The 144179-nt window shown below is 34.8% G+C and overlaps 3 protein-coding genes and 1 long non-coding RNA gene across 7 annotated transcripts; 2 read left to right on the forward strand and 2 right to left on the reverse strand.

Moving 5' to 3' along the window:
• Positions 1 to 11035: 11035 nt before the first annotated feature.
• LOC127856558 (uncharacterized) lies at positions 11036 to 14448 on the reverse strand. Its single transcript, XR_008038120.1, has 3 exons — positions 14311 to 14448; positions 12501 to 12655; positions 11036 to 11177 (listed from the first exon to the last, which is right to left on the reverse strand). It is a non-coding gene; the product is annotated as an uncharacterized LOC127856558 (long non-coding RNA).
• A 139-nt stretch (positions 14449 to 14587) lies between these two features.
• LOC127856553 (poly [ADP-ribose] polymerase tankyrase-2-like) lies at positions 14588 to 30081 on the forward strand. Of its 2 annotated transcripts, XM_052392844.1 has the most exons (10): positions 14588 to 14725; positions 15393 to 15485; positions 19758 to 19880; positions 22105 to 22217; positions 22719 to 22823; positions 23216 to 23267; positions 24003 to 24119; positions 24622 to 24720; positions 26284 to 26346; positions 26982 to 30081. In XM_052392844.1, the coding sequence occupies exons 1-10, from the start codon at positions 14692 to 14694 to the stop codon at positions 27146 to 27148; spliced, it is 966 nt and encodes a 321-aa protein (XP_052248804.1). In that variant the 5' UTR covers positions 14588 to 14691; the 3' UTR covers positions 27149 to 30081. The 2 variants fall into 2 exon arrangements, with proteins under 2 accessions (XP_052248804.1, XP_052248805.1); XM_052392845.1 differs by lacking the exon at positions 24622 to 24720.
• Positions 30082 to 30495: 414 nt separating this feature from the next.
• On the reverse strand, positions 30496 to 54173 carry LOC127856549 (actin-related protein 3). Of its 2 annotated transcripts, none has more exons than XM_052392833.1 (11): positions 53988 to 54173; positions 50700 to 50880; positions 49074 to 49184; positions 48121 to 48216; positions 45091 to 45198; positions 44304 to 44447; positions 37749 to 37922; positions 35715 to 35807; positions 33448 to 33573; positions 33118 to 33201; positions 30496 to 32626 (listed from the first exon to the last, which is right to left on the reverse strand). In XM_052392833.1, exons 1-11 carry the CDS (start codon positions 54029 to 54031, stop codon positions 32531 to 32533), a joined length of 1257 nt encoding a protein of 418 aa, XP_052248793.1. In that variant the 5' UTR covers positions 54032 to 54173; the 3' UTR covers positions 30496 to 32530. The 2 variants fall into 2 exon arrangements, with proteins under 2 accessions (XP_052248793.1, XP_052248794.1); XM_052392834.1 differs by lacking the exon at positions 53988 to 54173 and adding an exon at positions 53138 to 53298.
• A 5-nt stretch (positions 54174 to 54178) lies between these two features.
• Positions 54179 to 72725, forward strand: LOC127856557 (esterase OVCA2-like). Of its 2 annotated transcripts, none has more exons than XM_052392850.1 (9): positions 54179 to 54291; positions 56988 to 57068; positions 57704 to 57778; positions 59533 to 59632; positions 60066 to 60143; positions 60745 to 60872; positions 63170 to 63251; positions 67037 to 67177; positions 69390 to 72725. In XM_052392850.1, exons 3-9 carry the CDS (start codon positions 57743 to 57745, stop codon positions 69533 to 69535), a joined length of 711 nt encoding a protein of 236 aa, XP_052248810.1. In that variant the 5' UTR covers positions 54179 to 54291; positions 56988 to 57068; positions 57704 to 57742; the 3' UTR covers positions 69536 to 72725. The 2 variants fall into 2 exon arrangements, with proteins under 2 accessions (XP_052248810.1, XP_052248811.1); XM_052392851.1 differs by having other exon boundaries at positions 60066 to 60134.
• Positions 72726 to 144179: the final 71454 nt, after the last annotated feature.

Below are 144179 nucleotides of genomic sequence, written 5' to 3' on the forward strand. Positions count from 1 at the left end.
TGTTGCCCACTCACCGTGTGAAAAGATTGAGTAACTGGGGTCATAGAATTGCAATATTGTTGAATATTTGCAAATGTTTGAGTGGAAATCAAAGAAGTTGTCGCGCCGCAATCAACAAGAAATCTAACAGGCTTAGAAGCAACCGTGCCGGTAACATAGAAACCATTGTCATAAGTGTGTGTATCCGCACCGGCTCGTGCAGAATGCATTGGAACAACGTTATCATAACAAGGTGTGGGTCTGTTAATAATCTGCACCGACTCTTGACCCTCAGAGTCGGTTGAAACTAGTTTTCCGACCTATTGTCGTTCATCTGGCGGCGAGATGAAGAGCCATCAAGAACATTGTGTTTCTGCTCAAACATGCGATTGGGCGGTTGTTGATTGTGGTGTAGCATATTGTTGGTGTTTGTGAACCTGTTTCTCTCAGTGTTGTTCGGGCAATCGCGCCAGTAGTGATCATTGGCTTTGCATCCAAAGCAACCAGGTGATTGGGGCTTTTTGTGGCGAGAGTTCTGAAATGGTGGGCCTCTAGGACAGACCTTTTCTAACCTGTCCAGACGTGACTCGATACGCTGAAGACACTTGCGCATATCAGTGTCAGAGTTTGTAGAGCTCTCTTCACTGAGTGCCCTTACAAATGTGGAATGCGTAACAAGAACTGCCTCGTAGCGCTCAATAACATTAACAGCATCTGTGATTGTGCGACAGCCATTATCAATGCACCGACACTGCATATCGGGTGAAACCTGTTTATAAAGTTGATTGAGTGCAAGGCGCTCTTGGGAATGTATGTCCAGGTCTTGGTAGGCTCTCTGGGCCAACTGGCGTAGGTCATCCGCTAGAGCTGCAATTGATTCACCCCTTTGCCTGCGCCGGCTTTCGAACTTCAAAAGCCAAAGGTTTTGATGCTTGCTGTTACTGAAGCGCGAAGCAAGTCTTCTACAGAGCAGAAAATAATCCCTTTTTTCAGATTGGGGCAAGCTCATGTAGAATGACCTTGCAGAGCCACGTAGGCAGCTGGCCAAGACAAGACATTTGGATTTATCATCCCATCCAGAGAGCTCTGCACAGTCCTCAAAATGTGACATGTATGCTTCAAAGTCACCGGAGCCCTCATAATTATCTGGCCTTATCAATGAAGGATGAACTACTGGAATTGCAGGGGGTGCACAGTTACCTCGATGTTCGAATCGTGGTCTACTAAGTTGTGTTTCACGATGTGTGTGTGAACTGTTATTGTTTGAAGAGAAATAGTGTTCTGCATCGCCTGTCACATTGACAAAACGATCGTCATCGGGCATGTGTCGATCAACTGAAGGGCGATGGTTTTGAGTATCATTTTCGTCATTCTCATGGTGATGATTTTCTGTGTTTATGTTGTCTGAAGTGTCATTATTTGAACGAAGATTAAATGAGATATCAGGGTCTGGGGATGCCATCTTTTATGTGGTGTAGATAATGTATTAGTTGTAGTTGCACGTAGTAATAGTTGAGTGTGACCTCGGTTTACTGATTTGTGTGATTGAATAAATTTAAACTGCTTTAATATCAATGTGTTTGTTTTTCTTTCTAACGTTAGGCTGGGTTCGTATCACTCGGAAAATTATTTAAAAATAAACCGCGCTTCTGACACCAATTGTAATACTTAGACACTTCTAAGTTGTCAGGATAGAACAAACGACCGAGTTAAGGTTTAACAAATCTATTCATTCAAATCGTAGAACGCGTCTTAAGAAGTTTGGTTTACGAATAAATAACTATAAGTATGATGAAGGTGCGCAGCATCACTGTTACTTGATTACTATTTTAAATAACTTAAAAGAATACTTAAGATTTTACAGAACTATTCCCTACCATTATGATGGCTTTAGCTTAAGCTGGTAGGTTTCCGACTTTTAAATGACGTGGATTTTGAGTCATTGACCGAGGTGAAGAATCCGTGATGCTGCGCGCTATTTATAGTGAAGATGCTTTAGGATTCCGAAACTTAGGCGTCCCAACCAATCAACGTGCACTTAGGAATTCCTTAACCAATAAAACAAGTTTACAAAGAGCCATTTTCCTAAACAGCATTTCGGAATCCTAAATCAACAAAGTAAGTCAATAATATGAGTTGTTACATTATAAAAAGCAATTTGTATTAAAACACATAACATTAATACATAATATCAGGCAGAAATGTTCTGCATTTAAATTCTGTTAAACATTTTAATAATACAATGGAAACATGAAACTATATGATGCATAGGCTTTCTACGCCTAACAAAATAGTTCCAAAGCATTTGCAACTGGAACATAACTTTACCCAAATGCAATACACAAATGCATCCTTAGATTAATATTACAAGTGAAAGCCATTAATTTTGGAGAACAATAGTTAGGAATAACAAATTATATTGTGCAATTGAAAATGTAGGTCGTATTCCTACACAGCTGGCTGACAGCGTCATAGTAAACAAACATGGAGCGTATTTTTGGATTGGAATTACTGAATTGTGACAAACAATGGATTGTTAGCAAGTATCTGGAGTTAATAAAACATGTGTAAGTAGATTTAATTGATAATTTCATAACTATTACACATTACAGTATGTTAAAAAAGACCCACTTAAACCAACTGTCAATACCGCTTGGTTTAACACGGATAAAACCCGTGTTTTAACTTGAGTTGTACACATTTATTTGCAATGGGTATATTGCAAAAATGATGCAATAAGTAAAAGTAATGCAATTATAAGCAACATAAATTAAACTTGTACGGTAGAGGACATAAAAAACAGTAAGTGTAAAATGTTCTCAATGGTACAGGATATATAACACAGGAAGTGTAAAATGTCTTAATGGTTGAGGGGATATAGCACATAAAGTGCAAAATGTTCTTAGTGGTAGAGGATAACACAGGAATTGTAAAATATTCTATTTGCTTAACATACAAGATATACTTGTACTAGATGTAAATAAATGTCATTTGAATGGTTCAATTTATAAGTATACTTTGAAGTGTTAACAGATTTTATTATAATTATATCAATAATATATGCCCCAATATGCTGTGAATTGGACCTTATAGTGATCAAGCCCTTTCTATAGTGGTGATAAATGATAAACATGTATACAAGTACAATACTAAACAAGAGTACCGCATAACGGGTGCCAAGCTCGGCTACGGGTGCAGTTTTGAATAAATGAAAGCTTGTCAGAATATATTTTGTAAGGTAACCGTGACCTTGACCTTTGACCTAGTGACCCAAAAATGGGTGTGGCGTGTAGAACTCATCAAGGTGAATCTACATATGAAGTTTCAAAGTTGTAGGTGGAAGCAATTTGATTCTAGAGCCAAGTTCAAAACCTTAACAAAATGTTAATGTTTTAGCACGACGCGGACGGCGCCGCGGACGTCGGACGACACGACGAGCTGGCAATGACAATACCTCGGGTTTTCTGCGAAAACGCCGAGCTAAAAATCAAATGATTCATTTAATTACTTTTATTTTTATTATTATTTCGATTATTATTACTGTAATTTTATTATAATCTTCATTCTTAGGAATGCTCCAACAGTGGGGATTAAACCTGTGACCTCTTGGTCACTAAGCCGACACGATATTTGCTACACCATGTCGACTTCTGAATTAAATAAATTTATTTACCCATATTTTAACATATAAATAAATGAAAGGCCCAAAGTCGCTCACCTGAGATACAAAGAAACTGACCTGTTCTGTGCAGCCCAAGATAGCATGAGAACAAATGTTCTGACCAATTTTTATGAAGAGTGAACTATATATGTTAATTTTAGAGTGTTAACAAGTTTTTACTATAGCCATATAAGTAAAAATGCCCCGCCCCTAGCGACCATGTTTTTCACCAGACCAGAACTACTTTTAAACTCATCAAAGATATGATTGGAACAAATTTTCTGACCAAATTTTATGAAGATCGGACAATAAATATGACCTCTAGAGTATTAACAAGGCAAACATTGATGCTGCATGACACACAATGGACAAAAACTAATACAAAAGCTAACCATGAGCACATTGAGCTCAGGTGAGCTAAAACACACGAAATTATACAGTTTAGCATAATTAAATGATGAAGTATAGCTCATTAATATGCAAAAGCAATTAAAAACTCTAATAAACAACCATCAAGAAAAATGTCATTGGCAAACAAAATATAGTACACGAATAATATTTTAAAACTTCATACAACACAAATTAAAACTAAATTGTCTATGGCATATAAACGATGTCTAAACAATACAATTAGATATGAAATTTCAATATGCCATTTTGAGATTTATATCATATACCTAAGAGTATGATACCATTAACTCAATTTTGCAAAGGAGCACTCATACTACAATTTCTATTTATTTCGTAAAGAGCAAGTACATTAAAAAATCGTTCAATATCCAATATTATGTTTTTAATAAGTAATTGATAACGTAAAGGATTATTACGAAACGGGATTGTTTTTGTTCCATGATTTTCATTACACCATAATGATGACCAAAAGATTAAATAGCATGGGGTATAGCCATTCTCTGAGACAGACGCCGACACTTTTTAAAAATATAAATACAAAATATTGGGTAACTTATATTGGGCATTTCTTTGAATTGACAATAAAAAGGATGTCCACTAAGCCCTATCAGTTTATTATATGTTTTAAATAACTAGTTAAATATATGATACGAAATGCTAACATGAAAGAAATTTAAAAAGTTTACATCAAACTTAAACAAATATTATTTGCCAATGATGATCGTCTTGATGGAAATCAAAAGTCATAGAAATTCTTAACTATATCAAATTTAAAATTGAATGACAATATGTGCTCTGTCGTAAAATTACATGCATTTATGAATAAAACTTTAAAATTGTGTGCACACAAATAGTGTAATAGGATCTGAGATTATGCAAAAAACACACTCAGGATAACAATGTACAATACAAATGTAACAATAATTTATTGAACACAATATATGTCATCCAGGCTTTGAACAATTATATAAATGGATAAAATAGAATCTTTCATTAACATAAAACAATGGATAAAATAGAATCTTTCATTAACATGAAAAATCACAGTTATCAAAACATTTGCCTTGCAAAAACTTATATAATATACCAATTTACAGTTTAAGAAAGACAAAAAGAAATAAATATCAAAATAAATAAAGGGACCTGTTCACAGATGTTCGTATTTTTGAAAATGTCATTTAATTATTAAACTTATAAAACTATAATATTCGGAATATATTTTAATTATTATAATAACATGGTAAACAAAACAGTAAAACATGTATAATAATAAATAATAATAATAATAAATGAACATACACATATGAACAAATTCTTAGTCAAGAGTGTTTATTCGCTTGTTTCAATACAATGCATATGTTATTTACTTAATCTTTGACAAATTAAAAAAAGATTGTCATTAAGGTAGCGCACCCCTAATGATTTCCCGCGATTTATTTTACGATCATTGCCGATCTTCAATGATCGGTTATTTCCGAGAGATGCACTTTATTTTTTCAAACTTCGAATTTTGATATGTGTTAACCTAATTTATTTAGAATACATTTTTTTCACTATAAATATTGACTTTCATCCAATAATCATCTAAAAAAAAATTATTTCGCGATTTCTTCAAAGATCGACGACCTTTTTACCTGTTTACTTATGGATATCTTATTTCAGGTTGCACTGAAGTGAAGTGACCGAGTGGTTAAGGCGACTTGAAATCTTTTGGGATTTTCCCGCGCAGGTTCGAATCCTGCCGACATCGCACAATTTTTGCGACGCGTTTTATTTCTTTTCTAACGTAATTTGATTTAATATAGCATATAAGCTATGTTTATTGTTAAATATGTTGAAAATTGTATGCACATCCTTCAATTTTAAAATTAAATTAACGTTATGGCTAAATTGGGTAATTTACTGCTGAAAATACGAATGATGCATGTTGCATTTTTATTTTTATTTCAAAAAGTAAACGGTAAATCTGTCTATTTCTTGGTATTTTTGCTGTATTTAGTGTTTCTATAAAAAAAATAGTTTAACATATAACTTAAATGATACAATTTTGAATTTTATGACAATTTGTTTTTAACCGACCCAATTTTTACTTGGCTGAAATCACTTACATTTCATGGCGCTATTCCATAGATAAAAATTTGTAAAAAATAAATGTCTGTAAAAGAATACTTATTTCATCTTGTTTAAATTTTAAGTTAACACCTTTACTGCATCTGTACACACCAACTGCATGCCCATATTTGGAAATTTGAACTAATTATGGAACTTTTTTATACCCCAGGGGTGAAAATAAACTGGACAAAAGCCGAGCGTGAGGGTGGTTTTGAAAAAATCGGTATTTTAAAAAAAAACATGGAAAGCCTTACTACAAATTTGCATGTAGTTCAGTGAAATGATGCTGATTATGAAAATAATTAAATTATAAATTCTTGGTAAGGAAATATATAAAATGAGATTTATAATTATATAAATTACTTCCCTTGAAAATAATTGTCTGTAACAAATCTCTATTTTTAGTAGCAAATAATTAAAAGCCACTACCGTGACTGTAGATTCACCACTCAAAATGTGCAGCTCCATGAGATACACATGCATGCCAAATATATAAAGTGGCTATGTTCAATATTGAATAATTTTCTCCCTTTTAAAAGCTTATAACTTCCCTTAAATCTGTATTTTTTACCGTAGACCTTAAAGGATGACCTTGACCTTTTACCACAATGTGTTTGTCAGAAACACAATGCCGCCTACTGCGCCGCTTTGATTTATTTTACAAAAATATAAACGTGGGCAGGTCAGATAACTATGTCCATTTAAAGCTTATTACTTCCCTTGACTTTGTTTTTTGCACCCTCTACCTTGAAGGATGATGTTCACCTTGAAATTCTACCACTCAAAATGTGCAGCTCCATGAGATACACATGCATGCCAAATATCAAGGTGCTATCTTCAATATTTAAAAAATTATGGCCAATGTTAAGGTTTTAGCATAACGCCTACGGCAGACGGCGAGCTGGCTATGACAATAGCTCGGGTTTTCTCCGAAAACAGCCTCGCTTAAAATCTAGTCAATGCGGAAAGTGTCACACTAACAAACTTCTAGTCATGGCTCAAATCCAATGTCATTTTGACTACGCATGTTGTTTTTGGTATCATAGTATTACTAAATATTGGAAAGATAAACTTCAGGTCACAATTTTTCTTTTAATAAGGTTTGTCCTCAACCTAGTTCAAAAACCATATATAGGTAATGAACATTTTAAGGTTTTGAATTGGCTACTTGTTCAAACAGAGAGTGGAACACACTACCCTTTGTCATGTTTTCAAAATTAAAAATGGTTTGGCTCCTGAATATATGAGTGAAAACTATTCCCTTTGACACTCTTCATTCATACAAGAAGACTAGGTAAAGTGAAAGTGGGTGCTATAATTTACCTAAAGTCAAAGGTTTCAGTGCTAAATCTTTTGCATATAACGCTTGTGTTCTGTGGAACAAACTAGCTTCCTCTTTAAGGAATATTACAAGTTTATCTAATTTTAAGTTGTCACTTAAAACCCATCTTCTTCATAAGTAATCATCCTTTTAGATCTATATAGTTAGATTTTAATTGATCCACATTTTAATATGTCTACTTGTTTATGCAAATAATTGTCTTTTTAAAAAACTGATTTCTAAACATTATCAAACTAACAGAAAGAGTATAATGTTTTCACAAATATGGGACGACCTCTCAAATCTGGACAGCAGGACACACAAGCTAAAAAGCAGGACTGTCCTGCCAAAATTGTGATGTATGGCATGTAATTAATTCGTCCCTAAAATACTTTTTGTCTGAATGCTTGTGTAAATTGAAACCCAAGCAACAAGCTCCAGGAGGCTTAAAAAGCCTTAAACATGACCCCTATCAACTAAAATTACAGGGATTGTAACAAACTCTTTTTAAATGGTTAAACCACTTTGTTCTATACAAATTGTTTTTCACTGCAAATATGTGGACCCGCAACAAATACAAGGGGTAATTCATCATTTGTGTTCTGTGGAACAAACTACCTTCCTCTTTAAGGAATATTACAAAATTATCTAATTTTAAGTTGTCAGTTAAAACCCATCTTCTTCATATGTAATCATCCTTTTAGATCTATATATTTAGTTTTCAATTGATCCACATTTTAATATGTCTACTTTTTTATGCAAACAATTGTCTTTCATAAATCAAATCTGTGATATTCATCTCATGCCTCTCTATGTCAATACCATCAATATCCAAGAACCACAATGGAAATTAGAGATTAGGTTCTCTTTCTTGTGTTATCCTTGGTTTGATGTTAATGACATGGTTTCATTTCTCATACATGTTTTATTGTTTTATCATGTTATTATTTATCATGTTGTATCATTATACTGAAATAAATCTATCTAGCTAGTGTTGTCCCTAATTAGCCTATGCGTGCTACACAGTCCAATCAGGGACGACATTTTAAGCACATGGATTAAGCTCCGTTTTGCCAGAGCAAGGCTCTTACAATATGATTGACGTCAACAGAAACACAATACAAAATAAAGGTTTCCAATTACGCAGGCTAAGTGATTGAACAATAGTAAAATGGCGGCCATGTTCTGTCTGGTTACTTTTTTCCCCTCCATTTTGGCATTCAACAAGAGATGTGTTTGTCAGAAACACAATGCCCCCTATTGCGCCCCTTTGAAGCCATAAATTTGACCTTTGACCTTGAAGGATGACCTTGACCTTTCACCACTCAAAATTTGCAGCTCCATGAGATACACATGCATGACAAATATCAAGTTGCTATCTTCAATATTGCAAAAGTTATGAAGAAGATTAAAGTTTTGGTTAAAGTTTTTGAATTTGTTTTTTTGACCTTTGACTTTGAAGGATGACCTTGACCTTTACCTTTCACCACTCAAAATGTGCAGCTCCATGAGATACACATGCATGTCAAATATCAAGTTGCTATATTGAATATTGCAAAAGTTATGACCAAGGTTAAAGTTTTGGTTAAAGTTTGGGACACACACATACAATGACAGACAGGCCAAAAACAGTATACCCCCTATCTTTCAATCCGGGGGCATAAAAACTGTGTGGGCGTTACACATGGTTAAATACGGTATAATAGTATGATTGACTTCAACACAAAAACAAGCCAATGTCCAGGCCTCCCGCTCCAAGTCCTGCCAAAAAACGCAGAACTATTGTAGTATCATTTGACTTCTACTCAAACACACCTCAGTGTGTTTTTGGTCAAATTTCAACCCCATTCCCTAACACAAAGTATATATTTTTCCCAAATATCATACCATTCCCAATTAGATTCCCCCCCCCCCCTTTAACCCCTTTTTTTGCAATTAATCTCAACATTTAGTTCATCATCCATCCAGCTATATAAGTTGAACCTTGTAACATTTAAGATTGAAAACATGTTCCTTCTCAATTTTCAAGTAGTTTTCAGCAAAAACCAACAAGCCCATTTCAACAATTTCAGTCATAACAATGTAATTTTTCTCAATCCAAAGAGTCCCGGCCCCATTCCCAAAAGGGTGAAAAAACACACACTACACCTGTGTCCAGACCCCCGGCTCCAAGTCCTGCCAAGAAACGCATGGTCAGCATCAAGGGGAAGCTCTCGCAGTAGGGCACGAATCCAGTGGACAGTCCCATGAGGAAACAGGAGAGGGCTATCAGCAATAGCTTGTCAAATCTGTCGTAGAGGACCCCTGAAGAAGGGACAATGGAAATTCAATTGAGCCACATTCTAGGAAAACTGAGCGTAATGCATGTGCTTTAAGTGCTACTATTTACACTTTAATAGATGAGCGTAATGCATGTGCTTTTATTGCTACTCTTTACACTTTAATAGATGAGCGTAATGCATGTGCTTTAAATGCTACTCTTTACACTTTAATAGATGAGCGTAATGCATGTGCTTTAAGTGCTACTCATTACACTTTAATAGATGAGCGTAATGCATGTGCTTTAAGTGCTACTCTTTACACTTTAATAGAATTTTTGTTTGACAGAAGTATCTTCATAACAAAAACCCAGTCTGGGCGTAATTTTAGTGTTATCCCTGATTAGCCTGTTTGGTCTGCACAGGCTTATCCGGGACAACACTTTACACATACATGTACATATTAAGCCTCTTGTTTACAGCCCAGCTCCATCAAAATAACTTTTTATAATTCTCAAATGAGAGAATCAGACATGCATGTGTTACAGCAAGTATCCAATGGAACAGGTAGTGAACAGCCACGATGCAGACTCGAGGTCTTTGTTAACAATCTGACGTAGGTCTGTAATGGATGGCCCCGTTTGTCCCAGCATCCATCCCTGTAGAGTAGCAAAAACAATTGCAATGCGCCTGGCTCTGTGAAAACAGGGTTTAATGTTTGTGCAAAAAGTGTCATCCCAGATTAGCCTGTGCAGTCTGCATAGGCTAATCAGGGATGACGTTTTCTGTTTTACGATAGTTTATGCCGAATATTTGACTTGTGATAAAAATGATGCCGTTATTTGAATATGAGTTGTGACGACCCTAGAGTGTCCCGGATTTAAAGGTTACGCATACATAACCATTGAACTCTCAATGACAGTTCAATCTATGGCAATCAAAACAAAAATTAATATGACAAAATAATAATTATTATAATGTAACATACAATATCATAATACATACATCAAGTTTGCGAAACATTTCAAACAATACAATCTTCTGTTCAACACAAGATATAAAATAAAATATCAACAGGTATGTGTATCGATCGCAATGGACAATCAGTTTGTGATAAAATAATAGAACAACAAAATAGGGGATTCATAATGAATGCCCCTGTTGAAAATGTAAAGTCAATCAGTGCCTTCAGAGTTGATATAAAATATTGAATTAGAAACATGATAATGTCGAAAACTATTTTAAGGCTTAACTTATGTACTGCAAAAAACTGCAAACTTACCAAGCCTATATAAGCCTATATAAGTCCAGAAAAGCCAAAACGAATGAATAAATCTTTGTCTGTAAGGCAAGTCTACTTTAAGTCTAGCGCAAAGTCGCAAATGCTTGTAGTTGTCTGGTATGAGGTTCGTTTCTGCTGTGTCATGGTGTTTGTCTAAAAATAATAAAGAAGAACAAAACATGCTCAGTTTAACCCTTTCCCACTCAGAAGTAAAATGCAAATGGCTTTGGGCAAACAGCATAAAAACAGAACAGCCTGCTTCTCATCAGTATCTAAGGGTTGAAAAAGAAGCCTTTTAAACTTCTAGTAAGAAAGGTCTTCAATTAAATTTAACTTTCTAAGGAACTACAAATGCGCTAAAAACGTATCTAAGTGGTAAAGGGTTATATCTATTTATTTTATTCCATCAAAAACCTAAGGTTTACTGAGACATTCTGAATTCCGTTTTTTCCAAAGAACTAGAACATGATGTCTTAAACTAAGATATTGTGAATCCTCCCTAAGTAAGGATCAAATCTGAAACCTCCTGGTCACTAGGCTGACAGGGCCCTTGCTACACTTTGGGGGATTAGGGCTAGGGCCAGGGTCCTTAGAGGTGGGAATTTCGCGTCGTTTTGGTCGAAAAGGGGAATTTAAGAAGATCTTTTCACCAACAATTCAACACCTAAAATTGCTATATTTTAATGTGATTTACATAAATATACATTGAATCAAAGGAAAGTAGCATGAAACCAGCTGGAAACATAGGTATAAAAGTTAAATAAAAAATGTTTTTTTTGTGGAGGCGGGAATTTTTAGCTGAAATAGGGGAAAAAAGTTTTTCATGGGGGAAGCCGCTGATATTCAGCGGTAAAAAGTGCAAAACGAGGGCCCTGGCTGACACCATATCTATTTCCCCAGCACAACCTTCAACAACAAATTTTAAACAGCAGTCTAGAAATATTTGCACATTAGTTTCATTCAAACTATATGAACTTAATTTAAGAATTTACATTGTTATCTATGAATAAGTAACTGGTAAAATAGTACATTCACAATGACTTGGCAAAAGAACATGTTTGGTAAACATTGTAAACATTTGCTGCCTTTGTTTTATTATATGATAGCTTGTGATGAAAACATTGTACATTCTATTTGTTTGTACCTAGCGTTTTTGAACATCAACATTTTAAAATGTTATTTGTAAATAATAAATAGTTGTGAAGTCAAAAACAGAGAATGTTTATTGGCACTTCTTTAAAGCCAATTTCAGATTACTGAGTAATACTCATCATCATGGGTCTTTAAATGTTTATCAATTATGAGTCACAGCTTTTGAACATTTGATCACTGAATTTGTTCTACGCATATGTAACTGTTTGTAAATGTCTCTTCTGTTACATCAGAAAATATTTGTTTTTCATCAGCTTTTTTATAAAGAAACAACAAAAACTTTCTAATTGTTAGGCTATTCAAGTATCACAATTATTTACTTACCACTTTGCTTAGTGTCATCTGCAGGAAGAAATGCATCCGTATCAACTGGTTCAGATGCCATTACTGAGACATGTTTATTAGTTCTATCGTGGTCTTCATGATGGTTAAAGTCAGATAGACTTTTATTTTCATCCTTCAATGGTACTGTCATGGTTCTGGCAAGATTAGAAAACAAAACAATGCTTTTGTATCATTATAACCAAAAAACATCACAGCTGTATAATTATAAGCAAAAAACAACAGAACAAGATAATGGCTGGGAAAAAAAGAAAAAATATTGAGAGGTAGTCTAAATGTCAGACTTGTTTTGGAATAACAACAAAATCTCTTGGGAATTTTTGCATTGGCTAATAATCTGGTGCAACTTATATCATACAAGCCATAATTTTTCAGACCAATTCCGATACATTGAGTTAAATTGTCAGGGACTTTTGCCGATTTTCCGGGACATGTATAAAATGTAGCGATATTTATAGACATATGCATTTTTGGTACGTTGTTTTTGTTTCGCATCGTTAATTGCAAAAGTTCGAAAGCCTATCCGAAATACACTTGATCTATTAACGTCAAATTAAACATAACTACTTCCGTTACTAGATACAAGCCACGTGTTTTCAGTGTAAGCATTCTAAACATAGATGGTGACGTCACTGCGTTATTGTTATGAAGACCGGTGTGTAACGCGTAGTTGTTGATACGCCTTTATTCATTTATAACATTTATATAATAAAAAATACAACAATACAGTACCGTTAGATTGTCAACTTAAATCAATTCACAATACATACAACCAATCACAATAAAACACGCGAACGCAATTCAAATTCAACTATTATTTTTAATGTTATGTTTACTGGGGGTTTAGAACAAGACAATAATAAACCTAGTGAGGATGATGTTTTTATATGCTTACTTTTTTACTCAACTTTTTTGTCGGTTAAACGTGCCAACATAAACTGCTTTTAATTTTTTACTCAGCGATGTTGGACTTCAGATGTGTGAACAACTATCCTTTGCCCTTACGCAGCGGGAAATAATGACGTAGTAGATTAAAGTCAATTCACAACCACATTAAACAATGCCGCCTTTTCGGTTTGACCGCGAACGTGAGACAATCGATATGATAACAGGACCCCTGTTAATTGATCGATATTGACACCTAGCGTAGTCTGCCTATTCGGGTAGGCATTGTCATGGAGACGCTGCAGAGACACACAGATTCGAGGTGCAGTTAAGCCTAAGATAAGGTACATGTATAGATGGATTTTGTAAATTCCGGGACATTTGACAGATTTCCGGGACAGCGGGACAAGTTCTTCATTTCCGGGACTGTCCCGGACAATCCGGGACGTATGGCATGTATGCTTATATATCCCATTAACTGGCTTCTCAATAAAATTGCTTTTGCCAGAAAAGAAAATAGTATCCACAATTAAAATGGTCTCACAATGGCACTTATCTGTGGTCGAGTCCATCATGCAACTAGTTAACTAAAACGTAATAGACAATATGTTAAAAGTCAATTATTTTTTTAAATTGAAAATGCTTGTTCCCATTTTTTTCTAAAACTTCCATAAATAACTACATTTGCTATTATCAGCAGGGCCCCCGGATCATCCTTAAAATTAATCTTGATTACTCAGTGGGTAGCCCTTTAACTTTAACCTTATCATCCGGAAAATAAAAACACAAAAATATTAATTAAATTAGACATTCAGAATACAGTTGACTGAAAAGAAAACAGAATTAAGCATGGTAAACCAGAAGATGTAGCACTTATCCACAATATGTCTTATTCTCACGCAACTACCTCGTTGTGTTTTATCCAGAGTGAGAGACGATACCACGTAAACTCAACAACCTTCTTATCACGCTGAAATTCACACTGAAATATATTTGGCAAATTTAGAACAAGGGGAAGCAATTCAAGTAAATAAAAACAACACTTATCAACACAGCTTAAAGTTCATTAATAATTTAAATCAGAGAAGTAGATAATCTGTTTAATCTGTTTAAATTGATAAATTATTACAAAATAACTCATTATTTTTATTCTATATCATATTGGTTATCGCAATTGATTCGTTTTTTTTTATTTTTCATTTAACATTTATATGGACATGAGAGGCCTAAAAATTACGCGTAGAATGTCATTTCCTGTCATTTCCTGTCGTCTGCAACTGTATCAAGCATGAGAGAAGCAAATGATAACGCAGCAGGATATGGTAAGAAATATTAAACTTGGCCAACCATAGCTATGTGGAATGAATGGGATGTTTAAAGTAACATTAAGAAAGTATACATCTTATTACAAAATACATTGAAAAGAATTAACAGGTCAACAGAGTTGGTTAAATTGTGGTAGCTAACTGACCAATTATCTGCAACTCACCAGTTGTTTATAAAAAATACATATTTTATTCAATATTTTACATGACTGTCCCAGTCCTCTTAGCCGAACGGAACTGTCTTTTTATAAGGATCAGAGTAAGTGCTCGTGTGTCATATGAATAGATATCGTTGCAGAAAAACGAATCATTTTTGTCGTCAGTTGTCAAACGAAAGTACGGTTGATATTAAAATGTTTTATTTTTCTCTTTCATGTTAATGAATATGATTGAATCTAGCAGAAATGATTGACACGTGAATAAAAAGGCTGAACAAACAATCAGGGTAAGTCTGGTAACTGGAAACAAACAATAAGTTGTGTTTGCTTTGTTAGAAGTGTGTGATTCATCAAATCATATTCATTAATGTGTCAACATAATTCAAATCAAATTATAAATTACAAAAAAATGTTCTGATTTGAAATAAATTGTACAGCATTGTACAGCAAAGGGATTATTGTAAAATGAAACATTTCTGAAACTTTAAGTTCTGCCATTGTTTCAGATGGATTTAAACTGGATTTGATAAATAACAGAACCATACAGACTATTTACGAAGTTGCCGAAACTGCAAAGCTATTGTTCAATGCTCACAAAGGTAGGCTATTAATTTTTATCCCATAGGGATATTGTTTTGGCGTTATCCATCTGTCCGTCTTTTCGTCCGAAGCCATATCTTGGAAGTCTTTTGGTGGATTTCATTGAAATTTGGTATGAGTATATATATGGATAATAGGATGATGCACGCCGAATGGCATTGTACACCATGCGATAATAACATAGTTATGGCCCTTTGTATCTTGAAAAAATGAGTGTCCAGAAGCATATTTGGGGGGGGGGGATATCAATTCAAGGAATTTGCTTGTTTAAATATTTTTTTCAGTTCTGCACGGACTGTGAATTGTATAAATTACAGGGAATATAAATTACAGCGTCTATGACGCACAAATATCGAAATAGACGCATCGTTTTGAAATACGTGCGTCCACTCGGACGCATTGCTGAACTGTATCTGTTAACGCATAAGCGATCACGATAAGTACGAACCATCTTATGTACGAGTCAAGAGTGTAGCAATGAACGCTGAGTTTAACCGAATGAGGCTTGAAGACTCTAACAATTCTTTTGATTGGCTCTAGTCCAGCTGCTGCTGTATAATACAAACCAATTAGAATCAATCTTTTAAATAGAATGTGTTATGATATTTTCTAGAGTCCTGGGATGAAAACCTGCTTTAACTTCGTGTAACTTAGTCATAAATAATACAGAAAAAATTCCTCCGAAATAAGGTGTTGAAGCTAAATCCAAAACAAACAAATCTAAACTTTAATAATGGTAGGTCAACGGCTCGCAATTCGGACGTAAACAATAATATTATCACAGTCTGCGAAATAAGCGCACGCCCGTTGGCCTGGGCGTGTAAATTATAGCTCTGGCCTATTAAAATTGCCATATTGTACGCCCGTCGGGCCAGTAGAAATTCCGTGTATCAATATTGTTTCATTTTTAAGTGTGATAAAGTTATTATTTTGTGAGTACTTTGCGAAGATTTCCGACAGAACTTCGTTCAACTTCGCCTAAAATACGAGATTTTAACGCGTACCGATTGGTCCATACATTCAACGGTCATTTTCGAGTCGTAACACAGGCCACGTGGTGAACAATTTAGACTGGTTATTTACTATTGGCACACGTCATGCTGATGTGTTTTCTGCTGAAGTAAACTTATCAACGTACGCGGCTTGCATTTCCGGAATAAGCATCGTTTTACTTTGTAACCTTGTTTGTGTGTTTATTTCCAAAGTTGTAAGTCCCTACGCGCATAGACTGCATAATGCTTAAATACGTAGCTGGAGCGAAGCCAGGCAAGAAACTGCCCACTTCTGATCGTAAGTCAACAAATGACTATGAAAAATCACGGAAACGTGAATTTCAAGAAAAGTGGTAAAAAATCAGTGATGAAGGAGAAGCTTCTTCTGTAAGACAGAGTTTAATAAGCTACCCTTAAAAACACAGCATAAGAAAAAAGTCAACATGTATGATAAAAGTATGCCATCTATGCCTTCACTTGTCAAGTAAACTTCTGGAAAATAACTATCAGGTTGCTTGTTTTACAGGATATGGTTTCTGACTAAGAAGATCTCCAGGATTGACATGACGCCTTATCAGTGACCGCTCCGCCCACTTAATCACGTGGCTCAGCATGAAGAAAACCTAGACAAGCTAACACCAAAATGGCTTCTTTGCCTATAGACTGCATATAGATTTACGCGATATTCCGGATGATTTTATGGACTTGTTTAACACCATATTACACGTGTAAAGGGGTTGATGCCATTTAGTTATTCTGCAAATGCAAAAAATATAAGATTAAAGAGAACATTAGCTATTTATAACGGGTAAATCGGTACATTAAACACGCTCTTAAACGCTTGCGCGCTTCCCGAAATCGAACCAGTTATTACGTGTAATGGTGGTATTTGCAATAAATTAACACTTCACCGGTATTTACCCGTGTTATTAACAAAATTATTACAGAAACATTCCCCCCTACCCGTGTATTTGACACGAAATAGCGCTATATAACTGGGAATTCAGTGAAGTTTTACGCGCTTTCTGACGCCGGGTGGGTACCTCAATCCCACATGTTATTGCGTATAAAAGTGATATTAATCATATTAAACATTGCTTATGGGACATTTATCAATCACTATAATTTAAAGCGCAAAACCAACACAGTCGTTTGGACATTGTCTGATATAAAATTAGCGTTGTACGAAAGGGAATACGGTCAGGCTATTATAAATTAATAAGGCTACCAATATCAGACGCTCGCGCAGGTACCGACTTCCGCGAAGTTACCGCATTTATTGTTTAACTAATATCAGTAATAATAACTCATTTACAATAGCATTTATCGATACGTATTTATTAAAATAATAACAAAATGGTTTTCACTTGTTTCTGACACACACAGAAACGCGATTTTTAACGGGGATTTCGTAAAGTTACACAAATTGGGTACCAAAATTCTCAATTATTTTACATGCACACATAATACATACTTAATAATGCTTAGTTATTGCTTATATGACATTTCAAGTTTGTGAAATAAATAAATGTTCTTTAAAGGGGATCTCAATAATTTTTTAAGCTTCCACTCGCTCTTGTCAAGACCGCATTTCCGCGTTGGAAATGGTATAAATTTAATTCATCTAACTTATCTTTCTGGATACCAAATGTCAGAGTTGCATTAACCCTTTTTACACCGTTTTTACCATATTTCATTTCCGTTTTTTAATCCGAACAAAATATAGAAACTCGTTTAAAAAATGAGATCTAGGCATTCGAGCTCCTAGTGTGGATTAAAAGCGTTTATTGGTGACACCACATGAGCGCAAATGTGTAGATACCGTTAATAAGATAATAAATCACATGTCACCTTCAAATAACATGTATGATGTCAATTAAGTGCATTACTATCAGAGTAATAAAACACAGCATGAATTAGGCTTCATGGTGGGTTTTATTTCTCTTTAAGTAATGCAGATGAACCTCGCTTCTGACCTAGTAACTGATAAAACTATTTTAAAAAAGTGAAATATTATGTGATAATCAGATCGATAACATAAACTATTTAAATCTGCTAGTATATCCGATGAAAATATATTATAATTGTCTTTGACAGTGTTGACGTTCAGTTGTTCGTGGTGACGACCGCATGTATTTATACATCTCTTACAGTTTTCAAGATCTCTTTTTGGCTTTGGAAACGATATAAATTAAATGTCACCAACTAATCTTTTAGGATATCGATTGTGCGAGTTACATAATCCCCATTGACACCGTTTAACCATTTTTAATCGTTTTTTTTTAGAGGAAAACAAAAGAAACTCATTGGAATAAAAGTGAACCTTAACATGTAGCTTGTCTAGAAAATGGCGGACAGGTCGTTGCTAACGAGTGCGCCCGATTAATCAATCGCTGATTGGTGGATCAATTCTAGTGGGCGGAGCGATCATAGATAAGGCGTCATGTCAATTGCAGTGATGATTAGATGAACGAAGAAGTTGTTTATCACATGTTAAATACTTATAATTAATAAAGGACATAATTACATTGACTTGTTATATTGTGTTGCAATTGTTTTTGCAATAGGCTTTACAGTTAACATACCCTGGATACAATTTTACTTTTAATAGATTAACTGCTATTGAAAAATGAAACCCTTTAACAGGGTGTATATTTTAACAAATTTACTTTGGGCTAGTAATTTTGCTGCTGGGCTACTTGTCTTTACAATTCAAGTAGCCCGAATGGCTAGTGGATAAAATGAACTATCGTGAAGACTGTTATCAAGCTCGCAATTCAGATGTTAACAATAATATTATCATCGATTTGAATCAAGTTGAAATGTTGTAACAGGTTACATTCATGTAACAGATAATGTTAAAGCCTATGTGAAGGCAAAGAAGATAGTGATAACTCTAAATTAAGTTGTTTTTTAAGGTTTCAACAAGTTTTTGAGATAATTAAAAGTGTAATGCAAGTATAATTATTGAGCTAGTGTGATTTAGACATATTTTCTTCACTACTTGGTATCTTGCAAAATTTGGGACAAATTCTTTTTCAAGGTGGACTCATTAATTTTGGCCTGGGACTCATTGGTCTAAAATCTGCGAGTTAAGGGACCCATAGATAGTAAATTCTAGATTATTCCCTGAAATTATATATAAGTTCACAAATTGAAAATAACATGTTTTGTGAGTGTTTTTCAAATCATAGTAAAAATATTTGTTTAGCACACAATTAATGAGTTGATTGTTTTGAAATTATCCAGAAGTACCAGGTACACAATTCTGTGTTTCAGATTATTTGAACGAAAATGCCTTGATCAAAACTGTGCAGTACTTGACTGAACAAACATATGAGGAATATTACAGACTTGCAGCCAGCATTCTTCTGATAGCTCTCCTCTACATTTGCATAAGAGGTAAGACTTGATTAATGTATAAGACTGAACAAACATATGAGGAATATTACAGACTTGCAGCCAGCATTCTTCTGATAGCTCTCCTCTACATTTGCATAAGAGGTAAGACTTGATTAATGTATAAGACTGAACAAACATATGAGGAATATTACAGACTTGCAGTCAGCATTCTTCTGATAGCTCTCCTCTACATTTGCATAAGAGGTAAGACTTGATTAATGTATAAGACTGAACAAACATATGAGGAATATTACAGACTTGCAGTCAGCATTCTTCTGATAGCTCTCCTCTACATTTGCATAAGAGGTAAGACTTGATTAATGTATAAGACTGAACAAACATATGAGGAATATTACAGACTTGCAGTCAACATTCTTCTGATAGCTCTCCTATACATTTGCATAAGAGGTAAGACTTGATTAATGTAGAAGACGCATAATGTCCATCCAATTAGTTCATACATGCCATAATTTTTCAGACCAATTTCGGGACATTGAGTTAAATTGTCCGGGACTTTTGCCGATTTTCCGGGACATGTATAAAATATAGCGATATTTATAGACATATGCATTTTTGGTACGTTTTTTTTGTTTCGCATCGTTAATTGCAAAAGTTCGAAAGCCTATCCGAAATAAACTTGATCTATTAACGTCAAATTAAACATTACTACTCCCGTTACTAGATACAAGCCACGTGTTTTCAGTGTAAGCGTTCTAAACATAGATGGTGTCGTCACTGCGTTATTGTTATTAAGACCGGTGTGTAACGCGTAGTTATTGATACGCCTTTATTCATTCGATGTGTGAACAACTATCCTTTGCCCTTACGCAGCGGGAAATAATGACGTAGTAGATTTAAGTCAATTAACAACCACATTAAACAATGCCGCCTTTTCGGTTTGACCGCGAACGTGAGACAATCGATATGATAACAGGACCCCTGTTAATTGATCGATTTTGACACGTAGCGTAGTCTGCCTATTCGGGTAGGCATTGTCATGGAGACGCTGCAGATATGCGCAGATTCGAGGTGCAGTTAAGCCTAAGATAAGGTACATGTATATATGGATTTTGTAAATTCCGGGACATTTGACATATTTCCGGGACAGCGGGACAAGTTCTTCATTTCCGGGACTGTCCCGGACAATCCGGGACGTATGGCATGTATGAATTAGTTTAAACCTATTTATTTTAGCTCAATTGCATCGAAAGCCTAAGGCTTATTTGAAGCACTCTTGAGGCCGTTTCTTGGGACTAGAACCAGTACTTGTTTTTTATGGGGGCGATCTTAAAGTGGCCTTTTCACAGATTTTGGCATATTTGGAGTTGGTCATTAAATGCTTTATATTGATAAATGTAAACATTTAATCTTTAAAGCTCCAATAAAAATCAAGAATAAAATTAAAAAAGTAAATAAAAGTAGCCGGTACCAGGGCTCGAACCAGTGACCCCAGGAGTCCTGGAGTTAGTCTGAAGTAAAAACGCACTAGACCTCTCTGCTATTCCGCCGGGTATACACAGTGTAAGTATTTTATATCTTATATAAGCAATCTTCGTAGTTTCGTAAATTTAAACGACAACAACAGAACTCTCCAAATTATTCAATCGTTTCGCATGGCAACGCTTTATAATTTTTAGGTTTTCAAATCGTCAAAAGATACATATAAAGGCTATATTGGACTATGGTAAATGTTCAGTAATACTGTTACCTCACAAATATCATAACTTAAACGAAAATTTGCGAATCTGAAACAACTTTTTTCAATTTTGTCAATTTACCAAACCGTGAAAAGATCCCTTTAAGAATGCTCCCATAGTAAGAATCGAACCCATGACCTCCCTGTCGCTAGGCCCACCATATCTACTACCCCAGAGGGACCCTGTAATGTAATTTATTATGTAATCTCATACATGTCATAGTTTTTCTTGCCTAAATCAGATATTTTGTGACAATTTAACACTTTCTTTAAATTTAGATATTTTCACAAATTGTAAATTATTTGACTTCAGGGCTACTTTTCTGTGGGTTGGATATAATGTGAGGGACAAAATATTGAATGAAGATTGTAACTTTAACAACCTTTTCAAGATGCACAGTAAAAAGTAATTTGGACATGTTTGATGAATAAAAAGACATTTTAATGAGATTTGATAGCTAGAACGTTGATACCCTACCTTTGAAAATTAATTGGACTGAGTGTTTGTGCCTTAATTATCAATTGTAGTCATAAAAAGAAAACCAACTGAAGCAGTAAAGGAGCAAGAATGTATTTCTGCACCATCAACCCCATATTCTCTGCCATTTCCATATCATTGGAATGTTTTTGATCTAGCAAAGGTAATAAGAAACATTATAATTTTTGTAAAATTGCTTTAGAAAATTAATCCAATACTTTTGATATGTGGTAGTAGAAATAAGGGTTGGTATCATGGTTTCCAATGGTTGAATTGCATTTTATGTCAGTGTTTGTACTGGATTTTAGTAAGTCCGAAGTAAATAATCTGATACTTTTGACCTGTCTGGCTATGAATAGGGATCATATGGTTTCAGAAGTAAAACTGCACTTGATATCAGTGTTTGTAATGGAATCTTGTAAATCAGTATATAATTATTGTATTTTCCATGTTTGCAGCAAACAAGGTCTGGAAATAAGAAATATTTTGTATGTTTTACAAGCAAATAATGCAGTCTTCAATCCGCTAAAACTAATTACACTGATTAGTGATGGGCAGTTCAATTTTAATCAGTTTCATTAATGGTGTGTAGAAACTCAGTGACCTCTTTTATTTTCTTGAACTGTTATTCAGTATGACAATCATATGTTTATAAATCTCTCAGACAGCATATGAACCGGGTCATTCAGAGGCCTGCGTGAGCCTCATTGAGAGACTGCACTACGATGTCAACTCTGTCATACCATCCACCGGCCTCACTCTATTCCTGGTAACAAGCGCACCACTTTTCATTGGTTTCAAAATCAGGAGAATAATACCAGTAGTTGTTGTGCAAAATGTCTGTAGTCTGTGCATTATTTGGTCAGTTTTTTAAATAATGATTTGTAAAAATTAACCAGATCAAATCATGCAATCAAGTCAACAGGTAAATTGTGCACAAATTGGATGACATTATTACATTTAAATGGAATTGCAGTAGCATGCATTACGATTACCTATCCCTGGGATGTGGGCTAGAAGATTTTATGTGAAGACTGGTTACTTCATTATTTATGTATTCAGAATATCACAAACTGCAGAATATCACAAACTGACGTAATAGCAGTTATTTATATATAAAAATACATTTTGGTTCTTGATGTTGACAATTTTGCTTTGCAGTGTGCCTGCCTTAGTGGTGAAAAGAAACTAATAAAATTCATGCTGAAAAGAGGTAAAACAGTACATTTGTACTATTCTTCAAGTATAAAAGAAACAATGTTTATTTTAGCCTTAACTGCATTATTTGTATGTCTAAAGTACAAAACAGATGTTGACTGGGATATTTTAAAAGTACATATTTGGCAGCATCCGGGAGAATAATGTCTGCTTGATCAATTAAGCAAACAATTCAAATCAGATCATCATGGAAGTTCATTTGATAATTTGTGTGGGCATAATATCTTTGCCCTGTTCAATTATCAGATAAATTGCTGAATGAACTTGTGAATTGTATCCATTAAATTTAAAACAAATGGCAAAACTAACCTAGTCTCCTCTCTTACTCAAACAGTTCAAATTGCATCATCATCACATTTTGTTACATTATGTTTGTGGGGTAAAAAGGTTAGCCTGGAAGTATGAAAACCAGTCAATTCGCTTGAAATACTTTTGAAATACGGCCCTTAAATAATCTGAAATTTACTAAATCAAAGTCAAGCGGTCTCTAACTCAACAAGTTTTTATCTTATAATTGTCAAACATGATCAATGTAATCCAGACCTTTAAAAACTGGCATATTTTGTGACAAATTGGCACTAACTTGTTTCAAATAGATGAATTGCAATTTTCTCTGTGTGTTAAACATATTAGTGGCAATTTGGTAGATATAACTCAAGTTATGACTATTGCCTTTTTTCATTGGCTTAAAACCCTTTTTATGTATTGGTCTTTTTGTGATTCACGTAAGGGGCTGACATCAAGCGAACCACAAATGGCGGCGACAGTGCATTATATCTTGCTACATTTGGAGTCTTAAGCTCCAGTCAGCCAGACATATCAGTTCTGGAAGAGATCATTTATGCAGGTAACAGCAAATTGAGCAGATGTATGTTTATTTGGTATAAACTAAATAACAATCATTATATATTTCTGAAAATATATGTATAAATCCTCAGAGGCATGTAAAATACCGAAAACTCTTTATGAAAAAAATAAATAAAAGATTTTTATTTCAGAAAATTTTCATCTATACAAAAATAACTTAAAGACCAAAGACAAATATGTTCAAAATGTTTGTTTATAAATCTGAACCAGTTCTAAAAATGTTCCCTTATTGGCCTTTCATTTCTTGCTGATGAATACGTGCGGTGCTCTTGGAAAACAGGGCCTACTGCATGTGTGCAAAGTATTTTCCCTGATAAGCTTTTGCGGTCAACACCAGCTAATCAGGGAAGACATTTTCTATAAGAACATACCGCCTTTAAACATAAAATACCACCAAAGCACAAGCACATCTTAGACAACACTATGTGCACATACATTAAACCCTGTTTTCCAAGAGCGAATCTAGAGCTGTGTCACTCCAGGTTGTGATGTGAATGCGGCCAATCATGCAGGCTATACTCCTCTTCATAGGGCAGCAGGGCAGGGACACTTGCAGATCATACAGCTCCTTCTCAAACATGGTCAGTTTCATGAATTGCACTTATATTTATATATTATGTACGTTTGAATATCAGCCGTGCCTTGAGGAATTGGGGTTTTATAAATGTGCCTTAAGTGTTGTCTGACAGATTAGCCTGTGCAGTTTGCCTAGCCTTGATTTTTGTTTCTAACAGACTCCCTTAAAACAAAAAATTCTGAAAAAAGGCAATGTATGGTCACTGGTTAGTCTGTGAAGACAGCACAGGCTAATCTGGGACTACACTTTATGCATTAAGCCCCATTTTAACATTTTCCCAGAGATAGACTAAGAAATTTGATCAGCATCTTATATAATTATGTTGAGATAAATTTCATGGTGAAAATTCTGATTGATAAAACTTAAGTGTCGTTGCCTGAGTGATTGTGTTTATTTATACACTTTATGTCGGTACTTATACTTTCTGTTATATAATGTTATACCTAGTTAAGTGACAAAATAATGTTTACCGGTACATTGATTTATGAAGGTGGTGAGGCAAGCTGTTGTGTAAGTCTGCATAAACTGCTTGTCTGTGATATCAACAAACGAGTATATGTGCCATTATTTCTCTCTATTTGTAAATGTATAAGAATCTTGGATCATTTCATATAAGACATACAAGTATAATTCCCTTAATATTTGTTAGGAAATCATTGTTTGTAATGGTGCTTTCTTTTAAAGTCATAAATGCGAACCTGAAGTTTCCACTGTGACGTAAGAAGTTGTTTGTTCACATTCATACCATATTTTCCTTTGTCAGTTTAAAGGAAATTCATTAAAAACATATTCTATTATATAGCATTTGCAACATTTTTTATATCATTTTGAAAATATAAATACTATTTTTTGATTATGATTACTGTATTTAAAGTATCCTTTAAGCACTGGCCCAGATGTTGCACAGTAGATTTTGCAGTCTAATGACTTGGGGTTCCAGTTCCAGGAAGGGCAAACAATCATTTTAATCTCTGTGTGTTATTTTGGATTAATCCCAAGTCCTCCGCGAGGGACGTTAAACGGGGGTGCAGTGTATCGGTGCTGTACACCGGGCACTTAAAAGAACCAGGGGCGCCTCTGGAATCGGGGCGCCCTCTGTATCCCGCTCGAACCCCCACTAACACCTCTTGGGGCGGAGAGCACAAAAACCACACACAAACTATAAGGAATTAACATTAATGCCAATAAGGATAATGATAATCAAGAGATAATAGGAATACTGCAAAAAACATTTTGATAAAAAGGCAAACCACTACATAATCCATTAAAAAAAAAAAAAAAAAGCATCTAGTCACATTAAGGTCTCATTGGCCATCGTGCTATGATGTATAATATGACCTTATTTTCTCCCCTGAAGGGTCACAGGGGCAGGTCGATACATCTGTAGTCGAGAAGACGCTGGACGACCTGTAAATAAATCTCAAATACACACACTTGGATTAATCCAAATATTACAATTTTTTTAGTCCCTTTATTTGATGACCATTGTCAAAAATCTGTGAACAAGTTTTTATAATGAAATTATTCAGTAATGTTCACTAAAGTCTACTCAACTTTTCTTTAAAAGGTGCTGATCCATGCAGACCAAGTGCTTCTGGCATTTATCCCATTGACAGTGCAACAAATGCAGGTATTAAACCCTTTAATACTCAGATATTCAATTGGAAACATATGTAGTCATTTAGAAAATCTATTTTACCTATTTTTACTACATTGAAGTTTAAAAGGCTTCATGTCCAACGTTAAGATGAGCAGCAAACGGCATAAAAGCAGAACGATTACTTGCAGTCTGTTCTGGTTTTATGCTGGTTCGTTAAGCCATTTTCACTTTGTTTCTGAGTAAAGTGGGAAAAGGTTACTTATGCCAAATAATAAAACTTTCCAAAACATGTTTTTTTTCTAGACAGACTATAATCAATCAGTGTTAAGAGGTAGTTTGCACTGAACAATATTTCTCTTACAGGAAATTCAGGGTTGAAAATTGCGTAGTGTAGAACAATATTTTTTTAATGACATTACAAATTGTGATTGTTTAAAGGGTGCAGTTCAAACATGCTTTAATATAAGGGATAACACCTTTTGCTTTTATGGAAGTTTTCTTTTAAAAAAAGTCTCTTTTCAACGAAAATCTAGTCCATAAGGAAATTGCCATTCCTGATTAGCCAGTGCAGACTGCACAGGCTAATATGGGATGACACTTTACGCACACGCATTTAACCCTGTTTCCCCAGAGCGATGCTTATATATCTATTTCAATCATAACAGGTCACCTGGATGCGGCCAGGCTATTGGAGATTTATCTGCCCAATCCCCATGTGTGGGACATAGTGGACCATCACACGCCCCCACACATATCATTTGGACTTCAAAGTCCAGAGAGAAAACACCTGATTGAATCCACTAGAAGGATTATGTCACCGAAAATGTTGTGAAACGTCCACTTTTCAAAATATTATTAATTGACATTTATATTTCTATATTTTGTGTTTTTGTTTTTTTTATTCCCCGCAATAGGCGGAGGGATATTGTTTTTGTGTTGTCCGTCTTTTCGTCCGTCTTTCTGTCCGTCCGGAGCCATATCTTGGAAGTGCTTTGGCGGATTTCATTGAAACTTGGTATGAGTATTTATATGGATAAGAGCATGATGCACGCCAAATGGCATTGTACACCATTTGTTAATAACAGAGTTATGGCCCTTTGTATCTTGAAAAATTGCTTTTTTTAGTGTCAAATGTAACACTTTTGTGTCCAGAAGCATATTGGCGGGGTATATCAATTCAACGAATTTGCTTGTTTTAAACTTAAAACTGATACCTCAACATCCTATTTATAGCCACACATTTCAAGTGCTTAAGCCTTAACATATATGACAACTTAATTTGTTTTTGGATTTTGAACAGGTTGATGTAAGTTTTGAAAACATATTTGTTGTTGTTTCAGTTAGGTGTGTCTCTTGTTTTTTTAAAGCTCAACTGTGATCTTGGTAATAGTAAAAAAGCTCTTTTAGTTAAATTGTGATATTCTTAAATTGTTGTGACTATGTATGGCTCTATGCATAATTGTATGTTGTTTTGATCTTCAATGTGAATTGATCAAAAAATTTAAATGGTGTTCAACACTATTTTGTGACACTGTTAAAGTTGAAATATCAATAACCCACCAATAATGTTATAACAAAAAGAAGGAACTGGCATTTTGAAAAATGAACTGTTTTAATGTACTCTGTCTCCCCCAATTCAAACTTAAAAAAAAAACATTTCACAAAATGCCACACGCAAACATCCATTTTCTGCGCCTGTGGTTCACATGGAAATTAATTTACTGGGGGCTAATTAATTTGTTGAATGTATGATTATATCTGTTAAGATTCCTTTAAGTAATGCAAATATTAATTTGAACATTTGCAAATCTTTAAAACAGGATGCTACACAATTGAATTGCTTACAGTGTTTAAGTTCAGAATTGCATGTCATAGTTTGTATTGATATTTGAACATGTTCGAAGAAATAGTAACATGAATATTTAATCTGATTTTCTATGTTAAGATTTCATTTGTTGTTCGTAGCTATAATTTCTTGTACATTTATATTTGAAGTTTATACTTGCTCTAAGCAAATCTGTGATATTGTTGTTTGTTGTAATTTGAAGTTAATACTTGCTCTAAGCAAATCTGTGATATTGTTGTTTGTTGTAATTTGAAGTTAATACTTGCTCTAAGCAAATCTGTGATATTGTTGTTGGTCGTAATTTGAAGTTAATACTTGCTCTATGCATAGGTGTGATATTGTTAACTTATTGTTTAGAACTACTTGTTATGTTGTTAACTGATTTGGTATACGTTCTTTGACAATTTTCAGTTGTCTTTACATAAGTAAACAAAATATCATTCCAGCTCAAAGCCTTTCTGTTGTCCTGTTCTGCTTATATCAAAGCTATACATTAATTTGGTTAAGTAATTTTCAATGATGAATGATTATTTCAGGCATTTTTCAAATCCAGAATTTCCAATATATACACTGTATACACATATATGGGGGCAATTTAAAACCGGTAATAATATATCAGGAATCAACATGACTTTTATAAAAACTGAATACAACATTAATACTGCAAGTAATATAAAGTGTAGCTTAGCTTTTACACCAAAGTAAAGAAAGTGCCATCAAGTGGTAACTATTGTACTTCAAGAAGACCAGCTTTTGGTTTTACAAACACACGTTTGAAATGTGTTATAGGTTAATGTGATTGTTTAAGTGTGTATATTATATTTTGTTGCTCTAAGCTATTCTGTGATCTTGTTCAGAGTTGTTTCATGTTAATATTTTCTCCAAGCTAATCTGCGATACTGTTGAATTGGTATTGGACGAATTGTTATAAGTTGCGTGCCAATGTTTTTGTTGTCTTCAACGTGTTTTCAAGTTAATATATTCCATTGTTGTTCAATAGCTTCACACTCATCTAAGCCAATCTGTGATACTGTTAAATTGTTGTTGAATGATTTGTTAATATATATATATATATATATAGTTGCGTGCAAATTATTGTCATCTTCAAAGTGTTTTTAAGTTAACATATTGTTTTGTTGTTCAATAGCATCAAACTGCTATAAATAAATCTGTGATGCTGTTAATCTGCTGTTGAAGAAGTTATAAGTTGCGTGCCAATGTTTTTGGTCTCTTAGAAAAGTGTTTTCAAATTAATATATTCCATTGTTGTTCAATATCTGTGATACTGTTAAATTGCTGTAGAACGAGTTGTTAGTAGTTTCGTGCCGATGTTTTTGTTGTCTTTGAAGTGTTCTTAAGTTAATATATTCCATTGTTGTTCAATAGTTCAACACTTCTCTAAGCCAATCTGTGATACTGTTAAATTGCTGTATTACGAGTTGTTATTGGTTCCGTGCCAATGTTTCTCTTCTTCAAAGTGTTTTTAAGTTGACATATTCATTGTCGTTCTAAAGCTGTAGAGTCCACTTGTTAATACTTGTATACATTTATACTGATCACATTGTACTTAACTGTGATGCTCTTAATACGACTATCTGTTTTAAAACTAGGTTGGCGTTGTTTTTCAGAATCTTTTTGTCATTATTGCAAAGTTAAGTGTTTTGAATGTTTATTAGGACGATTGTTAGATTATTTGTACTGCTTTCATCTTGTTCTTGGAGCTGTTATTTAAACGATTGTTCTAGTAAATTATTCCCTTTTAAGAATAAGTTATAATATTCAGTATATAACCTTCTAATCTTGTTTCGCTATTTTGAATCTTATGTGACTTGTTTTACCATCATTTTCTTTAAAAGTTAGATTTATTGAATATGTTACCACTTGGGAAAACTTTTTTGTTGAATAAAACACTAATGAAATTTGTTATTTTTTTAATTGTTTAAGATAACAACAGATGTGTTTTTCAGAAACACAATGCCCCCTATTGCGCCGCTTTGAAATAAAATTTCAATACATCATTTGGCAGGTTTAGAAATTATCTCCCTTTTAAAGCTTGTTACTTCCCTTGGATTGTATTTTTTGAGTTTTGACCTTGAAGGATGACCTTGACCTTTAACCACTCAAAATATGCAGCTTCACAAGTTACACTTGCATGCCAAATATCAAGTTGCAATCTTCAATATTGCAAAAGTTATCGCAAAACTTTAACCAAGGTGAAAGTTTTGGGACAGAATGACAGACAGGCCAAAAACATTCGATCCGGAGGCATAAAAAGTGAGCTATAGTAGTAACTAGCAGTTTAAAAGTGACAAAAGAAGGAACAAGTGTAGAAATATAGTTTACATAATTTATTAAATTTGCTATACTGCAGAAGGATGTACACAGTTCTACAGTGGTAAGATACTATGTTCTGAGCTGATGTAAATACATTATATACAAATATATTGTAAACACGCTTTCTCTCAACACAAGCACTTAAAGTTCCCAAAGATTTGCACTACTTGTTTTTTTCAACAGCAAAACTATAAACATAGCGACTTTGTTCAATGCTTTGTTTTCATATTCTGTGTTTACATTTTATTTTCATGCTGATTTGAAAATAATAACATTAAATTTTTTTTATTGAATTTCTATTAAATGTCATAAACACTGCATAACTCAATACCCGGTATATCTTACATGTGAGTTATAAGCCGTTTATTTAAATGCACGTAAAATATTTCCAGATATTGCATATCGATGTGAACCAGTGAGCCTTACAGAAATCAATATGTTTTCACAAACAAAAAGGGAAAAATAATCTAGAAATGATACATAAATGTGAGTTAAAAAGAAAGCGTTTGCACATAACAGCAAGTGTTGTTGTTCATTATATAAGAAGTGATTAAAACAAAAAGCAAAATTTCTTTTATGAATGAATGACAGAAATTCAGATGCTTTTCCAAAAGATATTGCTTGTAAAATTCAGTTAATTTTATCGCAAGTAATAAAACTAATTTTGTTGAAGTGTACATAAATTAATGTAATAAAGATATAGAACTAAATACATGTAAACAAGGACATGGTACAAAGCATATTTGGATACACTAAAATAACTTGTACACAAACAGTTTAGCTACAACAAAAACAGAACATATTTCAAAAAAACATGTGTAAATGTAAAATATATTGCGCTGAAACATAATAGTATGCAAATTAACAAATCTTATATTGATGTTTCTACTGCAACTGACTTGATAATAATCTGCATAAATTACTAATAAGTAATTGGAATCATTTCCAGTTTTCATCATGATTGTGGGCAAACAAATGTCAAAATAAAGTACCATAACAGAACAAAATAATGTAATCCCTGACACTGTCTTTTATTCCGATTGTGATTGGACCGCAACATACAACCACTGTTTAACCAAGCCATGATTTAAAAAAAAATCTTTTAAAAATAACTTATGTTTTCAGGTAGTTTAACTTGCAGCCATTTAACCTGCAGCACTGAAGCTTTGGCTCAATTTTTAATTCAATTTAAAAAACAACATTTGGTAAAATCCGGATGAAAGTCAATTTACAGAGTAATTGGATAATATCATGTCATATGCGCCTTGTTTACCTCTTTTCATTTGAAGAATTTCAAGAGTTGGAGATTTTTTCAAATTAAATGAGCTTTAACAAAAAAGTATGATAAAATTAAACTCATTTTTTACAAAAAAGCGTAATGTTAAGTCACTATTTTAATGAAAAATAATCTATTCATTTTTCACATTGTATTAAATAAAAATTCAGTATGGAAAATCGAATTGTACCATTACAAATAAGTCATGGGTGCATGGAAACAATCATTACAGCTCTAGCAGTCATTATAGTGGGAATGTTATTGTATGTTTGTAGTAAGTACAAATCAGCAGTAAAATTAAATAACTAGCATTATGTTATTACACATACTTATTAAGCGATCAAACTCTTCCCTAAAGTCGTAGTTTTAAAATGGAGGTTGATCATTAGAATTACTACTCAAACTTCTAAAGAACATAAATTTCTTGTATTTAACATATCCTAAACAGAATTCAATCGCCATCACATTGGAACTGTTAAATGTGCACACTTTAAAACATAAGACCCAGTCTTCACTTTTCAATAACATTCGTTGATTCATTTAACACTTGAATAGGCAGATATATTGACTATATCAAAGGCATTTTAAACAAAGAGACATTGTACTTTTATTCAAAGTAATAAGTAGTACTTTAATGTTTTTTACTTATTAAAAAACAAACAACTGTCAATGTATTGGATAAGCAATAAGCTGCATAGAGCACCAGACATCTGGTACCAATCTTTAAACGTTGTTGGCGTATTTCCTCATACAAGACTCTAAGACATTGTTCCGAACACGGGGTTGTGTCTACATATACTTGGCCCATGTTCATCGTAGTCGGCTTTTGTGTGACACACTTGGTAAAACTCCGGCTGTTGATAGAATAATTAATAATTAAATGATCAGTCATTGAAACTTTAAGAAAGTGAAAGTAAGCCCAAAAATTAGTTTATGAAACCAAGTATCACATTAACCCCCTTAATTCTGGGTCATAAGTTGTCCATTAACACTCAGCTCAGTATTCAGCCATGGCACATTGGCTTATTTCTCTCACAGTTACCTATTTAATTTATAAACCAGGGTGAAGTGGAGCAAGTGGGGGAATATTTTTTTGGCTCAGAAAAAATCGTTTGATCTGAGCTGGATTCAAACCAAGAACCTTCCAATTCCTACACCAGCATCATACCATTTGACGACAGTTAAATGTCTAGTAAGTAATATTGACAGCATGTTTTACTTTCAGAAGGTAAACATCGACAGATTAAATAAGACCGCATGATAGTACCAATTTTCCGTTAAATAAACACCATTAGTGTCAACATAAATAAACACCATTAGTGTCAACATAAAACAATGTTCTTACTGTTGAGGCGAGCATGGACCCTCCAAACCAGACTGCGTATCTCTGCATATGATGGGTGATCACCTGAACATCTATGGGTTTGGGCTGAAAACAAAGGACACAGGAAAAATATAGCAAGGATTTCAATGTATGCAAGCATTTTGATATTTTTGCACTTAAACTGGTTTTTAGCTAAGAAGAGATATCCTTTAAACGATAAAAAACTATACAAGCGGAGAGCATCGTGCAAGATTAGCCTAAGCAAACTGCACAGGCTTATCTGCTTTGACACCCAGTTTTCCAACAACGATGCACAACTGTTTTCAGCAGTGACTTATCCATGCTTCGTACCTTTATCCTCCCCCCACTGAGGTCTTCACTCATTTTCAATCTTGCATCTACCGTTCTCTTCACGTCCCTCTGTAACTTCCTGCCAAAGTCCTTGAACATCGTGGAGCCACCAGACAGTACAATATTCTAAAAAAACACGCACAGAAACTGTAGTTTAAACATATTGAACTTCGCTTGATAGCAGGGCAAACCTAAGGCTCATTGAATCGCTTCTAAGTATGTTTCCTGGGTAGAACCAGTACTTTGAGTCCATGGGGGAAATCTAAAGACAGCAACCACAATAAGGATCCAACCTGTGACAACCCGACCGCTATGCCCACACCATATCCACAACGCCACCATGACCTTCCATTTTGCTGTTGAAATGTGTGGTGGATAACAATTTACGACCGTCGTGTCAAAGTCCTTTCATATTGTGGATATATCTCAGGTATCGGTTTATTCAATGAACTGGCTTTTACAGTGTCTATAAACGTGGGCGGCTTTTATGCTCACAAAGAAAAGTTTAAATTTTACAAACAGGTTCAGTCCCAACAATCGATACCGGTAAGTTTGAAAACTTCATATCTCCAGAGCTTTCAATTGTTTCCCTTAACACAGTTCCTTGTGTGTCTGTAGTACATGAAATTGAGAAAATGGAAACAAGTAAACATTGACACATACTTATTCAATTGTTAGAAACTAAATGATTGTGTGTGTTCTTCAGACCAGGGAAGACACTCAATTTAATTCCACTACAATGGTAGTACATACATATAGTAGAACATCGCAACAAAGGGAATGCTAATTATAGATAGAAAAGGTAGGTAACCTTTGCTAGATGTGATAAGAGATAGGGGAAGTATCTACTGCCAGGAGAATGCTTGCTATTTCAACAAAATACCCCGGTTATTTTTTTCCATTATATTTTACAGCCTGTGCCTTTTGGATTGGGAAAAGTAGTGTGATAAACCATTGAATTAAAATAACTTAAGCATTATCAATATGATTATAAACAAGGGCTATTTGTAAAACATGCATGCCCCCCATTAGGGCTGTCAGTTGTAGCGGCAGCCATTGTGTGAATACGTTTTTTGTCACTGTGACCTTGACCTTTGACCTAGTGACCTGAAAATCAATAGGGGTCATCTGCGAGTCATGATCAATGTACCTATGAAGTTTCATGATCCTAGGCGTAAGCTTTCTTGAGTTATCATCCGGAAACCATTTTACTGTGTCGAGTCAACGTGATATTGACCTTTGACCTAGTGACCTGAAAATCAATAGGGGTCATCTGCGAGTCATGATCAATGTACCTATGAAGTTCCATGATCCTAGGCCTAATTATTCTTGAGTCATCATCCGGAAACCATTTTACTGTTTCGAGTCACTATGACCTTGACCTTTGACCTAGTGACCTGAAAATTAATTGGGTCATCTGCCAGTCATGATTAATGTACCTATGAAGTTTGCTGATCCTAACCGTAAGCGTTCTTGAGTTATCATCCGGAAACCATCTGCCTGTGTCCAGTCACCATGACCTTGACCTTTCACCTAGTGACCTGAAAATCACTAGGGGTCATCTGCGAGTCATGACCAATGTTCCTATGAAGTTTCATGATCCTAGGCGTAAGCATTCTTGAGTTATCATCCGGAAACCATTTTCCTGTTTCAATCACTGTGACCTTTGACCTAGTGACCTCAAAATCAATAAAGGTCATCTGCCAGTCATGATCAATGTACCTATGAAGTTTCATGATCCTAGGCGTAAGCGTTCTTGAGTTATCATCCGGAAACCATTTTACTACTTCGAGTCACTGTGACCTTGACCTTTGACCTAGTGACCTGAAAATCAATAGGGGTCATCTGCGAGTCATGATCAATGTACCTATGAAGTTTCATGATCCTAGGCCTAAGCGTTCTTGAGTTATCATCCGGAAACTATCTGGTGGACGGACGGACATACGGACGAAAGGACCGACATGAGCAAAACGAAGGGGGGCATAATAATAGTATTAAAAATTTTTAAGTGCATGTTCAACTGTTTTTCAAAATTTATATAACAAAGTGCTACGGAATTTATATGTTGTATATAACTCAATAAACCAATTATTCGGATATTGTCAAAGTTTGGCTTTTTTTGGTGAGAGGGGGGGGGGGGGGGGGGGGGGGATTTTGGTCAGATGTTTGTGAAAAAATGTTACTTTTTGCTACTGGGAAACAGATATTAAGAGGCTGTAATTTTTTTTGAGGGGTGGGGGTGGGGGGAACACACACATTGTACCCACCTTGTACAGTCCTCTGCGCACGTCAATCGGACTCTGTTGTATCACTGTGTCAACCACCTCCGAAATTGGCGTTGTGAAGTCAGGGTTTGAAAACTAATCCGAACAAAAATAAGAAACGGATACGATGAACAACGTTTTTCTAAATAGTCATATGAGGTCATTTTTCATGCTCAATTCTAACCATGTTTTTTTTTCAGGAACATTAATTGATTTGTAAGTGAAAGTTTCTTTTAAAATCTCTTTTAAAATTTATTCTGAAATAGAAACGTATCCAAAGGACACAATTTCATACAAATGCCCTTGCTAAATTTTACTACAAACAGAAGCAAGTGTTGTGTGCCAAAACTAAATGTGAACACTTACAGCAGAATTAAAATTACAGTCGGATATCAATGTTGCTACACATAAAGCCCATTTCTTACATGTGGCATTGACCTTTAAAGAAGTATCATAGATGCTGCATACATGTCATGAAATGATAAAATTTATGCCAGTGGACTATAATGAATTAGAACTGACAGTCACATAAATACCTACTTATCATCACTATAACAATATAAGAACAATGCGCAAACAGCAAGTGCCCACTGTGAGCATAATTTTGAAGTGACCAACATGGTTGTTTTATAAGACACATTGTCAAGATATGATAATTTGTACCATTTTATTTTGAAAATCCCATCATGCAAGACAAAGTTCAGGGGTTTTCGTAACCATATTGGGAAAAGGAATAAGGTCAAATTGGGATTGTTTTAATCGATAAAATGGCAAATTTGGGAATTTTGTATCGACAAGATGGACCAAATAGGGATTTTTTAATCAACAAATATTGACACATCAGGCAATTTCATAGTCATTGTTAGAAAAAATGCAATTTGCCCTAATAGCTGCTGATTTGGTAAAAACTAATTTCATATAACTCGTTATAATAATGCAAATTAACAGATAAAAATTATAGATTATAGTTAAATACTTTGTTAGAATATTTATGAAATAAAATAGAGATATTATAATCATTGGGATTTTATTTTACAACTTTGGTTTGCGATCAAGTCTGTTTGCTTTGAGATCTGTTCTATTTTACGTCCCATTTTAAAAAGCAGGAGAACCCCTAAAGTTATTGGAAATATTATGAAATAAGAATATGCCTGAACTCCAAGTGTCCACTGTGACCTTGACATTAAAGTGAGCAATATGGTTGTTGCATCTCTTGATTTGATTATCAATTCTGCCTAGTTATTGCGAAATTCCGTTATGCATGAGAAAATTATCAGTTATGCATGAACATGTTCTTTCATTACTGTAACATACACACATAAAGAACAAGAATTTTTTTTATGGCTAATGTGACTTCGAGCTTGAGGCAAGCAACATGCTTTTGTTAAGGTTTTGATATGATGATAATTTTTGCCAATTTATTTAGAAATCCCAAAATGTACAATAATGTTAACTGCCCCACAAAAAAACAAACACACATACCCACAATGACAGTGGAAACCCTTTTTTCTGCGGACATTATTATGATGAGGGCATACAGATTTTAGTGGCAGAAGTTTTTTTTTGCATTAAATGAATCTCTGTTTTATAAGTGTCAATGTTTGCATAAATGAGAGACGGGTCAAATATTTAAAACAACGCTCTATCTAAAATTCATGTGCATAATGTTAGATGAGATATGAATTTATCACAAATAGTAAGAAAATAACTGTACAATATTTCACAAGCAAATGACTCATGCAAGATCCTGTATATCTAAGCACCATCAAAGAAAATAGCTCTAATGAAAGAATATCTCTGGCTCTCTAGTGAGCTCTATTCAGAAAATTTATAAATAAGCTCATCAAAATTCATTGACTTACAAAATACAAAAACAAGTATTTATAATACCATTAAAGACAATAACTCTGGATTGAAGAATATCTCCAGGCCTAGAAATCTACCATAAACCAATACTTTTTTTATAATTAAAACATAGCAAGGAGATTGACAACTCAAATTAGATCCTGTAAATCTAAGCAACATCAAAGGCATTACCTCAGGATGAAAGAATATCTCCGGGCCGAGAAATCTCTCATAGCCTACATCTACCACAAACTTCTGTTTTGATATGGCGTTCAGACCCTCGAATGTCTTCATCCATTTGGAAGGCTCTTGGTCATACTTAGCAAACTCTTTAGCGATGTCTGGACACACATAGCTGAACCTTTCCTAAAAGCGAGGAAGACAAACTTGCTTTGGAGCAGTAGTGTTTTTTTTTCCTTAAGGCCAACAGTGTAAACACATAGTAGTTTCGGTATTACATAATAATACATGTTAAAAGGAATCAATATCCTTGTTCTTCCCTGATATAATGCCAAATTGGCCACACACAAAACACTGATGCAATAAAAGAAAAGATGATCTCCTTTTATATTAGCTCATAGGGCGTCGCCATATTTGAATTTAAAGCAAACATTTGAGACAGAAATGGAGTCGGAGGAAACTAAAAGTCAAAACCCATATGTATCAGAAAACAACATTCATTTGAAGCAGGATTTGGTGAGATCAAAACGCCGAAATTACAAGAACAAAGTATTAATTAATGAGAACACAACAGGTCTTTTCCTGGCCATTTGGAGCAATATGCAATTTTGTGCAAAAGACAAGCCATTTGGGAAAAACTAATTAAATATAACTTTTTCTAACAATTTAAAGGGACTGTCAACCATGAATGACGAAAAAAGAAAAATTGATTAAAATTTCACGACTGGTGTATTGCATTTCTTTAAAAAGTTAATATTTTCAGTATATTCGGTAATAAAATTTTGCGATGTGAAATCGAAAGTACATCGCGAAAATAGGTGACATAGCAATAAACACACTTTAAATAACGCAAGTAGATTGATCATTTTATATACAAAATATATACAATTCACTACGCATGCACAATTTGCATTCCTGGGTTTACCACATGACGATGATGATCAATATACTGGCGTTATTTATAGTTAACTGGTAGTACCTGGTAGACATACCCAGTAAAATTTATTACCGAATATACTGAAAATATTAATCCTTAACAACTTTTTTTCAAGTAATGTAACATACCAGTCGTGATATTTTAATGAATATAAACTAATAATTGTAAAAACAATACGGTATTTTACAACTTTTCTTTTTTTCGTCGTCGTGATTGACAGTCCCTTTAAATTATTAGAACACAATCAGATCAAATAAAGAAATATATAGAGGATATTTGTTGGATTCGATGGAATATCGATTTTATTTCATGAGTGATCATATAAAATAATATTTTCACGAGTGGCGCAGCCACGAGTAAAAATATGTATTTTTTATGATCACGAGTGAATACAAGAGCACCACCTTGCGGGTGCAGACCGCTCATCTATTTTTCTTTTTAAAGGTGTAGGGACCTATTTCAATTTCAATCACAAAGGAGGGAGGGGTGGAGTGGAGAGGGGTGTATAGTGTGGGGGTGTGGTCATTTATTACATTATCTTCCAAAAAAGCAAAAAAATGCAAAAATAATTATATAATTTTTTGGGGGGGGGAGGGGAGGAATTTTGGGTGGGATGGTTGGACGGTATTTCAAAAATAAAATAATAAAAATAAATATTTGTGTTTTTTAACCATGTTTGAAAAAAACAAGAGATGTGTTTGTCAGAAACACAATGCCCCCTATTGCCCCGCTTTGAATTTTTTTGTTGTTTACCTTTGACCTTGAAGGATGACCTTGACCTTGAACTTCCACCACTCAAAATGTGCAGCTTCATGATAACGCCCCTTTGAAATTATTATTTTTTGACTTTTGACCTTGAAGGATGATCTTGACCTTGAAGAATGACCTTGACCTTGAACTTCCAACACTCAAATTGTGCAGCTTCATGAGAACGCCGCTTTGAATTTTTATATAAAAAAATGCCTTTGACCTTGAAGGATGACCTTGACCTTGAAGGATGACCTTGACCTTCCACCGCTGCTTTGAAATTATTATTTATATATTTTTTTTACCTTGACCTTGAACTTCCACCACTCAAAATGTGCAGCTTCATGATAATGCCGCTTTGAATTTTTTAAATATTTTGTTCGACCTTTGACCTTGAAGGATGACCTTGACCTTGAAGGATGACCTTGACCCTACACCATTCAAAATGTGCAGCTTCATAACGCCGCTTTGAATTATTTTTTTTTACCTTTGACCTTGAAGGATGACCTTGACCTTGAAGAATGACCTTGACCTTGAACTTCCACCACTCAAAATGTGCAGCTTCATGATAAAGCCGCTTTGAAATTTTTTATTTGTTTTTTTACCTTTGACTTTGAAGGATGACCTTGACCTTGAAGGATGACCTTGAAATTCCACCACTCAAAATGTGCAGCTTCATGATAACGCCGCTTTGAATTTTTTTTTTTACCTTGAAGGATGACCTTGAAGGATGACCTTGACCTTGAACTTCCACCACTCAAAATTTGCAGCTTCATGAGATACACATGCATGCCAAATATCAAGTTGCTATCTTCAATATTAACAAGGGCTGTTTGTAAAACATGCATGCCCCCCTATATGGGCTATAAGTTGTAGTAGCAGCCATTGTGTGAATACGTTTTTTGTCACTGTGAACGGTGGTGGTGGTGGTAGTAGTAGTGGTAGTATTAGTAGTAGTAGTAGTAGTAGTAGTAGTAGTAGTAGTAGTAGTAGTAGTAGTAGTAGTAGTAGTAGAAGTAGTAGTAGAAGTAGTAGTAGGAGCAGCAGCAGCAGCTGCAGCAGCAATAGCAGTAGTAGTAGAGTAGTAGTAGTAGAAGTAGTAGTAGTAGTATTAGTAGTAGTAGTAGTAGTAGTAGTAGTAGTAGTAGTAGTAGTAGTAGTAGTAGAAGTAGTAGTAGAAGTAGTAGTAGTAGTAGTAGGAGCAGCAGCAGCAGCAGCTGCAGCAGCAATAGAAGTAGTAGTAGAGTAGTAGTAGTAGAAGTAGTAGTAGTAGTAGTAGTAGTAGTAGTAGTAGTAGTAGTAGTAGTAGTAGTAGAAGTAGTAGTAGTAGTAGTAGTAGCAGCAGCAGCAGCTGCAGCAGCAGCAGCAGCAGCAGTAGTAGTAGTAGTAGTATACATTACAAAAATGCAGTTAGCCTTACATTTGGTTAAATTTAAATATATTACAAGGGAGGCAAATGCTGTAACAATAAATTTAAACTTATTGCATTTGTTTCCCCTGTATATAACAAAGATATAATAGTGTATTACCTCCCCTGTCCTGCTTATATTTATATTAATCAACAAAATTAAACATTAACACAATATTTACAAGGGCTGTTTGTAAAACATGCATGCCCCTCCATATGGGCTGTCCGTTGTAGTGGCAGCCATTGTGTGAATACGATTTTTGTCACTGTGACCTTGACCTTTGACCTAGTGACCTGAAAATCAATAGGGGTCATCTGCGGGTCACAATCAATGTACCTATGAAGTGTCATGATCCTAGGCAAAAGCGTTCTTGAGTTATCATCCGAAAATCATTTTACTATTTCGGGTCACCGTGACCTTGACCTTTGACCTTGTGACCTCAAAATCAATAGGGGTAATCTGCAAGTCATGATCAATCTACCTAGGAAGTTTCATGATCCTAGGCGTATGCGTTCTTGAGTTATCATCCGAAAACCATTTTACTATTTCGGGTCACCATGACCTTGACCTTTGACCTAGTGACCTCAAAATCAATAGGGGTCATCTGCGAGTCATGATCAATCTACCCATGAAGTTTCATGATCCTAGGCGTATGCGTTCTTGAGTTATCATCCGGAAACAATTTTACTATTTCGGGTCACCGTGTCCTTGACCTTTGACCTAGTGACCTCAAAATCAATAGGGGTCATCTGCAAGTCATGATCAATCTACCCATGAAGTTTCATGATCCTAGGCGTATGCGTTCTTGAGTTATCATTCAACAAGGGACAAAATTGTCACAAAACCAGGTTTTCATTGTGAAAAAAAATCTGATAAAAGGAGACAACTTAAACTGAACTTTTGAAATGAACAAACAAAATTAACCCCCTTTGTAAGTTTGTTTTAAAATAAATCTATTTTTAGTCGTGGCGACCTTGACATTGGAGATATTGACGTGATTCTTTTGTGCGACACACCATCCCATGATGGTGAACAAATGTGCCAAATGATTTTAAAATCTCACAATGAATGACATAGTTATAGCCCAGACAAGCTCATTTATGGCTATTTTTTACCTTTGAACTCAAAGTGTGACCTTGACCTTGGAGATATTGACGTAATTTTTTCGCGCGACACACCGTCTAATGATGGTTAACAAATGTGCCAAATGATTTTAAAATCTCACAATGAACGACAAAGTTATGGCCCGGACAAGCTTGTTCCGCCCGCCCGCCAGCCAGCCAGCCAGCCCGCCCGCATTCGCCAATCTAATAACCAGTTTTTTCCTTCGGAAAACCTGGTTTAAAACCATTTTACTATTTCTGGTCACCGTGACCTTGACCTTTGACCTAGTGACCTCAAAATCAAAAGGGGGTCATCTGCGAGTCATGATCAATGTACCTATGAAGTTTCATGATCCTAGGCCCGCGTTCTTGAGTTATCGTCTGACAACCACCTGGTGGACGGACCGACCGACAGACCGACCGACCGACATGAGCAAAGCAATACACCCCCTCTTCTTCGAAGGGGGGCATAAAAACGTTATGGCCAATGTTTAAGTTTTCGGACGGACAGACGCCATATATTTGATATTTGACCTTGAAGTATGACCTTCACTTTCACCTTTCACCACTCAAAATGTTCAGCTCCATGAGATGCACATGCATGCCAAATATCAAGTTGCTATCTTCAATTTTGAAAAAGTTATGGCCAATGTTAAAGTTTTCGGACGGACAGACACCATAAATTTGACATTTGACCTTGAAGGATAACCTTGACCTTTCACCACTCAAAATGTGCAGCTCCATAGGATACACATGCATGCCAAATATCAAGTTGCTATCTTAAAACATGAAAAAGTTATGGCCGATGTTAACGTCTTTTTCGGATGGACAGACAGACTGACTGACACTGACGGATAGTTCAACTGCTATATGCCACCCTACCGGGTATTTTTTGGGGTGGGGGTGGGGGGTATAGTGTGAGGGTGTGGTGGTCATTTATTAGATGATGGGGGGGGGGGGCGTAGGGGATGGTTTGAACGGAGTCAATTGTGGTATGTCAGGTAAGAGTTGTTTTGTCAAAGTATCAATCGAATCTAGTCATAAATAAAGAAGTTAAAGCAAAATTTAATAATTTGACCTTGAGAGTCAAGGTCATTCAAAGGTCAAGGTAAAATTCAACTTGCCAGGTACAGTACCCTCATGATAGCATGAAAGTATTTTAAGTCTAAAAGCAAAAGCCTTGATACTTTAGAAGTAAAGTGGATCTGAACACAAAATGTAACCATATATTCAAAGTTTCTAAGTCAAAAAAGGGCCATAATTCCATAAAAATGACAACCAGAGTTATGCAACTTGTCCTTTACTGTCAACTTATGATAGTTTGCGAGTGTTCCAGGTATGAAAGCAATATCTATGATACTTCAGGGGTTAAGTGGACAAAAACACAAAACTTAACCAAATTTTCAAGTATAAAGGGCCCATAATTCCGTCAAAATGCCAGTCAGAGTTACATAACTTTGCCTGCACAATTCCCTTATAATAGTTAGTAAGTGTTGCAAGTATGAAAGCAATGGCTTTGATACTTTAGGAAAAAAGTGGACCTAAACACAAAACTTAACCAAATTTTCAATTTTCTAAGTATAAAAAGGGCACATAATTCTGTCAAAATGCCAGTCAGAGTTACATAACTTTGCCTGCACAGTCCCCTTATGATAGTTAGTGTTGCAAGTATGAAAGCAATAGCTTTGATACTTAAGGAATAAAATGGACCTAAACACAAAACTTAACCAAAATTTTCAATTTTCTAAGTATAAAAGGGGCACATAACTCCATCAAAATGCAAGCCAGAATCATCTAACTTTGCCTGCCCAGTCCCCTCATGATAGTAAGTAAGAATACCAAGTTTGAATGCAATAGCATAGATACTTTATGAGAAAAGTGTACCTAAACGCAAAACTTAACCGGACGCCGACGCCAAGGTGATGACAATAGCTCATAATTTTTTTTCTAAAAATAGATGAGCTAAAAATTTGATATTCCATAGAATCCAACACATTTTCTTTTTATTTTGTGCTTTTTTACGGTTAATTTACATTGTCAAAGAGTTTAACTCGATAATTTTGCTGGATTTATGATGTCATTTCATAGAAAAAAGACGTCATTTCACAGTAAAACAGTGAAAAATATTGATATTTTTCACTGTTTAAAACAGTGACATACCAGTTTTATTTCACCGATATTTCTCTATAAACCACCGGAAAGCATAAAATAAAGTTTGTTAGTTGAAATAAAACTGAGATATAATTATCTTAGAAAACTTATTTGATTTATTTTTCTTCAATTTGCAAATTTTGTATACAATTTTGTTTTTGCGATAAGGTCCGTTTAACGGACACAGTTACGACAGGGGACAAAGGCCTGACAATAATACCTTAATTGCCTTGGCAGTTTCCAGGGACTGTTCAGGGGGTATGCCCACTTCTCGCTCCCTCAACAGCTGCTGGATGAAGTAGGTGATATCTCGACCAGCGATAGGGATATGTTTGATGCAACTGCCTATCACGTAACCTTCGGCCTGGAAAGCAGAAAAACAAATGTCCAGTGAGTATTAACTTAATGACTGTTGTTTGCACGCATCTCAGGAGTGGCGATAAATATCATAATTATTGCAATAAAAATAGATTATACAGACAGCCACTTTTTCCCCAATTGCCATGGTACTGGTACTTTCCCCCCCAAAAAATTAGTGCAAAAACCCACGAAATTCGATAAATTCGCTACATAAAATCTTCTAATTGGGAATAATGGGTCTTCCACTTGCTTGGGACTTTATTGCACAAAGCCATCTTAATATTATTCTTTTACATAGCTTTTTGCTGAAATGTCCAGTTAAAGTACTTTATTCATTCACTTGCAGATAACGCGCTTTTGGAACAAAATTTATGCAACTTTCTTTTCTTTTGGGAATTAATGGATGGAAATCAGAAATTTGTTTAATTTTCCTTAATTGAAAAAGTGCCTTTTACGTGTACTTTATAAAGAAGAAATAAATCGCTGGCTTCCTGATAGAAATTCGATCCACACTCAATAACCTTAATCATGACATTTATTTATATTAAAAGGAAGTAATGCACAAGTGAGAAAGTGCAATCTCTTTGATCTGCATATTCTCACATCTTATAAAAAATTAATCGTCTTTTCATGATCTAACAACTTACCACTGGAATGACGTGAGTAACTCCGTCACCTGAGTCTATCACAGTTCCTGTTAGAGTCCTCTCCCCTACTTGCCTGGAAGTCCAGGAGGCTGCTAGAGCAAGCACGGCCTGTGAACAAACAACTTGTATTTACATTTTCCAAGCCATTTCCTTGCCATTTGGTAAAAAATAAAATTTGGGATTGGGATTTTTTTTCGAGCACTTAATATTGATGTGAGAAAAACTAATTAAATATAAATCTTTATAATTAAAATGTTCAGGACAAAATCATCTTAATTATTGTTTTATACATTTTACTTTGTTTGCTGATATTTAAATACTGATTCAGGGGTTCCGCTGTCGATCGCCATTGGCGCCAAATGGCACTAAATTGTTAAATGTGGCTCCAATTTTTTAAAAGGGGCGAATTTCAAAAAAATCGGTAAAATCCTATCCGTAAATGTACTGCGAGTCGAAAGCACGCGACTGAGCATTAGCGGCCAGCGCGTGTCAGTTGTAAATATTGATTTACGACGATGTAAGCGACCTACAGTGCAGAGTGCATTAGAAATCACCGAAGCGTGTAAGTGTTACAAACGGTGTTTTTACTGCTATTGTCAAGTTTTATGGGGTTTGATGTTTATAGTTTGTAAAAATATGTTTTATGTTATTTCAGGCAACTAGAATGGATTGTGGCAATTATCTGGGCCTTTCTGTCAGGAAAAAGACGTGAACAACAGTCATTTAATTGAACCTGGAAATCATCCACCACTAACAGAAAACTTGTTAACAACAGAAGCTGATGTATATCATGTCCAAATGACCAAATATAACTGTTCAACAATTTGAAGTGAGATGCTTTATTTTCTGATTCCCTTTCAAATGATGAACATTGGGGTGATTTTATGTTTAAATAATTAATTTTGAAACATTTATGCAGCACACTGTTTAATACATTGATGTTAACACTAATATATTATTTTGGTTATCTGTGTTGTTTATCAAGTTGAAAAAAATGTTATTTATATACAAATAAAGCTTATTAAGACTTATGAAGGTATGACTTATGAAGGTACTTATTATTTTTTTTATGAAATAACATACTTTTTAAAGTGATAATATAGTCAATGACATTAATGTAGTAAGGTTTCTTAAAATGATTGTTCTTATTAATAAGGTGGAATAACCGACAGTATTCACGCCGCGAAAAAGTGGCGACAACTTTTTTTGGGCCAGTGGAACCCCTGTGATTGCAATATAATAATCATTTTGACACATCTGTCTTTCAATTTTTTTTTTGGAAATTGGGATTTTTTCATTGCAATTTTTTTTTATACAATATGGTTTTGGAAATGGGCCTGTTTACAGAACACAGATAAGCCAGGAAGAAGCCTGTTTTCTTACAGCGATTTAAATAAGGAATTCAAAACAGAAAGCCCAGATATTTGCATTACTACTTGGGATTAAGAGTCTAGTGCTATATTGCCAATGTCGAACCTTGAATTTGAACACGCCGGATTCAACATTTTCCAGTACAGGGCTTGCAGACTTATTTTGATCAGGGTTGTTAAAAGGAAACTTTAATAAACAGAAATAAGGCATTCCCCTGTCATCTTTGTGTATAATGTTACAAGATTCCAATAAGAACAAGGGACAAAATTGTCACAAAACCAGGTTTTCAGTTGAAAAAAGTCTGATAAAGGGAGACAATTCAAAATGTGTATTGTTAACCCCCTTGTGTAAAATTGACCTTGATTTCAATTAGAAAAAAAAAGTCTGATAAAGAGAGACAACTCAAAATCAAAATGTGCATTGTTACTGATTGTTCATAGTTACATAGTTGTTTCAAATCAATCTAATTTTAGTTGTGGCTACCTTGACCTTGTAGATATTGACGTAATTCTTTCGCGCGACACACCGTCCAATAATGGTTAACAAATGTGCCAAATGATTTATAAAATATCACAATGAATGACATAGTAATGGCCCAGACAAGCTCATTTATGACCATTTTTGACCTTCAAACGCAAATTGTGACCTTGACCTTGGAGATATTGACGTGATTCTTTCGCGCGACACACCGTCTAATGATGGTGAACAAATGTACCAAATGATTTTAAAATCTCACCATGAATCACAAAGTAATGGCCGGAACAAGCTCATTTATGGCCGTTTTTGACCTTCAAACTCAAATTGTGACCTTGACCTTGGAGATATCGACGCATTTCTTTCGCGCGACACACCGTCTAATGAAGGTGAACAAATGTGCCAAATTATTTTAAAATCTGACAATGAACAACAAAGTTATGGCCCGGACAAGCTCATTTATGGCCATTTTTGACCTTCAAACTCAAATTGTGACCTTGACCTTGGAGATATTGACGTAATTCTTTCGCGCGACACACCGTCTAATGATGGTGAACAAATGTGCCAAATGATTTTAAAATCTGACAATGAACGACAAAGTTATAGCCCGGACAAGCTTGTTCCGCCCGCCCACCAGTCCGCCCGCCGACATCGCCAGTCTAATAACCAGTTTTTTCCTTCGGAAAACCTGGTTAAAAATTATAAAAGACATAATGATAACATTCATCCCCTTTTTCAAATTAAATGAAGTCAGTTATACAGTAGTACATATCTCAAGAACAAAACTGTTAGTGTCTAATTTGATCTGTTATTGACAGTGTGTTTTTCACCATTTGGGGAATGGAGCCGGGTCAGTTTGGAATGGGAAAAATCGTGGCGTTTTGAAAAATAGTTGGGAATTAGCGTTGTTGTTGTTTTGCTTAAGTTCAGAATAAAATTGTTTTTAATATTAGATTCTCTAAAGTTAAACTTATACATGTAGAGTTGGATAAGAGATGAAATAAATGTTGAGATCTAAACAAAAATCAATTAGGAAGTTTTTGGTCACATTTGGGAAGAAATATACTTTTTTCCATTGGGAAGGGGGCCGAATATCGGCACCAAAATTGCATGAATAAAAAAACGCTGATTGATAAAATTGGACAATGGCAAAAACTATTGGTCAAGTCATTGTGAATGTCTCACCTGCACTGCAATATACAATCCAGGCACATTGAAAGACTCGAACATGATTTCTGCAGTGTATTCTCGGTTCTCAGGGGTGTTCAATGGAGGTTCAGTCTGCAAAAATAAAACCATTACAGTGTTATAGGATATCATACCTGTCTTAAGCTACATGTGATTGCATTTACATACTGATCAAACTTTTTACAAAACCCTGCTAGCTTCATCTCAGTAACTTGTATCTACAATGAACAAAGTTAATTTTGCCTTTCAATCACCTATCTCCCCCACACCAAAAACATCATGCTAATGTAATGAAAAAAACCCAATTCAGTTTCAAATAGTTTTTCATTTGAAAATGTATGTATGCCTTGAGAACAAATGTTGTTATTGATATACAACATAAACTAAGAATAATATTCTTACACAAAATAGCCTGGCCCTTGTTATCTTATGGCGGACAGGCCAGTTTTCCCTTCTTAAAAAATGGCAGTTTTTCACAATTGTGAGAAATTTGCAACTCAAATTTCTACAATTTTGAGTATTTTGTAACTAAACCTAAACAACTTTTAGGAATTTGCAGCTCATCAATTCACAAAAGCATTACAAAAGTCTGCAATTCATTTTTTTCACAACTTGAGGGGCCCAATGCCGGTCAAAAAAAGCCCTGGGCAGACGTTACATACCAGGGGTGGTATTCCAGAAACATCTTAAGTCATTTCTTAAATATTTTCACTTAAGTTAAAAATTACAATGTTTTGTATTTCTTTACTCAATACAGACATGCATGTTTTTTTAGTATTCCTCAAATAACATTGACATAATGATGTTATTTTGATGTAATTTTCGATGCCTTACCATTGCAGTATGAAATGAAACACTTAAGAAAAATTCCCAATTTAAGGATAAAAATAAAATTTAACTTAAGATGCTTCTGGAATACCACCCCAGGACAGTAACATTATTTAATGTACCAGTAGGAAATAGTGATCCTCCGGCTCTGAGCGTAGATATTTGAAGATTGCCTGCTCCCAAAAACGCTCCATGAGGTCCCAGTCCTCTACGATACCGTGACGAATTGGCCACTGCAATGGAGTATGGTACATGTAAAAACCATGTGGTATTAAAAACTGATACACCTTAATGTACCCGTAGTCAATGTACTCAGAAACTTACAATGTTTGTAATTATTTTTTTAAAACTCATTTATTTTAGCTCAATTGCATTAGAGGTACTTATTACTTATTTGAAACACTCTCGGTCCGTTTCTTTGGCCTTGAACCAGTACTTGTGTGTGTTTGGTGAAGATCTGAAGAATGGTCTCACAATGGGGATAGACCCCGTGACCTCCCGTTTGCTAGGCGGACACAATATCCATTACACCACTTCGACATTATTAAGCTGAGTTTTTTTTTCCCTTAACTTTTTGCATGGAAATTAAGTCCAACCTGACTTAAGGACTCAGTATAGGGCTGTATGATATGTGGCACATTTTGCCAAAACCACTCCAAACAAAACTTTCGACTAACAACTAAATAAAGTTTGAATACATTTTCATTTTAATTTCCTCCTGCAGATTTGTTTTCACTTGATAATTTTTTTTATTTTATGCTGGTATTGTAGGCATGAAAACCATGGAAAAGGCCACAATTTAATCTTTCCTTACTCATGTGTTTTTATATGCTTAATGATGTGCTGTAAATATTGCTCTGTATTGTATGCAACTATGCAGCCGCATTTTATCACATACCCAAGGCAAAATACTTTTGGATGGTAAGAATTTCTCTCTCAATAATGTTTCTAGAGTTCAATTATCACCATATTATTGCATACGTTTTAATAACTAGCAGGCATTTAAGAATTTGTCAAAAGCCAGTTGCCCTCCAGGGCAAAAAGGCCTGACAATCCAATTGTCCTGCATTTTAGTTTGCTCGCCCTGCTTTTTCCTACTTAGAGAATGGTCGTTTTTCACAATTTTAAGAAGCTTGCAACTAAAATTTTCACAATTTTGAGTATTTCCCATCTCATATTTCTTAAATTTTATGAAGTTAACAACTCATTTTTTACAATTTTGAAAAGTTTGCCACTCATTTTTCCCAAATAGAGAGATCAAAGACCACTTCATAAAGATGGGGAAAAAAGCCCTCAGCTTTAATATTACTCTTCACAGTATTTTGAAGTTGAGTATACCAGGGGTTTTTTTGAGTTGTGGGGGAAGGGGCCTTTAGCCCTTATGTGGGGGAAATTTTACGCAGATTTTCCACTTTGGGGAAAAAATGTGCGCGTGGGAATTTTCGCTGCGTTTCCCTTTTTGGGGGATTTGTTTACTTACTTTCTCATTATTACAATACATTTGTACATGTTTGAACTATAGTCATTGTTTTTTTCATAATTAATTACGTTTGGCAAGATTAAATTAAAATAGAATTGAGATAATATAATCATAAGACACATCTTTCTACTAAAAAAAAAAAAAAAAAAAATTTTTTTTTTTTTAGGGGGAATTTTTGGTTCTGAGAGGGGAAAAAACCAGCCTCGCTTGGTGGGGGAAGACGCCGATATTCGGCGTCTGTTATATAAGGTTAAAAACCCCTGTATACCTTCACAGAATATGATGTAGCATTAAGCGCCTCATCCCCAATAAAGAAATCAAGGTCCTCGACTCCCTTCCCAAGCCTCTGGATTGTTTTGTCGCCCACGGAGGCAGTCTCTTTCACGGCTATGCACGACGGAATGATAAACTGCGGCTCCGTGTTACCCGCATATCCCATCTTTGTGTAACTGAAATAACAATACAATACAAAACTTACATTAATGAATATTATATATTTTGTGATCTACTTTTTTATGAACTTGATATGGATAGCTTTTAATGTCTTAGACAATCACGACAATGATCAAACGTCGACAATTGATAAAACTGCAGTTTCAAGCAAATGGAACCAAGCAAAATTAATAATAAGAGATATTTAGTATAAACTGTTTTTTTATCTTCAAATAAAAAATATTCTTGTTATTCAAAGCTCAATTCATAGTACACTGTATGCATGAGGTGTACTTCAAACATGTATTTATGTAATGGATAACTTAATGACATTATTTGCATAGGGCTTGAACAGTACAAACAATATTAAAATGGAGGTTTCTTTAAGTGGTAAAAATTATATGTCAACATGATAACATCAGCTTTGTAATAGTATATACAAAAGTCATAAATCAATGTTGCTTGCACTGTACAAATGAGTTAAGAGTCTGACCTTTGCCTTAAAACTCACTAATGAATGGCCAAACACTAAATAAGCAAAAAAATGGTCATTGTCATTTGTCAAGATTGGCAGGTTTACAATTGTTATTCATCACCAATGTGGAAACAATTATGATACCGTTAAGTAATATTAAGTAAATATGCCATGCATAAGACGTGCTGTAAAAACCAGTCATTGCTCTTTAAATCATTTTATTGTATGAGAGGGTTTAATTTTGGAAGTCCCGTTTCTTTTATATCATAAAGAATGAAACAAAATAAGACCCCTTACCAAAAAATCTAATAAAATCTAACGATGTCAAATAGTATAATTATGCAATATGCCATTAAATAATATACAAGAAACAAGACTATTGCCAAGCAATATATGTCCCCTACCGGCTCCACCATTGTCAAAAATTCCACCATTGTCAGATTTTTTTTTAATTTGTTGCCATAGCAACCAGAATTTTGGATGTAGGAACAAAATGAAATGATGTGCATAATGTCCATATTGCCATCTATCCATGTTTCAAGTTTCATGAAAAAATATGAAGAACTTTTAAAGTTATCGCAGGATCCAGAAAACCACCATTTTCAGCAGTATTTCCAGTCTTTTTGTTGCCATAGCAACCAGAATTTTTGATGTAGGAACAAAATGAAATGACGTGTATAATGTCCATATTGCCATCTATCCATGTTTCAAGTTTCATGAAACAAGGGCTGTTTGTAAAACATGCATGCCCCCCATATGGGCTGTCAGTTGTAGTGGCAGCCATTGTGTGAATACGTTTTTTGTCACTATGACCTTTACCTTTGACCTAGTGACCTGAAAATTAATAGGGGTCATCTGCCAGTCATGATCAGTATACCTATGAAGTTCGATGATCCTAAGCCTAATTATTCTTGAGTTATCATCCGAAAACCATTTTACTGTTTCGAATCACTGTGACCTTGACCTTTGACCTAGTGACCTAAAAATCAATAGGGATCTTCTGCGAGTCATGATCAATGTACCTATGAAGTTTCATAATCCTAGGCGTAAGGGTTCTTGAGTTATCATCCGGAAACTATTTTACTATTTCGAGTCACTGTGACCTTGACCTTTGACCTAGTGACCTGAAAATCAATAGGAGTAATCTACCAGTAATGATCAACGTAACTATGAAGTTTCATGATCCTAGGCCTTAGCCTAATTGAGTTATCATCCGGACACCATCTGGTGGAACGACCGACATACCGACGGACATGAGCAAAACAGTTTACCCCCTCTTCTTTGAAGAGAGGCATAAAAATATTAAGAACTTTTAAAGTTATCGCAGGATCCAGAAAAGTGTGACAGACAGACAGACGCACAGAGCAAAAACCATAAGTCCCCTCCAGTGAAACCGGTAGGGGACAATAAGCAGTTAACAAACTAGAAAAATTCAATAAAAATATAATTCAGACTTTATTACCATTACAAGTCAATTGCAGTAGATGTATCTGTACATTAGATTCCAGATTTTAAATGACTGAAAGTAACAAAACACAGATGGTTCCTTACTATTTGTAAATAATCAAAATCACTTTTGTAAATAACAAAAGTAACTTCAACTATTTAAAACTTAAGACAAAAATACTATTCTATCTCATTAAATTGAATTTCAAAATCTAATTGCACAAACAAAAATTTGCTTATTGGTTTCAATAATTTTTAGGTGGCTTCCTTGTTTAACATAACTGGAATTTTGTTCAAGCATTAAGCATTTTTGCGCCATTATTGCAACAATTTATTTATAAACAATAACTTACCCAGTGCCATTATCAATGATAACGGCATGTTTCATAAATGGCATTTTCAATGTAGTCCAATGTCACAAATATATGTATAACCAGTAATGGCGGACAATTTATGTGCACAGATACAGCTCTTACACCACTGGCAAACAGACTTGAGCATTAACTTCCTGATCTTCTCAAGTGTGAAATATTCTTGATGTGTATACCAGCATAAAAGTAGACAGTTATTACATGCATTTGTTGGCTTGGGACATTTGCAATAACATATGATTATTATTGCATATTGATATTTCATATTATAATTATTGCATATGGTGTTATTGAGGGAGATTTTAGAAGGCTTTCACTTCAGTTTATTGAATTTCAAATTTTTTAATAAAATGTTTATAAACAAAAAGGTTTTAACAATTAATATCAACGCTTAGCATTTGATAGGGTTTCAAATAAGTAGCATATTTTTAAAATGTTAAAAATTGAAGTAAAAAAATAAAGCCATGTCACTATATAATTGAGATAATCAATTCTTGACGAACAACAAATACTGTGCTGTTTCAATCTACAACAATTTGTAAACATAGCAGCTTCTGTTTTAAACTAAACTTTAAAGCAGGAAGTTATCACAACCATTATCAAAGCAACAGGAAATATAATAGAACGATGAATAGGCACAAGATGAAACTTGATGACTGATACAGACAACTGCTAACAAGAAATACGCCAAACGAAGCTACACTGAATACATGTAAATAAAACATAAAATGTATGTTGGGCCAGGCACTACATTTCAAAGGTGGGACTGGGAGGGGAACGTTGTTTTATAGGTTTTTTGGCTGCATTTACTATTTCGGCACAAAGTATATACCCTGTTCCATTGTCAATGACAACAGCTGGTAGTCGCCCAGCCATCGTTTATTCGTAGTTTCCTCCGACAAGTGTGGACTTCCTCAAAACCTAACCAGGAAATGATTCATTCATCGGCGAAATTTGCAAGATGGCGCATGGGAGGATTTAGACTGGGACCCGATGGCGTCGACACCGCTCAGACGCTTTTTGCCGACAGAGCGTCTGCGACTGGTTGGTTGTTTATAAAATAATAACAACAACAACAACTTAGGCGATGAAAACAAATGTGTCCAGCAAAACTCTTGCAAATATCTAATTGAAAAGTCCGGTGTTTTTGTCATTTAGAATTTATTTGTTGTTAAAACAATTTTATACATATATGGCGATTATATTTGTATATATATTAAGCATAGGCTGTGCTGTCATGAACATTGAATAAACTTGATGCTAATTCGGATTAAACATTTCGAATGAAAATTTCGCTCTCATTAAATTTAATATTGCGGGTTTATGGGCGTTCTGTAACACTTCCGTTTAGTGCCAATGATATTATGCTGAAAATGAGTAGTTGTATTATCAAAGTAGTCATATTGTACAGTTCCCTCATATTGAGCATCTCCTGGTATCGATCATTTTGTTGACATTATTAACATTAAGCTCTTGTGGTTACATCATATGCAGATCATGTGAAGTTGTAAATGTAGTGCAGTTTTGCAGGCTTTGTATAAGGACATCGAATATACGCTTTTTAACAAGCAGATTGTATATCAATCATATAATATCAGTGCTTCTGCCATTGGCCAAATTAGCCACTGGCTACAAATAAGACAATTTGGCTACACAAAATTCCATTTGGCAACTAGGTTTTGTACATTTATTATCACACATAAAATATCCAAAGTCGCAGAGGTGTAGTGGATATGGTGTCAGCCTAGGGAACAGGAGATCATGGGTTTCAGGGTTTTTTTTCCACTTTTTGGGAAGATAGCCCATGGCTTTGGAATTGGGAATTTTATCGGCATTTTCATGAAATTGGGAAAATAAATTCATTAGCCTTTTTTTCCACACGAAAAGTCCACTGATTATGGAAATACTAAATTTGATAAAACCCTTTATAATCATTCAAATTAAAAGAACAAAATCATATAATACTTTGTTAGATGTAATTGAATTAAAATTGAGATAAAATACACATTAGACATCTTTAAAAAAAAAAAAAAAAAAAAAAAAAAAATTTTTTTTTTTTTTTTTTGGAAATTGGGAATTTTTGCCACATTTTGGGAAAAAAGTATACTTTTTGGGATTGGGAACATAGCCGAATTTCGGCTATAAAATCGGGCCAAAAAAAACCCTGGGTTTGATTCCCATAGTAGGAGCGTTCTTTAGATTTCTCCCATAGACACCAAGTAATGGTTCTAGCTAGTCCCAGGAAACAGACTCAAGCACGTTTCAAATAAGCCTAAGGCTTTCTATGCAATAAAGCTACAGTAAATGGGTTTAAATATCCAAAGTAATAAGAATTAAGACATAAAAAGGTTAATTTGGCTACAGAAAAATTGTACCCTGAATATAACTAGCACCACAACTTATTTAAATATTTTGATTTAGATTGTGTAACCAGGGTTTTTTCAGCACTGTCGAGGACTCCGGAAAACGGAGGCATTCCCAAAGCAAACAAACCCGATCCCAAACCGAAATTATAAAAAAAAATCCCAATTTCCCCCCAATTTTTTTTTTTTTTTTTTTAGAAAGAAGTGTCTTAATACTTATGATTATCAGATTATGAGAAAAAAGTGTCTTATGACTTATGATTATTAGATAATTGTTAACCTGCTGTGCTCCCCATTACCACACAAACCAAACCAGCGATTTTTTTTGTCCAATTGGGAAAAGTACCCGTACCGGTCCAATTGGGAAAAATTGAGTCGTGAAAACCCTCAAATTGGGAAAAATCGAGTCGTGAAACCCTCAAATTGGGAAATTGGTGTTTTTGATTTTATGCTCCCAAATACTTAAAAATTGATAACTAAGTGTTTTCAAGCTGTCAAAATTATATTTACCTAGGTTCAAACCATACAGCTGCACAGGGAATCTAACAAAATGTTGCATTTTCCAAAAAAAAAAAAAATAATATTTTTTTTTACCTTAAATTGGGAATTTTTTGGCCAGCAATTGGGAAATTTGTAGTTTTTACGTAATTGGAAAAGTGCCGTTTACCGGTACTTTATAAAGAAGGAAAAAAATCGCTGCAAACTTACTCATCTGATGCTTACACTTTGTACCTGCATTGAAGGTTTAGATCTGAATGACAAAACATTGGAGGAGCTTTGTGATGCTCTCATAAGAGAAAGCAGAGAAAAATTATGCTGTAACTTGTGTGACTAACCAGTGTTTGTTTTGGTAAAAAATATCTGTTAAAAGTTTTTGACAGTACAGTTCTTATCTCAGAGTGTAACTGACACTGAGAGACAAAATTGCAGTACTTGCAGAATAAACATTGAACATGCCAAATATTGCATGTGTTTATATAAAAAGGACAACATAACAAATAAAAACAAATTAATTTGTTAAACCACTGACTTATTTAAGCATGATAAATTCACAATGTTTTCCCAAAATAAGCCGTTTCATCGAAGCCAAAATTCCCAAAATGGACAATTTTGTCGATAAAAAATTCCCAATTTGGTCAGACTCCTTTTCTCAAAATAGGCAGAAAAACCCCTGGTAACCTTGCACTATTGATAAAGACTTGTTTTCTTGCATCAGCTAGGATTTGAAAAGGGGGGGTGGTTATTTTGTCAAAGGGGCAGTTTCACGCGCAGAATTTTGTCAAAAGGGCACTTTCAAGCACGTGTATCTGGATATTGCATATTGCATTTCATTTTTTTTTATGTTATTAATAATTGTTAAAATATATTATTTCCATTATTATTAAGCCATCCATATAAAATGTCTACACTGAGGAATAAATTAGAATAAGAGATTTATACATTATATATGTCTTTTTTTTAAATCAAAGGGCAGGCATAGGAAGGTCAGGGCGGGGCTTCGGCAGGGTAGGGCGCCCTTCCATTTAGGCCTGGCTGGAGCACTCCCCCAGGTTTGCACATAATTTATTGATTCCCTGTTCTTATAAATTTACAAACATCTGATTTTAGTCTACGAAGAGCCACTAATATTCTCAACAACTGTACTAAGCATTTAGAGTCAATGTCATATATTGACATTTTAAAACAAATTAAGTTCTGTGCAATTATTGAGCTTTCTTCTATACCTATATGTTAAATTTTGACTAAATATCAAGATATACAGTACCAAAAAAGTCCTTCTTAATACAGATCCGTAGTTGATTTTTGCAAACGTAAAAGCATCACACTTTCTATTGCAGTGTGAATTTTAATCAATATCTGCTACACATAAGAGTGTTACATCATTTTATTGGTCATTATTAGGATAGTCTGACTGTATCATTATTAAACTTTTATGTTTTCATAAAACATTGTTGAGATATTAAAGGAAATATAAGTTAGTCCAAGCACTTAAATCATGTTAAACATTTTATTATTTTGACTAGCTTGTGTAATAACACAATTTTTATTTTTTCCTAGATATATGAAATTAGTAATAATTTGTTGCTATTTATGGAAAAAATATTAACTTTGGTTAGACATGCCACCTTTTGACGCGTTCAGTAATAACACACAGTAAAGGTTTCTTTGTACTTGATATTTTCAGGTTTTGTTGATGCAATAATTTATCAACTCTTGATCAATCATGGCAGCTGCAGTACTCCCTAAGGACAAGCTTAAGGTATGCCCATGAATTTTCACTTTTATAAAAAATATTTTTAGAGTTCTAACATACTTTGTATTCTAGACTTACGTTCTTTGCATTCTAGACTTAAATGCTTTGGATTCTAGACTAACTTGCTTTGGAATATTGACTAACATGCTTTGAATTCTAGACTAACATGCTTTGGGTTCAAGACTAACATGCTTTTGATTCCAGACTAACATGCTTTGGACTCTAGACTTACATGCTTTGGGTTCAAGACTAACATGCTTTTGATTCTAGACTAACATGCTTTGGACTCTAGACTAACATGCTTTGGGTTCTAGACTAAAATGCTTTGGATTCTAGACTTACATGCTTTGGATTCTAGACTAACATGCTTTTGTTTCAAGACTAACATGCTTTGGTTTCTAGACTAACATGCTTTGGATTCTAGACTAACATGCTTTGGATTCTAGACTAACATGCTTTGGATTCTAGACTAACATGCTTTGGGTTCTAGACTTACATGCTTTGGTTTCTAGACTAACATGCTTTGGTTTCTAGACTAACATGCTTTGGATTCTAGACTAACATGCTTTGGATTCTAGACTAACATGCTTTGGGTTCTAGAATAACATGCTTTGAATTCTAGACTAACATGCTTTGGATTGTAAAGTAACATGCTTTGGAATCTAGACTAACATGCTTTGGATTCTAGACTAACATGCTTTGGGTTCTAGAATACCCAATATATTACATGTATTTTTACCATGAAACTATTTTTATTGAAATTTTGTTTATATATATTTATATTGAAAGCTGTAACTTAAGATGAAAAGTTTAAACGGGAACTATTGTTAACAAATACCCTTTATAACTAAAGTATGGGGTTTTACATGACGCTGTTATTAGTAAATAGTTTTAAATAAATGGGCGGTGGTATTTGATAAAGGGGCTTGATGCAAGTGCGTAAAGTGTCGTCCCAGATTAGCCTGTGCAGTAGGCACAGGCTAATCAGGGACGACAATTGTCGCCTAAACTAGATTTTTGCTAAGAAGAAACTTTCTTAAAACAGAAATCATAAACACGGACAGTGTAGTCCCTGATTAGCCTGGGTGGAATGCACAGGCTACCCTGGGATGACACTTTACACACATGCATTAAATCCCCCTTTTCACAGAGCACAACTAAAATATAATTGTTCTCCTTATAGAAAGTGTGTTTTAGCACAATAATATAAGCAATATTTCATTAAACTTATAGGGCTAGCTTCAAAACATGTAGTAGCCATACATTTTTGAGTCTGTTTCATGATTTATAAGTTCTGACCGTCTTATTGAAAGCAATCTATTGATGAAAACAAATGTACAACAGGTTTTTTTTTGGCCCGATTTTATAGCCGAAATTTGGCTATGTTCCCAATCCCAAAAAGTATACTTTTTTCCCAAAATGTGGAAAAAAATTCCCAATTTCCAAAAAAAAAAAAAAAAAAAAAAAAATTTTTTTTTTTTTTTTTAGAAAGAAGTGTCTTATGCATATTTTATCTCAATTTTAATTCAATTACATCTAACAAAGTATTTTATGATTTTGTTCTTTTAATTTTTATGATTATAAAGTGTTATATCAAATTAAGTATTTCCCTAATTAGTGGACTTTTCGTGTGGAAAAAAAAGGCTAATGAATTAATTTTCCCAATTTCATGAAAATGCCGATAAAATTCCCAATTCCAAAGCCATGGGCTATCTTCCCAAAAAAGGGGAAAAAAACCTGTACAATTCTGTCTTTTTCAGATTTTGTGCTTACACGGCTACAGACAGAATGCTCTGAGTTTCAGAGAACGAACTGGTGCTTTCAGGAAGATCCCAGTCATAAAGAAGAACACAGAGCTGGGTAAATAATGCAACATTTTATTGTTTAAAATTAGTGTCACAGTTCTTTTACTGATGTTCTGTCATAGAAATAAGAGGGTTCATTTCAATATGTCTAGTCTCTTAATGGTTTAAAAACCGGTAGTTTATATGTTTTCAAATGAACAAATTGAATCTTTTCTAAATAAAATTCGGAATACACACACATTCAAATAAACAATTTATGTTAGGTTGCACCAAGTAACAGAGTGTACATGGGATCAGCCCGTAAAAGTGTAAAAGAATAGCTTGAAATTTTTAAAAGAGCAGTAATTTGTCCGTTAAAACTTGAACATGTTTGTCATGTATACACTTAAAAACTTTCAAATGTCCAAAGTCTGGATTGGCAAAATTTCGTTTGTCAGAAGTTAACAAAAGACCTGCTTATTGATTGCCTTGTCTTCTTATGTTTCCAGTTTTCATAACTGCCCCAAACCGTGTTCCACCTTTGCCCACAGTCTCAGACGAGGAAACTAAAGCAGAAGGTATATCAAGTAGGAAATTAATAGGAAAAAGTGCTTGCATTAAAAATGCTGATTCTGCATCAAATAAAATCCTTGAATATTTTTTTGTCAGCTATCTTTAAGCTTTTGTAAACTTGTTACTTGTTTCCCCATATATGTAAATTTGTAATGAAATATGTATTGTTGTCATGCAATATTAAAAATAGAAAGAAATTTAAAAACAAGTGCCATATGCTTTGGCCACTTTGCATTTTGCACTAATTTTACCTTTTAGTGGAAAACCAATAAACAAAGAGGGTAATCAAGAAAAACATTTAACTTCAAAATTAATGTACATGTAGTTTCCATGTTTAAGTTTGTTGTATGTAAACTTTTTTTTCCATGTATTTCGAAACAAATAGGATTTTATTTATTTTAGCGAAATACTATAACAGTTCCATATTTATCTAGATGCACTGATAACTTGTGATATAAAACAAGTTTTGTTTAAATATCAGTGCAGTACTATATTATAATATTTCTGTGAAATCCTCTTACTTTATTCATGTATTTTGTATTATTTTGTTTAATATTAGAAACTGTAAGAAACATATGTGCAATACAATCATGTTTTGTTCTGTTCTGATATCAGGTGAGGGGGAAGACATGGGGTGGTGGTTTTCCAGGCTAGACAACAGCTATGTTGCAAAGGACTACACAGACTGTTGCCCAGGCTACCAGGACTCCATTGACCTTGTCACCGGGGTTTTCAAAGAACAGGTGAGAATTCATGATGTGTATAGCTTGATTTAAACCTATTTATTTCAGCTTGGTTTCATCAAAAGCCTAATGCTTATTGAAGCACTCTCGAGTTTGTTTCCTGGATAGAACTAGTACTTGGTCTCTTCTGGGGTGATTGGAAGAACGCTAGCGCATTGAGGATCGAACGGGTGCCCTCCCAGTCCCTAGGCGGACACCTTGTCCACTACGCCACAGCGACCTTGTTACTTGTGAACTCTATTAGCATAAATTACACGCTTGAAATTTGAATTGTGCTTTAATATATTCAAAGTCAGTTTTGTCCATGCACAAGTTTAACAGGATAAACAACAACATAAAGTGAGTTTTGGGGTTTATTAGTCCCCTACTGGTGCAACTAAAAGGGACTTTAGGTTAACCACCTGTCCAACTGTATGTATGTCTGCTATATGCTTTAACTCAAAATGTACCCAGTCTTGGTTGAAGAAACTTGCTGGGAATATGCACATTATTTTCGCTGTTTTTTTTTCTTCAGAAAATTTTTTGGTTGCTTTGTAAGCAGATGCTTTGGTACAGAAATCATTGAAATTCTAATATTCCGTCTGAAAAATCTGAATCCTGCAATAAAGGATGATGGGTGTCAGTCCATATTGGTATATGCAGGCTATTTCAGTTCTTTCATAACACAAAATAGTGGTTGCTATGGTTACTGAAATAAGTGAAAACAAATTTGGATTGTTCAACAAATTGAAAAATATGTAAGCTAGGTGAATGAAACTTGGTATCATGATAGAGGGCCATATGGAGAATTTTTACATTATTTAAGTTTTGTCTGTCTATCCATCTGTTAGTCGGAAAATTGTACGATGATGCAAAAAGCTCTGAAGCTAAGTTGATGAAACTCAGTATGTGGATAGAAAGCCATATGATGGATATGCGTGTCTTTTTTTGTCTGCAGAAGTTTGTGGTTTCTATGGGTACAGAACTTGATACAATTGCAATCTGGATCCTGACGACTCCAAAAGCACTTATGACAGTTTAATAAAACATATGGGGCTCCTGTTCTTTCTTCAACAGCATTTGCCCAGTAGGGGACTGCTGATCTGTATGTGACAAACCTTTTTTATTGTTTTGGCGTTGTAGGTTCGTCCGTCTTTCCGTCCATCCGGAGCCATATCTTGGGTTTGGCGGATTTCATTGAAACTTGGTATGAGTATATATATGGATAAGGGGATGATGCACGCCAAATGACATTGTACATTATCTGTTAATAACCGAGTTATGGCCCTTTGTATCTTGATAAAATGCTTTTTTGCGTGTCAAATAAAACACTTTTGTGTCCAGAAGCAAATTGGCGGGGGATATCAATTCAACGAATTTGTTTGTTCTTTATCTATTTAACCAGCGTCCATTTGAACACTATTTTGTTCATTGTGATGATAATCATGCATAAAGATTATTTATTTATTTATTTTCAACTTAGTTATTTCAGCTTGATTGCATAGAAAGCCTAAGGCTTATTTGAAACGCTCTCGAGTCCGTTTCCTGGGACTTGAACCAGTACTTGGTGTCTATGGGGGAGATCCCACAGTGCAGATTAAACCCATGACCTCCCGGTCGCTAGGCGGACACCATATCCACTTCACCATGGCGACCAAGTTATTTGTATGATGTATAATCTGTTGAGTTAATTAAAGCTATATTTTAAAAACAACTGAGAAGGTTTTGTGACGAGTCCATATTTTTGTGATTAACGATCAGGAATAGAAGTTGATAAATCTGCCATTACATGGTTTTTCAAAGAACAATGGGGGAATTATTTTGTAAATGTATGGTAAACATACTTACCCTCAAATTAACACATTTTAATATCCTCTATTACATTCGAAAAATATGCTTGTGTTGTTTGAGACTGCCGTTCATTGTTTGTCACCATGACAACACTCAGAAGTCTACAGTTGATCCAGTGCAGGGCGTTTTTTCCTTCTTTAGCAAGGGTCTTATATAGGCCCCTTCCCCCGAGAGAAAGGCCCCATCCCCTAGGAGAATTTCTATAAAATTATGCAATTTTTCCCCAAATGTTAAGCTAAACTTTAAAAATGTCTTCCCCTTTTTCACTTTTGTCAATATTTTTTCCCCAAATATTCAAAGCCAGGCCCTTTCCCCAAATCAAGAAAAAAGCCGTGACATTGTTATTTAGAAATAAATGTGTAAATTTGTAAAGTTAATTTTATATATAACATGTAAAGAACTGACAGTATCTACACTGCAGCACTCGTCAGTCATAACACAATTTGTTATGTGTATGTATATTTCAGGGGCCGTTCGATGGAGTTTTAAGTTTCAGTCAGGGTGCAGCATTCGCTTCCCTGCTTTGTGGAATTCAGCAGCAAAATCCAGGTTTGTTGTTCTAAATATTTGATCGAGATAAATTGAATGACAAACATTTTGTTTGTTTGTTTAGCGCTATTTGTTTGCTCTTTTTAGCTGGATATGAGTCATTTTACTTTTGCCAGTATCAGGATGCAGGATCATGTGACTGTGTGGGGTTCACAATTGATCGTTAATGGATGTTAACACACCAGTATGTGGTGCTTTTCTCCAAACTATTTTTAAAACAATTTTTCTTGCGAATTTCAACTAGTGCATAAAAGACAGTTTTTTAATCTTCTTATGGCAATGTGAAATACATCAGAAATTGTTATGCCCCCGGATTGAAAGATCGGGGGTATATTGTTTTTGGCCTGTCTGTCATTGTATGTGTGTGTCCCAAAACTTTAACCAAAACTTTAACCTTGGTCATAACTTTTGCAATATTCAAGATAGCAACTTGATATTTGGCATGCATGTGTATCTCATGGAGCTGCACATTTTGAGTGGTGACAGGTCAAGGTCAAGGTCATCCTTCAAGGTCAAAGGTAAAAAAAACAAATTCAAAAACTTTAACCAAAACTTTAACCTTCTTCATAACTTTTGCAATATTGAAGATAGCAACTTGATATTTAGCATGCATGTGTATCTCATGGAGCTGCAAATTTTGAGTGGCGAAAGGTCAAGGTCATCTTTCAAGGTCAAAGGTCAACTTTATGGCTTCAAAGCGGCGCAATAGGGGGCATTGTGTTTCTGAAAAACACATCTCTTGTTTATTCAATAAATCTGTGTTCTTGGCCAAAAATTCTACGTGTAACGCATTCATGTACATGGTTATGTCGCACACAACAATAAATTTTTGCAGCTATTTCAGACGTATTCAATGATTTATTGGTAAATCTTAAGATATCACCACAAACTGCAAGAAAATATGTCTTTTATGCACTAAAGATTTTTGCCATTGTATTTCAATAACTTGAGATATTTGCAAAAATAAAGTTCTTAATAGTGTGTTTACATTCTGTCAATCCCGTATGTAAACCTCTGTCAACCCATTGATCCCGCACCCAGAGTATGCAACAGCTGCCCTTCTTGATTCAAAGGAATGTGAACCCTTTGCATGCTGGGATATTTGTCGTCTGCTAGATTGGTGTCTGCTGAATTTCTAAAATAATAATTTTCTTCACTTTTTTTCAAAGACCTATATCAGAATAGCAAACAGTTTGGCCTTAAAAATTCAGTTCCAGCGCTTAAAGGGTTAACAATGGCTGTAGAAGAATTTCATAACAAATCCCACACAAGTTATCTCGCAACACTTGGGATCGAACTGCTATCCTTTGATTTGTGGTCCATCAACCCAGTCAACAATAGAAACAGCTTATTGTATTGATCACCAAATGAAGTTAAAGTAACATAAATACTAAAAAATCAACAAATATTTTCGCAAAATATTTCGTTAAATAAAGTTAACCCATAAAAATCAGTGTTCCTTATAGCAATAGCCAAAGTTTCAATGATAGATGTGGTATTGTTACATAGATTTAATGATTTACAAGATGCTCGTTTTTAATTTTTTGTGGCACAATATATTCCATTTTAATTTCCAGCAATAATATGTATTCATACGACACACAAAAATTAACATGGTACATGAACATGTGTTGAATATATTGTCCCACAAAAAAACACAAAAAAGAGCATTTTGTTACTTGTTAAATCTATGTTACCAGGCTACATCTAGCATTGAAATTTTGTCTATTGCTATAAGGAACATTGATATTTTATGTGTTATTTTTATTTTTGAAATATTGTACAGAATATTCGTTGATTTTGAGTGTTTATGGACTTATGGAATGTTGAAAATCTTGTAATATGATGCCTAATTTTTTGAGGAGGCAAAATTAAGTGCAATGTTAGCAGCTTTAGGATTCTTCAGCAAATGAACTTCTGTTTGAAATAGAGATCTTGTTATATGAGGGCTGATCAGCAAATTTAGTTTCATGTTAACATGCACTGAAAAATAATTTGTTTTCTCTTATATTTCCTTAACCCTTTGCATGCTGGGAAATTTGTCGTCTGCTAAAATGTCGACTGCTGAATTTCTAAAATTAGCATTTTCTTCGATTGTTTTTCAAAGAATACTATCAGAATAGCAAACAGTTTGGATCAAGATGAGACGCCACGTTCTGTGGCGTCTCATCTGGATCCAAACTGTTTGCAAAGGCCTTCAAAATTCGGTGCCCGCACTGAAAGGGTTAAGGTTTTTTTAAACACAAAATAACATGTATAATGTAGATAACATTAGATGTGTTGCATATGTTTTTTTGTCCTCTCTGATATCATTGCATTATTGTGTTATTGCTCATATTATACATGCATTTGTTTGCAATCTCGGAATAAAATGTGTTGGAAAAATAAAAACTTATATTATTAACCAGGTTTTCCGAAGGAAAAAACTGGTTATTAGATTGGCGAATGCGGGCTGGCTGGCTGGCTGGCTGGCTGGCTGGCAGGCTGGCGGGCTGGCGGAACAAACTTGTCCGGGCCATAACTATGTCGTTCATTGTCAGATTTTAAAATCATTTGGCACATTTGTTCACCATCATTGGACGGTGTGTCGCGCAAAATAATTACGTCGATATCTCCAAGGTCAAGGTCACACTTTGAGTTCAAAGGTCAAAAATGGCCATAGATGAGCTTGTCCTGGCCATAACTATGTCATTCATTGTGAGATTTTAAAATCATTTGGCACATTTGTTCACCATCATGGGACGGTGTGTCGCACGAAAAAATCACGTCAATATCTCCAATGTCAAGGTCGCCGCGACTAAAAATAGATTTGTTTTACAAACAAACTTACAAAGGGGGTTAATTTTGTTTGTTCATTTCAAAAGTTCAGTTTGAGTTTTCTCCCTTTATCAGATTTTTTTTTCACAATGAAAACCTGGTTTTGTGACAAATTTGTCCCTTGTTATTTTTAGCTTAAAGATTGTGCAGTAATCAAGACAATATTAAATTAGAAATGCAACTATTTTGAATAACTAGACACATTCAACTAATTTGTAAGTTTTCTTTCTATACACTTATTAAGACCAGACAATTCTTACACTTAAGTCTAAGAATAAAGAATACTCTTGAAATAAGAATATTAAAGAAATTCCTTTTATTTGATTCAAACTTGACACTTACTGTTACCACCCTTATCTTCATCATTCTTCATTCAGAACATTTTGTTAATGACATAATCACCAGTGGTAACCTGTATATATTCAAACACTGAATTCATTTTTCTCTGTGCTAATTCTATTATTTATTCTAAAGTCAAAGAATGGGTTGATGAATATAGGACCAGGTTATCAAGCAACAAAGATCTGTAGTTTCAATTTTGTAATTTCTTTTACCTTTTTACGATAATAAAAATATACTATTTCAAAATATAAAAACAATTTAGCCTAAACATTTGTATATAGCAAATTTCTTATATTTTGAAATCATTATACTCTCTACTTGTCTTTAAAGGGTAGGGCTATGTTAGCAGTCCTTATGTCGGTCAGATGGTTTGTCAATTGGTCTGTCAGTGGACTGCATATTATGTTATTGGCTAATAGATTTGAATTAGATAGAATTGAAACTTAACATATATCATAAACATGCAGTTTTTCCCCAAAGCTCTAGTTTCTATTGCTGTAAAGCGGTATCAAATTCTACTATTAGGTGTCTGGTTTAAAGAATTAAGCATTTACTACCAGTGTTACTGAAACGTCAAATTCAAACTTTTAAACTGTTGTACATTCCCTATATAATTTCTATTTCAGATTCCCCAATCAAGTTCAACTTTGTTATATTTGTTGCGGGCTTTAAAAGTCGACAGTCGGCGCACAATGTCTTGTACAGCAAGAAGATAACCATTCCATCATTACATGTATTTGGAAAAACAGATAAAGTGATTATGAAAGGTATCGATAAATCATTTAATTGCAAGTTCAAGATTGTTTTACCATTCTTGTGGTGCATGACCTATACATATATTGGAGTCAGGTTGTTATGCTCCCCATATATATATATATATATATATATATATATATATATATATGGGGAGCATATAGTTGCCAGTTTGGGGTTCCTTACTTACTTTCATCACACTTTTGTTACCGTTTCTCATAGCGCCTTCAATATTTTACCGATCTCTTACATATTTGGCATGTAGGTATCTTGCATGGACTTCTACCTTATGATGATGCTTGAGGTCACTGGGGTCAAGGTCAAGGTCACTAAGGCTAATAATAGATTTTTCCGTCACAATTTTGTTACAGTTTCTCATAGCACCTTCAATATTTTTCGATCTCTTACATATTTGGCATGAAGGTACCTTTCACGGACCTCTACCTTTTGATGAGGTTTGAGGTCACTGGGGTCAAGGTCACTGAGGCTAATAATAGATTTTTCTGTAACAATTTTGTTACAGTTTCTCATAGCCCCTTCCATATTTTACCATTCTCTTACATATTTGGCATGTAGGTACCTTGCATGGACCTCTACCTTTTCAGGAGGTTTGAGGTCACTGGGGTCAAGGTCAAGATCACTGAGGCTAAAAATAGATTTTTCCATCACAGTTTTGTTACAGTTTCTCATAACCCCTTCGATATTTTACAGATCTCTTACATATTTGGCATGTAGGTACCTTGCATGGACCTCTACCTTTTGATGAGGTTTGAGGTCAATGGGGTCAAGGTCAACGAGGGTAATAATAGGTTTTCTCAAGGTCACACTATAGTTACAGTTTCTCATAGCGCTTTCAATATTTGATCGATCTCTTATATATTTTTAATGTAGGTACCTTGCATGGACCTCTACCTTTTGATGAGGTTTGAGGTCACTGGGGTCAAGGTCACCGAGGCTAATAATAGATTTTCACAAGGTCACACTTTTTTTCCACACAATTAAACCATATATGGACAAAGCATCATTGGGAAGCATCCATCAGTTTTACTGATATCCTTGTTGGCATAAGTTTGTTGAGCAAACTACTTCCACATTACGAAAGTGATTGAATTTAAGCTTTGATTTTTTTTCATCACCATAAAGTGTAAATGCGTGCTACATTTTTAGCTCGGCTGTTTTCGGGAGAAAACCCGAGGTATTGTCATAGCCAGCTCATCATGTCGTCCGCCGTCCACCGGCGTCGTGCTAAAACCTTGACATTTTGCTCTAAAATCAAAGTGCTTCCATCTACAACTTTGAAACTCCATATGTAGATGCACCTTGATGAGTTCTACAAGCCACTTCCATTTTTGGGTCACTATGTTAACAAAACTGCACCTGCAACTGAGCGTTGGCACCCGTTATTTGGTGCTCTTGTTTACATGGGAGCAATCCACTCATTCCTGATTTTTGTTCTCTTTTACGTATAAACATGCTTGAACTTTATGATAATTAAAGATTGATAAACTTTACCAGGGCCATTTAAATGAAAAGTTTTCCATTTAATGTACCAGTATGCTTTTTTGTGGTTTATAGCGAAATGTCAGTGATTAAAAATTGACAATAACTTGTTTTAAAATGTGATAATTGTTATTAATTTTCACAGCGAATTGAGAGAAATGGATCTGCAAATTCACCAGGTTGACCCCTTTTAAAATATGAACAGATGATGGATAAGCTTTAAATAGTACAAAAAAATGGCTTTGGTAGATAATTGAATTTAATCCACTCATCATAAAAAATAATTATTTTCCACCAGTGAAAACATTTATTTTCTATGATAATAATATCAATTTCTCATATCATTTGTGAGTTAAAATCAATATTCAACTGAATTAAATTAACAAACTTCAGGGGTCTGATTTTTGAAACATATGAGGGGAGCAAAACTCCCTATGTTTTAAATGGATTCACCAAAACTTGTCACTTTTAAGTTGATGCTGTAAAGTTCTTAAGTATTGTAGAGATGGAAACTAGGAAGGATCCATCTTACAATTTGCCCTAAAGTTGGACCTTATAATTTCGTATTTTGTTAAAAAAATATCAAAATAACACAGGTTGGCAACCATGCTCAAAATGTTTGTTTCTGCCCCTGGTTTTGGCTTAACAATGTTGGCATTGAGCATGTAACATGAAAGGATAAAAATCACACCCCTGAGTCTTTATCAAATTTGTGTGGGTTTTCAGAGATGAGTGAAGATCTACTGCAGTATTTCGAGGCACCTACAGTGTTGGAACACGAAGGAGGTCACTTCGTACCAGCATCTGGTCCCCAGAAACCAGTATACACAGACTTTTTGCAGAAAATGCTGGCGAAAAAGGCATCCAGTTGATCTGGGCTAAACTGTAGTTGCTTTGATTAACTTGTAGCTTTATTATGTTAACCCTTTCCCACTCAGACTGCATTTTGACCTGTTTGTAGTGCCTTAGAAAATGAAATTAAATTTAAGAACTTTTTTTACTAGATTCAAGTTTTAACTGCTTCATTTCCAACCCTAAGATAGTGATGAGCAGCAAACAGTATGTTACCCTTGCAGGCTGTTCTGGTGTTATGCTGGTTGCATATAAACATTTTCACTTTGCTTCTGAGTGGGAAAGAGTTAAGTAATTCAAATTTATTTAGGACCACATTTAGCAAGATTCTCTAGTTTAAAACTTCATGAAACTAATTATTCATCGAAATGATGAATTTTCTTGGGGTGATGGGTGAGTAATTTAAGTTAATTTTGTGATTTTGTTGTTAATTATTTTCATGTTGTAAAGTTTTCAAACGGCTTTCTAAGACCCAGAAATTTCTGTACATTGGCATCCTACAGAACATTTAGCATAGCAAGGTCTCTAGTGAGTCAATTTGGTCTTGACTATTGCACCATAGACAAGCTATTAAATAGGGATTGATTGTATCAGGTAGCGAGTCTGCAGACTGGGACTGCTGACCTGACATGTTTTCTAGTTATGCTTTCTTTTGCTTATTACTTTGCTTATTATTTTGCTTATTATTTTGCTTTGTCTTTTGTCATGTTCTGCTTATTTGGCTAAACTTGTCTTAGTTGCTGCATAGATATCTCATATATATATGTATACTACTATGTGCTTATAAGCCTCTTTGTCATGCATGCTTATTATATTTTTTTAATTGAGTTAATTTATGCGTAGGCCTATCGCCTAGATTAGCATAAATCTCTCAGTTTTATGTTTTATTTCTTGTCACTTCCTTTTGCCTGACAAATGCTCTGCAAGTTATGCCATATGCCCTAAGTATTAATGCTGGTATTAACTATGTTTAAATTATTTTACTGTCTCGTTTAACAGCTGTTTTTAATATGTTATTATCTGATATGCTTTCCCTACTTATTTAAACTGCTTTAATTTAGTTGTAGGCGTATGGTCTTTATTAGCATAAATCTCTCAGTTTTTGTGTTTATGTGTAGTTACTTCCCTTTGCTTGACAAATGCTTTGCCATTTATGCCATTATGCACTTTTGTATTAATGCTTGTCTTAACCATGTTTAAACTATCTTACTGTCTCTCTTAACAGCTGCTTTTTAATATGTTATTATTATACATTTGTAAAAAATGTTGGTTTAAAAGCTAAGTATAGCTTATGTTATATGTTATGTACTCTTGCCGACTTTAAATAACATTTACTTGTGCTTGTTTTAAGAGATCACTTCACTCGAACATTCAAAACCATATTGATATTTATAACTTACAATATAGTGATGAAGTGGATATGGTGTCTGCCTATTGATCGTGAGGTAATGCGTTTGATCCCCACAGTGGGATGCGTTCTTAAGATTTCCCCCTTAGACACCAAGTACTGGTTTTAGTCCCAGGAAACGGACTTGAGAGCATTTCAAATAAGCCCTAGGCTTTTTATGCAATCACCTAAATAAATATGTTTAAACTAAACTCAACTAACTTACAAAGTGGGCCTTACTTAGTATAAAACTCCTTTCATAAAGTTCCTTATTTCACAGTCAAAGGCCAATTCATTAAAAGTTGAGTTTGTTGTTAATGTTTTTCGCCTTGTAAAGCATCAAGTATGCTGGAACTGTTATCAGATTTTACAACAAAATCATTTAGATTTTTTAACGTCTATGCAAGCAGATGAAAAAACTCGTCTGAATTTAATTTTTTTCATAGGATCTGTTTCGTCCAAAAAATATCAGCATACATTTACATCTAAAGAAAGAAGCCTTGACTGTTGTTTGTTGTATGTGGTTCAAAGTGAAATTGACCATAAACTGTCAATGAATATGTAAGTTGACCAATCATGGATGGATTTCAGAACTGGGATACAAATTCACTCTGCAAAGTCCAATCAATTTACTGAAAAACATTTATAAATTATTGTTTAAGCTGTCAATTAAGTGACTTGTTTGATGCACTGCTTGTCATGCAGGCAACCTCTTTTTACTTCTCCTCATGATGCATGCTTGTTTTGTTAAGTGGAAACCTTCCTGCGCTATTTACTTTCGGTACTTTTGTTAACCCCCCCCCCCCTACTAGAAGCTACTGGAATACGGCCCTAGGAGTCTCAGATGAGTTGGTAAGGTTGGACTGCAGGGGTACATTCGGAGTCCTCACATAAAGCAGTCTGAGGCAAAGTTAGACGGGGTTATCAGATGCAGGTATTTTTTGCCGTTTTATACACTTTATTACTTGTATTAATGTTTTTAATGCCGCTCACTTTCCAGTCATATCATCAAAAACAATAAAATTGTTTACTTTGTATTAATATTCGCTCTCTATCCTGATTTTACTCGATGCGAAATTTCTTAGCGAGGTGACGAAATACAGCTCAACAAAGAAAATTCCCAGGGAGTAAAGTAGAGATATAAAGCAAATATTGATACAAAATAAAAGCCCATCACATTTTTTTACTGATATGGTAGGAAAGTGAGCATCTTTTAAAAATCAAACAAAAGAAATAAAGGGTATACAACGGTAAAAAATGACTATCTCGGCTTGGACGTCGCCATCTTTGACTATCACATGATTACCCCCTCTGAAAGTATCTTATTAATGTTGAGATTGTTTACTTCTACAATTGCAAAGACGTCTTAAACACATGCTTTCTAAGGTCTCAGTAGATAGAATATCTATATAATGGTAATATGTTGCTCCTGCTTCTTTTTTGTTTCCATCTCATGCTCCTCTTGGTTTGATAAAATGTGTAAATCTCTTTAAATCTATGTCTGTTTTGCAAATATTCAATGTTGAAGGAATATGATATCCTTAAAAGCCTTAATTATTGGTTTTGCACTAAGAAATGTCCTAAATTTATTAAATTATTAGAAATTGTTACCACATTGGTCCAGCTTTCGACCATGCCCCCTTTTGCATCTCCATGTACCTTTTGTGGTCTTAGATCGTTCCCTTAGTTTGGATATACTAATGAAATGTATACTGATAAGCTTTATTGGTTTTACTTGTTAGCACAATGTGAGAAACGCATGAGTGCACTTTGTTGTTTTGTTAAAAATATAATTGAACTACAAATAAAAATAAACAAGCAAATTAGTTGAATTGATATCCCCCGCCAAAAAAACATTGTTTATGGATCGGTGCAAATCCCTTGATATACAGTATAATCATTAAGTGGAGGTTATTAATAAATAGTTAATAATTAAATGTAGGGTAATTGTTTTTATAAATTGCAATTCTCCTCATTGATATCTATGTACTCATGCAGTTTCATGTTAAAATCTTGTAGCGTATCTGATATATAACTTTGAAAAGTTGCATCATACAAAAACAAGAAAGGGCAATAACTTCTATTTAAGAAAGTGCAAGGTTATGGTTCTTGTGCATGGCAACACTCCCATTGATTTCTACACACCCACGAGGTCATTTTGAAATCTTGCATGGTTTCTTGAGATATAGCCCTGAAAAGTTTCATCATAAAAAAAACAACAAAGGTAATTAACTCATAGAAAGTGTAGGCTTATGATTCTTGTGCATGACACTTTTCCTTATTGAAATCTATCCACCTATGAAGTTTCATGTTGATATCTTATATAGTTTCTGAGATAAAGCCATAAAACGTTACGGATAAAGCCAAGTTTATATCCCTCCGCCTTTGAATTGATGAGTTGTGTTTTGTTGTTATTCCAAATGGAACTTTTGATATAAACTGTCATATATATTTAGTTATACGGCATATGACCCTAGTAACGTTGATTTGGATACGAACATGTGCATTTTGGAATTTCTTTATTTTTTAATCTGGCAAAAATAGTATTGCATATAAATAGATTTTAGCGATTGTTCCAAAATTTCAGTTTTAATTGTGGAAAGAAAGACTAGAGTATTAGGAGAGAACTAGTAAATTACTCATGATTAAGTAGGACAGTACCATGATGTTACTTCTCTATTTATATAAAAACTAAACTCTAAAATGACTACACACGAACCGAACTCATACGCTCCCTTGAACGGGGATTGAACATGCGCTTCACACCAAGGCAACAGGGTCTCAATCCCCGATTCCGGAAGCATATAAGTTTGGTTTTTGGTCGCTCTACCGAACAGTTGGGGTTTTGTCCGGGTACTCCGGCTTTCCCCCACAACACAAGACCACTCAAAAATTTAAAAAAATCTTACCGAACAGCTTTAATTTACAGCTATAATTTAAAATTCGTCCTAACTTTCGCGAGTCTATAAAGTAAATAAGGTAGGAGTGCTGGGAAACACTCCAGATCCACACATAATGGGGCCATATGCGCGAAAGAACCTCATAAACTCTTTTTCCGTTCGATATGTTTTATTATCCTCGTACATAGGTGTGTGAGAGTTGAGGGCATCCCACTCCACATTGTACATGATTTTCAAGCAATGTATACATACTATAACAAAATTTTAAGCATTTGATCATCAGTTAACTTCTACATTATAATACAAACAATATTGGTTTAGCAAATAATTGACAATACATGAAATCTAAATCCCTTATCACGGCTACTGCAAAAAGAGCTAACAATAGTTCCATATCTTTACTTTGATGCAAATCATTAACATTGTAAATTTCTTTTAATACATGGTACTGCAAGGACAGGTATGATTTAGCTGCTTTAATAGAGGGTATAGTTTTATTCATTTCACAATTGTAAATAAACATTTTGATCAAAACAAATATAAAATTTAAGGGTCCATTTGCATTTGCATGTCCCAATAGAAAGGAAGGTATTTGAATAAAGATTACATCCAGAAAACAAATCTGTTATCAACTTATTTACATGCTTACATTTCCAAAAAAATATGCTCTATTTTTTCACATTCATTTTGACAAAAGGTGCAGTTTGCTGTAGTTGCATATCCAGTTTTGAATAAGAAGGAGTTCGTACCTATGATTCTGTATACAATTTTATATTGAAACCACGGTAAACGGGTATCTCGTGTAATATGAAAAGGCATAGAAAAGATATGTAACCAATCTTTTGTTTCAATACAATTACAAATAGTTGACCATTTATTTAAACATGCTCGCGAAGACTCATTTTTGGTAAAAATATCATACACTGGTTTTGTACCCTTTGTTTTCACAAAGATGGACCGTAGACTTGTCGGGATAAATGGCTTCATAAAGGAGTTGTCAGTAGAGCCTCTCAGTTTCTTGTAACTTAATTAATAATGCCTTGGAAAAGCAAATAATTTGATTTGAAGTTGTAAACTTGGCAAAAGTCATTAAATTTGTAGTTGAATTAAGAGTTGAGCATTGTGTATCAAGTCACCAACAAAATGGATGCCTTTGTCAAACCATGATCTAAAAAACACGTAATACCAATTGTTATTTCTGGATTATAGAAAAGTGGATTCTGTAGCCAAAAGCTGATTTTTTAGAAGGTTATTTTCTGCTAAATTCAACAAATGAGTTCAATGTATCCTTCTAAAATTCATTATGTATCCTGTTAATTAAGTTTTCAGGATGGTAACTGCCACAGTTGTATAAATTTTGAAAATCAATCATAGTATTAAACATTATGTATCCATTTACCATTTCAAATGACTAGTCTATGGATCCATGCACACTTAAGAGAACTGACAAAGGAAAACAAATCTATCATCTTTAAACCTCCTTCTTTATAATCTTTTATCAAAATCTGCTTACTAATTCGTGGTTTTCAGTTCCACACATAGTTTTAAAAAACCATTTCATTGATATCTGCCAACAATTCATGTGGCGGATTTGGCAAAGAAACAAAGAGATGATTTAACGTCGGTAGTGCTAAAGTTTTAATAGTTTGAATTGTTCCTATTGGTGTTAAAATCCTTCAAGACCAATTTTTGAGCAAGGCTTTTATTTTAACTATTTTGTCAACGTTATTAAGTTCTATTATTTTTTAAGGTCAACGTGAAATTTTAAGCTAAGCATATCAAATGTTTGTTGGTTTCAATTTAATTTCCATCTAGTTTTAATGCTTTCGGAGCTTAACTTTTTTTACCTATCCAGACTTCTTTAGTTTTGTCGAAATTAAGTTTTAAGCCTGAGTAGTGTGAAAAGAGTGACAATACATCTAAAGTTTCATTAAGTGATTCTGCAGAGCCATCCAGAAGAATAGAAGTGTCAAAGGCAAATTGTGACAGTTTGTATTCTATGTCATTAATTTTGATTCCTTTAATTTTAGTATTAGACCTTAGTTTAATAGACAATATTTAAGCGCAAAGTATGAAAATGTATCAACGGAGCGGATCACTCTGTCTGCATCAACGTTTAATAGGGAAGAAATCTGATAAAACCCCACATTGCGTGACCGCTGATATTCCGTTTTTATACAATACATCAAACCATTTTATTATGTCCGGACCAAAATTAAACCATGAAAAAGTCCGATTTACAAATGCTCATGACAAAGAGTCGAATGCCTTCTCAAAATCAATAAGCAACAGCAGACTCGGAATATCATTCTCATCTGTGAAATTTAGTATGCCATAAGACTTATTAATTTCTGAATATAAATTAATAATATTTATTTTCGCGGAAACGAATGTTGTTTACTGGTTTCTATAGATACGATTACGGATGTAACGTTATGTACGAAATGCTTCGGTTGAGTTCGTTAAAACAATGAAATTACGCATTTCCGTACCACGTGATATTACGTCATTCCGCCTTTTGCAAACTGCCTGTGCTTTCGTTCGGATCGTCAACAAACTTAATTTAAATTAAATCTCGTATCATCTGAAATAATGCCGCGTGGAACAAAGCGGAAATTACCGGAAACTGTGGAAGAGGTTAGAGAGGACGATACCCGGCTCTTACAACCGGACCCAGGTAGAGGCTTTATCGACTTTGAGAAGATAATAAGGGCATCTAAAATCGTTCCTCCTATTAATACACGTAACGTTGAGGGGTGCGGTGTTAGCGGGGAATTAACTCAAAGTTTCCCGGTAATCGAAAATACACAAGTTCAATCTCTTGCTTCGGCTATTAATCAGGGTCAAAACATGATAAGTTGTCAGGAATTAACGCGCTTATCAAATGATGACTTGGCTGCGCACGTGCCAGCCGCATTGAAACAACAAATTTCTAGAGGCGAATATGTCAATTTGGCTTTACTGTTAAAAGGTGCCTTCGCATTATCCGCTTATTGTAACGGCAGCGTTTTGCAACTTTCGGCAGAGGGCACTCTTGAACAGCGCCCTAAGGAGTGTAGGGATAAAATCTATAACATCGAACGGTGATCGGACGCTTTCTTGATTTATGCGTCAATCTACCTTAGCACGCGACCCGATAAAGTGCAGGAGATTTTGCATTACAATTCGCGAGTGTGCGTCACGTCAGGGGGGATTTGCATGGCGAGAGTATGATGAACAGTTTCGTCTTCGCCAGGCCTTGCACCATACGTCTTGGGCGTCAATCAATAATGATCTTTGGTGGCGATGTGTGCAAACACGGGCCCCTGAGCGACAGGGGACACCAACAGCTGATAACTTGTGTCACCACTTTAACGAGGGACACTGTATGTGGCCCAATTGTCGGTTTACACACGCATGTTCAGAATGCGGATCTTGACATCCGGTCATTAACTGTCCTTTGCGCCTCCGCCTTATCAGCGTCGCGGGGGCGTCTCGTTTTCAAAGTGGACGGGGATTTCATCGATTTCGACCACGGCCCCAATGGCGCGGGAACAACCGTGGCACCACAAATAGGTTCTAAATCGAACGCTAATTTTCCCTGTAATCATGACCTACTTAATCTCGCACCATCGCCGGTGAATATCAAAATATTACGTGAATATTTAACATCGTATAACTCTACAGATCGAAATGACCATTTAAATGGTTTTACAAATGGGTTTTCAATGCATTATAACGGACCCTGAGTAAGTAGATTAAGTAAAAACTTAAAGTCTGCAATCGCAAATGCGGACATAATTCAAGATAAGATAAATAAGGAGATTTTGGCGGGGAGGTTGGCTGGGCCTTTCAGCGAACAACCTTTTTCTTATTTCATGGTTTCCCCAGTTGACCTGGTGCCAAAAAAGACAACAGGTGAATTTAGGATGATTCATCACCTTTCTTTTCCATAGGGTAACTCGGTTAATGACTTCATTGATAAAAAATACTCATCCGCTCAGTACACAAATTTCGATGAAGCGGTTCACATGGTTCAAGATTTAGGGCGACACTGTAAACTTTTCAAAATGGATCTTAAAAATGCATTTCGCCTACTCCCAGTTCGGCGAGAAGATTTCGAAATACTGGGCATACAGTTTAATGGCATGTTTTATGTGGAAAAAGCATTACCATTCGGAGCTTCAGTCAGTTGCAAAACATTTGAACAGTTTTCCTCATACCTTGAATTCTGCGTTAAGAGTAAAATGTCATCGGGCAAGCTTATACACTATTTAGACGATTTTCTGGGTGGCGATAAATCTGAGCTAGGTTTCCGCAAGGTGATGGATTCGTTTATCAATTGCATGCACGAGCTAAACGTGCCGTTAGCCACGGAGAAAACAGAAGGGCCCACGGAAATAATCGTGTTCTTAGGCTTAGAATTAGATTCGGCGGAACTAGTAGTCCGCATTCCTAAAATAAAAATCGTTGAGTTGCAGGAAAAGATTCACTCCATCGTGCAGAAACAAAAAATTAAGCTAAAGCAAATGCAATCGTTAATAGGGTCTCTTAACTTCGTGTGCAGGGCAATCCCAGTCGGCCGCCCGTTTTGCAGGAGATTAATTAACACCACCTGTGGCATAACAAAAGCATTCCACCTTATACGTATAACACGTGCTGTTAGGCAAGACCTCGAACTGTGGTTGACATTTTTGCTGCACGATTACAACGGCGTGTCGGTTTTCCATGACCGATACTGGATATCCAATTTTGACACTGAATTGTTTACAGATAGTGCTGGCGGGTCTGGTTTCGGTTTTGGGATATATTTTAAAGGTCACTGGTGTAACGCTCGTTGGCCTGATTTATGGCGGCAAAAGGGCGTAACTAGTGACATAACTGTTCTCGAATTATTTCCAATCGTAGTTGCACTGTTTCTCTGGGGCGAGGATTTAAAAAATGAAAAGATTATGTTCCATTGCGACAATGAAGCGGTTGTTTATATATTGAACAAGTTGACTTCCAAGTCCGATATGGTCATGGATCTTATTCGAACTCTCACTTTAAGATGCTTGGAAATAAATGTTATCGTTCGCGCCAGTCACGTACTAGGATCTCGGAACTTATTGTGCGATGCGTTATCTCGGTTTCAAATGAACAAATTTCGAGAGCTTGCACCGGAAGCAGAACCCGCTCCGACACCGTTCCCGGGCCATCTGTGGAACGTCTTGAACATACAGCAAAGGCGTTCATGTTCAATAGTATGTCAGTAAATTCGTGGCTTGCAGCGTGTTCAACAATTTTCGATCTGCATATAGTCTAAACAACAACTGGCCCGCGGATCAACAACATGTTGTTTTCTTTGTAGCCCATTGTTTTGAAAAGGGTCTTTCACCTAAATCTATCAAGAGCTACATTTCGGGATTGAGTTATATTCATAAATATATGGGCTGGTACGATATAAGTTAAATTTTTGTATTGAAGAAAATGCTTGAGGGCTGTTCTCGCTCGCGACAAACGGTTGATACGCGGGCACCAATCACTCGGAAGGTCTTGACGGTTATTATCTCGCAATTAGCAAAGGTGTGTTATTGACTTCGAGCGCTCACTATTCAATGCTATGTTTACTCTGGCATATTTCGGTCTGTTCCGAGTCAGTGAATTGGTAGCAACAGCAACATGCAGTAATCAGTTGCAAATAGCCGACGTTAGGGTCGCGGGGGATAAACACGCCATACTGGTCACACTCAGGAAACATAAAACAAATCAGCGCGGTATTAAAGCGCGTCAATCGCTGGGGTCAGCTGCGCGCGAAAAAGTTAACCAAGCACGAAATAGGGTCAGTGCCGATCGATTCCGCGACGCCAGGTTTTTTTTCGGAGCGATGGTGTTCATCTGTCGGATGTTGGACTCGAATTGTATTTGGATTGCATTTGCGACGTCATCTTAAAGTTCTGTTAAAGGGCTAATCCAGAATTTGTGGGGGATAAATTTGTGAAATTTATTGTGGCGGAAAATTCTGTTTGCCGGGGGTCGGATGGGCATGCGCATTTATACATTTATCTGAATGGACTCTGTGACTACTTACGTAGTTTATCATCCTTGTCCTTTCGGGTAATTCCAAGTTATTAAAGTTTAAGCTTAACAAAAATAAAAAATAGTAGCAAAACCGTAGGGTAAAAAACGTTTAGGTGTCAAATCGCTGGTTGAGCGATAAGGTATATTTTAATGTCCGATTAAGTATGTAAAAAGGTACAAGTAATATTATCGCAAGTGTGGCGATAAAAGTGTGATCACAAGTGTAGTGATCAAGTAAAAGTATTATCGCAAGTGCGAAAAAGTGTGATCACTAGTGTAGTGATCAATGTCCGATTAAGTATATTATCGCAAGTGCGAAAAAGTGTGATCACAAGTGTAGTGATCAATGTCCGATTAAGTATGTAAAAGGTACAAGTAAAAGTATTGGATCACAAGTGTAGTGATCAAGTAAGTGTTATCGCAAGTGCGCAAAAAGTGTGATCACAAGTGTAGTGATCAATGTCCGATTAAGTATGTAAAAGATCACAAGTGTAGTGATCAAGTAAGTGTTATCGCAAGTGCGCAAAAGTGTGATCACAAGTGTAGTGATCAATGTCCGATTAAGTAAAAGATTAAAAGATCACAAGTGTAGTGATCAAGTAAGTGTTATCGCAAGTGCGCAAAAGTGTGATCACAAGTGTAGTGATCAATGTCCGATTCAGTATGTAAAAGGTACAAAGTATTTTCGCAAGTGCGAAAAAAGTGTGATCACAAGTGTAGTGATCAAGTAAAAGTATTAGTGTGTCATTAAAAGTGTCATAGCGATTACTATGTAAAAGTGTGATCCAATGGTCAAGCGATTGGTAGAACTAGGTTTAGCCCAGCAAAGTATATGGTTCTTCCTAGTTTGGTCGCTTGATGAGCAATAGCATTATTTATTTTGGGTACGCGGTGTTGCTACTATACCGGTGTTACTTCACGTTTTGTAATTTTAACGTGTGCTCATCCACCTCCGGTAGGCATATTTTCAAAGTAACTGGTTTCCACGAGTGACTAGGCGATCTTTCGGGGCTCGTTGTTACCACCGGCTGTTTTTTTGCTGCGGCCTTTTATATCCCACTTTTTACTCGTATAATATATTAAAGAGATCTGTTAGTGAATGCTTTGTGCATTCTATAACATTTTGTGTGATGTCTGTTGGGAGGAAAACTATTTTGGAATCGGGTCATTAAACTAGTTAAATGGAGTAATGTGTTGTTTTTATCGTTGCAGTCGTAAAATAAATGAGTCTGGTGTTCTTTCATATGAACCTACCATTGATAAATCCAGTTTGATCGCTGCATATTAATTTATCTATGCATAGTTTCAACCTGTTTGCAACCTCATAAACTTCGACACACACACGCGCGCGACTACATACGGTTTATATATTTAAGACACTCGTTGATGTGCATACAGACAACAACATTAATGTTTAACCACTAAATAAATCTTGAAAGATGCAAATAGTAGACCCAAACTTGAGCACAGCATTACGGATTATAGTCAGATGTAAATTAACAAAACTATCAAGAAATGATCAAGGCACTTTCCACATTATTTTTATGTTTTTTGGTCAAACAACATTTCTGTTCTGATGATAAGACATGTAATAAGTCGGGCAAATGCTCGCATGGTTTCATTCATGTGCATATTACCTCCAAAAGATTTGTTATTCACAATTATTAACAGAAACAAACAGAAAGTTTATTTTTAAAAACTATTCAAACTATGTCCCTTCTACAAACATAGCGTTTTTTTAATTGTAGTAAAGGACAATTAATAAAAAAAAAACGTTTGTATTAGCAAGCGTATGCCGTACACCTAAACACAAACATGTTTGTTCGGTGTCCTATTTAACTGTAGTTTGAAATTAAATGTTCGGAATAGATGTTTTGCATGGGGCAAATTACTAAATATGCAAGGAAATAATTTAACTGAAGCAAAAAATAAAACATACAAAAATCGGTTTCAACATTTTTTAAGTTACATTTTCGTGTGAATTTCATCTTCTATCACTTAATCAGGGTGCAGGATCACGTTGGGTTCCCAATTACACGTTAATGGATGTAAACACACCAATGAGGGATGCTTTTTTGTCCCCTACCGGTGAAACCGGAGTGGACTTATGGTTTGCGCTCTGTGTGTCCGTGAGTCTGTCATTCTGTCACACTTTTCTGGATCCTGCGATAACTTTAAATGTTCTTCTTATTTTTCATGAAACTTGAAACATGGATAGATGGCAACATGGGGATTATGCACGTCATTTCATTTTGTTCCTACGTCAAGAATTCTGGTTGCTATGGCAACAAATATATATATATATATATATATATATATATATATATATATATATATATATATATATATATATATATATATATATATATATATATATATAATACTGACAATGGTGGAGTTTCACCGGTAGGGGACCATATTGCTTGGCAATCTCTTTTTCAAATAACGTTTGAAAACACTTTTTCTAAAGAATTTCTATTAGTGCATAAAAGACAGATGTTTATGCTGCTCATGGCAATATGAAAAACATCAAAAGTATTTTATTTAATAAGCATGCGTTCTTTTTCAAAAATTCTATTTTAACTGCATACATGTATACGGTTATGCTTCACGCAACTTGACATTTTGTGACCAATGTCAGACGTATTCAATGATTCATTGTTAAACCTTAAAGCGAGATTATACGATTTTTATATGTGTTAAATTATAATATAGCTATTGATAAAAATATGTAACAATAACACAAAATAGACAAGAAAAATTATACATTGAAGACGAATTTCATAAAATGCAGCAAAGACAAATTAGCGCCCCGAGCCGATTGTGACGAAGATATTTCATCGAAGTTAGTGTTCGTGTGTCGTATGAAAAGATATCGTTGCAGGAAATTAAAATGATCCGTAAAACTAAATTTAGATTCACATCGTACATGCATGATTAACATTATCGCGAATTCGACTCTACAGACATTTTCGATTTCATAATTAAATATCTGGCTAATTTCGCATTTTGCGACACATGTTCTTCTTAACTTTTATTTTAATGTTTATTGAAATATATTTATAATAAGTTTTTACACATTTAATAAAAATTCATAAATATTTGACAAAATCGTATAATCTCCCTTTAAGATATCGGCACAAACTGCAAGAACAACTGTCTTTTATGCACTAAATATTTTTGCAAATGTATTGCAATATCTTGAGATATTGGCAAAAATAAAGTTCTTAATGGTGTGTTTACATTCTGTCCAGCCCGTGTTTAAGCGCCTTAAAACCCCGTTGATTTTGCACCCCATTATAGACCTAATATGGAACATGAAACAACTAGATGTGGCATCCCTGCCTCTATGGGATACCAATGGGGTCGAAACTTTAACTTCTGCTCGAGCAGAAAAAAATGCTGCTCGAGCAGCATTTAAATGCTGCTCGACCAGCGAAATGCTGCTCGAGCAGCAAATTTACTGCTCGACCAGCATTTTTCTGCTCGTGCAGAAAAATCCTGCTCGACCAGCATTTATTTTTAGATTATGGCATTAGCCAATCAGAACTCTTGTTATATTTGCCTTTTGGTGCGAAACTGGTTTGTTTGGAAAAAATGGCTGCTGCCATGATGGTGCCTTTTTCACATCTTCTGCAAGTTTATGTGACGACCTGTTTAAAGTTTAACATTGACACGCGGTAAGTGCCTGATATTTTGGCTGCAAACTAGTCGATCAAAAAATTGTTGCCATTCGCTTAATAAGAAAATCGATCATAAATGTCTAACGGCTGTTAAAACTTTTGCGAAAATCACGACGATGACTGATAAGAATTGCTCAATGGGTGCGCAAGTGTAGGTCCTCTGTTTCTATCGATTTATTTTTTTTAATGATTCTTAATAATTGCTTCCGTCACAGGTGCCGATTGCCTGTGATTGTGCCTTTCTGGTTAACATTGTTTACGTTTCTCGTTCTCCCCATACATGTCCTATCGTTGAGTGACCCGAATCGACGCTGTCCTAATTCAACGCATTTTTTGTTTTGACTCCGTTTGATACATAAGCTACATCCGTTGACGTCATACAATAGCACATGGTACTCTACGCACAATTTACTATAGTTATTGTTTGTTATGTGGAAAATAGCTGGTTAAAAGGTAAGATATGGTTGATCGGTTTGCAATTGATGGATTTTTATGTATTTTACTTAATGCAAAACTTTTGAACACTTTACACCCAATTGTCTTTGTTAATAAGACCGTGGAATAATGCATCGGTTTCCTCTGCAAAAGTTCACTATTTCATTCATAAGTCACGTGACTGCCATTTGACAAAACGTCGTATAAATAGATTTATTTTCACTATGAAAAAGGTGTACGCGTAAACTTTGATTTGAAGTCCGGATATGTTTTTGGTTATGCTGTAATACATTTTTAACCAGGTTTTCCGAAGGAAAAAACTGGTTATTAGATTGGCGAATGCGGGCGGGCTGGCTGGCTGGCGGGCGGAATAAGCTTGTCCGGGCCATAACTATGTCGTTCATTGTCAGATTTTAAAATCATTTGGCACATTTGTTCACCATCATTGGACGGTGTGTCGCGCGAAATAATTATGTCGATATCTCCAAGGTCAAGGTCACACTTTGAGTTCAAAGGTCAAAAATGGCCATAAATGAGCTTGTCCGAGCCATAACTATGTCGTTCATCGTCAGATTTTAAAATCATTTGGCACATTTGTTCACCATCAACGGACGGTGTGTCGCGCGAAATAATTACGTCGATATCTCCAAGGTCAAGGTCACACTTTGAGTTCAAAGGTCAAAAATGGCCATAAATGAGCTTGTCCTGGCCATAACTGTGTCATTCATTGTGAGATTTTAAAATCATTTGGCACATTTGTTCACCATCATGGGACGGTGTGTCCCACGAAAGAATCACGTCAATATCTCCAATGTCAAGGTCGCCACGACTAAAAATAGATTTAAAAAAAAAAAAACTTACAAAGGGGGTTAATTTTTTTTGGTCATTTCAAAAGTTCAGTTTGAGTTTTCTCCCTTTATCAGATTTTTTTTTCACAATGAAAACCTGGTTTTGTGACAATTTTGTCCCTTTTTAACTATATGTAGCAAGTGTTTATGTTGGTTATTGCATATTATGTTTATTACTAATTTTCATTTAATTAATTATAAGTGCGGGTTCCACAAAAGAAGTACAGGTTATATTCACATATCTTCCATAAACACAGCTTATGACAGGGTTGCTCACACAAAACCACTGCCAGACAGTATGGCATCACACAATTAAAAAGCTTATTTGATTTAATTAATTTCAGTTTCATATTACTTTTACAGCAATTACAAATTTGAGTACAACAACCATGAGTTAATATTTTATTCATTCAGTCTCCACAGGAGTGATATTTACATTGAAATCATGTAACCAATCAGATGCGTCGTTTTAGGGCACTCTCAACAGATATGGCCGCCGTTACATAGACTTGGGTCATTTCGTTTTTCAACGAATTTTTGTTGATAACACAATCAATTGAATTTAAAATGTGTAAATAAAAGGTACATGTGTAATGAAATAACAAAATTAATTACATAAATCCCTATATTGAGCAACAAAACTTCAACAAACTGCTTGTATGCGTCGAAATTGGGCACTCGAGGATAACTTTTACAATTATCCAAAATATCATGTCTGTTATCCAGTTCTCAGTGCCCCAGATAAGCTCTGTATCTGCGTCTTTCACCCTATTAAAATGTTTAAAAATGCAAAGAAATACAATATCATGAGTATTGAAAACGCAACCAATTTGACTTTTACGCAAATTCGTCAAATTAACGATACAAAACTTCGATTAAAAATGATTTTCTCATTTTAGGTATTTTCTCTTTGGAATTATTATCGTAGCGCGGTGACGCTTACATTCAGCAAGCTCAGCAAACGGTCATAGTTATTCAAACGCTATGCGTTTTCAATCTGACCTAATTCGTCGCCCATTGTGCATGTATTTGTAATGCGTCTGTACTTTCAGTTTCTATTACAATGCGAAATAAAAATAGCTAAGAGAGGTCGAAAAACGTCCGAGAATGTTGCGCCAAAATATCAGCCGATCACAAACTTTTTTGAATCAAGAAAGAAAGAGCCAATAAGTGCCGAATCATTCGTGTTATCGATTTTGTTAGAAACTGTGTATACAGCAGTTGAGTTGACATCCAAAAAACATGATGGAAAGTCTGTGACTTAACAAACCTGTCAAAAGTATAAAAAGGCATGTCATTGGTTAGAAATTGTCGACATTTTTTAAAGTTTATATCATGGACAGTTTAAAGGATTAAAGATATTAGGAAACATCAGTTTATTAAAATTTATGATGATAGTTTACAGTTCTATTGAATCAATACAAGTGTGCAGCGTCAACGGAAGTAAATCAGCAATTATTTTAAAGTATGCATTTTTATTACTCATTTCACTGTATATGAAGAATGAAATCACCCTATTTTTCAAAATCAATGGTTGAAAACCCTATTTCCCAAATAATTATCTGGGGCACTGAGTTCTCGAGGACTTTTCTCAATTTCAATGTAAATTATTTTTCACCGAGGCCAATTAGCTTGTTCAAAGCTAACAACAGGTAAAATGTGAGTTGTGTCTGAATTACAAGTTGTTTAATTTTTCATAATTGAAATGTTTACAATTTACTATTTATTGAATAACTTGGCAGTGGATAATTAAGTTCTGGGATGTTATTTTCAGCTCTGAACTGCGAAAATATTGCATAATAATAACATTGGTGGCACTATAATGAGTTACCTTTCATCTGTCCTTCCATTTAAATGTCCCTAAAGCAGACTTTCCAAACTTTGCAGAAAGAGTTTAGGCATTGTTTTACACACTCATTTTAACCATGGCATGCTATTGTACAACATGTCTTGACGGAAATAATTTCGATAAAAAATATTTGCAGGAAATAATTTTTCCATTGCGAATCGTTTGTATCTTTTTATCTTTATTCTGAAATGCCCCTCTTAAGAATAATGTCATGTATAGCTGGTTTAGAATTAAGGATGATGATATGTCCTAACAGCATTTTGTCATGTCATTTACTGTACTTCTTAACCTACATGTATTTGAATATTCAGTCCCCATATAACTACGCCCATATGTTGTGGACATTTTCATACAAGAATACAAACAGGAATATGTATTGGAGTTTGCTGTATAAATTGACAGTCAATCGGAGGGTAACAGGTTTATTTTTAACCAGATGTGAGGAACTAAACGCAATTTGCAGGGAAAAAAATATATCCCTTAAAGGGGCCTTTTCACAGATTTTGGCATTTTTTTAACTTATTCATTAAATGCTTTATATTGGTAAATGTAAACATTGGATCGTAAAAGCTCCAGTAAAAAATCAAGGAAAAAATTAAAAAAAGGAAAAGAACTTTGCCCGGAGCAGGTTTCGAACCAGTGACCCCTGGAGTCCTGCCAGAGTCCTGAAGTAAAAACGCTTTAGCCTACTGAGCTATTCCGCCGAGTACACATTAGTGACGTATTTTATACGTTATATAAGCAATCTTCGTAGTTTCACAAAATTTAACGACAAAAACAGAACTCTCCAAATTATTCAATCGTTTCGCGTTGCAACGCTTTATAATTTTTAGGTTTTAAAATCGTCAAAAGATGCATATAATGGCTATATTAGAGCATGGTTAATGTTCAGTATTACTGTTTCCTCACAAATATCATAACTAAAACGAAAACTTACGAATCTGAAACAACTTTTTTCAATTTTGTCAATTTTCCAAAGCGTGAAAAGATCCCTTTAATACCACTTAAGTATATTTGCATCAAAGGAGCTCTGGTGTCGTGAGGTTGAAGAAACTAGTGTTGAATCTAAAACATTAAGCATCATGAACTCAAAAGTGAGAAGCCAAGTCAGACACCGCTAAATGTAAAAAAATCTGTCAGATGTTTGGTCTGACAGGCTAGGAAATTCTGTCAGACTGAAGGATAATTTTTGGATTCTACTTATTAGCATACCTGATAATAGCATATTTATGTTATTAGCATATAGAATGTCCAAGCACAGATTAATTCTTATATTTTAATGTATTTTTCTTCTATTAATAGCATAATTTTTAACCCCAATATTCAGAATTCACTTAAAGTATTCATAGCATATAGAACATTCTCAGAATGCCAAGAAAATATGCTTTAAATCTGCTAAAAAATGCTCAAATGCAAATGCAAATACCTTAGAATACAATTCCATTTGTTAAATAGTTATCTTAAACATCAATCATATACAATGTTGCATTTACATTTCACTTTGACGATCAATTATTAACAGATTTGACTTATTGTATGCCCCCAGTTGCTATATTTATGCTAAAATGTGTGTTCCTGTTAATAGCATATTCCTGTTATTAGCATAATTTTTGCTGACATGGTATGCTAAGAACAGGAATCCACTGTAGCAACATATTAATCAGGTATTATGGTTTGAATCCGTGAACTATTATTTTTAATGGTGAAAGAAAATCTCCATTGCGCGTTTTCAAAAATTCCTAATCAAACTTGGTAAAAGAACACACAGAATAGCAAATTTATTACAGCGCCAAGTTCCGGGTAAAAATGATTGATATTTTTTATATTCCGTAAAGACAAATGCCGCATCATATCCTATGGGTGATTTAAAAAATAATGAAGCCTAAATAAAACATGCATTTATTTTCATACCATTAAGCATGTTTGAGTTCTTTTTCTATCTTACAGAAGTGTTTCCATGTGATTAACTTAAATGTGAAAATTCTTCTCAATAACTTGCTTCATTAACAAAATATATTGAACAATATCCTTAAAATTGCCCCAAGTGTACTGGTTTTGCGTGACATTTTTTGTAAAAGGCAATTTTCAATTTTTTTACTTCAATAAAACTTTCAGAAATATAAGGTATTGCCAGATTTGTTTGTTTTGGATTAAGCTTCAACACCTTGTTTCGGAGGCATTTTTTCTGTATTATATATGACTAAGTTACACAAAGTTCAATCAGGTTTTCATCCGGGGATTCGAGAAAATATCATAACACATTCTATTTAAAAGGTAGATTCTAATTAGTTTGTATTATACATCAGCGGCTCGACTAGAGCCAATCAAAAGACTTGCTGGAGTCTTCAAGCCTCATTCGGTTAATTTAACTCAGCGTTCATTGCTACACTTTTGACTCATACACAAGATGGTTTGTGCTTATCGTGATTCGCGTATGCGGTAATGGATACAGTTCAGCAATGCGTCCGAGTGGACGCACATATTTCAAAACGATGCGTCTTATTATCCCCACGCTTTTTGAAAAAAAGGTGGGGATATTGTGGTTATCTCCGCCGTCCGTCCGTCCGTCTGTCCGTCCGTCCGTCCGTCCGTCCTGGCCACTATCTCCTCCTACACTAAAAGCACTAGAACCTTGAAACTTACACACATGGTAGCTATGAGCATATGTGCGACCCTGCACTATTTGGAATTTTGATCTGACCCCTGGGTCAAAAGTTATAGCGGTTGGGGTGGGGCCGCGTCAGAAATTATCACTCATTTTTTTAGGTTATTTTACATTTACTTCTTTATTTCTACACCGATTCACTTCAAATTGATACTGGACCTCTCTTATGACAATACGGTCAATCTCAACCATGCATGGCCCCATTCCCAACCCTGGGGCCCCCCGCCCACATAGGCCACACCCATCAAAAATTTCCATTTACTATAATTTTTTTCATTTCTACACGGATTCACTTCAAATTGATACTGAACTTTTGTTATGACATTAGGGTCAATCTCAACTATGCATGGCCCCAATCCCAACCCTGGGGCGCCCGCCCACATAGGCCACACCCACCAAAAAATTCCCATTTACTATAATTTTTTCATTTCTACACGGATTCACTTCAAATTGATACTGAACTTCTCTTATGACATTAGGGTCAATCTCAACTATGCATGGCCCCATAACCAACCCTGGGGCCCCGCCCACATAGACCACACCCACCCAAAATTGCCTTTACTATAATTTCTTCATTTCTACACCGATTCACTTCAAATTGATATTGAACTTCTCTTATGACAATACAGTCAATCTCAACTATGCATGGCCCCATTACCAACCCTGGGGCGCCCCGCCCACATAGACCACACCCACCCAAAATTGCCTTTTACTATAATTTCTTCATTTCTACACCGATTCACTTCAAATTGATACTGAACCTCTCTTATGACAATACGGTCAATCTCAACTATGCATGGCCCCATTACCAACCCTGGGGCCCCGCCCACAAAGACCACACCCGCCCGAAATTGCCTTTTACTATAATTTCTTCATTTCTACACCGATTCACTTCAAATTGATACTGAACTTCTCTATTGACAATACGGTCAATCTCAACTTTGCATGGCACAATTACCAACCCTGGGGCGCCCTGCCCACATATGTCAGATCCACCCAAAATTGCCTTTTACTATAACTTCTTCATTTCTACACCAATTCACTTTTAATTGATGATGAACTTCTCTTATGACAATACGGTCAATCTCAGCTATGCATGGCCCCATTACCAACCCTGGGGCACACCTAGGTCAAACATTCGGCGTGGGGATACGCGTCGGCCTCTGCCGCGCCATTTCTAGTTTCGATATTAATTTGTGCGTCATAGACGCGAGACGCACATGTAGATTATACCCTGGAATAACTAAATCAACAAAAGGTTACCAGACAACAACTTTTGAATGACCCACTTACATTTGTTCAAAACACATTAAATTAAAAATTAATATTTATTATAATGTGATACATTGTAATGGTTTAATTATACTCTTAGCATTGAAGTGCAATTTTATGCCTGGGACTTCCAAAATTTAATGCTTACAAATGGCTAACATGAGAATGCTGAACTCCAAGGTCAAAGTCGCACTTACAGGTCAATAGTAAAATATGGCTATTAACAGGTTGTGTTTGACATAAGCGTAGTTTTGCGACAAAAGTGGAATGTGGGGGCAACTGTGCCTTATGAACACGTCTTTTTTTTTTAGGTCTATCAAATTTTTTTCTTTTACTAAGTTCATGCCTTCTATCAGGTAAATTTGTGTCCGTGAACTCATATGAGCTCTTAAGGGCCATCATGGCCCGCTTGTTACGTTAAATAGCTACTTTATTTCAAAAATCTGTAAAATTGATAATTTTTAAATGTGTGAAAACAACACAGACTTCAATTGGTATTAGTCTAATTAAGTCTACAACAAACATTTGACATTTTGCAATACATGTATAGCAAAACCATTATTTATATTTAATGAAATTTTATATAATACAGTTTAGAAAATGTCAATATGTGCGTCACACAAATAATAGAACATACATTATGCCACAGTGGATGATTGGTGTTTGAGACGCAGTTCATAGTTCGGAAGACGCGCAAAAGCAACTCACAAAGTGTTGATTATTTTAGTGTTTATTTTCATAAAGTACTCAATTAACAGCAATAATAACAATTATCTTTAGATAACACAGTTCTGACACACAGTATTAATTGTTTAGTTAAATTAATGTTTGTTTAGAAGCAATGTTTTCTTGTTACGTTTAATGCAATTTATATATGTATCACAGAATAACACAAAGTCAAGTAAACAAGGACTTGACACATTTTTATCCCCCGCCAAAGGCGGAGGGATATAGTTTTGGTGTTGTCCGTCAGTCTGTCAGTCTGTCATCTGTTAGTCCGTCCATCACAAACTTTTCAGGTCTATATCTCAGAAACTATAATTATAAGAATTTGCATCATGAAACTTAATGAATTTATAGATATCAATGAGGAGAAGTGCCGTGTAGAAGAACCATAACCCTACACTTTCTTAAATAAGGGTTATTGCTCTTTGTTGTTTTTGTATGATGTAACTTTTCAGGGCTATATCTCAGACACGATACAAGATTTCAACATGAAACTTCATGGGCGTATAGATATTAATAAGGAGAAGCTCCATGCACAAGAACCATAACCCTTTACTTTCTTAAATGAGAGTTATTGCCATTTGTTGTTTTTGTATGATGTAACTTTTCAGGGCTATATCTCAGATATGATACAAGTTTTCAACATGAAACTTCATGGGCGTATAGATATTAATAAGGAGAAGCTCCATGCACAAGAACCATACCCCTACACTTTTTTAAATAAGAGATATTGCCCTTTGTTTTTTTGTATGATGTAACTACAAAAAAGTAAGAAAAGGCACAACCCTACAAATAAGCTTTAATTAAGTTATTCACCCATCAATAAACAAAATTTATTTGGTGGGGGATATCAATTAAACGAATTTTCTTGTTGTTTATATTATAAAAGTAAGGACTTCATATAAAATTTATTTATCAAAATGAAGACTTGCCCTAAATTAGTTGTTTGCAAATAAGAATTTTCCCCAAAAATCTTTATATAATTTAAAGTGAGGACTTAAGACACACAATTCATTTGATGAAAATAAAGACTTGTCCTACAATTTTTTTTTTTGGAAAATAATAATTTTCTCAAATAAATGTGAGAACTTGATACACAATTCATTTGATCAAAATAATACTTTTCCTTCAATTACAATGTAGTTTTTTTTTTGTTAAATAAGATTTTTCTCAAAAACATTCTAATCAATCAAAATGAGGACTTTACACAGAACTTATTGTATTATAAAAGTGAGGACTTGACACACAGATTGATTTATCATAAAAGTGAGGACTTAATGCACACTTCATTTTATCAAAATGATGATTTCCCCTTTAATTAGTTTTTTCAAAATAAGATCTTTTTAAAAAAAAAGTATTTGCAATCAAAATGAGGACTTTACACAAAACTTATTTTATTATAAAAGTAAGGACTTGACACACATATTGATTTATCATAAAAGTGAGGACTTAATGCACACTTCTTTTTATCAAAATAATGACTTGCCCTTCAATTAGGTTTTTTGAAAATAAGAACTTTCTCAAAAAAATTATTTGCAATCAAAATGAGGACTTTACACAAAACTTATTTTATTATAAAAGTGAGGACTTGACATACAATTGATTTATCATAAAAGTGAGGACTTGATACACACTTCATTTTATCAAAATGATGACTCCAGTTTTTTAAAATAAGAACTTTCTCAAAAAAATTCTTATCAATCAAAATGAGGACTTTACACAAAACTTATTTTATTATAAAAGTGAGGACTTGACATACAATTGATTTATCTTAAAAGTGAGGACTTGATACACAATGCATTTTATCAAAATGATGACTTGCCCTTCAATTAGGGTTTTTGAAAATAAGAATTAACCTCCAAACACTCTTTATTTCATCAAAATGAGTTCTTAACATACAATTCTTGGCAAGCATGTCTTATGAATCATTTCCTGAATACAATAATTAGATGGACACTGGACAGTTATGTAGATTGATGTTGTGATTAAGCTTTCGATTTTGTGATGCAGGAGATGATGCCAATGATTCACCATTAGAAGATATGACGGTCACAGTGGTCCAGAACTTGGCTCAACCAGAGTTCCACCAACATTGCAACATGCACACAACCAGCAAAACATACCAAGGTACTTGGGAGAGAAAATATTTGGTGCTCATATTCAACCATTCTTGTAAAACTTCAACGCGGACAAGTTTATGGAAGTTGTGACAAAGGATTGCTCTCTTTCTTGTGAAACAGCTGGTAAGGCTGGTGATGCCCCAGATGCACTAGAAGACATTAATTTTTAGCTTGTCTATTGTATATGAAATATATATAGTGGAGCTATCCTACTCAACCCGGGATCGGCTTCCCGTAAGCGTAAGCGTGCAAATGTTTAAGTTTGCGTACTACCCCAAATATTTCCTATGTCCCTTGACAAATTTCTTAAATATTTTGCATACTTCTTTACCAACATGACCCCAACTTACAAACAAGAGCAGACAACTGTATCAATCATTTTATAAGAATAATGGCCTTTTTTCCACTTAGAATATGCATATTATTAATAACTCTATGTAAAAGTTTGCGAACCACCCCAAATATTTCCTATGTCCCTTGACATATTGCTTTAATATTGTGCATACTTCTTTACCAACATGACTCAAATTTGACCCTGCCTTGGGGGGTCAAAAAATTGAAAATTTTCTTATTATATAAGGCCTATTTTGTGAAAACTTTAAAAATCTTTACATCCATAACCATTGGGCCTAGGGCTACCAAATTTGGTATGTAGTGACATCTAATAGTCCTCTACCAAGTTTGTTCAAATTATGCCCCTGGGGTCAAATTTGACCCTGCCCTGGGGGTGTCAAAAATCGAAAATTTGCTTATATAAGGCCTATTTTTTGCAAACTTTAAAAATCTTGTCCTAACCGTATGGCATAGGGCTACCAAATTTGGTATGTAATGACATCTTATGGTCCTCTACCAAGTTTGTTCAAATTAAGCCCCTGGGATCAAATTTGACCGTTCCCCAGGGGTCACAAAATTGAACATATGCTTATATTGGGCCCATTTTGTGCAAACTATAAAAATCTTCTTGTCCATAACCATTGGACCTATTTCTACTAAATTCGGTAGGTAGTGACATATAATAGTTCTCTACCTAGTTTGTTCAAATTATGCCCCTGGGAACAAATTTGACCTTGCTCCAGGGGTCACAAAAATGAACATATGCTTAAATAAGGCCTATTGTGTGCAAACTTTAAAAATCTTCTTGTTCTTAATTATAGAGCCTAGGGCTACTAAATTTGGTATGTAGTGATATCTAATAGTCCTCTACCAAATTTGTTCAAATTATTTCCCTGGGCTCAAATTTGACCCGGCCCCGGGGGTCACAAAACTGAACATATGACGTTTACCAGTGGAGATTACTGCGGCCGTTTGGCTGTGACCAACAACAACATCAACATCTTGTAAACATGAGATAAAACCCTGTAATTTAGTGCCATTTTAGGTCAGATGGTGACTGCTTACAAAGGCATTGAAGTAAGAACATATGTGTTATGAATGTTTTTCTTACAAACTGAAAAAAGTCGGGTTTTATTTAAATATGTTGAAAGTGACCATATATCTGGATGAAAATATTTTGGATGACATGTTAATTTCATGTCTTTTTTTGTAGTGTTAAAACCAGTTTAATAATATATTATTGATTTTAAAAACACAACTTCCATGAACATAATTATTTCAAGAAAAGTCAATATATGATACTGCAAGGTAAACTCAAACTTTGTATCCAAGAGAAGGTGTTGAAATTAATGAAGTGCAATGTTCTTAACTATCGTATATGCTGCTTTTTAATAACTAATGATTCATTGTTCCATTTGTGAATCGTGACTCATGAATTGTGGATATGATTGTCAATTGCTCAACAATCCATATATATTTCTGACCATTTTATAATTTTCTTAATATAAGTTATGAATTGATCTTAGAAGTCAAATGTATTACTTAATTAAAAACATTTATAAATATAAAGAAATAATCTTTAGATTATCATAATATTCTCAGGCCTGTTGGTTCAAGGGATGTGTGGGTTGATGAGCAATTTCTCCTTTTATCACAATTATTTCTACCCTACCTGATCATTTCCTTCATATTCCATTTTAATTTAATTGACACCTGCAACCTCTTTCAAATTGGGAAAGTCCAAAATGTGTCGTTTGGTAAAGGTTTAAGGCATTTTCATTCCTATGGGTCTTGAGAATCTGTTTCAAATCAAATGCGTAGATTTGATCGTCGGCGTCTAAAAATATGTGAAATAGAAAGAGCGACAATATCTTTTGGAGAGATAAATGTACCTACGTTATAAGCAAAGGACCTGTGCAACAATTCCCGGGCTTTTAAGTCTGTTTAGTTAACACGCTAGTAACTTTTTCCATTTATAAAAATGCTCACCCTTCCAACTTTAAACCCCCAGTGGGACGAGGGATAGAAAGAGAAAGTCACATGCTTGAGTACATTTCAACCCATGCGCATTGCACGTTTTTTTTCGCAAAGAAAAAACAGTGGAGCGATACAGGGCTATCATGGCCCTCTTGTTTTGAATATACAGTTATTATATATGACTTATTACTTATTAAAGATCTTTGCTAAAAGAATATACAAACAAGACTTAATATCTCGGCTATCAAAACTGATTTATATAGTTATCATTATAGTATTCAGATATTACATACTGATATCCATACACAAATTCTGGCATTCATTTATTTTCCTTGTCTTGACACTTTCTTCCAACAAATAACCACTTACTGTTAGATCAGCAATATTCGGACAGGTAAACTCTATCTTAAACCATGGTAAAGTCTAACCCCATTATTGCAGTTTATGGTTTATGTATAAATATGTGAAGTACATGTATGATTATAAAATTAAGAAATTTAGAAGCACAAGATAATGTATCACTTGTGACCAACCAATAGCTTTACAATAATTTTGCAAAACAGAAATGTACATGGAGTATAAAATTTAACTTAGATTTATTGGAATGTGAAATACATTTTTAAAAGCTGAATAACAGATCTATTAACATATTTCTCTCTGACAATACTAATGGCACAAACTTGACATTGCTTATTTGATGACTTGAATTGATAACACTCTTAAATAATTATAATGGACATGCTATGCCTTAAAAATGTTCTTTGGTCCAATTATGACATTTAAAAATTATTCAGTACCCATGCTTCAATAGCTCGTATAATCAGATTACCCTACCCATTGAATACCTGAACATTGTAATATATTTATAAGATATAATCGCTCCGCAAATTTCTTTGTGTGAGTGTAGTGTCAGGCAATTTGAAAAAGATCTACAATAAATTGAATTTCTTTCATATCATACCTTCCAAATCACTCGAAGCCTTTGACTAGTAATGGCTGCAATATGAGAACCATAGCTGAAACTTTCAATTTAAAATCCACTGGTGATCAGCAATTTAACGAACTTGTTCGAACATTTGGCCATTATTGAGGAGGGCATATTTTAGTCACACCTTACCTCTAATTCTGAGTTCTTGTGTGTGTATGTGTGTGAGTATTCTGCATGAAATTAGTATCATCTCTGTAATTTGTGCATTCCTAGAAGGATTTCAATGTCATTTCATATTTATGCCCCCCTTCGAAGAAGAGGAGGTATATTGCTTTGCACATGTCGGTCGGTCTGTCGGTCCGTCGGTCCGTCCACCAGGTGGTTTCCGGATGATAACTCAAGAATGCTTAGGCCTAGGATCATGAAACTTCATAGGTAGATTGATCATGACTCGCAGATGACCTCTATTGATTTTGAGGTCACTCGGTCAAAGGTCAAGGTCACGGTGACCCGAAATAGTAAAATGGTTTCCGGATGATAACTCAAGAAGGCTTATGCCTAGGATCATGAAACTTGATAGGTACATTGATCATGACTGGCAGATGACCCCTATTGATTTTGAGGTCACTAGGTCAAAGGTCAAGGTCACAGTGACTCGAAATAGTAAAGTGGTTTCCCAATGATCACTCAAGAAAGCTTATGGCTAGGATCATGAAACTTCATAGGTACATTGGTCATGACTCGCAGATGACCCCTATTGATTTTCAGGTCACTAGGTCAAAGGTCAAGGTCAAAGTGACAAAAAACATTTTTACAAAATGGCTGTCACTACAACTGAGAGCCCATATTTTATATTTGCCTGACTACAGTACAGACACAGTGTACTTAAACAAAAAGCCCGTCAGCAGTGTTCTTTTTTCTCGATGGGTGACACTTCCCGGGGGATGGACACGCTACTTACCGCGTTGTTTGGCCGTCATTCACCTTGTTTCACGATGAAAAGGAGTCGGCAACATGGGAATTGGAAATATGCATTCCGCAAACTAGGATACATTGTAAATAACCGAAATAATAAATATTCGGCCGATGGGGAAATGGCAAAAAATGACTTCGCAAACTGACAATCTGAAATTCAAAATTCAGCAATCCGGTACAAAGATAGCGAGGATCACAGCTTCATTGCTTTATTTGTCCGTTTCACCAATTTTAGATTTTTAACTGTGTAGAGGTTAAACCACTTTCGACAGCTAATTGGTGTTTATCTGTTGTGTAATGCCAATAAAGTTGTGAAAAACTAAAGAGTCAGTGTTTATTACATGTATTCCCTATCAGAGCTGTATGTGTAAGAAAAATAAATGAAATTATGAAGATGATTGATATACATGCTAATGCAGTGTAACTGTTAACATATATTCATTTTCATTTTTACCCGTTACGGTTATCAGAAAGTCCCCAGGAAGCACTTTTTTTTCATAATTTGTATGACACAATAAAACATTATTTGTACATGATCGTATTGCATTTAATCTAAATAAAATTTGCTCGTCCAATGAAAGTTGTGTCCCATGATGCATTGTACTCTTTACACTTCTGATGAATGGTGTAAGCCTCAGATTTTGGCTTTTTGAGAAAAAAAAACTGTTGAAAACATGCCCCCGGGGTAAATTTTGGCCATGCCCCATTACCCAGGTGAGTGATAAAGGGCATTTTTTCAATCTTGTCTAAAAAAATTCATAAATATAACAATGTTTCATTATAAATTTCTGCTTGAAAAGAGAGAATATGTATTGCTTAAATAAGGTTTATAGTAAATTAAAAACAGCGTTATTACATGTATACCCCTTTAAGCTACTGTAATCCTTTAGTTCAGAAACATTTCAAACAGCTTTATGGGGAACAAAATGATGTTCTATGGTCCAACCAGTTTGTATAATGTTTTAAAATTATTCAATATTCCCCACAGGATTTTGAATAGCTCAACAAATGAGATATTTTACACCTAAAGAAGATTCCTTTGTGTGAAATAGACATGCCCAAATATCCGCAAACATTTTTTATGCTCGCCCAAAATTTATTTTGGGGTGAGCATATTGTGGCCGCTTCTTCTGTTCGTCTGTGTGTCCGTCCGTGCACAATTTTTGTCTGGGCTATTTCTCAGCAACTCATGACCGGAATTCAATGAAACTTTATGGGAAGTTTCACTACCAAGAGGAGATGTGCATATTATCAGCGGGTTCTGGTCGGATAATTTTTCACAGAGTTATGGCCCTTTGAAATTTTCCATTAACTGTACATATAGTGCAATTCTTGTCCGGGCTATTTCTCAGCAACTAATGACCGTAATTCAATGAAACTTTATGAGAAGCTTCACTACCAAGAAGAGATGTGCGTATTATTAGCGGGGTCTGGTCGGATGTATATTCACAGAGTTATCGCCCTTTGAAATTTTCTATAAAGCAATTATTGTCCCCCCAACTACTGTGCCCTCAAGACGTTTCCTTTTATCTGAATATATAGTGCAATATTGTGACAAAAAAAACCTTTGGGGAGCATTGATCACCGGTCTCCGACGGTTTCTTGTTTTATTATGTTTCCTTTAAGCTGAATAATGTTCAATATGATATTTAAGCAAATTAGCCAATGGTTTATTTAACCCATTCCAATAAGAATTGGAAACTTATCAACATTTTATTTGTATAACCAGGGGTTTTTTTTGCCTGATTTTATAGCCGAAATTCGGCTATGTTCCCAATCCCAAAAAGTATACTTTTTTCCCAAAATGTGGCAAAAAATTCCCAATTGCCAAAAAAAAAAAAAAAAAAAAAAAAATTTTTTTTTTTTTTTTTTTTTTTTTTTTTTTAGAAAGAAGTCTTATGTTTATTTTATCTCAATTTTAATTCAATTACATCTAACAAATTATTATATGATTTTTTTCTTTTAATTTGAATGATTATAAAGAGTTAAATCAAATTTAGTATTTCCCTAATCAGTGGACTTTTCGTGTGGAAAAAAAGGCTAATGAATTTATTTTCCCAATTTCATGAAAATGCCGATAAAATTCCCAATCCCAAAGCCATGGGCTATCTTCCCAAAAAGTGGAAAAAAAAACCTGATAACTTTATGTGCAATTTGCATGTCAGATTTTTGTGAATTAGTAGCTTTGATATTGCAATTGTTTAATTACTGTAATTTAAATCATACTTACAAAACCTTTAAAATCAATGCTATTAAGTTTCTATATATGAAGAAGACGACGCAGAAGAAGAGGACAAGGATGCATTCTACGACGCCTTCAAAGTGTTTCAAAGGACATCCCCCAACACGACATGCTGATGTTGCTCGGCGACTTCAATGCTAAGGTTTGCTGCGACAACAAAGACAAAAAGAGGACCATGGGAAGACATGGAGTGGATGTGATCACCAACAACGGGGAGAGATTAGTCAATTCTGCCAACAGAACGACTTGGTCATAGGAGGGACCCTGTTTGCGCACAAGGAGATCCACAAACTTACATGGACATCACCAGACAGCAGGACCCAGAACCAGATCGACCACATCATCATCACCTACACAAGGTCGATATATCGTATTAAATATATCATGCGTCGCCGCGACTGTCAAGAAAAATATTGTGCGTCGCCGCGACTTTTAAGAAAAATATTGTGGGTCGCCGCGACTGTCAAGAAGGACATCCCCCAACACGACATGCTGATGTTGCTTGGCGACTTCAATGCTAAGGTTTGCTGCGACAACAAAGACAAAAAGAGGACCATGGGAAGACATGGAGTGGATGTGATCACCAACAACGGAGAGAGACTAGTCAATTCTGCCAACAGAACGACTTGGTTATAGGAGGGACCCTATTCGCGCACAAGGAGATCCACAAACTTACATGGACATCACCAGACAGCAGGACCCAGAACCAGATCGACCACATCATCATCACCTACACAAGGTCGATATATCGAATTAAATATATCATGCGTCGCCGCGACTGTCAAGAAAAATATTGTGCGTCGCCGCGACTTTTAAGAAAAATATTGTGGGTCGCCGCGACTGTCAAGAAAAATATCAAGTATCGCTTCGTGTTTCTAGTTTCGCCCTTGATGAAAGAAGTGCAAGATTATATATGGCACTATCAGGATTCCGTATGTTTTAGTATTTGCTCCTTGTTGTCCTGGGTATTGAACCCTCAGGGCAGGCAAGTCTAGTGGTTATGTTTTAGTATTTGCTTCTTTTTGTCCTGGGTTTTGAACCCCCAGTGCAATTTTTGTTTGTATGCCCCCAGTAGGGTGGAATATGGCAGTTTTACTGTTCATCCAATTGTCTGTGAAGTGAACTATTTCTAAATTTGTTAAGTGCTTGATTTAAAATATGTAATTACCACTAAATGTAGATGTAAAATGACACAATTTTCAATCGAAGTTATGTAAATGTTCCTGAATTATTTGCACATGCACTAAACCATGGCAGATTTGCAAAGCCTCTGACAAAGCAATAGATGGTTTACGTGGGTAATGTCTTTGACATATCTTTCTTTTCTTTTTTATTTGAGACATCTTCAGAAACAACGATAATTATTTGTAAAAATGGTTGAGTGTATGAGTGCACATTTGTGTGTCTGTTACTGTATGTATGTGTGTGTTCGGGTTTGTACAGACAGTAACTACATCATTCAGCACATCATTCAGCATGCAATTTTAAAATTAATAATTACAAAAGACCATCATTAGGAGGCGGTGTTTAACATGTAACACCTGTCTACCTTACTTAAAGGTCAAGGGCACACTTACAGGTTGAAGGTAAAATTTGTCCAAACTGTTACTTTGTCATTAATGGAGCAATAACTGACAACAAATGTTCACCAGTTTGTGTTAAGACCCATGTTCCCGGCTCAAAGTCAGACTAAAAGGTCAATGGTCAATCCAAACTGATACTTCAATAGTAATTATGCACTTCTTAAATAACTTGCCAAATGTGTTTAACAGTTACATGTAGAAACCTCTTTCATGTTCCCTTAAAGGTTAAGGTAACACTTAGATGTCAGTTGTCATATTTGAGCATTATACAGCTTGGCGAAACTTAAAAATGGTCACGCATAAGGCATGTCTCCCTAATAATAATTACAGCGTATTATTTTCAGGTTTGCAAAAATGATATATTTTGATGTCAGATAGATCATGTGTTATTGCTAATTTAAACAAATTCATTTCAACATGCAATTTCAGCTAAGTAACCAGTTTATGTGATTTGCATAATAATAGCGTGTTCATGTCAACTTGTCAGTGTTATAGTTTATTGTACGTGTATTTCATATTCCTTTTTATTCACTTGTTTGAGAAATGGCTGAAATAAGGAAACATCAGACTTAATCCAAAGCATAAAGTTGTCCACCAAAAATGGACTGAATACAATTTTACATTTATGCTAACTTAATGGCAGTAATAAAAAGCTTGATGGGACAGTCAAGGTCACAAAGATGGCTTGGGACAGCTCTGGTTTGTTTACACCCCTTTTCAGTGTTTACATCCTGTATGCCAAGTAATAATTACTTTACCTTATTAGTGCACATAGCTTTTTAAAGGGGTTTATGGAAAGGGGTTTTATCCTCTGTATAACACTTGCTTTTTTCTTAATATTTTGTTATGTATTTCATTTTCATTTTATGTGATTCAATTGAAAGATGGAATTAACAAATTCCAAAGCAGGGTATTTATCATACAAAGAAACATGATATTCCCGTGGTAACTAAATTTACATTTATAATGATATAAAAATTTAACATTTCGTAACCATATCAGCTATAATCTCTTTTCAGTCGAATAAAACTTAACTGCCATGTCATGTGGTGAATTAAAAAATAACATTTTTTTGGTGTTAATATGATACCATTAACAACTCTGTCATATAATTTTGATATCACATTCCACGTCAATTATGTTAATTCGTTTAGGATAGGTGGATTTATTTCAGTTGGATAGCATATATTCAGGTGTTCAGCAGCCTGGTAGGCGCCTTGTATATCATTAAAAGCGGGATAGCATCTTAAAATGTCACATTCAAATGAAATATCACTTTTCACATAGTTTATAGTCACAACGAAACATGTTTGTCTATATTTGTGTATTTGGTATTGCAGGGTATGTTTGTATCACCTGTAGTGATAGCTCTATTCTGTTTACCCTCTGTATACAAAAAACGATCTTGATGAGAAAAGACAGAAACAAACATGTACCAGTATTATTTCTGTAATGCCTTTCTATAATGGACAAAGAAATTTTGATATAATACTCTTAATTTTCTTTTTTGTTTGTATTCAGTGTACTTATTGCAAATGCTAAACCAGGAAATATGAATAAAAGTATGTTTTCATATAACCTTGAAACCTGTGTTGAAAAAGAGAATGTTTTTTTTTAATTTAGGACAATTTTTTGGTCTGTGTAGCCCTTATTTCACTAAAATGGACATGTTTTATTTTCAATTATCAGATTTTTCTTGTGATCAGATGGCATCGAAGAGTCGAAAAATTGTTAATAGGTCAAACTAAGGATATCTGAGCTGAGATTCAATTTGTTAATTTATAATATGATTTGAAAAAATCTCAACAAGATGCTATGCAAACTATGTGTAATTTACTGATATTTTAGTCATAAAGCACAGTGTATTAGAATTTATCATACCACCACATTGATATCTGCCTGATAAAACGTTGCATGATATATTTTTAGCTCACTTGAGACTAGAAGCACATGAGGACGCTCCAACCCAACCCTCAAACCATAATCTGGGACAAGACTATACGCACATGAGGACGCTCCAACCCAACCCTCAAACCATAATCTGGGACAAGACTAGACGCACATGAGGACGCTCCAACCCAACCCTCAAACCATAATCTGGGACAAGACTATACTCACATGAGGACGCTTCAACCCGACCCTCAAACCATAATCTGGGACAAGACTAGACACACATGAGGACGCTCCAACCTGACGCTCAAACCATAATCTGGGACAAGACTATACTCACATGAGGACGCTCCAACCCAACCCTCAAACCATAATCTGGGACAAGACTATACGCACATGAGGACGCTCCAACCCAACCCTCAAACCATAATCTGGGACAAGACTATATGCACATGAGGACGCTCCAACCCAACACTCAAACCATAATCTGGGACAAGACTATACGCACATGAGGACGCTCCAACCCAACCCTCAAACCATAATCTGGGACAAGACTATACTCACATGAGGACGCTTCAACCCGACCCTCAAACCATAATCTGGGACAAGACTAGACACACATGAGGACGCTCCAACCTGACGCTCAAACCATAATCTGGGACAAGACTATACTCACATGAGGACGCTCCAACCCAACCCTCAAACCATAATCTGGGACAAGACTATACGCACATGAGGACGCTCCAACCCAACCCTCAAACCATAATCTGGGACAAGACTATATGCACATGAGGACGCTCCAACCCAACACTCAAACCATAATCTGGGACAAGACTATACGCACATGAGGACGCTCCAACCCAACCCTCAAACCATAATCTGGGACAAGACTATACGCACATGAGGACGCTCCAACCCAACCCTCAAACCATAATCTGGGACAAGACTATACGCACATGCTCTGGGACAAGGCTATATGCACATGCTCAAAGCCCAGTTTTCCCAAAACGCGACTCAAATTTTAATGCTTCTCTTACTACATAGAAACCATACAGCGTGAACTTCATTTCAATTTGTAACCCTGATATAGTGATCAGTTATCTCAGCAGTCTCAAACATCTCACTTTTCATTATTCCCCTCAAAATCAGCATTCATATTGGCCGTAAAGAATGTCATAGTGGTATAAAATTGCATAAGCTAAAATTCACCAATCCATACAACTCCATCATCAGACATTCAGTTGCAACCATCCGTTATATATATGAAATTTATGCAACTTTTATTTATTCAACATTTTCAAATAAATGAAATTCTTAACATATCATATCTTATTATCCATTCATTTGTAGCCGACCGTCAAATATATATCATACATCAAAACATGATACAAAATATATCAAATTTAAAACGCATTTCTACCGAACAAATGTTCAAACATATTCTAGGTCAATCACATTAAATTAAATATATACCCTACAAACACATAACTTTTGTTTATTATAATTTCTCAAATATCAAACATATTTTAATAGGTCAATGACACAAAATTTTAACCCATTTATGCCTAGCGTCCTGAAAAAAAGGACTTTGCAAACAGCGTAGACTCAGATGAGACGCCGCATGATGCGGCATCTCATCTGGGTCTGCGCTGTTTGCTTTAAGGAATTTCTGTAAGAAATATTCTAAATATATAAATAAATATACTAGACATCCCTAATTTTGGAAATAAATTGATCCAATCTAGAAGGATGGGAGAGTCCACTTGGCATAAATGGGTTAATGACTATTTGATTGAGAACATTACATCAACAAATAGCCTTCATCAGCTAACCAAACTGATGCGCTACCCTGTCTAATTGGGGATTAGCATGTGAGAGCATCATATGTCAGCGCTAATTAGATAATTAATCTATTTCCAACCATAATTAATTTATGTATGAAAGGTCTTGTATTAGCAAGGTGTCCCATCGAGCAAATGACACTCTTAAGATCAACCCTTTGCATGCTGGGAAATTTGTCGTCTGCTAAAATGTTGTCTGCTTAATTTCTTAAATTAGCATTTTTTTCGATTTTTTTTTCAAAAAATACTATCAAAATAGCAAACAGTTTGGATCCTGGTGAGACGCCACGTTTTGTGGCGTCTCATCTGGATCCAAACTGTTTGCAAAGGCCTTCAAAATTTGGTTCCAGCACTGAAAGAGTCAAACAAACCATCAACCACTTTTTCAAAGGTGTATCATGACCCAGCAGAGGTTTGTATAACCCAGCTATGCAGGTTTATGACAATAATACAATGACCCTGTCACAATTTCCATTGAAGTATTGCATTATTGACTCTATCATTACTTTGTATAATGATTGGGTTATGATAGTATAGGTATTGATGTTTGTGTTAATTTGTATGGTATGCCAGTAGTGTAAATGTTGTAGTTTACATTAATCCTTTGCCAGTTTGTTTTCTGTTTTCTTTGGTTGGATTCTTATTGATTGACACTTAATTGTGTGTATTCTTTTACTTGATTTCTCATTATTTGGCAAGATTGTATTTATTATTCTGTGACTGGATTCTTTATTCTTTGACTTGATTTCTCATACAATTTAGCAATTTTGACTGTATTCTGTATTTCATATTCTGTGACTCCTAGCTGGTTTTATTAATCTTTGACTTGATTTCTTATTAAGTGGATTCATGGATTGGATTCCCTATTCTTTCAATGGAATCTAAAATCCGTCCTTTTTGTCTGAATTCCCATATTATTTGACTGGATTATGTATTATTATATGTTTTTTTACTGTCTTACTAAATTTCTTGTTTATGCTATATACTTTATTAATGTACATAGCCGGATTCCTCATTTGTTTTCTTAAATCTGTAAGCTTAGTAGTCTTTGGCTTCATTTCTTATCCTTTGGGTTAATTCTAAGATCATTTTGCTAATTTTATTCTTTGGATTAATTACAATTTGTTTGTCTGGATTCTGTGTTGGCTTCATTTATCTATCACCTTCCATTCTTTGACTTGATAGGTTTCTATGTCTATACTGCACTCTTGGGATGTATTGATATGGCTTGGTTATGTCATCCGCAAACTTAAGATTTGTTTGAACTGGGGTAACATAAACATTTAGTGCCTGTTGATGTTAAAGAAGGATGTCTAATGCTTTATCCTGGCAACTATCAACCAACCACATGCTGTTTTTTCAATCGCTTACTTTCATTTTATGAAAGTCCAATGTTTACTTCATGCATTTACTAAATGTGTGTTGTAACGTACATTTTTAAAGTACATTTCTTTTAGGATGGAGATAAATTATTTTATCCTTTCCCACTCAGAAGCAAATTGAAAATGGCTGTGTGCAAACAGCATAAACCAGAACAGCTTGCGAGTAACTCGAGTCACTTGCGGACTGTTCAGGTTTTATGCTGTTTGCTGCTCATCAGTATCTAAGGGATGGAAATGAAGCCTTTAAAACATGAATTCAAAGGTAAAAAATGGCCATAAATGAGCTTGTCCGGGCCATAACTATGTTGTTCATTGTGAGATTTTAAAATCATTTGGCACATTTGTTCACCATTATTGGACGGTGTGTCGCGCGAAAGAATTACGTCGATATCTGCAACGTCAAGTTCACACTGTGAGTTCAAAGGTCAAAAATGGCCATAAATGATCTTGTCCGGGCCATTACTATGTCATTTATTGTGAGATTTTAAAAAAACCTGGTACATTTGTTCACAGTCATTGGACGATGTGTCATGCGAAAGAATTATGTCGATAACTCCAAGGTCTAGGTCACACTTGGAGTTCACAAGTAAAAAAATGGCCATAAATTTGGACGGCATGTCATGCGAAAGAATTCAAGATTTCAAAAGTCGAAATGGCCATAAATGATAATGGCATTATAATTCTAAAAAATCACCATAAATTTAATTCTCTTGTTTTGTAAAGACAGCATGCAAAATAGTCTGTGTCAATGCGGCACGTGGGGGTATACATCACGTCTGTGACAAAGCTCTAGTTTGCTTAGTAAAGATCTTCATTAACTTTTATTCAACAAAATAATGGGAGAATGTAGAATATAATCATCGTACCTTTCTGTTGGTGCATTGGTTTTTAGAGCCTTGCATTTTCCTTTAATTTATAAAGGTCATGATATTTAAAACTGTGTTATAGAGTCCCACTTTTGTCAAATAACCCTGAAAATTAGGTTAAACAAGAAGATTACTCATATTTTAATTTATTAATGTGTCATATAATGAAATACAGCTTTCTCTTTGCTCCATTATATTATTTTGTATAAAAAGTAGTTTTTTTGTGTCTTAATGTGATTGTATATTTATGATGCATAAAACATGAATACTTTTCACTGTCAAACTATCGTTCTTGCAATTTTATTTTCAGAAATAGTATTTTTTGTGAACACTTAATCTAGTGAATATAATGCTTTTCTTATTGCAAACAAATGTTGTTGTTTTTTACGTTATGTATGAATGACTTTAACTTTATTTCCAGACTGCCGAATGTTTGGTCAGGAAAAAGCATCCCACAATGTTGCGACAGGCCCATGTTTCAGTTTATCGAGACTAGTCGTGAAACACAGACTTCTGATTCATGGAGTGCGGCAAACATATCTGTGCGACTCGTTTACTCCACTGTAAAGACCCGCACGGCATTAAAATAGATATCATCCGACGTTTGCAAACGATGGCTGCATGAGGTCTGCGTCTCACAACCTACATCCCAAGATAGCTTTGTGTGTGATGTTTGTATTGCACAATATAGTTGATGTATTGAAACCAGGCTTTAAAAATAAATCAAGGTCAACTACAATTTAAAATTAAAACTAGAAATGGCGCGGCAGAGGCCGACGAGTATCCCCACGCCGCATGTTTGACCCAGGGGCGCCCTAGGTTTGGTAATGGGGCCATGCATAGTCGAGGCTTTGTTGATTCTGGTGGCGGTGAAAATGTTAAAATCAAAGTCCTTAATACAAGAGTAAAATTCACTTGGATTTAGGTCCTCATCCTGCTCTCCTAAAAAATCTAATACTGAATCAACTTCACTGACGTCCATTATGTACATATCATCCTCATTGGAATGAGATGGCTGAACTTGCTCTGTTATAGCCAATCTTCATGTTTCTGCTTTGGAAAAGTTATGTTTTGAGGTTAAATGGTTGACTAAATAGTAGCGTCTCAGAAATTTTATATCGCAATCTTGTACACAACAATGAAAATGTTAAATTTCATGTCTGTCATTGATGTGCCTGTTCAAGAGTCCTTTTTGCTTTAAATTGTTTGTCACATTTTTCACACTTGAACATTTTGAAAGATTTTCATAATGAGTCTAAAAGTGTGATTGAACAAATTGAAAGTTTCAGCCCTTTTATAGATTCTTGAGGCGCTATTCCATGAGTTTCTCATGCTTTTTATGCTTGACTGCATTCTATCTCTTCTCTAAAATACAGGTGTCCCTTTGCACCAATATTTTATAATCCCTTGTATAAACATTAGATGGATGAGCTAAACCATTTCACAGATGAATAAACACAAATAATTGACTGCTAAATACATCTCTGCGCCACTACTGTGTAACTCTATATATGTTTTCAATACACAAGCTTCATTGTTGAATAATTCCTTTGTCCGATGAAAATGCTTGCACTTCTTCTGATTGGGTAGATAACCACTTAAAAGATTTCGAAATTTAAACGCGGACCTTAAGTTCAAGGTCAAGGTCACAGGGGTCAAAACTTTTTAATGCGCATGGAAAGGTCTTGTCCAGATACACATGCATACCAAATATGAAAGCAATATCTGAAGGTACACAGTAGGTATGAGCCTTTTTCGAATCGTGTTTGCAGATTTTGAAACCTAAACGCTGGCCTAAAGTTCAAGGTCAAGGTCACAGGGGTCAAAAATTGTATGCGCATGGTAAGGTGTTGTTCAGATACACATGCATAGCAAATATTATACCAATATCTGAAGGGACACAGTAGTTATGAGCCTTTTTCGAATCGCGGTCGCAGATTCAGAAACCTGAACGCTGACCTCAAGTTCAAGGTCAAGGTAGCATGTACAAAATTGTATGCGCATGAAAAGATGTTGTCTAGATACACATACATACCAAATATGACAGCAATATCTGAAGGGACACCGTAGTTATGAGCCTTTTTCGAATCGCGGTCACAGATTTCAAAACCTTAAAACTGGCCCAAAGTTCAAAGTCAAGGTCACAGGGATAAAAATTTTCATGGGCATGGAAAGGTGTTGTCCAGATACACATGCATACCAAATATAAAAGCAATATCTGAAGGGAAACAGTAGTTATGAGCCTTTTTCTAAATCGCGGTCGCAGATTTCGAAACCTGAAAACTGACCCAAAGTTCAAGGTCATAGGGGTAAAAAAATTGTGTGCGCATGGATAGGTGTTGTCTAGATATACATACATACCAAATATGAAAGCAATATCTGAAGGGACACAGTAGTTATGAGCCTTTTTGAATTGCGGTCACAGATTTCGAAACCTTAAAACTGACCCAAAGTTGAAGGTCAAGGGTAAAAAATTGTATGCAAATGGATAGGTGGTGTCTAGATACACATTCATACCAAATATGAAAGCAATATCTGAAGGGACACAGTAGTTATGAGCCTTTTTCGAATCGGGGTCGCAGGAAAATCACTGACCCGGCCCCACCCTGACCCCAATAACTTTTGGCCAAGGGGTCAGATCAAAATTCCGTCGCTGTCACCGTCGTATATATGCTCATAGCTACCATGTGTGTAAGTTTCAAGGTTCTAGTGCTAATAGTGTAGGAGATAATAGTGTCCAGGACGGACAAATAGACAGACAGCGGAGCTAAACACAATATCCCCACGCTTTAAAAAAAACATGGGGATAAAAAAAAAGGGTAAAGATGAGTACTAAAATTTTGTGTGTACATGGTTTACCTGCATAAATAGTTTGAAATTGCATATATATTTAAATTTTAGAACAACAAAGTAAATGTTGAAAATGGTTCATGATAGTTCTTTGTATATTGTTAAATCACTCATTTTAGGGCAATTATAATTTTTTGTTTAAAAAGGCAATCTTACTCAACATCTGCGGATTTAAGGTGATACATGTATTGATACTGATTTTAAGTTGATGCCATGTTTTATACAGATAACTTGAATGTACGGATCGTTTTCAATTCATTGCTTTGTAACTGAAATAATGAATTTTTTACCACCTTCCTGTTACTTTTAATTTAGTGTTTTGTGGAAAATGAGATTTTCATGTTGAAAAGTATGCATTATTCAAGATAGATTAAATCAAAGACAACTGTTGATACCTGCACATGGATATTTCATTCCTTATGTGTGTAATTTGCTATCCTTGACATGCATAAGTAATCATGTAAGAAACAATTTGTTTGCAGCTGGTTGTTACTGCATGTGTAATTTCTATTCAAAATGATGGTTTTAATAACATGTGATTCAATGAGAAATGCATTTCTCAACTGAAACATTTCTTAATTTATATATAAATCATATTTACTATATCCTGTGCTCATGCATACATGTTGCTTATTGTTGATGTCTTAATAAACCAAGAGTATATTATCAATATGTGTTGTTGCTCGAAAATATGTTTTTGTAGCAGGAAGTGCTTTGGGCTCGATTAATCTGAGAACTCAACAAAATATTAATAAAATCCTTCTGTGCCTTTTAGTTCTGAAAACAGAAGTAGCCAGTTGGTATTACACATCTCCTAAACAAGTACAACACAATGAAACTTAAGGTCCTAAAATCATAAATTTTATAAAATCTTTATATCCACACAAAAAAATTGATGATTGTGGTGCTCAGATTGCAAAACCACCTGTTTGGCAAAAATAATGCAGATGGTTAGATTATGATAAGTGCAAGAAAAAAAGAATAACTCTGGAGATAATAATTGATATGATAATCATTGCTTGACAGAATCACAATTGACCTAGATATTTATTTATGTAGTGATGTATTTTTCAATGAGTGCCTTAAGATTCCAAAAACATATTGACTTAAAATAAATAATCGCGATGGCGGAAATGACTTATCATTTCATGTTCATGAACCGGTTTTAAAATACTTTGAAGACTTATCTGCTAGGCGGTGAGGACTTTTAGACCACCTGATAAACTTCAACTATATTTGCCCTAGTTCAGTAATCGACTAAAGATATGCTAACATAATACTGTAGACTGATGAGTCTGTTGTGTCTTATATTCTCAATGCTACTTAAAATATTAAGTCCATTTCAAAGTTTAGACTAATAATAAGCAAATACGTTAAATTAATATCCCCCGCCAAATAAATTTTGATTATTGATGGGTGCAGAACTAACAGAAAAGTTTATTTGAAGGGTTGTACCCTTATCCCACTTATTTAAAAGTTACAGCATAAAAAAACTAAAACAATTGGCAATAACTCTTATTTAAGACAGTGTAGGGTTATAGATTTTGTGCATGACACCTCTCCTTATGATATCTTAACATCCAGTTAATTTCATCTTAAAATTGTGTATAGTATCTGTGATATAGTCCTGAAAAGTAACGTCAGACTGTTCATGTCACTTATTCTCATTGACAATTATACACCCATGAAATTTCATGTTGAAATCTTGTATTAATAGTTTCTGGGATATAGCCCTGAAAAGTTACATCATACAAAAACAACAAAGGGCAATAACTCTTATTTAAGAAAGTGAAGGGTTATGGTTCTTATGCATGGTTCTATAAATGAGATATAGCCCTGAAAAGTTACATCATAAAAAAAACAATAACAAGAAAGGGTAATAACCGTTATGTAAGAAAGTATACGGTTATGGTTCTTGTGCATTGATAATTATACACCCATGAAGTTTCATGTTAAAATCTTGTATAGTATCTGAGATAAAGCACTAGTTACATCATACAAAATCAACAAAGTGCAATAACTCTTATTTCAGAAAGCGACGGGTTATGGTTCTTGTGCATGGCACCTCTCTTCAGCTATATTTATACACCCATAAAGTTTCATGTTGAAAACTTACATTGAGTTTCTGAGATAAAGCCCTGAAAAGTTTGTGAGTGACTGCACTGACAGACACACCGACGGTACGTTTAAGTATATTTAGCGTACCGGGGGTACATTTAAGTATACTTAAGAGTACACGGGGTACTTTAAAGCATTACCCGAGCCAAACCGACAATTACCAATCGAGCTTATTGACAAAAACATAAATGATGATAGTGGTAATTATGATTGTGTGAAATATAATACAATAGTTTTCCTGAATTGAGTGTACATGTGAATTAGCTAAAATAATGATAAAAACACTGATTGGGATTATACATTTCTGGAATATATATATATAATCTGAAAATATTTTCTTAAATCAATGTTATATCTTTGTATTAAAACACTGAAACACTCATGACTGTAAATTAGGCATTACCATATTTCTTTACAACGTTATGCATGTACATCATCGATATATATAACATTTAAAACGAAAATCGTTTTAAAATTCAAATTGTTGCATGGTGTTAGAACTACTGTTTTGATATCTTTGTTGTGAACAACGTGTTTAGGTTCAACATCCGAAAAAAAGATGTCCGAAAATAACTGCAAGCTGTTAAAACGCGAAATTAAGTTGAATTGAAACAACATTGCGTTAAATATTATTTTTCATCAATCTGACATTTTTCACGGCGACTGATCGGAGAAATCTCACGGGGTACTATGAAAATCGTCAGATTTCCGATTTATGTGACAGATCTCACGATCAAACAATATTCATATGGCAAGCGAAATGCACATTAAGTCCTTAAACCACGGTTTAACAGTTAACTATATAGTTAAGAGACTTTGAACCCGGGTTCAAAGTGCCGTTTGCACATTAAATCCTTAAACCCGAGTTCAAGAGTTTGAACCGCAGTTCAAAGTGTGTCTAAAAATAGATACAAATCTGTTATCTGAGACAACCAATTAGCGGAGCTTAAACCACAATTAGCTATATATAGAAGGTAAATGACGCGATTTCATTGGTTCCCTCTTAACTATAAGGTTAAGAGACTTTAAACTTAGATCATTTATTTACTTTACCTATCCAATTATAAAAGCAAATACAACATAACAGCAAAATTAATACATCCCAGCTTGATACATGGTCTGGATGTTTGGCAGGCGGGTGGGAAGGAACGATGGTGACTCTGGATAGGGCTTTGGATGGCTCCATGGTTGGTTCTCGACTGATTTGTTGTCGCGCGCAGCAAGTGGGTGGATGAGGGTGCTTGTCTCGGGGGTCTTCAGCGGTTTGGTGCTCGGGCCGGGGCAGTATGCGGGCGCGAGGGGGGGCTCGGGCTCGCTCGGCGTGGGTGCGCTTGTGTGGGGGCGGCGGGTTCTGCGATCTGGGAACTGCAACAATATACAACCCTTCACGACTGACCGACGACCGTAAATTACTGACAGACACCTCCTCTTCCGCTCCAGACAAATGCACAACAATCACATACCACACACTATACACAACCATACACAGATCACCACCAAGGAACCCGGAACGCACGGGCGTGGCGCTCTCATACGCGCCACCCGTAATGAGTGGGGGTGTAAGAGCGATACGTGGGTGTGTTCCGGGTCCTATGTACCGGGTGGTGTTGGGATGTGGATCGCGTTGAGTGTCTGGTACATTAGTAATGTGCGGGACACTCGGCGGGATCCGCTCCTCATCACCACCTTTAGGTAGCTAGCACATTAAGGTCTCATTGGCCAACGTGCAACAAACTCTTTTAAAAATTAAAGTATTTGGCGAATACCCGGGAAACCGGGGTAAATTTGACCTACTTTGATTCTAAAATTAATCTTTTTCTCCTGAGAGGTCACAGGGGCAGGTCGGGCTACCGTAACCTCGTGAAGAGGCCAGTAGGACCTGTAAATAAACTCTGAAACACACACACTGCGGTTCAAATTCTAAAACTGCGGTTAAGAGGCGCGGAATGCACATTAATTATTTAACAGTTAATTATATAGTTAAGAAATTTTGAACCCGAGTTCAAAGTGCCGTTTGCCCATTAATTCTTTAAACCCGAGTTCAAGAGTGTAAACTGCGGTTCAAAGTCTTAAACTGGGGTTAACAAGCGCGGAATGTACATTTATTATCTAACTGTTGAATATATACAGTAAAAATACTAAAATGAAAGTTTTGACACACCATGCGAATGTCCTATCAAGTAAAGGTGACGATTAACCAAAATGAAGTGTAATATAACCTAATTTCAATGGGTTTTATGCGGTTCGAGTGTTCACAAAACACCGGTTGACCTTGAAAATGACATGGGACGATGATGGGTAAAAAGCAATCTCGTCGAATAACATTTCTCAATTATCAACGAGTTTAAGCCGTTGACACTGCATTGCATGGGAAGAAAAGGTGATATTAGGTATGTTGTTAAATCATGTTGTCGTTTTATTACCAAATTTATGGATGTAATCGCTAAATTATCTCAATTTCTTAACCCGGAAGTGGATAGTTCCGATTTATTTACGGAACCACATACATTGATAAATATGCACTGTAGCAAATCTTCATATAATCAATCTTTGTACAGAGAATAAGAAAAAAACACTAGTTTAATAATATAAATCTATAATTAATCAAAATCATATGTTCAACCTCTCCTATACCACTATACCATTGTACTACTAAAATAATGATGTTTTAGAACGATTTGGAAAACAGACCGGACTAAAACATCCGTATTAATAATAATAATAACAACAAATAAAAGCTTTATTTACAAAACGTTACACAAAAAAGAAAAATGGAAAAATGACATGACAACATTTTATTATGACAATTTAACTTAACTAATACAAGAATAATGGTTATGCATTAATTATAAATAATTTAACAAAGCGGGATGCTAAGAGTTCTTTATCGACGCACTCCCACTCAATGAGGTCTATTAATGTATAAAGTTTCAAACTGATGCTATTAATACTTTTTAACGAGACAGACGACGGACAAGTGATCCCTATAAAAAAACATTTGGTAGAAAACAATATTAATGCATAGTATTCGATACAAAAGGATTTGTTCGTTTACAGAAAATACTATAATTGTAACATAATTATACTATGTACAACAACCTCAAGGTAGACATAATGTAATACAAATTTGTAGTTAACGAAATAAACAAACTATAAAATGAATCATAAACATAATTGTCTCGCGTTCTGAGAAAACTGGACATAATGCTGGTGCGAAAATTGTTATCCCAGATTAGCCGTTTCAATCCGCACAGGCTAATCAGGGACGACAATTTCCGCTTTTATGGAATGTTTCGTTTAAATGATGTCTCTTCTTAGCGAAAATCCAGATAAGCGGAAAGTGTCACTTTACGCACAAGCATTATGCCCAGTTTTCTCAGAACACGACACAATTATGCATGTTCAAAACCATTTCTAGCTACATTTTCCCACATTCTCTTTCACTATTGCTTTAACTTGTATTTTTATGGGACCGTTTCATCAAAGATCGTACGACAATCTTAATTTATAACTTAAATTTAAAAACTAAAAATATACAAGCTGTTGATAAATAGCTCCGCAAGATATAAGCCATTGGTAAGAAAATGATGAAATAAATGATTTTACTAGAAATAAGCAAAAAGATGCTTCGGTCTGTTAAAATAATGTTTCTTTGAAATTCGTATCGTATTCTAAATTTGTCGTACGATGTTTGATGAAACGGGCCCATAAGAATATAAGTTAAAGCAAGAATTTGACAGTATTTGAGTGATCTCAGCTATATCATACTCTTGAACACACGCAAATACTGTTTATAGATTTAACGGTTCATATTGTTTCTAAACATGGTTCAATATCCTTTTAATGTGTGTTCAGAACAGTGTTCAGATGGATCTATTCAGTGTCATTACTGTAAAAAAATGGTCGCATCGTCAGTGCTATGACATGTCGGACACAGACCTAAAATCATGGTCTCCATCGTACCTTAAGTTTGTGTGTCAAAAGTGTGGATTTCGTAATGGAAAGTACGACGTCGAAGCTGCACTCAAGAGGTATGTACACATGTATTAGACAAGTTTCCGATGTTGATCCATCTTAGCTAAAGCCGATTTGAATAAATTTTCTTTAGCAAACCCTTAGTCCATAATATATTATACAATAAATATTAAGATATTCGGCGTAAATTGTAAAAATTATGGTTCTAAATAGACATATAATTGCATTTAGTTTAATTAAAAAAATAAACAAAGCGTTCATCACGTTATCTTATATGCGTCGTAAAACATTTATTTAATTAACTTAAAACGTTTATTGTATATATTGCTTATAAAGTGTATACGAGTTATTATGGCACATCTAGTGATGGTTTAACGTATATATTGCATTATTAATTGTATGTATACCGTCTCTGTGTCTATTCACTAAATAAAGAAAATATTCGTCACGCACTGCGATAATTTGAAATGAACGTCACACAGTCAGGTGTTATTAGAAATTGATTAATTATTAAGATGGTGCTTTTTAAAAATTGTGATTTGTTTTACCTGTAGAGATGTATTAGCTAAAAAACAGTATCTTTTTTACTTTCGCGTTTGGTATAAGCAACTAAACATAAATCAAATTTGTATTTTGTTACAAATCGTGTTCGGTATAAGCAATTAAACTTAAAGTATGTGTAATTTGATTCGCACCTATCGCCTAACTCAACGTTCAATGGCACGCGCACTTTATAAAATTATTGCAACTAATGCAAGCTAGAATTAATATGTGACTACTTGCAGTGTCATGCGAAAATGGATCTTATTTCTAAATATCCACCTTCACACTTTATTAGCGCCGTCTTTAATTAGGCTATCTTTATTTAAAGAACAGATTACTGTGAACTTAATAAAAATGTGCAACGGTGATGTGGATCCATTCTCGCAAAGAGCTATCAATATACAAAGATTGGAAACATCCCTTCAGACCATTCGAAAGTATCGGAAATTCAAGCGGCGGAACCGAGATCTATATCACGTGACATCAATCGAGCAGACGTCTTTTAAAGCCGAATTGTGTAAAATAATTGCCATCATCGTTATCGTTTTCACACCTGTCTTTATTGACTTTAAGGGTAGTATTATCGAATATTTTTGTATAACTTTGCTATTTGTGGATAGATTCGGTTAATTTTGGATTTAGTTAGTTTCATTTTCATATTGCTACAGGTGTAGACTAAACTCATATCACCATATTTAGTACACACTTGAATATCTCTTCTTGTAAGACGTATGTTAATGTTTATGTCTATTTATTTTTTTACAAATTAAACTACGAAACCTCGCCAGACTTAATAGAGAAAAGGGTAGCTTCTGACCACACTGCGCGAATGCCGCTTGTCGCATTTTACCCGTGTTTGCATAAGTCGGCAAATATCTTGCTCTGCTTTTTGAACTAATTTATGTCAGTTGATCAATGCATATCATGTATACTATGTACTGCAATTAAAATTTATTCGATAAAAAACACTCGAAATTTATAAAAATGATATCGCAGTTAACGAGTACTTCTGGGTCAAAAGGCTGACGCCTCAAACATACGTTATATATTATATAAATTGAATATTCAACCTACGTGTAACGTTGATATGTGACGTCGATGTCACGTGAAATTTGCCGTAAATTATATTTATCAACTACATTTAAACCAAATTTAAATGCACTTAACACACATACTTACTGAGGTCTCTATGGCATTACGTTTCAATCGCGCTTTTTGGAATTCATGTATTTTAAGCTTAAATATAAAGTCCGTGATAATTAGTTAGTATAATATGTAAATTTCATAAAACATTGAGTGAAATAGCGCTACCAAAAAAATTCCATGCAATCCATGTACCGTTTGTGTTAGTTAACAACATCAATTGACGTGTATATTTTATTAAGAATAAAAACATACATACATGTTTATATTTTCGGTAGCGCTAGTTCACTTACTTTTTGATACTTCGGGAATCTGGAAAAATAAATCTCCATTTAGGTTATATTACATAACTTGAAAATAGTTCATATTTTCATTATATTCGGTAATAAAAGTTCGCGATGTGAAAAATGTGAACATCTCCCTTTAAAATATAACGACCTTTTGTGATCATGAGTACATCAATGTAGACTTCAATTAATCGCTGTATAAACTGGTTATTTCCCCTGATATGCAACCGATTTATTTTTTTATTATTATCATTTTCTTATTAGCCTCTAAACATGCACACACATCGTAATATCAAGGATTTCGTCGATTGTCATTATATTAATCTATGGGCATACATGCATAGAACATATGGTTAAAATGTTTAAACAATAAAACGCAGTTATCTACACTTTGATTAACTTTACCATAAGCATGTTCACTTTAAATTGCACTAGGCCAAGGACAATATTTAAAAAGATTTAAGCCAGATCGAGCACACTGAACAATGAACTGTTCGTATAAACAACTTTGGTGTAGTGTTTCAAGTTTTTGAATTGCGCAGTTTGCAGGGTTGTAAAGGAAGTCCTAGGTTGCAATTGGTAATCATATTCGTTTGCAACTGCCGCAATGAATGCATTCAACGACGTGGAAAACCATGTTTTAAAATACAGCTATTATGTTTTGGAAGACTTTTTCAATCATTGAGTGTGTTTAAAAGCCAATAAATATTTAAATATCTCTTCCGCTTTCAGCAGTCATGTGCAATAGGTGCGTATCTAAAATTCTTTTCAAGAGAGTCTACAGACAGTTGGTGCCCTGGAGATTAAAACTCCCATCATATGCTGTCACTAAATGGAGCGCAGTAAATTTTGCGACCTACACATTTTCCAACGTACTTAAAATGTGTTTTTTTTCATAAAAAAGTGATATTTATAATTATATGAATATCATAAGCAGTTAGTAGGTAGTTCTTTGAGGAGAGTGATGTTGACCAACATTGACGTTACGTTTTATTTATTTGTAACAATGAGGGGGTAATAATCAATAAATGGTGAGGAATTGGGTATTTCTTTTATGATAGTCTACAATGGTTGACAATCTTCCCCGCTCTTTAAAATAATAATAGGTGCTTTTAAGGCAGTTTCTCGCATTTCCTTGTCAGTGTCATAAATAGCCATTTATTTTTACCACTTGTGTCATAGTGAATATACAGTATCATTATGATTTCTCAAACTCCAGTTTGCAAGACATGAAGTATGTCAATAAACTTTACTAAGTTATGAAAATATTAACATAAATGCAATATCAATAGATAGAGATTTTATAATTAATAGATTTGGTTTATTTTGAACTTATTTTGTTTCATTTTCATATTGGTTCATACGTCAAGAATGTGGGTTGCTATGGCAACAAATACTACAAAAAATAATGATCTGACAATGGTGGAGCCGGTAGGGGACATCATTGCTTGGCAATAGCTTGTTTAATGTATGATTCGGTAGAAATACAAACACTAAATAATGTCATTTATCAATAATGCAACTATTATACCATTGGTGAAATTGGAAAAAGATTTTATATTTTTGTTCATTATCCCATGTGAGAATTTTACCTATAACCTTTTGAAAAAAATAGTGTTTGGCTTTGTAAATGTGGCTCAGGAAAAGATACGAATCGCATCCATGTAGCCATTATGAGCTTTCGTAATGATTCCCTGAACAGATATTTATATAACAGGTATCAAGTTCACAACCAGCAATACATATTATTTAACATGTTTTTTTTTTACAAGCAACATCACAAATTGTCAACCCCAACTGTCATTCATTTCAGGCAAAGATATATAAATAAACAAACATGTTTATTATTGTTTCAAAGTCTCATAGTTTGTTGGCAATCCGGCATTCTGCCTTTGGCCAAGAACATGTATACAAAAAAAATATGGCCAAGACAGGGAATCATACAATAATACAATTTAAACATGAGAAAATATGACAACCAAAACAAATAATATGTATGACTACAGTTATGTTTGTTAACATGCAATTACACAAAAGATAGACGATTTAAATTATCACATCTAATTTTGAACGCTTCAACCAAAGATTTTGAAATGCGAACATTTGTGCAAGACACCGTTAATATGTATTTGCTTATGGTATGCCATGATGATTATAGATCTTAGGATCTTCTCACCCACTCAGCGCATCCATTATTATCCATCAAATGACTTGTTTATTGTTATTGCGTGAAAAACTATCTCATATGGTTATGGTAAACACCTTTTTTATTGCAAAGGGACATGAATCTGCAATAGTATTAAAATTCTTACAGGGGTTCGGCGTTCATAAAGTCCTGACTGTTTACGCCGCTCTATGGTCTCGATTATGGACACTCCATTTCATAATAAAGCAGTAAAAATAAAAAATGTGTCGGCCTCCTGAAGGCGGAAAGTATCATCGCGCTACAGATCTGATCAAGTTGCAATTTCAGTGCGGAGTAAGCAGTTTTTTTAGTGCGGACGAAAACTTGCCTACGCAACGATAAGATCTAATTACATCGCCGCAAATGCAGTTAAATTGGCTTTCACGACACGCACAATTTTGAGTAAATTATTTATAGCGATGAGAAAGCAAAATTCCTTTGCTATTTAAAGTCGGGTTTCGTAGAACGAAAAATGAGAAGAGTGGCCTTTACCAGTTTTTAGGAAAATATGTATAACGATGAGAAAGCAAATTTGCTTTGTTATTTAAGTCGGTTTTCGTAGAACGAAACATGATGAGAGTCACGTTAACCTATTTTAAACGATACATTTGGAGCGAGCTGTACCTTAACACAGTAGTAAGTTTTATTTTGCGACATAAATTAGTAACAGAAATTCTGCTCGTGGAGTGGAAGTTTAAAGAGAAGTAAATTTGCACTGTCATTTGAAAGTTGAAAACACGTCCACAGTCATTGGATTGGTCATCAACATGACAGTTGTTATTTTAAAATGTCATTAAGTGTTGATTGTCAAACAGAAAGGCAGACGTACAGTACTCAAACATATAATGAGAATATATATATAAGACAGCTTAACAAGGCCCTCAATAAGACAGCTTTAACCCCCGCCGCGATTATTTTGACCTTCAAATGGTGAACTTGACCAGCGTGTATAACTCACGACGTGTGCACCAAAATATTAGAGGCAAGCAAGCAAGCTTTTGGAGGATATTTCAAATGAGACATAAAGTGGACTTAAAGCTCACACTTTTAACATTCAATTATGACCTTGACATTGACCCGAATTCACTGATTCATGACTTTTGAACATCATCTCATCGATCTTACCATACTATAATATTTTCATGAATATATTCCAGGTAAAGGAGATATGAAGCGGACACAAATATAAAGGCCCCGATTTTCAATAACAAGTATAAACATTTCATTACAATCCGTCAACGGGTATATGATATCTGAAGAGGACACGAAAATGAAATGGACTTTCAAACATTTGACGTTTTGACACGTTTCATTGTCTGGTACAAAGACCTGTTGATAACGTTTAGATCAGCAATTGGGTAACCAATCCCTATTTGAACATTTAGTTCATCCATTGGTACTTCTCCTCTCCACCCTCCCCGGTAAACATGTAGTTTACATTTCATTGTAAATATATGTATATACATTTTTGTGTTGCGATGACCCAGACTTTTCAGCAAATAAAGAGCGATCCAGTTTCATTCCGCGAACAGTTACAATTTATTCATCCGATACTGACGATTTCAAGAAGTGGACATTACGGTTAAATAATGACACAGCAAAACTGCATTGTTACCACAAATAGGACTTCGTGGAAGGAAAACTGAGACAGTTTCGTTTAACTAGTTTGACGACCGAATGAAACTTCATCTAGTTGTACTGGTAAAATTTCATGTTACCACGGAGTGTATCTTTTGTTAGGCAGTTCATTCCGATGAGGCAAAAATCGTAAAATAAAACTAGGTATGTCACATACACTCTTGTGTCAGCGACGCATGTTTAGGCTATGATTTATCCTCTAGTCAAGGTTAAGACTTTCCTCCAACAAAAACATCCTCGATGTTTATGCTTAACACTTAAAATTACACATGGGTTATTCTTTCACAAAAGTTGATCCGATTTCAATTCTTTCTTTACAAACACATACGCACGAAGGTAATTAAGCTGTCCAATTTTTTACGCCACCCTGTTAAAAAGGAGTTAATCACCAACAAGTTTGGGGACTGTGAATTCTACAGCGGGACACAGTCAAAAGGGCACAATTTTGGAATAAGAAAAGCATACATACACAAAACACATTTTCAAAAGTGGTCGCAGCCAAACTTTCGTCTTTTCTACGTTTATACTCATGAATTCATTGTTAATTGCCTGAAAAATACGTTTAAAGACACAACGTGAAAAGAAACATTAAATATATAATTACACAATATATTTTTATAAACTTCTTTTTGCTTCGTTGCAATTTTCGGGTCTGTATGCTATAAACCAAATAAACGTGTATGTAAGGCCTAAGTCGGTTACATACCTTTTCTGAAAATTGCACTTTTATTCGTCATACATGTAATACTATCACATGTTGTTGCTGTTGTTTTCCTCTAAAATACGTGGAAGGATGTAAAAAGTACAGTTTCAGTATGTTAATTGGTTTCGTGTCTAACCTGTTTCAGCTAACATTTCATTTCATCGAAAATTGCAGAAAGTAAAACCCAATAAAACGAAACGTAATTCAATTCCTAGAGAGCTAAGTAAGAAAATAATGTCATGGTTAAGCCGGTTATTAATAGATTATAGTAACCATTAACGGACACGTTATCATCAAAACAAAAATATCAAATTACGATAAGGTGGGCTAGTTTGCAAACAATATAACGAAACATAATTTTAAATATTATGATTGTGTATACTTATGATAAAATGCATTTAATTGATAAAATGAGCATGTTAGAATCACTATATATATACGTACGTATATATATATTGTTCCTTGAAATTAAAAGAATAATAAACTGTTTTTAGGACAACCTCCATGGAATTGAGTCAACCAATTTTGGAAAATGCAACATCATCAACTATTTCGACTAAAATTCAATGTTTCGTTAAAGCAGCAGCTACTATTTTTTAAGCAATGCTTTATGTTGTAAGTTATATAATCGATTGTGATTTTCCAGCAAAATAATCGACCAATAGTTTCAAGTAAATTCTTGCCACTCTTTATACAAGCATTAACATTTACAAACATGTTTGCGAGTGAAGGTTTCTGTACATTTTTGATAAATAAATCATTTCTAAATATTATATTTCCCGATTTTGAAAACAATTGCATTTTTCAGAAATATAATTGGCTTGATTTTAAAAACATCTAGATCTAATCAAGAGATTGAATGACAAGACTAAACTGAATACGAATATTTTTACAAGTGTGCTCAATTTATGCCGACCACGTGGTGAACACGTATTGTTATACGCAATCGCGGTAATTTTAGAATTTTAAATATTATACTATCTCATTTAATAAAGCTTTTGATGCAAAATGGAAGTATTCCACAGTCCACAGACGCCACCGAACGTGCGTAAATTATAAGTTAAAAAATAATATGAGAATGATTTATGTCATACAGGTTTAAATAATACCACGTAAATAACCCAAATTTTCCTTCAAAAAGCAATCACGATAGTTTCCCTGCATTCCAACGATGCAATTTATCACGTTTTCTTGTAATAAAACCCAACAGCTTATTGTGGTATAAACGATTTAATGAAGTGTACTTGAGGACACCATCATGAAAAACATTATAGCAATGTCATCAAAATATATAGCGACCTATTATACGTGGAAAGCGTCCGTATCAAGGATAAAGACTGTTTTTCTATGAAAAAGTATAAGGCTCCCTGTATTTGAAACTTTACTTTCGTGTTCGCCGAACGACTGAAGTTTATTTCAATCTTGTAAAAATGTAATTTCTCTTCTTTTTTTTGCTATTTAAAGTGCATCGCTGTAATTGTATACTCGGGCTACGATAGATAAATTGTGTTTCCCATTATTCAGTTTTATAACAAATTGACAATTATGTATATGGTGGCTATTTGGTGCGGTCAATTATATTCTTGATAATAGCTGAAATGGAAATTAATCATGATCTTGATCTTAATTTTAACTTGACAATTTTATTTGCAAAGAAGGAGAACAATTCACCAAATATGAAGATAGCATCATGTATTGTGTCATACTTTCTGACCGCCAACTTTTGTGGGAATTGGTCACTAAATTATCTATTATTCGGCTATTTTTATTTGACTGCGGTCAGTTTCTGATCAAAACATAACCTAACATTCCGTTGGCCAATGGACGATTTCATAGTTTGTGTCATATATTTATTAAGTATGTGTAAATCAGCATACAAAAGTGTGAGAAAGTTAACTTAGGACAACCATTTTGCATATTTATGAATCAATAAATACAGGCATGATATATTGATAGTCCAAACCAGCTTGACTATGCTCCACATTATACCATCTGTGTGAGCATTTTAGGCAAGTTACATGCATTAAAAAATTGCATGACGAATGATTAAGCTACAGTCAGGACAAGGTGTATTATTTTCTAGTTTGACTCTTGAAGTAGTTATTTAAGCTAGGGGTCCGAGTCTAACACACGCGATGTCGTCTCTACATGTTGAATATAATAGTTATCAAAATGCGTTCTGAAGTATAAAATTACAAGCTCGTACGATGTAACGCACGCACTTATGCACAAAAGCACACACGCACAGAAATTCAACCACCTTAACAGCTGTATCGAAAGAAACTAGGTATATTCACAAAAACACACCTTTCATTATTTTATTGTTTTACGATTTCCAATGACAGAATATTGTTACTTCATGCATGGGCAGGATGCATAAACACACAAAGTCTTTAACTTTTTGAGAGCTGTTTCAAACGTACGTAATAATTCACTAACTTCATCCGCCGCCATCTTGATAGAAATGCGCCAGGAACAAAACAAAATCACATGACGAAACGACGGGCGTTAATTGGTTAAATAATTAATGTGCAGAGACAACCAAACACCTACAAGTCTTAAACTATTTTTCAAAGTCTTAAACTGCGGTTCAAAGTCTTAAACTGGGGTTAAGACGCGCGGAATGCACATTAATTATTTAACAGTGAGCTATATAGTTAGAGACTTTGAACCCGAGTTCAAAGTGCCGTTTGCACATTAAATCCTTAAACCCGAGTTCAAGAGTTTGAACCGCAGTTCAAAGTGTGTCTAAAAATAGATACAAATCTCTTATCTACATAATTCAGAGACAACCAATCAGCGGAGCTTAAACCACAATTAGCTATATATAGAAGGTAAATGCCGCGATTTAATTGGTCCTCTCTTAACTATAGAGTTAAGAGACTTTGAACTGCAGTTCAAAGTCTTGAACCCGGGTTTAAGGAATTTATGTGCAAACGGCACTTTGAACCCGGGTTCAAAGTCTCTTAACTATATAGTTAACTGTTAAACCGTGGTTTAAAGACTTAATGTGCATTTCGCTTGCCATATATTCACGCTACACCGGTCTATTTCGTTTCCGTAGAGATAGCTTATGTCGTCCGTTTGAAAGCTTAAATTTGATTGGCTGACGGGTTCAATGGCTTATTCTAAAAATAAATGCTTCTCGAGCAGCATATTGCTGCTCGAGCAGGGATTTTGCTGCTCGAGCAGCATTTAAATGCTGCTCGACCAGTAAATTGCTGCTCGAGCAGCAATATGCTGCTCGAGCAGCATTAAATGCTGCTCGAGCAGCATTTTTTTCTGCTCGAGCAGAAGTTAAAGTTTCGACCCCTTTGGTGCGCCATATGCCTCCGTGTGGTTTAACGGTACAACGCAGACACATCAAAATTGGGTATCAATAGATATAATTGTCTTGCATACTAAAACAAGAAATATCTTTAAAAAGATATACGGCGTTGATGTTGTAATGTTTGCGACCAGTGAAAGGAGATGGAATGAAGCGACCATGCATTTTAATGAAGGTAGTGAGTGATAATAAGATAATATATTTTTATGTATAAACAAATAAAAATGAAGAACAAGAATAGGTGAAATTGCATGTTTTATTGTCAATAAGTATTGTAATGACTAGGTTTTAATAATTGAACGAGTAATACATTAGTTTCAATAGGAAAAAAAACATATTCGCCACTGAAAAACTATGAACATAATGTTGGAATGAAATAAAAGATAATGTGTTATAATGTGTACAGATGTTAGTAGAATGTAAACATAAAATACTCAATATTGCAAGCATCATAGTGATATGAATTTTTTTGCAGAAAAACAGAACTTTATATAAAAAATGAACAAAACAAAGTACAAAGGAACATATTTACACTAATAAACGCAAATATGGATTATAATAAATCAAAGACAGATATATTTTCAACACCTATATATTTTCTTATTATCGCGGGTTACCGCCCACAAACCCCCGCTTTGTCGATAGTGGTAAACAACTGCGTACCGGTAAAGTGCAATCTAGCCTGTGTTTGTAGTGTTTAGTGTGGCCGCTACGGCATGTAAACAATAGATTCTTTGAATTATAGAGACATGTGATTAATGCTTTACTGCTTCGTAAACTAAGGAGAAACGTTTCGATGTAATGTTTAGAGGATGTTTTGTATCATGACAGTTTTTAATTTATTGTAATTAACATGTAATTTACAATATTCATATTTCAGTTCAAATGACATGCATCCAATGTTTTAGTCTGGGAACCAGACTACCAATGTTTACGGTGATTTTGGTATTATGGTTACGCATGCGCAATTAATTTTCTTCGATATTACATATAAAATAGTTGAAGTTCGATATCAATTTTTACCATGATCAAGCGTATACCCACTATATCATCATACATCATTGGAAAGATAAATGCATAATCTTTAAAAAAAAATGCATGTCATTAAATTCTATACGCGCTAACTCAAAATATTTACCTTAGAATAGGCATACCGATTTTGACAGCTGTGCAGACGACCATTTTGGGCTCAAATAGTATGACCTACTTTCAAAGCCGGGAACCATCAACACAAAAAGTTGAGCACAAAAATGGCTTTTTTTCTTATTGCTTACAAATATACCTTCAAGTTGATACCAACATCAACCATTTGCAATGTATTTGACAAATCCTAGGCAGCATGCACTGAACAATGTGTGCTTAGTTCCGGTTTGGGGTTACATGACCTTATTAGCCAATGGACAATTCGGGTTTATTAATTTCGGACCTATCATGAATGAAGGTCATCTAAGGTCAAAAGTGACGTTAAACAGCTACGCCGAATAAAGTGCATAGCTGAAACAATCGTTCCATACGGCGGGAAACTGTGCAAAAACCTAGCTCGATAAAATTCCAACTTATTTCGCAATCAAATAAGCCCAAATGAATTAACTCGTTCAATTACGAAGTTCCGCTGAGGCAATTCGTAGATTCGCATTGTCGACCCATGGATTACACCAAGGACGAGAATTGGGAAAAAAAAGATGCGAAGGAGCGAAGTCATGATGAGATAATACGAGATCAAGATAAAAGAACGCGAGATAACGATGCGATATCGCAACAGTTCGAATATTCGCAATCGTGTGTCTGCGCATCGTGTTTTCCTGTCCTTCACCTTTCTCTTTCAAAGGCCGCAAAGGTCGGCGTGTATTAGTATTGTATTGTCTGCTTTTGGCATTAAATACAATGAGTATTTTAAATGTGTACACAAACAATACACAAACAATAACAGTGTCACTAACATAAACAATGTTTATTTATTTGATTTCTGTTAGTGCATTTGTGTTACTGTTCAACTCTCAACACACGTGCATAACAAGTTGTACACAACGACATGCACAGTGCAAGCGAAAGCCATACTTCTTGCAAAGTGACTGCAAAAAGGATGTTTCAAATGATAAAGATGGATAATTTTGACATATTTATATTCACTATTTTCACAATAAGTCCAACATAGCAGGGTATATATATGCTGCGTATTCTACTAAACTACCTTTAATGCAGCATGCCGACGCAATTTAAAATACCTTTTATCACAGTTTACTAAAGAGTAGGCCCTGAAGGCGTATAAAGACCTTTTATCACAGTTTACTAAAGAGTAGGCTCTGAAGGCGTATAATGACCTTTTATCACAGTTGACTAAAGAGTTGGCTCTGAAGGCGTGTAATGACCTTTTATCAAAGTTTACTAAAGAGTAGGCTCTGAAGGCGTATAATGACCTTTTATCAAAGTTTACTAAAGAGTAGGCTCTGAAGGCATATAATGACCTTTTATCACAGTTTACTAAATAGTATGCCCTGAAGGTGTATGATGACCTTTTATCACAGTCTACTAAAGAATAGGCACTGAAGGCGTATTATGACCTTTTATTGCAGTTTACTAAAGAGTAGGCTCTGAAGGCGTATAATGACCTTTTATCACAGTTTACTAAAGAGAAGGCTCTGAAGGCGTATTATAACCTTTTATCGCAGTTTTCTAAAGAGTAGGCTCTGAAGGCATATAATGATCTTTTATCACAGTTTACTAAAGAGTAGGGTCTGAAGGCGTATACTGACCTTTTATCACAGTTCACCGAAGATTAGGCTATGAAGGCGTATACTGACCTTTTATCACAGTTCACCGAAGAATAGGCTATGAAGGCGTATACTGACCTTTTATCAAAGTTTACTAAAGAGTAGGCTCGGAAGGAATATAATGACCTTTTATCACAGTTTACTAAATAGTATGCCCTGAAGGCGTATAATGACCTTTTATCACAGTCTACTAAAGAATAGGCACTGAAGGCGTATTATGACCTTTTATTGCAGTTTACTAAAGAGTAGGCTCTGAAGGCGTATAATGACCTTTTATCACAGTTTACTAAAGAGTAGGGTCTGAAGGCGTTTACTGACCTTTTATCACAGTTCACCGAAGATTAGGCTATGAAGGCGTATACTGACCTTTTATCACAGTTCACCGAAGAATAGGCTATGAAGGCGTATACTGACCTTTTATCACAGTTTATGAAAGAGTAGGCTCTGAAGGCGTATACTGACCTTTTATCACAGTTCACCGAAGTATAGGCTATGCAGGCGTATACTGACCTTTTATCACAGTTTACGAAAGAGTAGGCTCTGAGGGCGTATACTGACCTTTTATCACAGTTGACTGAAGAGTAGGCTATGAAGGCGTATAACGAACATTTATCAAAGTTTACTAAATGTTGGCTCTGAAGGCGTATTCTGACCTTTTATCACAGTTTACTGACGAGTAGGCTATGAAGGCGTATATTGACCTTACATAACAGGCTTAATATAACAGGCTCTGAATGCGACAAAATGGGCCTTATATCACCGTTTTGCTGATAATTACGCTCTGAAGGCATTTAATTGTTGCCGATGTTTAAGTCATTTGATGTTTCAGTCAATTATTTACAAAAAATGTTTGTAAAAATAGGTTATGCTAAAATATTAAAATTTAGAAATTCAAATCTCAAAAAATAATTATATGTTGTGAATATAATAGCAAAAAATGGAACAAAATGGAACTTGCAGTTAAGTTAGAGGATTCGAGATTTCTCGGAACCCGAGAAGTGGGATTGTGGACCAGAGCATCCGTCAGTACAAGGAAAACACCGTTGTATATCAGGCAAGGAGTCATATACTGACGTTTATGATTTTTAGCTCACATCAGCATGAAGGGCTCATGGTAGACCATTGTTATCTCCCTGTGTTAGGATTGACACTTTGTATCGTCATCTTTTAGATCGTTTTCGGAGTATAGGCCACAATTATGGCTCAGTCTTTAAGAAATGTGGTCAAGATATTTATCTTAACAATATCTTGCTGAGTTCGAATCTGCGTCATGTGCGTCCAAAAACTTGGTTGCCAGGTAAATCATTCAAAACACTTGTTATTCAGAGGTAATATTTATGATCCAATCTTGATGAAACTTGGTCAGAATGTTTATCTTGGCAATATCTAAGGCCGAGTTCAAATCTGGGTCATGTTCGTCTAAAAACCTGGTCACCAGTTCGAGCTTGGAAAAACATTGTGATCACTGTAGAGGCAACATAAATGACAAAATCTTTATGAAACGTTGTCTAAATGTTTAAGATGACAATATTTAGGCATAATTCGAATCTGGGTCACGTCCATCCACAAACAAACTAGCTTACCAGGTAATGTCTTCAACAATTGGTGTACCGGTAACTCAGGTGAGCACTTTATTGCCATCTTCATTATTTACGGCAATGTATTTAAATAATTTACCCGTAACATTATGCTTTCATAAAAAAAGGTTAAAAAAATAATGAAAAATCCTTCTATATTAATTATTCATTTTTTGCTAAAATAACATTTCACCAGCCTATGGCTGTTGAGCGTATTGTAAGTGTGACATCATGGTCCATTTATTGTATTTTATCATGGTAAACTTGTGGGAAAAATGCCCTTTATAAACATACGTTTTTAACTTTTTATGGAAATCCTTCATTTTGACAGTTAATGCTACAAAAGAGTATTCGTATACAGGTTGCAAATCAGTCAAGCAAATATAATATATGCATGTAAAAAATGATCTCGCTGCGCTTTTCCAGTTTAGTAGTATGTCAAACGGAAAAAAATCATGAACAAATTATGGACAGATATGGAAACCACATACCTGTATGCATCGACATTACAGATATTTTGGCTATAAAGTAGGGCAATCCATTAATGGTGGTAGTAGTGTCCGTTACACTATCAGGTTAACTGTTTAGGACAAAATATGCTTATATTTATAATACTTTTTAGATCACCTATGTGGTTAAATGTATGCGTATAGATGCCACCAAATTAGATGTAGGATGGAACACACCCACTTCAAGTAAAATTACAATTCTTAGGTTAAAAACTCCACAGAAAAACGGCATCTTTTTTTGCGATATCGTTTTAAATGTTTGCAAGGTATTAATTTTAAGAAAAACATAAGTATGTGCCAATAAATTATTGCATCGATTTATATTTCACTTTATTAACGCCACAAACGCAGTGCGATTAAAGATTGTGTGTAACCTTTTATTCAAGTTATAATTAATGTATTTACTTCTGTTTTAAGTGGTTATAATAAATAATAAAATAATAATAAAGATACGACCTCTTCTAACTGAACCGTGACTAAAAGCTCTAATTGAATTACAAACGTTGATGTTGTATGATTACATGCACATTGTATGATTCGATAAGGCGTTCTATCACATTAGGGCAAGTACTGATAGCTCAAATGCTCTAAACAGTACGGTCCAAAGTTTTATATAAGTTGAATTTAGCCATCAGGGATTACATTTTAGGAATATCAGATCTTTACTTAACATTTATTATGAATTGACCTGCATTGCCAGTTGGTTGGGAAACATATAAATTACGGAAGGGAAGACACACGTAAGTGACCAGTGTCCAAGAAAAAAAGGATTTCCTTCAGCTGTGTTGCACCAATTATGCTTTCCTCGATCAAAGGTAATTCTGACATGTATTTGCTTTCGAATTTGTTTGTTTTTCTTCATAAATTTACTGTTTAATAAAGAATTATTTTGATCAATCATTGACAAATTAATATTGAATTTTGAATTTGGATTTTGTTTGTAAGGCCAACATTTTTTTAAGAAATGATTTACGGGACCCCCGACTGTATTTTATGTCAAAATGAAATAAAAATAAAAGGATCTATCTGCATTTTTTTTCATAAATTCCGCCGACAGTGTTTAAGTCCCGCGTGAAAAAATAAACAGTTGACGACAACAATCAAAATGTATATTCGCAAGCGTTTTATTGCATCCTGTTTTTTACTATCGGCAAATTTCATTTGCTGGTTAAAATATAATAAACCAATCGTATTCGTGATTAAGTAAAAGCTTCGTTTGCGCATGCAAAATGGCGTTCTCGAAAGTTTGAGTTGACGACAATAATAATGAAAACGTCCACGGAATTATTTCAAAATATAAATTGTCGAAAATGACAAGGACAAGTCAAACATTAAGAATATTGAATTATCCATGTCGGTGGCCGATGTTGTGACAGAGATGTTTGGTGACGAAGACGAAAAATAGCTTGTTAAAATGCTTTTCTGGAAAATCGGACGCAGATTGATAAAACAATCAAGTTCGGTATCTTGAAGGATTTCGGATTCGTCTTTTTTCATGCATTTTGCTCTGGCAATTAATTATAAAATGAATGCAGTGTGTCTATGGGTTTGTCTTTTTGCAAAATTTCTTTACACCTGTCGCTAGTCTTTAATACTCTGGTCACGAAAGAACTGTTTATACGAAGGAAGATGCTATTTCTTGAAAATTTCATCATTATTTAAAGACTGCCACGATAGGATTTTAACCTGGTGTCTCTAACAAACGACAGAGGAAAATGGTTTCTTGCTCTCGGATCCAGAAATGATAATTGCATTTGATATACAGGATTACAGACCCGTTCATGTCATAGTATAGTCGCCTCCGAGGAAGCCTGCTGATTTATTTAAGGGATACGCAGGACAACCGACCCCAAATGATCTAAACTATTTTGTTCTTCTCGGGATATACTGTTAAGCGTTCCTCCGGAATATAACAGTCTAGTCAGAAACATACATAATTATGGTGTTCTACTGTTGCGTTTTTGTATATGACATTTTTGGTTCTAGTCAATTTGACAGTTTGAAGTTGTATTGTGGTGGACTCTTTTGCATGAATATTACTAGTATTAAACAAAGATTTCTACTCAAGAAAGGTTTTTGAAGCAGGACATTAAACAATAAAACCAAAAAGGGCTAGATTACACTTTATTTGATATAAAATAAACACTGAGTGATTTCTTTTAATAATGTTTTAATGTACAATGTTTTTATTCAATAGCAGACAATAAAGACATTCCACAAGAATTAAGATTAAAAAGAAATGTTGTTGAAAAATGCATAAATAACGCTATTTCTATTGCTTCTTATGACTAACTGTTTTCATCAAATAAGATATATATTACAAAAGTAACGTAAACATTTATTTTATTAAAAAATATCGACAAGTTTAAACTTTTTTTATATTTTTTGTCGACTCTGTGATTTGTGTTCTTTTAAATTATTTTTTTTTAAAATGTTGGCCTAAGTAACAAATACGGAATGTATCTCCGTGCGAGTGCGCTTAAGTACTGGTTGGTATTCGGGGCATCCGAGCTTGTCCGAATTAAAACCGGGTCATTTATTATTATCTAAAAATAAATTACAACACATGTTCACCTGTACGACTTGTAAGACAGGTCACGTATAATACCCTTCTCCCTTCCTCACAGATTTAAGTCACACTAAGATGTCAAATATCAAATTTGGCCCAAAACTGCTTGTCCGGATTGTATTATTGTAATCAGTCATGCATTAAAATACCGCAGATGGATACCATTAGAAGATCGTGTTTTATGTATCGGCTGTCTCTTCTTCAAAGATCCCCTTTGAAGTAAAATATCACATTTGCCCATTAAACGGCTAGTTCGGACCGTTATGTTCACATCCATCATGCAATTTAAAAATAACTTACCACAAATAACCAACATTAGCAGATGGTGTGTCGCATGTAATATCCGTCTCCATTCCTTAAAGGGGCGGTCAACCAGATTTCTATATATCACAAAAAAAAGAAAAGTTCTAAAATACCGTATTTTTTTACAATTTTTAGTTTATATTGATTACAATATCACGACTGGTGTATTACATTACTTGAAAATTGTTGTTAAGTTTTCATATTTTCAGTATATTCGGTAATAAAATTTTACTGAGTATGTCTAACAGGTAATTTTGAGAGTTCTGTTGTTGTCGTTATATTTTGTGAAACGACGAGGATTGCTTATATAAAGTATAAAATACAACGCTCATTATATGAGCATGGAAGGCCGAGTGGTCTAAATGGGAGACTTTTTCTCTTTTTACTCCAGGACTCCAGGGGTCAGTGGTTCGAGGGTTACTTTTTGTTTCATTTTATTCTTTATTTTGTACTGAAGACTTTTATATTCACTGTTTAATTTATCAATATAAAGCATTTAATGACGGTATTTTAGAACTTGTCTTTTTTTCACCGATCTAGTTGACTGCCCCTTAACGGCCGATGTTTCTTTAGAAGTTAAATGTTGCCTTCAAACAGCTTGTCCTGACTGTGCCCTCATTATTCTTCATGAACTTATAGCATAAGGAACAACAGAGTTTCACAATATTGAGCATGCGTGACAGTTGTAAGAACCATCTTTCTACCACAGAGTCATGTCAACATAAAGGTCAAAGTTTAATTTTGCTTTAAAACAGTTTGCATTTTTGCATTGCAAACTGTTATTTTTGTCATTCACCGTGCATTTTGTAAACAATTTACTTACAATGTTAACTATGAGAAGAAGCTTGTAAATACCTTGTTTAATGGAAATGGCAATAAATATTCAATTATATTAAACTATACTTTCAGTAATGCGGTCTTCTTGGAATTCATGGCCTGTGGCGCCGCATTATGGCCTTGATTTTTGAACGTGGATCTTTGTAGTTTTAACGCACTCCATTTAAACATTCAGCAAGAAACAATTGAAGTAATGTCGGTCTCACGCAAAATAAGGCCGGACGGAATGTAGCATCCAGCTAAAGCTCTGATCAAGTTACAGTTTCATTGCGGAGTAAGCAGTTTCGTTACTGCGGACCAGTACACACCTACTTAACGATATGCAGATTTATGTGCAGTGGCGTAAGAGCTGTCGAATCGGCTTGCACGGCACGTACAATTTCGAGAAAAGTATTTATAGCGATGAGAAAGCAAAATTGCTTTGTTATTTAAATTTGGTTTTCGTAGAACGAAAAATGAGGAGAGGCGTCTTAACAAGTTTTAAGAAATATATATATAACGATGATAAAGCAAAAATTCTTTGTTATAAAAGTCGGTTTTCGTAGAACGAAAAATGAGGAGAGTCGCCTTAACAAATTTTAAGGAAAATATATATATAGTAACGATGATAAAGCAGAAATTCTTTGTTATAAAAGTCGGTTTTCGAAGAACGAAACATGAGGAGAGTCATGTCAACCTATTTTAAATGATACATTTGGAGCGAGCTGTACCTTAAACAAATCGTATAACATTACGATATTTTCGGTTGAATTTAAGATTATAAAGTGCACACAGCATTAATTTGTGTTTTGCGACAAAATGAGTATTCGAAATTCTGCTTGTGGAGTGGTAGTGGAGAGGGAAAAACATTGCACTGTCATTTGAAAGTTGAAACACGTCAACAGTCATTGGATTGGTTTACAGCATGGCAGTTGTAATTTTCAAATGGCACCTAGTATTGATTGTCGAACGGAAAGGCATACCTTCATTACTCAAACATATTTAAGAAGAAAATAATATGTAATAAAGCTTAACATTGCCCTAAAAACGACAAATAACACCACCGACGCGATTCTTATGACCTTCAAGTATTGAACTAAACAAGCTAAAATACATCTGGACGTTTGCACCATTTTTAAAGGACCAGAACATTTGAGGCAAGCAAGTTTAAAGAGGATCTTTTAAAGATATAAAGCGGACTTAAAGCTCATACTCATAAAAGCCCATAAACACTCAAAATCAACGAATATTTCGTACAATATTTCGAAAAATCAAGTTAACACTTAAAACACTAATATTCCTTATAGCACTAGCCAAACTTTCAACGCTACATGTGGTCTGATAACACAGATTTAACGCGATACAAAATGCTCGTTTTTTGTCACAATATATGCCATATGAATTTTCGGCTATGATATCCGAACGTTTACGAGCAAACGCGAGATTGGCTTTGGGCAGCTTCGGAAGCACGACGTAGTTCGCTCTTAAATTTTCGTATATTGTGGAGGGAAATTAACATGGAATATATTGTCGTAAAAAATAAAAATAAAATAAAAACGAGCATTTTGTATCTCGTTAAATCTGTTACCATACCACATAAATAGCGTTGAAATTTTGGCTATTGTTATAAGTATCACTGATATTTATTGTTTAACTTTATTCTGCGAAATATTTAAGAAATTTTCATTGAGTTTGAGTATTTATGTTACTTTAACATTTAATTATGACCTTGACCTAGATTCGACTTGACTGGCTCATGACTTTAGCACATCATCTCAGGACCTAACGATATTATCATTGCTGAATTTAATAATTCAAGGCATAAGAGATATGAGGCGGCATTCACACTTCGCGGCGGTTTATTAAAAACAACATATATTATTGCAGAAAATCAATTTGCAATGAAATAATCCTACAATGGCCGCCAGCTTTATCTGTACCTGATGTTATAAACAATGTTTTGGTTGTGTGGGCGTAAGCGAAATCTGTGTATAGAACCATACACACGTCTTTGTGTCTGGTATGAAGATCCGTTTACAAAGTGTCGATCAGCAATCGATAGCAAATTTTAGTGTCCGGACATTTAGTTCAAATATTGGTACTCCTCCCCTCCGGTAAAAATGTAGTTTTAATTTGATTGTAAATATATGTTTTTATATTTTGTGTTACTATGATCCAGACTTTTCAATAAACATAAAGAGCGATCCAGTTTCATTCCGCGAACAGTTAAAATTTATTCACCCGACCCTTCTTACAATTTCAAGCAGAGAACATTTAGGTTTAATTATGACACAGCAAAACTGCCTTGTTACCAAAAATAGGATTTCGTGGAAGGGAAAATGTTAAAGTTTCGTTTAACTAGTAATTTAATGAAACTTCATCTAGGTGTACTGGTTGAAAATCATGTTACCATGCAATGTGTCATAATTTAGGTTGTTCATTTCGATGGACCAAGGGAGTAACGCAGAAATCGTTATCTTGCAAAAAGAAATTTTAATGTGACGCATACACTCTTGTATCAAAGACGCGTGTTTAGGCTAAGATTTATCCTCTAGTCAATGTGAAGACGTTCTTCCAACCAAGACATCCTCGTTATATATGCGCAATACTCAAACTTGCAAATAGGTCAGAATTTCTCAAAAAATGATCCAATTACAATTCTTTCCTTTAAAACATATACGCATGAAGTTAATTTAGTGGTCCATTTTTACGCCGCAAAAAATAAGAAGGAGTTGTTTAAGTAACATTTTGGAGACAATATATTCCACTGGGGGACGCAGTCAAAATGTAAGCACTAAATACTTAGATACACGCTCAAAACACACTCCTAAAAGCGAACTCATCTTTTCTTGAGTATAAACCCATTAAGATTAGCCTGCAATGAACGTTTAATCGAAATCCACCAAGCAGTAATTATAAGTGACCTTGAAAGGGAAAACTAGGCTCTTCGTTTTACATAAATATAGTTTCCTAAAATATATTCTATAAAATAATCCAAATTTAATTATATTACAAATAGCGAAATTTGATTTTAAAAATCAGCGGAAAATCAGGAAAAAAGGGTATCGAACTCATGACTAAAAAGCCTTACAAAACAAATGACAGTGTACATCGCTATGCTTGATCAATAATCCTGTTGAACTTAGGGATATACAGAATATCGACAATAGTTAAAAAAAATGTTCATATAAAATGGGAAAGTAAATCAGGACCCACATTATACAATGATTTTGTATCAGAATGCATTAAATATTTTTGCTAAACATAACGGGTTGTATCCATTATTAAATGGATATTATTTAAAAAAGAAGTTTAAAAAGCCCTTTTGTGGTCCCTTTTGCATTGACATGGTACATATAAAGGGTATAAATACCCTAATGTTGTGCATACTTACTTAATGGCAGATTGACATAAACTTTAACCATATAATTACACAATGCATTTTTTATAAACTTTTTTTTGCTTCTTTCAAATGTTTAGGTCTGTATGCTGAAAACCAAATAAACGTGTATGTAAGGCCTAAGTTTTTTACATACTTTTGCTGAAAATTGCACGTTCGTTCATAATACACGTATCACTATCACATGTTATTGCTGCTTTATTACCCTAAAATACGTGGAAGGATATAAAAAGTTCAGTTTCAGTGTGTTAATTGGTTTCGTGTTTAACTGGTTAAAGCCAACATATCATTTCATGGGAAATTGCAACACGAAAATCTTAATACAACGAAACGTAATTCGAACTGTGTAAAAATGTGTGTCTATGTTTCGTATGAAAATGAAGAGAGTAGTCCCGCGTCATGCGAAAATGGGTCTTATGCAATATGCTGCCAGCGTAGCTCAAGCCCAGTCTGCGCATACGCGTAGTCTTTCCTGGATAAGCATACTTAATAGACTACTTTGTAGATACCACGAAACGTTGTGTGTTTTTTTTATAGCGAAAAGCGTAGCCCCTGACCAGACTGCGCAAGTGCGCAGGCTGGGTTTGAGCTACGCTGGCCGCATATTCCGTAAGACCAATGTTCGCATGACGCGGATGTTACAGTGTTATTTGAATATGAGGAAAGAAAACCGCGTCCTAATCAAATATCAACATACCATACATTTCGATTACGAAGAAATAAATTCTTAACAAACCAATCGAGGTCACATATGATGTGATCTCACGCAGTAAACTTTGTATTTTCCAAAACTAGTATGTGGTTTAATATACGTGCACTTCATAGCAAGCATTTCATGCGGTGGATAAGCGACCAAAGTGAACAAAGAACACAACAATACTTAAACCTTCGTTTTGAATTTAATAACTTAGAAGCGTTAATTTTCTACCTTTATTTCATGATATACGCCGAATATCTATTTAATCATTCATAAATAAATAAAACATAAAATTTAAGAGAAATCTTAGCTTAAATATTATTCCTTCTTCTTAAAGCCCTGTACGTCGGTATTAGCCATCTCCGCTTTTCAGTCATACCCTTTTAAAATATTCCCCATAATGCAATATTATTGAACATAGAAATGAACATTTTACAATTAAAATGGAAATATTGCACACGCATATGAACACACATACTTGGAAAATTATACCACAGTATATATATATTGCATACATATATAAACTTTTCGAACACATAAATGAAAACATAAATATGAAATTATAAAAAGCAATTTTTTCCATACATATTAAGTATTTTACCAAGTATATATGACTTTATACAGCATATATATATACAAATATACCACACACACATGGAAATATAGAACATATATGTGAATTTTGCAGCGTTAGACACGCCATCGGCGCCTAAGATTACAGGTCGCGATAAAATGATATAAGAAAATTTTAACAAGTGTGCTCAATTTATGCCGACCACGTGTTGAACACGTGTTAATTTTATTGATGTAAAGTTCTCATTTATTAATGTTTTCGACGCAAAAAAGAATTATTCCACATCGCCATCAAACGTGCATACATTAAAATATGATAATAATTGATGTCATAATGGTGAAAATTATACCACGTAAATAACCCAAAGTCGCCTTAAAAGTAATTATGAAAGTTTGTCTGCATTCCATCCATGCAATTTAATGTCAACATCATCCCCGTTTTCTTGTCATAAAACCCAACCGCTTCTTGTTGTATAACGGATTAAATTACGTGTATTTGAGAACAACATCACGTATAATATTTTAGCAATGTCATCTGCATATAGTAACAGATTATACGTGGAAAACATCCGTTACAAGGACATTGCTGTTGTGCTTTTCTATGAAAGAGCTTATTGAAACTTTACCTTCGTTTTCGTAGAACGAATTTAGTTCATTTCAAAGTTGTAAAAATGTTATTTCTTTTTCCCTATTTTAAATGCATCACTGACGCTCCTTATATACTCGGGCTGTGATATAATAATTGTGTTTCCTATGCTTCAGTCTCATTACAAATACCAATAATGCAAATGATGGCCATTTGTTGTGGTCAATATACTTGATAATAGCTGAAATAGAAATTATAAATGATCTTATTAAACTTCAATTAATATTTGTGTTGGAGCAATATAAGTTATCAACATTGGAAGATTTCATCATATTCATCATTCTTAATATTGTGTCAAATTTTCAGACCGGTCACATATAAACACTAGTCGACCATTTGTATTCGACTATCGTCAGTTTCTGATCGAAACATAACCTAGCATTCCAATGGCCGATGGACAGTTCCATAGTTTGTGTCATAAATTAATTGAGTATTTGTAAATCAGTATCCAGGAAATGGTGAGTAGGTCAACTAAGGACACGCGTATTACATATTTAGGAACTAATACAGGCATGCTGAATTAATTAATGGCCCAAAACCAGATATATTATTCCCAAAACAATATCTTCTGTGTAAGCATTTTTGGCAAGTTACATGTATTTAAAAAATGCAGGACACATGATAAAGCTTCAGTCAAGACAAGGTGTTTTATTTTCTATTTAGACTCTTGTAGTAGTTATATATAAGCTAGGGGCCCGAGTCGAACACACGCGATGTCGCATCTACATGTTGAAAATAAAAGTTATTTAAATGCGTTCTGAAATATAAAGTTACAAGCTCGTACGATCTAACGCAGGCTCTAATGCACAAATTCACGCACTCACATAAACTTAACCACCTAAACGGCTATATTGAATTTAGCCGCAGCTAGCTGATGGAAACTAAATCTTGTCACAAACATCAAGCGGCGTCTAACCTAAGAGCTGATTGATTGGATTGTATTATTTTATTTCTAAACCGGTAAAGACTAAAAGGCTACACTCCACTAAATGATAGCTGAAGACTATGGTAATACTGTTTTGTTCTATATATGTTAAGTTCTGTGTTCATTGTATTAGTTCCATTTTATTTATTTTTATGCAATTTACTTTTTTTTCTTCTATAATGTTTTCCCGTTTAGTTTTGCTTCTATTGTCCTTTGTTAGCTCCTAATTTTTCGTTTTCGCACTAGGCGCTAATTACAGAGGAAACATAACTCATTCGATAATATTGTATGCTTTGACTTATAGAATGTTCTTTGTAAATTGTTTACGATCCATTTTTTTTCTTTAATTAATTAATTAATTGTGTTATTTTTTTTCTTCTATATTTTTTTCCTGTCAAGGTATGGCTCTATTGTCCTTTGTTAGCTCCTAATTTTCGTTTTCGCATTAGGCGCTAATTTTAGAGGCAACATAACCCATTAGGAAATATGATATGATATGCATTGACCTCTAGGAAGTTCCTATTCGATTGTGTATGCTGCTTCCTATTACAATTACTCTGTCTTCCCCTTTTTATCTGGCAAATATACTCTACAACTGATTCCACTTGCTCTGCAAATATGCCAATTCGCCAATAAATGATGAAATGATGATGTTCTACGTATTGAAGGAATTAAATGTTCGCCTCCGACAACAACAAGACATTTTTAGCGTCATTGTTTTTTGTTTTTCGTAATCGCCTTTCAAAATTAAAAAAATCATCTTTAGCATTAACAAAAGTATTAATTTACCAATAAAGTTCATGCAAATCACGTTTACTTTATACATATATGACTTTGCAAAGCTTGTAATGAAATCAGGGTATATAAAGGTATGCTATAGTTACCATGGTTTAATCACACGAGCAATCGTGGTATATTCATGCCCTACTAAAATCAAAAACAAAAATAATAATAACTTAAAAATCAGCATCGCTGTCTTCATGGTTCTTGCTCTAGTAAGTGTGCTAAAATGAAATCCCAGATAATTCACCTGTTGGATAAGAATACTTCATCCAATTAAATTATAATAGTGAATCGTGTTTGCATCATGTAGAAATATGTCTAAACTAAATGTCAACCGGATGGACGATCTCATTTTGCTGCCATTTATTTAAGTAAATGGACTTGTCTATACGAATGATTGTTAGCAATTAGACTTTCGTACTGTTGCTGACATCTTATCATCTTTAAATTCGTGATGTCATGTTTGTGACATAAAAGCAGGTGCGGGTCCAGGGTTTTCGAATAGGGGCTGGGGCGTAGGTCAAAATTTACATTGGGCGGGTACTTTAATCAAACATTGTTAACCCTCAAACGGTTGATAGTAGTTTTTGACATCAAATTCCATCGCCGCAGGCATTTTTTGGGGTTAAGCAACCCTTGGCATTCGGTTTAAGGCCCCAAATATGCACATTTTAATTTAAAAAATCTTGGCTGATTTAAGGAGGGGAGACGCACGCCGTTTCCGCCTTCCTCAATCCGCCCTTGCAAAGACCCGAAAACGTTCAGGGGAGCACACAAACGCAACATTTGTTTGACAACTGTGAAGATTGGAATATAATCTGGTAAAATTAACATAAATGGAATTCAAAAAAAGACAAGACAAAATTTATAATCCGATTTCTATAAAGAATTGTCGTTTGTATTTTATTTATGTCAATGACAACAGAAAGTATGTGTCGTGTGACTTTTTTCAGCAACTGAACTTATCTTATCGCCGTACAACAAAATTGAATTGACACGGACCTTAGTACAAGCCTTTCTTCAAATTAAGGTAGGAAAATCGTACAGCTTGTTCGGTTAGCAGGTAATTACGACCGACACGGAGTCCTTGTCATTTGAGCCTGAGTTAGGTGTAAAGCCGTCCACAGATTAAAGTGAGCTGTATTCGGCGATAATTTGATTATGGGTTTAGTATCAAATGCGTTGCGCAGCTGCACCCGAACGACCAACCGTTTTAGAAGATAACCCGTATTTCCTGGCAGTTTTAATAGAAAGGCATTATCCTTTGCCGGCCCCACAATAAGCCAAATAGCTGAGCACAGAGGTTAGGACCCGAGGTACCGGTGCGATCATGGATTGACGTTTCTATCCAAGAATATTCGCCTTCTATCGCTTATTCAAAGTTGGCATAGTTTTCAGTCTCCAACAGAAATACCGAGGGATTCACATTTTTTTCTACCCAGACGGTTCGTGTAAGACTGACCTTATATAACCAAAATTGTCGAAACGGCCTCAAACCCAAAGCAAAACTTATGGGCACCTCGCTTTTCCGATTTCCGATCAATTCAAAACAAGGATTCGGCAAGTTACATGCATTTAAAAAATGCCGGACAAATGATTACGCTACAGTACAGACATGGTGTTTTATTTTCTATTTAGACTCTTTAAGCAGTTATTTAAGCTAGGCCCGAGTTTAACACAAGCGAGGTCGTCTCTAAAATAATAGTTATTAAAATGAAAGGCTACATGTTTTGCAACTTCAAAATTAATTGGACGCAGTCTCTTACCATGTTTTCAAGGCAGCCGCTTAGTATATCTGCAACTGTAAAATGTTGTATTCCTTGCGATTGATGACCATCATTGCTTTCTTCTGTCATTATACCCAACGTTTCAACGTTCCAGAACCATGTGCGATCTGTACTCTCGGACACATGTACAAAAATATAGTCTTCGACTAATGTTCTATATTGATCTAATGTTGTCATTTATATACATAGTTTTTACAAGTTTAGTTGTTTACACCAAATCAGCAGCACTTCTAACTGACAGAAAAAAACAACCAAACATAAGCCTCGAGCTTTTTTCTTAATTCTGTCAAATTGCACTTTGCAGTCCTAAATGTTTAGCAATATAGCAATTTCTATTTGTCTGGCATAACTAGTAGGTATAAATGTATTGTATTGCTTACATTTGCTTAAGATTACATAATTAAATATTGTTTAAACCAACCATATCGTCAACCGATGATGTGTGTTTAGTTCCTGGTTGCAGCGGTGTTTCTTAAAGTATTTGACCTTCTGTGACCTAAATTGACGCATCGCTGTGACTTTAACCGCCGAGTACATTAGGTGGATTTTGTGATTCTATTTACTAGATGAGCTTTATGTTTTTATCCTTTTTACTTA

This window comes from Dreissena polymorpha, chromosome 13, assembly GCF_020536995.1.
Source record: "Dreissena polymorpha isolate Duluth1 chromosome 13, UMN_Dpol_1.0, whole genome shotgun sequence".
NCBI lineage: Eukaryota > Metazoa > Mollusca > Bivalvia > Myida > Dreissenidae > Dreissena > Dreissena polymorpha.

What these genes read in the sequence shown, in the direction of transcription:
- LOC127856557 (XM_052392850.1), top strand. Translation starts at nt 57,743, where the DNA reads ATGGCAGCTGCAGTACTCCCTAAGGACAAGCTTAAG. An exon ending in TAAAGCAGAAGGTATATCAA is followed by an intron (nt 60,144 to 60,744) that starts GTAGGAAATTAA and finishes TTCTGATATCAG; the next exon opens with GTGAGGGGGAAGACATGGGG. An exon ending in CCGGGGTTTTCAAAGAACAG is followed by an intron (nt 60,873 to 63,169) that starts GTGAGAATTCAT and finishes TGTATATTTCAG; the next exon opens with GGGCCGTTCGATGGAGTTTT.
- LOC127856549 (XM_052392833.1), bottom strand. Translation starts at nt 54,031, where the DNA reads ATGGCTGGGCGACTACCAGCTGTTGTCATTGACAATGGAACAGG. An exon ending in GTCATTGACAATGGAACAGG is followed by an intron (nt 50,881 to 53,987) that starts GTATATACTTTG and finishes TTGTTATTTCAG; the next exon opens with TTACACAAAGATGGGATATG. An exon ending in GATTGTATATTGCAGTGCAG is followed by an intron (nt 45,199 to 48,120) that starts GTGAGACATTCA and finishes GTTTGTTCACAG; the next exon opens with GCCGTGCTTGCTCTAGCAGC.
- LOC127856553 (XM_052392844.1), top strand. Translation starts at nt 14,692, where the DNA reads ATGAGAGAAGCAAATGATAACGCAGCAGGATATG. An exon ending in TGATAACGCAGCAGGATATG is followed by an intron (nt 14,726 to 15,392) that starts GTAAGAAATATT and finishes CCATTGTTTCAG; the next exon opens with ATGGATTTAAACTGGATTTG. An exon ending in CCTCTACATTTGCATAAGAG is followed by an intron (nt 19,881 to 22,104) that starts GTAAGACTTGAT and finishes TATCAATTGTAG; the next exon opens with TCATAAAAAGAAAACCAACT.